This window comes from Myiozetetes cayanensis, unplaced genomic scaffold, assembly GCF_022539395.1.
Source record: "Myiozetetes cayanensis isolate MyiCay16 unplaced genomic scaffold, myiCay2020 scf2-11, whole genome shotgun sequence".
NCBI classification, from domain to species: Eukaryota; Metazoa; Chordata; class Aves; order Passeriformes; family Tyrannidae; genus Myiozetetes; species Myiozetetes cayanensis.
Window position 1 is genome coordinate 57,982,290 of NW_026087411.1, and position 144,179 is coordinate 58,126,468.

At 40.1% G+C, this 144,179-nt stretch overlaps 1 long non-coding RNA gene across 3 annotated transcripts; it reads left to right on the top strand.

Annotated features, from left to right (window-relative positions):
• Positions 1-14,097: 14,097 nt before the first annotated feature.
• On the top strand, positions 14,098-70,111 carry LOC126640738 (uncharacterized). 3 transcript variants are annotated; one of them, XR_007629123.1, is made up of 4 exons: positions 34,228-34,339; positions 65,768-65,848; positions 67,415-67,598; positions 69,416-70,111. It is a non-coding gene; the product is annotated as an uncharacterized LOC126640738 (long non-coding RNA). The 3 variants fall into 3 exon arrangements; XR_007629124.1 differs by lacking the exons at positions 34,228-34,339; positions 65,768-65,848 and adding an exon at positions 14,098-14,166; XR_007629125.1 differs by lacking the exon at positions 65,768-65,848 and having other exon boundaries at positions 34,264-34,339.
• Positions 70,112-144,179: the final 74,068 nt, after the last annotated feature.

Consider the following 144,179-nt stretch of genomic DNA (forward strand, 5'->3'; position numbering starts at 1 on the left):
AATGTCCTTGCTATTACCTGTTTATCATAACTCAGGCTGTATAAGGTTATAAATCGTGCAAATTCCTTAACCACTTCTGCAGACCATTCAAAGGAATGTTTTTATGTCTTTATGTCTTTACACTAAGCTTATATTTGCCAGATACTTTCTGGCAGACAAATGAATCAGATTTCCTAATACAAACTGTACATACAAATTCTAAATAAACATACAGAGTGATACAGGCTGCTGCCTTATGCACTTAAGGTGGAATTAGCTGGAAGTTAGCTGAAAAGATAGCTTAAACAATCCTGCCCTCCACCTCAACCTTGAATTGGATGATCATTTCTCTTTAGAAGAGCATAGCTCCCTCTCTGAGTGAGTCTCTGAGCCCACATATGTGGGGACTAGTGCCCTGATTTGGGAAGGCAAGCATTTTGTGCTTACCTAAATATTGTCATGACTCACACTTGAGGTAAGGAAATGCCAACTCTCCAAAAGGCCCAGCTGAAAAATGAGGCCATAAACAGAGGAGGAAGTTAGAGTATGGCTACCTAAGTTATTCAGAATAACTTAGCTATAAGTGCATGCTGTAAGTGCATGCTGGCCTTGACCACACTGACAGCAGCCCCACTGCTCTCTGTCAGCTCTCGCCCTACCCTGAAACAATCCTACCCTTCCAGTGAAGGGCCTGCCCCATGCCTGATGTTCTGCTCACAGGCATGCAGGGAGTGGGGCTCCGGTTCACATCTCAGGCTGCAAGTGGTGCAAGGTGAAATAGGAGACAATTTCACATCACCCAGAAGCTGAACCACTCTCTAGGTGTGAATGTGAAGCTCTGTGGTGAGAAAGTGAGCAGGTAGCTGAGAGCCAAAGTCAATAGGTTGGACACCATGGGGACACTTGTGTTGTAGTCAGGAACAACCTGAATAATGTGCTGACAGAGGTTAAATTTGATTTCATACTGGTCACTGGGAAAAAGGAAACTGTAGGGTTCAGCAGAGGAAGATGGGATCAATGTTAGTGATGCTATGGCGCAGATTTGAAGAAGAGACCATAAGAAAGAGTAGCAAAACAGCTCAGGAAACTGTGGGCTGTTCAGTTTTGAAAGGTCTCGCCATAACTGGGGCTAGTTGGAAACCTGGTAAAGCAGTTTAACCAAAACACATCTTGTCTCTGAAAGTAAAGTGTGTTGTTTTGAAGGTCCTGGACTCAGCAAACTTCTTCAGGGCAAAACTCTGAGTTTGCTCAGGTCCTCCTGTAGATATGGGAGGGGGAAGGAGCCCTCTTCCTGCTGTGTGTGGTGGGACTTGTTCCAAGGCAAGGAGCTGAGAAAAGATTTCAAGCAGCAGGTATTTTCCCTTCCACATCTCACACCTTTAAATTCCAGTGTCAGAGGTCTGTCTGAACTCACAGTGGGTACCATGGCAGCTTCCAGGATGGCCTGGTGTCAGCTGTAAGTCTGCAGCTCTGAGAGCCAGCACTGGAGGCATCTGCCAGTCCAACTGGCAAGGTTTAGCTATGCTCACACTCCCATGCTCTGTCCTTTGGAAGTTTGCCTCAATGCAGGGACATTGTTTCTTTTGTAGGGGAAGTGAAGAGGTACTTTCATGAAGGATATTGAAACAATGAACATTTTATACATTTACTTGAAGATGTGAGTTTACCTAGATGTTTTCCAATCCCGTTCACAGCACCTCTAATTTGTGCTGGTCACTTCTACTTTTCAGATGGAAAGGTACATGCTTCCTTTTAGATCATGCACATATTTAGCAAGTGTCTAATGGGGCTCAGCCTTCTTTCTTGCTGTGTTGGAAACAATTGTCAACAAGGCTGGTACTTACCCATAGGTAATAAAACACCTTTTTAGAGAATTGTCATGGCCTTAACTGGTAAAGATTTGGCTGACATCAAAACCCTTTGCTGCAGCAGGCCCTCCAGCCCTTGAGTAGTGGGCTGAGGAAACATTGTGTCCAAAGTCAACAGGACCTTTTCCATTGCCCTCTGTGGCCTCTGGAAGTGGCCCAAGGGTGGGTTTGTTTATGTTTCTTCTTGCTCTGAAGCCTCAAGAATATAAAAAACATCTATTGAAGTAAGCATGAGACATCTGTACTCTCCAGAAGCACCCTGAATGTTGTGTGGAAAGGTGAGCTTTATTGGTGTCAGGCTAAAAGTTATAGGAATGTTCACAGGAAAAACATTCCTGAAAGAGCTCTATGCCTGCTGCATCCTTCCTCAGAGTCATTTCTATGATCTGAATATATCCAGCAGTACCAATTAAATGCTTAAAGATTATTAATTAATGAAGCAGCCTGTGAGGATTTATACTGCAAGGCTCTCTCGGCACTAAGATGGCTGTTCTAGACACCCTGGCTCCTCTGAGATTTTCTTTCCAAAAAACCCTTTATCTATGTGCTGACATGGGTTTAGCATTTGTTATGTAGTTCAAAATAGCAGTGATAAATAAATAAAAATATTTTAAGAAGCAGATAATGCAGAATCGACATGTGCCAGAGCAAGGGAAAGCCACGGGGAAATCTGCTGTTGGAAGAGAGCCACTCTCACGTGTCATGGGTAAGCTTTCCACAGGCTGCAGCAAAGTTTTCCTGTCTCACGTGTGTGGCCACAGGAGCAGCCAGCTTCCATGTGACTGAGGAGGAATGGTGAGCACGGCTTCCAGTGTGCCTTAATGCGTGCCTGCAAAGTAAATTTCTATAGCTGCTGTGTAGTCAAGTGGATTTCTTTTGTAAAATGCTTATAATATGTCACTGAACAGCACTGATATTGAAAAACAGCTCATGTTCTTTGTGAAGAGAGAGTTTTGAAGCAGGTAAGTTTTTGCAGGGTGCAGCTTGTGGGTTTTTTAATGACCATTTCCTAACCAGGTCTTGAGTGCCTTTGTCTCTTAAGAGGTCCAGAGTTCTGGAAAGTTCGGGCTGCTTTGGAAGCTTGACATTTCCATATTTTCATCAAAAGAATGTAGGAAAAAAGCTGAAATCCCCCAGACAGAAAGTGTTCTATGTGTACACATTTGTCTGACTGCTCCTTGTCACCAGCTGCCTTTATCTTCAACTGCAGTCCTCTGAGAAATGCTGGAGTTGGCAAGAGGAAGGAGCTGGTTCCTCTGTACAGTCTAGACATGTAAGGGTTTGAATTTCATTTCAAGGTCAAGTCTTCAGAAGCAAATTTTCTAGCAATTTAGTCTTTATTAAAGAAAAAAACCCCACCATGCCAGAAGAAATACCAAAGGGATTTAAAATTGAATTTATAAATACATTTGCAGTCATAATTAGAAGTTTCCTTTATGGCTGTACATAAACATGGGCTTTAATGTCATGTTTGGCAGTGCAAAGCTATTATCCTAGAATAATTACTTTATGAACTCTCAGAGTGAAAACTTTTCAAAGGGACTGACAGAGGACATCCTACAGCCAGATATCAGCTGGTGGTGCCTGACAGCTGATAGGACTTGGGGTAGGTGGAGTGGGGTGACAGGTTCATGACACAGAGTGGGTGAGCGTTCCATTTAACTGGGATAGCAGTAGATCAGGGTTTCTACACCTAACTCAGGGCTTCTCCAAATCAAGGCAAAGGTGTTGTTTCCCCAAAGAGGAAGGGATGGAACTCAGCTGAAGGTGGAGGAGGGGGATTTTAGGCAGGAGATGAGAGAGGACGTGCCTGAAGAACAGGACTTAGCATGTGTTGTTACAGGGCAACGAGATGGGAGAGAGAGAACATAGGTCCTAATCCTCTTTACAGATCAGTAGAAGAAAAGTCTGATTTTTTTTGGCCCCTAGTATAAGGGAACTAGAGTATAATATCTTGCCCTGACATCATAGTGAGTGGGACAAATACTTAGGTCTATGCATAGTCCTGAAACTCACCCATGCTACTATTCTAGCATTTTGCGTGATTAGCAAATGCCACACTTATGTCTGGCAAGGCAGTTTCTTTTTCAAGTCCTTTACATCCTTCTGTCTTTGGAGGCTTTCAGTGCAACAAACAAACAGACAAACAAACACTTCCTGGTGTGTAAGTGCATTCTGTATTGTGGCTGCTGGCTGCTAGAAACAGGGCTGAAACCACTGCCCTGCTATACACATGATACTAAAACACTAGCTAAAAGAGATTAGTCATTATTATCTTGAGGGTGGTGTTTAATTAGCGACCTAGCAGCAAAAGGTTCCTGCCTGATCATTCCTACAGCTCTGAGAGCTCTCCTAGGGACTTATTCAATGCAGGCACACTTCGCTACGTGAGATCCATTGGCATGCAGACAGTGTGCACACCAGCTGGGAAAAATGAAGTGGTGTTAAGAATGCTTTGGCTATATTAACTCTGAGTATGACCTTGTTGCTCTGAGATTTGGGTTTTAAATTCAATATTGTTTGAAAGTGCATTGTAGCTTTCAATATTGTATTCCAGTGAGAGGAAAGGTATAGCATGCTGAAAACCTATGGTTGTGCTTTGAAATAAGATTGTCAAAAATATATTTTGCCTATTCATTTTGAAGACATAATTCAAGGAAATTTGAATTTCATTCTTGAGTCCTGCAGATCATCAGAAAAAGCTTTATATATGCACTCGCTGATTTATTAGCAAATAAAATCAGCATGTTGCCAAATATCAAGATTTTGGTCATGTTCTCATATTGATTAACCTGGTGAAGATCACAGATGCAATGAAGAGCACAGTTGATTCCAGCTGCTGGGTTTATTTAACCTTGACATGGAGTGAATTCTTCACCTCTGTATCTTAAAGAAATGTTCTTTTTCCCTGCTAAAAATTTCCCAGCTAAAATCCTCCTCCTTAATGTCCAGAAGTAGATGATTTGAGAGACTACTATTCAGGATAACAAGCCACTTTGTCTTGTGGTCTTTGTTGTAGGACTGACCCATCATCGCATCAGCAAATTTGGCATGATTTTATTTGACACAGAGATGAAGTCTTCTGAAAAGCGCTCTCCAAGAAGAAATTATTCTTAGATTGAAAATATGGTAATTTATTTTTAGATGAATGTGAAACCTTTGTGCAATAAGAGGAGAAATATTTTTGATTACCTGCTGCTCCTCAGTTGTTTGCATCTATGCATATTCATTTTTGCCACATTCAAATTAAAAAAGAGATTTTGGACAGAAAATTCTTCTTCTTTAGGAAGGTTTTATTTATATTCTTCCAAATGACAAAGCTGTCTTCGATCAATATGGCTTATAGTTATCACTGCATGCTTTGATTCTAAAATCTGGGACATTATTGGTACAATTAAATGCTTACCTTCTGATGACTAAGATAATTATTACAGCTTCCAGTTCCTAAGAAACCTCAAGAGAACTGCTTTTCTTGAGCTCTCAGTTGTGTCTCCATTCCTTCTGAATAAGGAATTGTGTGAATCTGACTGGAAAAGACATTTTCCACTTGTTTTGTCAATTCCATTAGGAGTATTATTCCCCTAGAGGGTATCTTTGCTCAAATTAACCAAAGATTTATGAATCCCCAAAGGGATAATTTAAGACTGTATCCAGTGGATTTTGATTCTGACTGAGAAAATTTGCTCCTCTAAATTTCATACTTCATTTTCTTTTTAACAAAATACAGATGAACCAAATGCTTTGTCATCCTTTTGTAAAAGGGCTGTCCCTGTCCCCTCCTTCGTCAACTTCCTGAGAGAGTGTAATGAAAATTAAAAAAAAAAAATTAAATGGATTTGGATTATTTTCTTTCAAAATCTGGATTAAAAGGGCAAGTGATGTTCTCTAATGTCTAATGCAAAGCCAGGAAACAACCTGCTGATATCAAGCATGAGTCTTTAATGAGTAGATCAGGTTCTCATCTGGTGTAAATCAGGACTACCCTATTGAAGGTGATAAGCTCAGCAGAACTGTATTTTTTTGCAATAAATAATCTATCCTACTTCTTCTTTGTGTATTTAAAGAGGGTTGAGGAGTGATCAAGTAACCTGCAGGCCCAGGAGTCTTTGAATGATTCTACCATCTCCTGTCATCCACGTCCTCTTGTGAGCTGTTTGGTCCTCTCTTATTTTAGTTTCTGTTTCCTTTTAAAAGCACACACACACACACAAAAGCACACTAATCCTGGTGTTATTACTGAATTTCTTCCCTGCTGCTTTTCCATTCTTTGGGGAAGTTCTTGAGGACACAGTACTTTCATTAAGTTTTCTTCATAAAATCAACTCCTGCAGAAGCCTTTGTTTATCAATTATTTGGTATTTATTTACCTAATATAATTTTGATCACAAGGAATTTATTTAGCATTTGATGAGAATTCTACTGCTAATTACTATCACATGTTATAATCCATTCTCAAGTAAATAAGCCTTTCAAATACACCAAGGCAGAAATAACCAATGGGACCCTGCTGCAACTACTCTGTTTGGAAAAGCTGGAATTCAAAGACTTGAAATTCAAAAAATACTTTCCAGACAATTAAAATTATACAAAAGATGTTGACTCTGCTTGCATCGGGCTGTTAGAATGAGATGCTCTGTAGGATGACTATTCCAGAAACAGGAAACAAGGAGTGGTAAAACATTGGGGGTTTTCTGCCCTATACACTGCTGCCAGTTTTCAGTCTGGAAAAACATCCCTGAAAATTTTGAGACTGATATTTGTGATTAACTTGACTGATGACTAAGATTATTATTATTAATAATAATAATAATAGTGAAGTATTTTCAGACAGTTACAAAATTGTTAACTTAGAAACCTGATGGCACACACACTATATTCAAAGAAAGGACAAAATTGAACACTGGTTGCTTCAGCTCATCTCTGTGCTCTGCTGATCCCGGTCTCACCCCCAAGAACATCTGTTCTCTGTAACTGCAGCTTGTTTGATCAGTCAGTTTTCTAGGGGAAGAGTTATGGTTTTTAGACTTCAAGTTCAAGAGTGAATTAAGTGTACTTATCAGGAGGAAAAAATGTTAACAGCAATTATAGAATTAAAAAAAAAAAACAGAACAAAAGTGTTGGGGAAAGCTCAGCAAAGTAGTTTGTTGGGATACATAGTTGGGAAGAAGGGGGTATAACAAAGAAAAGCAGGGGACATGAGGAGGACCGTGAAGATGAGCAGAAAGAAATATGTAATGAAAGAAGCCAGATGAAGAATCTAGAGAGATCAAAGGGAAGAAAATTGTCAAGGACTCCTACATCTATAGCATTTTACTATCAGTATGAGAAACATGTCTGAAGATCCCAGATGAATAGGAGTTGGCAACAGATTGCAGAAGAAATATTCAAAATTTCGATATGTTGCTGCTTATCTTGGGACCACTGTGCAATATCAGTATGTGTTGAGTTGTGTACTCTATTTTTAGAGATTCATGAAAAAAAAAATCAAGTCTGTATTGGCATCTGACAAATTTGGATGTAATTTGTCTTTTGAACTGTTATGACAGTGTTGCTGGAAGCTTTGAGAAATTTTTGGTAATAATGTGGAAATGAGTACACCAAAAATGAACAGGAAATGCGCAACAAGAGAAAAGATTTAAATGTTCTTGTATTTTCCTGTTATGTTGCTGTAGTTATAGCAGCTTGGTTCTTTCAGCTGAAAAGAAGGAAAACAGTGGCAAACTCTCAGTTGCTAGATGTAAGTACAGGGCATATGTTTCCTAAAAAGGCGTACACACTGACCTTGATTCCTCCTAATCATATCTGGACAAATAACCAAATGAATGCCTGCCTTCCTTCTCCTTGCCTTAGCTTTTATACCTGAGCTGACATATGGTATGGAATGCCCTTTGGTCACTTTGAGTCAGCTGGCCTACTTGGGTCTCCTCCCAGGGTCTTCCCCTCGTTTGAGGAAGGAATGTTACAGTGCTGATGCTGTGCTCAGCAGTAGCCAAAACACGAGCGCATTATCAACACCCTTCTGGCTACCAATGCAAAGCACAGCACTGTGAGGGCTGCTATGGGAAAATGAACTCCAACTGAGCCAGACCCCCACTCACTTAGCAGTGAAGGGATATCAATAACTCCAGAGTGTAGATTCAGATCTTACTTCAAGGATAAGCTAGATAAAAGCTATTAGTATTCTTTAATTATAATTCTAGAGAGTAAGTGGAATGGGGATTTGGTAAACTAGTGAATTGTTGGTGTTTATGAGGACATTAATTTCTGTTTTTCCTAAAGAAGTATTTATTAAAGTTTGTAGTGCAGGAAAACTCACTGAAAGTTTAAACTTTCTTAAAAACTGTTCCCATTTACTTCTAATTCTCAGAAATAAACAAGTGAAAAGTGACAGATCTGGGGTGCCTATGCAGTTTCAGGTTTGTAATAACTATGACACTCCACACCTTGAATTTCCTGATGATTGCAATCCTGTTGGCTGCAAGAGCAGAAACAACATCTCTGAACAACTGTTGCACATAGTAGCACATGATATATTGAACTTTGGTTTACTTGCAGACATTATAACTTGATCTCTGATAGCTGTGTAAATAAGTCACATCCCACAGTGGGAGACCACCACACAAGCTACTTCATGGAGCAAATGCGTCTGACAGATGCAGCTTAATGCCAGAGAGGCTGGTGACTCCTCATTCTCGGAGATTTTGAAAGCACAGTTTGCGAAGACCTTGAGTCAACTGACTCCTGGTTTGAACGAGAGATTGGACCAGATGACCTCTAGAGGTTCCCTCCAACCCAAATTTTTCTATGCTTTTAGTAAAAAATTTATATGCTGAATAGTGCCAGTAACTTCCATGCCTATTTCTGATTTTGAAAAAAATCTGCAGGGAAATAACTAAAGCTTTTAATTAAAATTGATTTAATGTTATTTAGTCTAAATTCCCAGGGATAACATTGTACTGATTTAAAAAAAGGAAAAAAAAAAAAAAAAAAAAAGAAGCATCTGTGATTAAACCCAAAGTGAAATGGAAAAAATGAATCAACATTTTGTGGTTTGATGCAACACACTATATTTTGATTTAAAACTAAATGCATTTATTCTTACTTTCATTTGAAGGAAATAGGAATAAATATTGCAGATTGTAACTATTTTGAAAAATTATTCTCAATCAAAAAATATTCTGCTTGTTTTTTGAGCATCAGCCTTGCAGAACATTTCCTCTAAATGCCTCTAGAGAGAAGATCTCATGAACTGGTTCAATTCCCAAAATGAGAAATCTGATGTAGGCTCTGGATAAGGCAGCAGATTGTTGTTAATCATCAGAACTTGTCCCAACAAGATTCTGAACCTCTCAATACCAGTAACAAACAAGTGGTTTCTCTTGGGAAACAAATCATTAGAGTGTTGTGGGTGTTAACAGGCCATGTGGTATACTTTTTATTGGTTGCAGCATCTACCTGAAAAGAGATGCAAGACCCTTCCCCTCTTTACTGTGTATGTCATAAAGCAGAACGCTTCAGCAGCAGCTACTGAAGTGTTCATAGAGCATTACACTGATACACCACCGTGTAATCTGGTAGATGTTATATAAACATAGGTCCTATTTCAAGGAGGATGACACTAGTGTGGTTCTGTTTGCTGCCTTCATGACCTCAACAGTTCAGTCAGCTAGAAAGTCTCAGTGTTCAAGACTGATTCTTTCAGTGCTGCCCCTGCTATATTCTTCCTGCTCACACAGCAGCCAGCAGTCACTAGATGACTTTCTGTGAGCCAGCACATAACCACAGAATGGTTTAGGTTGGAAAAGACCTCTAAGATCATCAAGTCCACCTGTTAACCCAGCACTGCCAAATTCACCTCTAAACCATGCCCAAACACCACATCTGCATGTCTTTTAAATACCTCCAGGGAGGGTGAATCCACCACTTATCAGGGCAGCCTGTTTCAATGCTTGACAGACAACTCTTTGGGTGAATAAATTTTTCCTAATATCCAATCTAAGCCTCCTCTAGAACAATTTGAGGCCATTTAGTCTTATCCTTTCACTTGTTACTTGGGAAAACAGACTGACCCCTACCTTGCTACGACTTCCTTTCAGGTAGTTGTAGAGAATGACAAGGTCTCCCCTGAGCCTCCTTTTCTTCCTTACCTCAGTATGGCTATTTTTCTGTCAATCTTGTGCCATAGAAACTGCTGAGCTAGTCTTATTCATGTAAACCTCAGATGATTCTTCCTTTTTTGGTCTTCTAACCTTCACTGCAAAAGTTTGAATACATAGAAATATTGAATTTATTCATATGTCAATAGGGACTCTGTTGAAGCATATAGATTACATTTCTTAACACTTAACACATATAGTATTTCTGGTAGTTGAGTCATAAGAAGAGACATCTTTTTGCAGTAATATAGTTGATGTTACTAGTCACTGAAGTAGCTGCAGGAAATTAGCTGCTGCCATAGAAACAGATTGCCAAAGCAATTATAAATTTCAGGTTGCAAGTTTTGTATTGAGTCATTTACACTTGATTGTACAAAACTGTCAATCTATTGCCATGGATTCCCATTTCACTGCTCAGCACGGACTGACTCTGACCCACATAAGTCAATCAAATCAAATAGGCTTAGCACACAGCTGGTGCCAAGTAAAGTAGCTGGTGTTCACTATTGGGTATATCCTCTCTCTTGATTTGGGGTTGCTGAGCTTATATCTGTAAACCCCAGTGTGAACTAAAAACCCCAATAATTGGTACTCTCCTTTCTGAATTGCTCCTCTAGCATCTAGGTTCACTGTCAGAGTGTATAATTTTTTTAAAAAAACAAAGCTCTAATGCTAAACCAAAACAGAAGAAATCCCCAGTGCTTTTTGATAGCCAATAGAAAGGTCTCCTCAGCAGCTTTCTTCCACGGGAAGACACACCAAGCTGATCTGTTCTCCAGGGACTGGTACACTTGAACAGGTTGTCAATAACTTTTTTTCTTTCCCCTATAAATAACAGTGTCTGAAAAAAGCAATAAAAATGGTAACTTGAAGAAGATTGGAACAGTAAGATCAGACAGACTTATTGCTTTGAAGCACAATTATATAAATTCTGATCTCACTTAGATAAGTTCTATGGCAGAAAGGTGATTAGACAATTTAGCATTTCCAGCTGTGTGTGTGAAGCTACCAGGAAATAGGTGTAAAATGTTTTCCAAAGATGATCATTGTTTTCCTCCTGCCATTTTCTCAGCTTCTCATGGAGTTGAGTCATTCTTTTCCCTTTCGGAGGAAAAGACTACTGCATGGGATGCTAAGCTAGCTTGCAGTGTTATTAATGTCAGAAATCACAGCGTTTACATGCCTTAATGACAGGCCTCAGTTTATTTTGTTAACATTAAGGCTCATCCCAGTCACATCTGCCTAAAATAAAAATTTCTCAGGAATGCTGCTATGTGCAGCAGCACCTATGAGTGACTGAGACTGAGTGCATGAGAGAGGATTCCCAAATCAGGTCTGCTCAACTTCTTGAGCAGAACTTCTTTTCCAAGTACCTCGGAAAATCTGTCCACATCAACAGCTGCCTTGCATTGCACAGTGATGCTGTTGTGCCCTTCAGGGGGCTGGCATCAAAGGTCTCTCTCCTCATTCTTTATGTCCCATTTTCTTCAGCTGTCTCCCTGTGTTGTTTTGGGCTGGCTGTAGACTGGGAGGATGGAGTTCAGAGCAGGGCAGATGTGAGCTTTGTGTATAAACACCTGGATTTGGAAATTTGCTCCCTTGAAGAGCAAACTAATTGTTCATTGGCCATTGCTTTCCTAGTGACTGATGATTCATTCCAAATGCTAACCCATGACACTGGATTGTTATCACTAGTAAATCTGGACTTGGGTTGAATGGCAGAAAATGATGTCTTGAAAGCCACCATTAGATTGAAGAAGAGCTTAGTCTTTTTTGGAGAGCTTCTCCCAAAGTTGGCCAAGACATATGTGATCAGCATACTGATGGTGAATTTTTCACTTCCTGCATTCTTTCAAAGTTGTGATGCTACCAAACTGCGTGGCATCTTTTACTCATTTTGTACATCAGACATGCACATGACTTCCTGAGGTGTACAAAAATGATTTCCTATTCCTGCAAAATAAGGTCTTCACTTTTTTCGAGATCATCTTCTCCTGACAAGGAACATCTCACAGCCTGGGAAATGGAAATTTCTTGATTCACAGAATAGGCTCTAGGGAAGCAATGGATACATGGCTTCTCCTCCCCATCTTGCCAGTGCTGCTCAGGACAGGGGCTACCTGCAAGGCACTTTGCAGGATGTGTCTGCTCAGGAACGGGGTTCTGTATTCTTTTTTATTCATGTTGCTTTTTAGCAACATGAGTGATTAGCTTTGTGGATTTGACTGCTGAGAATGATGATTTATTTCACATGAATCATTGAACTCTGTTCTTCTGCAAACAACTTTGATTGCTGCTGACCTTAATTTGAGTCAGTGACTGAGAATGAAATGTGCTGGTTCTTCTTCTCACCCCAGGACCTTACATTCCTCTCTTCTTTGTGTAATGTGAAGCTAGGCATAGGAGTAAGTACTTTTACAAATACTAATATTTGCACATCAAATGTCAATGAAAACAGGTCTGCTAAAAGTATGTATTTAATATATGAAGCACATTCGTTAATATATAGTGAAAATGTTATATGAATATTATTTCCATATGAGAGCTCAAGAAATTTTAAATGGTTCTTTTCACTGGAGCTTCTTATATACCCTCTAGACTTTCCAGAAAAGTTTATATTCAGAGGTTTTACAGTATTCGAGGAGGATTGACTTCATCTTGGAAAAATGTATTGGTTTTTATTAGCATCAGAGCAGGGCCCAGTGGCAAATTAACCAGACCTGTGAGTTACTTATCTGTATGGAGGAACACTTTCTGGTTAACTGAGCCTTGAAATCTAATATAGTACATGATGTAGGAACATGGTAAAAAATCCTGGATACAAAGGATAGAAATCTGCGTGAAAAATGGGATGACTGTCTTTCACAAGTCTCTGACTTCCTTGCTTCTATCCACAAACTCATCTCCCTTCTAGAGTACTCTCTCTAAAGATTATCATGTACTTGAAAGAAAAGCAAAGGAAGCTCAGTCTACAGAGAAGCATGACCCTGCTGCCTGCCAGTGTGCCATGCCTCCTTTCTCTGAAGGGCATCAACTCTTGACCTGAGGACAGATGTCGAGCTGTAAGCTAAAAATAATTTGCGTCTGCTGGCTACTCAGCATCTGGCACCAATGAGGGGTAGATGAAATGCTTCTGTTAATATCTCTTCCACATGTTTCCTGAGTATTTTTCCAAAGCAGCTTAGTTGTATGTGATGAGCTTTCATTTCCTAATGCCAGTGACTGAAAGCGTGTACCAGAGGATAATTGCAAAGCCATGTTACTTTGTCCAGTCATATCATCTGTGCCCACTTCCTGTAAATCCTTGAGAATGACGGATGCAAAACGGTCACACAGGAGCATTGCACGATTCATAATGCATGTAACTACAGTATCAGATAGTCAGAAAGCAAAAGGCTTTAGGACTCAGAGATGGAATGAAACAAAAAAGTGATTTATATGTGTGTGTATACATATACACATAAACCTAAAATCTATAGAATTATATAATAATGAAATAAATGACAGGTCATGTAACAGAAGACAATTATTAGGCAAACAATAGAAAAAATAAAAAATCAAGTTCCAGGGAAAAGAAGGATAGAGAGCATAAATAGTCGAGCAATAATGTAAATTTTGGAAATTAGGTGGCACATTACTAGCTGGAGATTTGGAAGATGGGGGAAAAAACATTAAATATAGCTCTGTGTGCCTGTAAAGAAGTAGAAGAAATCATTTCCACCTGATAGAGAATCTTACAGAGCTTTACTATCTGAGTAGGATGATGGCAAGTATCTATGGCAAATCCTTTAAAATCAGTAGGCATAGTTTACTTGTATTAATCTAGCATAGAGAAGTTGGCTGAAGAGATGACTGATGTACATCACTGTGATCAGTGGTTATCAAGATGTTTTGTCAACAATTCTGTGTTCTTATTTATATATTAGTATTGTCTTCTATCAAGGTAAAGTCATAGTTCAGAATCAAGGTAAATGAAAAATCCTACGACTGCTTGCAAATGAGGAACCCTCATAGATCTTATTTTATCTGTTAGCGAGATACTGTCAAGACAGTCACAGGACTGAAACTAGTGCTTATTTTTAGCAGTAGTCTTTGTTACTGAGAAAATGTGGAGATACTACAGTGATCAGCAGACCGTCAAATGGAGGGATCGCGGTATTGTGGTAAGCAAAGCCATTTAGTGATTTTCAAATGATAGTTTATAATCCAGGATCAAAAAAATTTGGGCATGGCTGCAGAACACGGTCTTTGGACATAGAGAGGTGCCTGTGTAGGTATTTCAGCAGCAACCCTCTGCAGAGAGTGGAAACTAAGGCATTGCTGGGGCGTACAAAATAGCAGGACCCTGGCGACAGCATCTCCCTTTGTGACAGTACTACTGAGCTTTGGTAGTGAACCACAGAGGTTGCTTTGAAAAAGAGAGAATGAGAAACTGAAGACAAAAGAATACTTGCATGCAAGTGATTTGAAGGCTGAAGAATATGCTCTGCAGGTGCAAATAGAAGTATCTGGGAGATGGTTTGATTGAAGTTCTGGACTGCATCAGGCAAACCATTGCCAGCCAGTTTAGGAAGGTGGTTATCCTGCTCTACTCTGTGCTGGTGTGGGCCTCACCTTGAATATTGTGTGCAGTTTGGGGCACCACAATGTAGGAAAGATATTCAGCTCTTAGAGGTGTCCAAAGGAGGGCAACAGAGGTGTTGAAAGGCCTTGAGAGGAAGCCATATGAAGAGTGGCTGAGGTCACTTGGTCTGTTCAGCCTGGAGGAGAGGAGACTGAGGGAAGACCTCATCACAGTCTACAACTTCCCTGTGAAAGGAAAAGGAGGGGCAGGCACTGATCTCTTCTCTATGGTGACCAGCGAGAGGACCGAAGGGAACAACCTGAAGTTGTATCAGGGAAGGGTTAGGTTGGATGCTTGAAAAAGGTTCTTCACCCAGAGGGTGGTTGGGCACTGGAACAGGCTCCCTAGGGAAGCAGTCACAGCACAAAACTTGTCAGAGTTCAAAAAGCATTTGAGCAGTGCTCTCAGGCACATGGTGTAACTCTTGGGGATGGTCCTGTGCAGGGCTAAGAGCTGGACTTGATAATCCTTGTGGGTCCCTTCCAACTCAGCATATTCTGTGATTCTGTGCAGTATTTCTCCATAGGAAGCACATGCCAACTATAAAAATGCACAAGGGATGAAAACAGCACAGTGAATGCTAGCAGCTGATCCTGTACAAATTTCAAGGAGGAACAACTCATTAATGAACCTTCAGGACAAGCTAGGAAGTGGACTTGTGCCCTATAAATTCTTCAAATCAAAATCCAGTGTCTTTCTGTTGGCAGGTTCATGAGTTTAGCAGGGGGACAATTGGATGAAATTTATATGTGATGTATTAGAGGGAACAACAAATAACCCAGTGGTCCCCCTAAACTTTGTGAATAGAGTGTGTGGATTTTTCTCACTAGCTAGAAGAAGTGGAAGAGGAATGATCATATCTAATCATGTTTTTTGAGAAGGTTTAACTCATTATATTGTATCACCTGAGATACTAATTTGACCAGTAATGGAAAATGGAGTCCTGGGAATCTATGCTGCTCCTGGTTCCAAGTGTGGGTTTTTTACCATCTTATTTTGCATTGATTACACTAATGGACTGGTACAGCAAGCTCTCCCACTATGTATTTTTTGAAGAGTTCACAATTAGTGAGGAGTTTTCAAGTTTTAGAAAGCTGCTGCTGTTTATTCTATATGTTTGTATTCATTCACAAACCAGCAACCAACTAATACTATATCTTATAATTTGTGGCCTTAACTAGGAAAAAAGAAATCAGCTTTAGCACCAACTCTAAGGCAGACTATGTCAACTGTGACAGAAAAATACTATTGGAGTTTACTATTTGGCAAGTCCCTTTTTATGAATTTGGTGAGCACTGCAATGATTGGTGGAATTGGTGGCAATTAATGATAACACAAGAAGACAGGAAAGAAACTGTCTTATATTTCTGTAGGTAGCTGAACCAAGTGGAGACCGACGTCTATTAAGCAGTGCCTCTACTGGAACACATCTGTCCTGGGACTTGATTCTGGGGTTGTTGCATGGTTAGTGTACCCTGCTGTCTCATGATTGTTTGGAAAACTGCAGCAAAGGGTGCGTGCTTTCAAAGTGTTTCTTGATGCATAGAGTTATATGGACAGCTGAAGAATCAGATTAATGATCTTTAACATGGACCTGAGCCTGAAAACTTCTCTGTCTGCTTCCTTTTAAGCACACTGCCATAACATTTAACCTATGCAAGGCTTGTATGACTTGTTTTTATACATGTCTGTATATATACAGTACATACACACATAGCTGCAAATAAAGATAAGCATACTCCAGCCAAAGAGGAAAACATAATAAGAATCAAGTACCTACCAAACTATACAAAATAAAATTAATTTTCAGCATGGCAGTGTGTTTCTATATAGATCATTTCTACATGTATGTGGAACTTACTTACCTGCAGTGCTGTTGTGGATATACATAAGGCCACTAAGGTGGGGTTTCCCTACATTGTTTGAGGTGTGTCTGTGTAAACAGATATGAAATGGTCACCTGAAAGCTTGAGAGTAGCAGTATAAAAACATGTTTTTCAAAAATGTCTGGAATGTTTTGTGGTCTGATATTCTGGTACATTCCATGCCACTGATTCAAAGAAATGCAAACAAACAAGAACCCCCACCATACAATTACTTACCCAGGTAAAGTTAAAGGCTTCTAAGATGTTTACATGATAAGACCGTGGAATTCATAACGGGATTTTTGAGGATAAATGTCAAAACAGTAAAATAAATGTACATATGTATATCTGTCGTATCTTCTAAAGTGTAGCTGTATGTCTGTTATGTCTTCTAAGGTGTAGCTTTATATACCATATGTGAGTATTTCACTAGGATATCACATGGCAGAACTACAGCTTCCCTGTGAACTTTTCCCTTTTTTTCCATTTGGTTTTCTATATTAGAAATGCCAAGTTCTGGTTTATCTTTATTGTCCTTGGCAGCTTTTGCAGAAAATTTTCCAAATAACATCATTTGTATCCAAAGCTTGTGATGTACTTTTCTTATTATTCTCAGTGACTGACAAAAATGGATGAAGAGTTAGGTTCCTACTCAGTGAAGCCACATGTGTTTCTCATGCACGTAAAATACATTGAAGTCAGGGGCTTAGGTAGGGTAGGAATGCAAGATATATCTGCAAGCACTCCATAGCACACCAGACATGAAGACAGCTTTTGTCTATGTGAATTATTAACACCACTGTGACCATGACAGCACATGCTGCATATATTTGTTGTGGAATACATAGGGTCTGAAGCCGCTTTTGCCATAATTTTGTCAGTGTAATCCGTGTCTGTGATTTTTAATAGGTTTCATGAAAAGTTTCGGTGTTTGGAGCAGTATCATTTTGAGGCTATAAAAAATTCACCCCACAGACCTTCAGAAATCTCTTGGCCTTCCCAAACAGCAAGAGGAAAGCAGAATCCACATCTGCTTTCTGAGACAGTTTACAACTGAACACCCTACAGTCTTTCTGTTGGGTGCTACCCATAGCACTGTGCTGATGGAGTGCTGGTATCTGGAGACCAAAGATCCCCAAAGATGTTAAATACATAACATGCACTGCCTTCTGGTAATTTTGAGTGTATAGGTTTATGTTTAAGGGCATGGTCCGTACACAATAGGCCATTGTTTGCAAAGATACTTTGGCACTGGTCTCCTCAATGTCGTAATGCCCGATTGACTAATTCCTCCACTTCATTTTAAAATTTTACTTACAATTCTGTGGCTGAGACTTCAGAGGAATGGGGCTATTTAAGTCAGTGGGTGGTCAGATTCCTGCTTTTTTATCCCATAAATTACCAATAGAAAATGCAAGAAACTTTCATAGGTGTAAGAACTGAAACCTAAATTCCTTCTTCCCAGATGAGTCTGTGAGAATACCAATTCCAGCTTCTTCCTTTCCTATTTCTGCCTAATGAATCTTGATTTTTTTGTCTCATTGTTTCAGGGTTTCTGTAGAGATTTGGAAAGGTTTTCCTCTGTGTGCCAGCAGATGTGGGTTTGCAATCTGTTATGCACAAAAAAAGGAACTAACCTTTCAAATATGGACCAAATAATGCAGAACTGAGCAGACTCATGTCTCTAGAGGCAACTCTAGATGGTTAGAAATAGATAACTCCATCTCTCAAAACTCCAGGCTTTCTTAATTTACCCTGCATAAATTTTCTCTATAAGTGGGTAAAATGGTACCCAGTGGCAGAATAATGAATTCACTGTGGGTCTCCAAAGTTTCAAGTGAGTGATGTGAAAACTAGACTATTTTCTCTCAATTTGAGACAGGTTTTTAATGTGCTTGGCATCAGTAGAAAGTATTCATGGGCCCAAATAAAGCTCCTCAGTATCTAAAACTTCATTAGTATTTGAAATATTAACCTTGAGCTCTTCTCTTTTTATATAATTTCCTAAGATTTCTTAAACAGTGTTGCAAGCTGAAAAATTTACTTACGCATTCCTGAATACACTAGCTGTGTAATGAGGTAATTGAAACTTCGTAGCACATAGCATTTAATGTAATTCCCTCATCTTATAAGATTAAATATCTAGATCTCTCTGATTGAAGCAATTATTTAAACCATCTACCTTTACGTTTACCTGAAAAAATGTTGAGAAAACATTGTGTTCGGGTTGTTTTGTTGGTTTTTTTGTCATGTGGCAACTTCTCAATTCTACCTCTTTTCCACAAGATGTTTTAAATTTGAATTATTTCTGCTAACATACTCTGAGAACAGAAAAACTCCTCAAGTTGTATAATATAAAAGCTCTGTGAGAGCTAAATGCTGTCTAAATCACTGGTTACCACTTTTGTTTTTCTCAGACCAAACTTCTTCAAACACACTTAATTATTAATATTTTACAGTGATTCAGAGAATTTGCAGGGAAGCCTAGGACATCTTTCAGCTGATTGGACCCGTATGTGAAATGTAGTCAAGACCAGACTACAAAGAACTTTCAGCATCAATCAGTAAGACAGATGAAGAGGAAGAGGAAGAGAGAGGCAGTGTTACTTGCTGATATTTGAAGTCAAGAAGTCCATGACAGAAAAGGGAAAAAAAATTTTTTTTTTTTAATTTTGTGTCAGATTTGTATGCTGATAAATATACTATATTTAAAACCAAACTGGATTGCTTTGTGATGATTAAATAAGTGTTAGAGGTAGGATGTTGACTATTACAAATTTCACATAACAGCCACCTCTCATCATGCTTTTAAAACAAGAACTAATTTGTCTCCAGCACACCCCTGAATGAATAACTTCACTGTTGTGTAAATGGTGGTAAGCTTGAAACATATAAATGAAGGGGGAAAAAAAAAAGTTCAGGATTGCATAGAAACAGTTTCCTGCCTGCTGTTCCATTGTAGTTGAAAACAGATCATATACCATCCCTTGCCTGCAGCCTACCATACAAGTTGGGTTTTTTTTAAGTCTCTTTAATTAATTTTCAAGAAGATGAGAATGTCTACAGGAAAGCCTGTGTCATAGATGAAGACTGGACTGGACAAAATCACATGAAGCATTATATAATTTAGATTTTATGCTGTTCAGCCAGTCATATCTTTCCTGTCCTTTGAGAGAGATCTATTTTGAAAGGGCTATTTTAAGTTCAAAAATCTATGCCTTGCTTTTACTCAGGGTTTTATATCCTGTCCTTCTGTGTGTGTGTGTGTAAGACATTACTTTATTAATTGCAAAGAAAACATCCTTTAGGGATTAGACGAAACCTTTTCTTTTGCAATCAGTGAGAGGACATTTCAGATGACATCCAGTGATATTTATAATATGGCTTTTGCTGGTCTAAGTTCTCATCTATTCTGCTCCCAAGCAAGAATAATATTCTGGCAAAAGTAGACCCTACCTCTGTCACAAGACAGATGATGGAATAAAGGGACTACCTGGCTAAGTCCTGGAACTGTAGGTGATATGGAAAGCTTTGGTTAAGCTCTAGAGAGGGCAAAAGCTTTGGTGGTACATGTCTCATTTCTGCTAAGAGGGTTTTGCAGGATAGTTTAGCAAGTGAATCTACTCAAGGCTAGGCAAGGCCAGTAGCCTGGGCTCTGTACCCTTGTCTTGGCTTGAAGTGTATAGAGAGTAACTAGGATTGTGAAGGGGTATTGCTACATTGGCATGGTACTACCTTCAGCTCAATGAAAGCTTTGTCTCAGAAGAATTTACTAATGGGCAAAGACTGGTCTGATATGCCAATACTGCTTCCAGTTTGTGTGTGTGCTCTGACTCTCTGCAAGATGTTTCACTGCATGGTGGTAAGCTGTGTCTCTGACACGTGGGCAGTTGCCACATCCCTGTCATCCTCTTTTAGTTTTTGTCCCTGTCTTGAGAAATGGAATTTTCAACCAGAAGACAGTATTTTGCTTGAGCTGACTTGCTATTAAAAGCTTTATGGGGTTTTGCAGCAAAAGTTGACTTCATATCCGGATGTAGTGGATGTCCTGGAATGATGGAAAGACAGAGAGGTGAAAAACTAGCTCACTCTGACCATAGTTACTTCTGTTCATATGGAGATTGTGTATGGATTAAGAGGGTCTTTATATCAAAATTAATGTGTACCAAAAGAGTAAAATGAAAGACTATGGGGAATTTGAAATCAAGGCAGAACTGTTGTAGAAATTCAAGACTATTGTGCAGTTGATTTCAGTGGAATTAGCTCTGTACCTTTTGTATATGGGTTACAGTAAGTCCAGCTGCCAAGGCATGCACTTAGCCTTAAGGACATAAGTTGTCCTACTGACATGGCATATTTGTGCAGCTGAAGCTGAACACATTCCCCAGGCTTTGTCAAGACACAACTTTACCAGGCAATCTGTACACCAAGAAAAATATGGTTTCCCAGCATAGGAATTAAACCCTCAACCAGAAAGTGGCTACTGGGGGCCCAAGTTCTGCTTAGTTTTATGAACAGTGGTGTTATATTGGCTTAGGTAGCTCCCGTCCTTCTGTCATTTTGTGGGTTTGGTTTTTGTGTCTTTCCACCACAGTTTGCTACTCTTTTAGTATGTGCAGCTATAACTGCTTGTGGGGCTACCTGGAAAACTGGGTAACTGAAGTGATCCAGGAGAAAAATACTGCTCCAGAGTGAGACCTTCTTCACATCTTTTTTTGATATTTTGCCCTGTAAAGCCACCATATTAATGCCCATATAGCTCCTTAAAAGCCACCATGTAAATTATAATTATTTTAAAAATTTGTTTTAAAATCTAATTGGCAATAGAACTGAGACTCCTCAGAGAAACTACACCTATGCTGCAGTAAGAAGTATCTGTAATCATACTCCAAAGAGGACAGCTGTATCATTCTACCCTGAGGATAAACTTGACCCATTTCCTTTAACAGAGACAAAGCTTTTGTACCCTTATTTATTTGGATTTAGGACTAGAACAACTTGCACCCAAGAGACATGGGCTTTAAGTCTGTAGACTCAAGTTTTCCATGGCTTTTCTGCCTTGCATTTCTTCTGCCTAAGCATAGAAGGCGCTCTTACACTGTCGTCTGCAGCTGGGAAAAGCTGTACGTAGAGCAACATGTTGTCTGAACTGTTGATTTAGACCGAATAAAGCAGCCAATGTCCTACCCCAGGCCATAAAGCAAAGCTGATAACAAATAAGCAAACACATTAATCTGTATTTCTGCAAAGGTAAACACCTTTCTGCAAAGGTAAATAAAGTTATTTGCATTTAGAGAAAGAAAAAGTCCATAGAGACACACCGTGGTAAAAAGCTTGAGAAGCTCTAAACCATGATGTTTTATCCATGTAAGATCTCTTCTCAAGATCCGTCTGATATCTGGAGATTTACACAAGTCTTCCTCAAAGGCAAAACTACCTTTCCTAAGTAGACTTCTTAGGTACAGGTGTTTCAGAATAGCCTTTGTATTGTATGAAATCCTGCCAATCAATTCAAATAGGCTGTGTTTTCAGCTGTCCAAACTGGATCCTTGCACTGGTTTGAATTGTCTATCCTCCCCTCCCCTTCCCTTCCCTTCCCATCGCCCTCATTAATCCCTTATTCCCAGCTCTTCAAAGACAAGGTTTACATTTTGCTTTGTAGGCTTCACCTCTGGTTTCTCTCAGGACTAGATGTGAAGGTAAGATTGTATCTAATATCCCATCCACATGGAGGAAAATCTGAACATCTGTGGGACTTGGCACCAAGAACAGCTATAAACAGAAGAGTCGTTCTGCACACTAGTGAGCTATATCATTGAACACCATCAGAACCTGGCAGAGAAGTAATGGAAAATGAATTAAGTGTAATTCTGCCTTTCCATGGCTTGTCATTATGTTTTTTCATCAGAGAACATTAGGCAAGTTTAGCATATTTTTTACTTTACTCCACAGTTGCTTGATAATAACAGGGGCATGCTCAGGTATACTGTTTTTTTCTGGTTTGCTCTCCTTATTTTTTAGGGAACAAAGAATCTAATGCACAGATGGGCATCTTGGGGCATATCAAGTATATGTTCCTCTTTGGACCATTAAATCTTTGTACATGTATTTGGAACCTTTGAAAAGAAAGTGGTGAATAAGATAATGAGCAGTTGAACAAAATATTCAGAGAGAAGCTGCTTGTGCAATGAATACAGATCTATGTAAATGAGAAGGGGAACAATACAGAAGAACAAAACAAATGAATCTACCACAGAAAGACAGTGTTACGATTATGCTAATGAGAAATATCACAAAGGAATTCCTACGCTATTTTCTGGTAAGATAAGTCAAAATGGACCTCACTCCTTCAGCACTACTGAAGTGAGGCAATTTTCTTGTATGGTTAAATATTTTTATTGTTACCAAGTGAGGAAATGATAACATGGGTATAATCTCTTGCACTCTAACAAAACTATTGGAGTACAATTTAGAAAGAAGTTCTTTACGGAGAGAGTGATCAGGCATTGGAATGGCCTGCCCAGAGAGGTGGTGAATTCACCGTCCCTGGAGGTTTTTAAGATGAGGTTGGATGTGGCACTGGATGTGCTCTAGTAATCACAGTGGGGTTAGATCAAGGGTTGGACTTGATGATCTTGGAGGTCTCTTCCAACCCAGTTAATTCTATGATTCTAACAGAAAGTGCGACCTAAGCATAGCTTGATTTTTTCTAATATTTTCAGATCTTTCAACTTCTTTTCCCAAAATGTGAGATGAAGACATACTTCTTTATAAAGCAAGAAACCCAAACACATTCATATTTGTTCATATGACTCTAAGAGCTGGTGTTATCACAGAAAAAGTACATCATGGGATCCATAACAGCATTTGCAAAGCTTGGTCACACTGGGTCATGTGAAGCTGTGGCTGTTGAGGGTAGAGGAAGCTGCCTGGCTGTCAGTATCGTCAACTTTTTATTACAGTAAAAGGTTTTAGCAAAATACTCTGAATTTATTAATAATTCTCTGCTACTGGAAAAGGTCATCTCTACAAGTGCTACACTCCTATTCCTATGGAATTCATAAAGCAGAAAGCTTTAATGTTCATCAGAGGTCCTGGAATTATTCATCTTCTTCTGACAGGCTTAGAGGGAAAAGACTTCCACTGCTGCGTGATACGGACACATTACTTTCTGGCTCCATTTCAGTAACTGGATCTGTGCTCAGTGGCTGATTTGCCTCTTCATCCAGCGTTGTGTCTTGTGCATGTTCATCACATGATGTTGCTGACTTGTTTTTCATCCTGTCTCCTTGACAAGGAGAGTAAAAACCCATATCCAACAAAGAGATACTATTTTTTTTTCTCCATGTTCAGTGGCTGCAAAGGATGCTGTCCACTGTGAGGCTTCATGTGCTTGGGACTGAAAGAGTAGGAGAATTTTTTCACTCTTCAGCTGTGTGTCTATTTACACTCTTTGCAAGGGATGGGACAATGAACTGGACCCATCTCTATTTCCATGCAAGGAACAGTTGAAGATATTTGGGCCTCCCAGGAAACAAAAGCTGAGTCTGGTGGAGAAAAATGCTGCCTGCAGCACTAGCATGAAGGGTAGACATTTGGCTCCAGACAGGCGGCACAGGTTAATGTGACTAAAACATCCTGAAATGCTATGGGAAATTCTGCTCAGCAGCAGGGAGGCAATGGCAGTCATCTCTGACCTATAAACAGGATGAGGGAGCAGCAGCAGCAAACTGGAGAGACAGTCGCTGGCGCTATGCTGACAGTCAGACACATAAACAAAGTGAGGGAGGAAGCTCTGTTTATATCTGGAAAAGAAACCCCAAACTATAGGATGCAAATGATGGACATACATGGCTATAAATAGCTACAAAAGCATAATGTGACTTAAAAGATCTAGTAGTGTCATGAAGACTCCATGCAAAATGGACTGCATAAACCTACTATTTTTTTTGAAAGTGATGCACTTTTTTTCCCAAGTTTACTACTACCTATTATACTTTAACTGGGCTTTTTAAATAAGGAGGAGAAAATTCACACCAATTAAATAATAACCTTGTGTTCTTTTATAAAAATGAAATGGCTAAAAAAAACGTTAGGAGGCTGACAGACTTTTCAGTCAGTTGTCTAGGAGACCCAGTCACCAGTAGTTTTGTGTTTGGGTATGAAATTGTGTTTTATTAGATTAATAATAATATTTTGGAAGCCAAAGGGTAAGGACAACATAGCAATACTTGGTTGAGCTTTTGACTGTGTTCTCAGGGTTTGGGGATATTAATCAGAAGGCAAGTAAGAGTGTCATTCCCCATGTGTTATTCTGCCAGAGGAAATGTGGATGAGAAAGAACCTGTATGCAACCACTCCAAAGTGCAGATAAATATCTTCTTTCTCCTTACTACACAGTTAGTTAGGAAGCTTCAACTTCAGCTTTTGCTAGACTACCAGACTTAGTTCACTGTGTTTTTGCACCAGCTGTGGTAGTTAAGAAGGTTGTGAGCAATAATAGGTAGAGATGCTTTTTTCTACTGAACTGGAAATGGTGATATAATATTGACAAGGTAAATAAGCATTTGTGGAAGTGGTCATTTGTTTCTTACTGGAATTATTTACCTGCCATAAAAGAATTGTTTTTTAAAAATAATTACTGGGGATAAGATGCCTTCTGACACTTTTTTACCAGAAAACAGTTCTGTGACCTTTGAGGAATTTTGTCCAGTGGTGTTGCTATTGGTTGCTCTGCTTGTAGATTTTAATTTTCCATTTTCATTTGTAATACTCAAGCTGCTTTTACAATGGCCTTTCTGGCTTTTCTGGAAAAAAAAAAAAAAAGAGCATTATTGTTTATACACACAACATACAAACCTGTGTTTAATACTTTCTGGTGTTGTGTGCAGACATGGATACGTAAAGAACAAATGAAATTTGTCTCTAAGCGTCAAGGAGAGGTAAAGCTTTTCATGCCCTCAAGTCACCTGGCCTATTAGATATTGCATAACAGCTTCAGTTTCATTCAGGGTGGCATTGTAATTTCCAGTTTCACTGTCTGCCTCATTTCTTTCACAGCAGGGCATGCTGTGCTTTCTGCATTGTGCAACTTCCACAATCAAGTTTCTTTATTAAGGTTCAGAGAGGAAATGTCAGAACCTTTGAAGCAACGAGCTTCTCCATCCTACAAATGCCCTCAGCCTGTCAATTCTTTCTTTCATGGTTGCTGAATCAGGCTAGGAAGAAGTAAGATTTTCATTGTTAGGTCTCCACAGGAGTTGTTTAAACCCAAAAAATTAATGTTAAGTTAATGTTCTTTTTTTACAACTGTCTTCTATCTAACTGGAGGGGAGTGTTTTGCTCTGTCCCGCTGGCAGTTATGTGCTCTGCAATGCAGTCATTGTTGTGTAAGCCTCCTCCCTTAGCTCAGGAGTGTTTGCGCTCAAGTGCTGTATTCCTTACAACATTCAAGGGACCAAGGCTTAGGCTAGGAAGTGGAAGACCACCACCACAAGCACCATTGTTACTTGACATGTAACTGTTTCAGCTGCAATTTCCAACTCTAACATCCTCTGGAGTTTTCTGCATTTTGCTGAGTATGAAGGTGATAGTTTAGTGGCATTTGTGCTGGAACATGAGTAGCATGTGACAAGTTTAGGGGGAAGTTTATCAAAGACACAGATTGACAGGCATTTCCCTACTGTGAAGTGCTGAACTTTGAGGGTGGTGCACCAAGTCCCTGCTTGTGACTTTTGGGACTGAACTTTTCTGGTCTAATAAATATTCAATTGGTCTATGTAAAGTGCAATTACTTCAGGGAGAGCTGGCCTTTTATGTCTGTTTCGAGCATTCACCAGAGGTATGCAATCTTAGACATATTCAGGCTGAGGAAGACCCTAAGTCTAAGTCCTTCTCAGATTGAGTAGGGGTCCTTGTGGGTTCACTTTGAAAACACTTACATGTTGGGTTTCTGCCCTATTACAACAATTTAGGGAGCTAAAGGGTTCTTTAAACACAGGTAGTTTTGTATCTTGACCTTGCTTTGATTTTTAGATATCTGGAGAATTTGACTGCTAGAGATGTAGGAAGTGGGTGGAAGAAGAGTTGGGGACTTCAAATGCCTCCAAGTCTGAGGCATAAGGCCTTGAGGAGACAAGACAACAGATAGACCCTTTTGTAGTTTCAGTGCAGGGTGAAAAAAAAGTCACGTACTTCATCCCTTCATGATTAACACGGGAAAACTGCCTCGCTAAACTGCACACTCTCCTATAGCTATTTCTGAGGCAAAGCAGACAAACATGAAAGAGCAGAAACAATGGAAACTACAACAACTGAATAAATTTTATTGGGACACAAGACCTGGTTCAGATTTACCCCACCCTTAAATCCCTCAGCTTTCATCCTGATCCTCTTCCGTTTTTTTCACCTAGCAGAGCCCCAGCTGTATGGGGTAAGACAGAGCAGCAAGCTGCACACATGGAAATGCATCAAGTCACACATCAGCTTTTGCTGCAGAATTGCCAAGTAATGTTTAATTGTCAAAAAACTCTTAACTGCAAAGGCATTAGCGTAAGTACAGTTCCTTATTCTGACACTGACACTTGCCTAGGTGTTTAATGATTGTAGGCATAGGAAGGTGTTTCTATGTCACAGGAAGCATTTAAAATCCTGACAAAAATTAAACCAAAGAATGTGACATTAAAAAAAAAAAAAAACAAACCAACCAACCAAACAAAAAAACCCCCATAATTTAGGAACTACCAGCTTGTTCTGTGAGTCTTTGATTCAAGCTTTAGTCTCCAAGTTAACAAAGCCATAGTTCAAAATTTGCTTGCCATTTCTTTCTAAGTGTGAAGTATTCATGACCAAATTGCCTTATATATATTATAAACTTGGCGTATCTCATTTTGTAAGATCAAGCTTCCTCAGAAATCTATTTTCTACTGCTTTCTGTAAATATAATGTTGTTAGCCAGTCTCCTTTGCCACAAAAATCTACTCTTTTAATGCATATTGAAACTATTAGGATAAAATAGGAAACCAGCTGGTTTTTTTCTCAGAGCAGCTGAAGGAGAATTGAGGTGATTATTGTTGATCTTAGTCTCATTTTAATGTAGATTTCACACCTTCTGATTAAAAAAGTATGAAAGGCATCTTAAAAGATCTAGCAGGTGGCACTTTACAGCTTCCAAGTTTCCTGAACTAGGAGATTCTCTGAAGTGACCGAAGTAGTAGAGGGATATCACTGACTGTAGTAAATCTAACTCACAACAATCACTTAATGCAAATTCAGTTACTTTATATAACTGTGCTAAAACAATTCAGAACTGATTAGCTGTAACATTCTTTCTCCTTTGGTCAGCAACGGCATGATTTTTTTTTGTTAAATAGGGAATGCATGTATGTGTATTGCTATGTGACAGCAGAAAATTGCATTCTGTCACTGTGAATATCTGTTGTCTGGCTTTTTTTGCCTCATGTGCAGTAGTTTTTTTCCATAGTCTATTGACTATTTTCAAAAACCAAAGATAAAACCAGAGTGGTTTTGTTAGACACGTCTTGCTGCAAAGAAGGCTAGTGTTATCCTGAGCTGAATTATGAAGAGTGTTGCCAGCGCATCAAGGGATGTGATCCTGGCCCTCTACTCAGCGCTGGTGAGTCCATATCTGGAGCGCTGGGTGCAGTTCTGGGGTCCCTACTGTAGAAGAGACACTGACATGCTGGAGAGAGTCCACTGAAGGGCTGCAAAGTTAATTAAGGAATGAGAGCATTTCTCCTACGATGAAAGGCTGGGAGAGCTGAGGCTGTTCAGACTACAGAGAGCAAGCTCAATGGGACCTTATCAATGTATATTGATACCTGAAGGAGGATGTAAAAGAGGATGGAGCCAGGCTGTATTCAGTGGTGACCAGTGAGAGAACAAGAAGCAATGGGTAGAAACTGAAATACAGGAGGTGTCATCTGAACATCAGGAAACATTTTTCTAGTCTGAAGGTGACTGAGCACTGGCACATATTGGTCAGAGAGATTGTGGAGTCTCCATTGGCAAAGATATTAAAAAACATTTGGACATGGTGTAACTGACCCTGCTTGAGCAGGTGACCTCCTGAGGTCTTTTCCAACCTCAGTCATTCTGTGATTCTGCCTTCAGTAAGGCTAAAGGAACCAGTGAAAGAGCAGAAACTGTATTTTACATCTTCAGTGAGGTAAGCAAGCAGTCATATTGGGTAAAAGTTGAAAGAACTCAGTTTATCATCTGTTTGCATGAATACATGGGCATCAAATTTAAAAAAAAAATTGTCTTTTCTTTCTTTCTTTCTTTCTTTCTTTCTTTCTTTCTTTCTTTCTTTCTTTCTTTCTTTCTTTCTTTCTTTCTTTCTTTCTTTCTTTCTTTCTTTCTTTCTTTCTTTCTTTCTTTCTTTCTTTCTTTTTCTTTCTTTCTTTCTTTCTTTCTTTCTTTCCCTCTTACTTTCTCTTCTGCTTCACTCCCTCTCTGTCTCCCTCTACCTCTATCTTTTTATGTATGTTGAGGAGAAAGTTCAGAAAAGTTTCCTGACACTTCATCAGACAAATCACAGGGAGAATCTACTGGCCTTCTTTTCCCTGTTTCACTGCGACCTGATATTTATCTCCTCTCAGACTCGGTTGTACTGTCCCATGGAGGCCATAGTTAACTTTGGCAGACATTGTATCAGTGACTCAGTCTGCCCTGGCCATAGATCAGACTAGACACAGAAATGTCAGGCCCCCAAATTTGAAATGATAAAATGATGAAAATGGAGAAAGGAAAAGGGTTAAAAATATTTATTCTGAGTAGGAGTCAGAGAAGCCTCTGACCTTGGTCTCTTTGCTTACTGAAGAGGACACTGTCCTCAACTCTATTATAAGATACAGATGAAATGCAATGTAAAAGTGATTCCAAATATCTGTTGCCAGGAAGCAGATGACATACTAAATTGCTCAGTAGATTGAGTGCTTAATTCAGCGATTTCCTGCTGCAGGAGTTGCCAGTATACAGCCATTTTGTCTTTTTTGGCAAGGCGGCTGCTTTTGGACGGCTGTCTCCAGTAGTCTTTCCTATGCTTCCTGTTGTAGGAAGGCCTGTTTCCTGCCACTAGATTCCTGATTAGGTTCTGCACTATTTTAGTCTGCAAAATGCCTGTGTAGAGGGTTGCTTCTCTGCATTTGATACTGATTTGTGGGAAGTGAAGCCAGATCACAGTCTGTCCACAATAGAGCATCCAAATCCTTTGAGAAATCTAAAAAAACAGTGCTGTAGCTAAACTGAAAAGAACTGATGCTTAATGTACTATTCAGAGGTACAATGCAGATCCAGTTATTTATTTTTGTTGTGAAGTTTCACTCTGTTTGTTTCTTTTCATGTTGGAAACCAGGGCCTATCAGCTGCACACTGCCTTTTTTTAAAGTGTCTCTCAAGATTAGTTATCTGCCTAGTTTAGAGGATCTCCTGGTCCAGATTCTTTGTACTTCTGTAGGGATAGAGATGTTTTCTGTCTTCTACTTAGTATATTGTAGACTTAGATTTTTGGCTCTGCTGGTGGTGGGGGTGGGAATACAGTCCTGAAATAACTGGGAAGATTTTGCAGCTATATGATTAACTTCTTTTGACATGGGAGTGAGTGTGTGCTCAAAGTCTGCTACTAAGAAGGAATAAAAGGCCTTTTATTCATCTCCTTAAGCCACAGTACTAAGGTCCTAATCTAGGTCTGAACAAGCTATGAGATATTATTGCTCAAGTCTCCAGGATATTTCTACTACAGAGTTACAAATGCCAAGAAATGAAAGAAAGTTTTGTCCTGACTGCTATTGGTAACATTGACATAGCAGAGGACATGTAAAAACCTAAATAATTTACTTTGAAATATTGTTTCATTCATACATTTTGTTAGTACTCTTTACTTCCCGTGTTGGAAAGTTTCTTACATGCCTGGCCACTGGTTCCCAATTGCTGCATCGTAACTGGTAGGATAAGGGCCCTTGAATTCAAAGGCAGAAAGAAGGTAGTTCAAGAGGTTTTTTGTTTCTCTTATGAGTTGCTCTTCACTCTACATCCTTCTTCTGTATGCCATCATGCAATACCTGTTGTTTGCTCTTGACCTCATGTTTTCCATAGTTAGGTTTGAGGGATGTAGGTGCTGCCTTCAGGACACTGGAGTTCATGTTAACCTAGCTTTACAGTGAGAGAAAGCAGTGTGCTGTTTCCCCTGGGTCGCAGCATAGGGCATTCTTCCTTTAGATCCTTTCTTTCTTCCAACCATTCACCTTTATTTTTTGTTTGTTTTCATAGGATCATAGAATCATTAAGGTTGGAAAAGGACCTCCAAGATCGTTGAGCCCAGCCTTTGACCAAACACCAGTGTGTCAACTAAACCATAGCACTAAGTGCCATGTCCAGTCATTTCTTGAACGCTTTCAGGGATAGTAACTCCACCACCATCCCTGGACAGCCTGTTCCAATGCTTAACCATTCTTTCGGTGAAGAAATTCCTCCTGATGTACAACCTGAGCCTCCCCTGGCATAGCCTGAGGACATTTCCTCTTGTCTTGTCACTAGTTGCCTGGGAGAAGACACTTATCCCCACCTGGCTACAACCTCCTTTCAGGTATTTGTAAAGCCTGATAAGGTCTCTCCTGAGCTTCCTTTTCTCCAGGCTAAACAATTCAAGATCCCTCAGCTGCTCCTCATATGACTTATGCTCTAGACCCTTAACCAACTCAGTTGTCCTTCTCTGGACTTGCTCCAGCAACTCAATGTCTTTCTTATAGTAACGGGCCCAGAACTGAACACAGGATTCCATGTGTGGCATCACCAGTGCTGAGTACAGGGGAACAATCACTGCCTTGGTCCTGTTGGCCACACTATTCCTGATACAGGCCAGGATACCATTGGCCTTCTTGGCCACCTGGGCATACTGCTGGCTCACGTTCTTCTGGCTGTCAACCAGCACATCCAGGTCCTTTTTCAACAGGGGCCACTTTTCAACTGCTCTATCCCCAGCCTGTAGAGCTGCATGGGGTTGCTGTGACTTAAAGGCAGGACCCAGTACTTGGCCTTGGCCCATTGATCCAACCTGTCCAGATCCTTCTGCAGAGCCCTCCTGTCCTCCAGTAGATCAACACTCCCAGCAAGCTTAGTGTTAACTGCAAAATCACTAAGGATGTACTCAATCCCCTTGTTCAAATAATTAAACAGGGTTAGCCCCAATACTGTTTTCTCTTTAATATTTTTCTTTATCCTCCTACTGAGAATCCCAACCTCCTTTTCCTTTGCCATTCTTCATCTTTCTTCACTTTCTAGGTCAGATAATGAAAGAATATAATTCTTTCTTGGTGCAAGTTTACATGAAACATTTTTTAATTTTCTTCAGAAAAATATGAGGAAGTTAACCCCAGCAGTCCTTATCTGGTATTTTAATAAATGAGAAACTTAAGCAGAGGCCAGGAAATTTAAAGTTAATTTAACACTGATCCAGACTGTGGCGTCTGTGTGAAAGTGGTGCTGTTCTGTGGCCCTGTGGTGGAGTCCTGCCTTCATTTTAGCTCTCCTGAACCCTTAATTTGTCTTCTGTAGCATTGCTGTGACTTAGGGATTTTTTTGTTGTTATTGTTTAAATATATGTGTTGGCTCTTGCATGCCTTTGTTATTCCACCTCACTTTTGTTAGGAAACAATTAGATTGTATTTCATCAGGGTCTACTGTAGTCACAGTCTGAGAAACCCTGAGGTTGTGTCATGAGCACACAGACATACACACACACAACACACACACTCAGAAATTTGTACTAGCTGGCAGGCTGCAGCCTTGTGGTTTTTCTCCACAAATCCAAGCCTGTTTCTGCTGTTGCATTTGCAGCTGTCTGGGGGCAACATGACCTGGACAGCCAATAGCAGGTGTTCTCAGCTAGTCTGTGATGGTCTTTTAGTGAAAAATATTGTTTAAGTAATGTAAATGAAATATTCATACATTAGAGGATCTGAGTGTATATTCTTCTAGGATAAGATTCCTTGCAGAAAGAGCTTAATGTTTTATGCAGTAAATTACTCCAGGAACAAGGTAAACAACAACTCCCTTTGCCATATATTATAGCCTAGACCCTAATACACTGTATATGAAGAATACATTAGAACTTCTGCATTAATTTTGGTATTTGGAAGAGCAGATCCAAAAAAGGGGTTTTGGCTGTAAAGTCTCAGGTCAGCTGCAGAAGATAGGGCATACACTTTTTTGAGTTACCAATGTGCTGTTACCATACACGCATCAGGGTAAGTGTCATGCCAGCAGAGCCTCCTGTTGTCTAGTTGGTCTGCCCTATACTGTCTGAAGAAGGTCTGGATGAGATTAGTGGCATTAAGACATTTCTCTTTCAAACTGTACAAGTGTCAGGGAGGTCAGAGGACTTCAAATTCACTGATAAATAAAACCAACAGAAGGAGCCAAAACTAAAAGAAGCAAAGAGTGAAGGGCCAAAACTACTTATCTGGCTTGGGAAAAGGGTATTGTGAAGAAGGTAATTATTCTTACTTGCCAGATAGGAAGGAGGCAGCAGGGTAAAATTGCTGAAATGGCTTAGTCAAACTGTGAGAGGAAAAATACAGGCTCTTGAGTCAGCTGAGTGCTCTTGCTTGGGAGTACAGTCCTATGCTAAGCGCCAATCAATATTTTCTGTTTGCTACCTTTGTATGCCTGTCTAATCTCTGCTGGTATCTGAAGTTTGGCTTCCATCTCCCCTCCCATCCGTCTCTATTAACGTCACCAGCATCCACCTGCAGCTATGTAAATGTTAGTTCTAGCAGCAGTGCACTCTTTACAGTAAACAGCAAACTACCTGGCTGTCTCTGCAGAAAATGTTAATCAGAAATGCTTTAGGAATTATGGATTGGATCCTCTGGTGCAGGAAAATGGATTAGTGGCTGCCTCCTAGGTGACCCATGACAATACAGTCTGATAAGAGTTATCTCTTCATCTAACTTTTGACTTTTCATCTGAGGATACAGTTATGTGGTTAAGTAAGATGAGGTCAGTGTGAGCAAAGACACTTTTTACTAAAGGCAGGGTTCAAAGTTTGTGCCTCTTTCTCTGCACATCTTTCAGGGCCACCAGCCTTGGAATCTCCTGCAGGTCTTTGTCTTCCTCTCGTTGCATCTCTGGCACTACCTTCCTCCTTCTGTACCCACACTGCCTGACACCCCAGAGCTATTCTGTCCCTTGAACTTACAATTTTGCCACAGCCCAGTCCTGTACTCTCCAAGAACAGAACATGACGTGTGTGCTTTATTTTTGAGGTTGGCCAGCATCACAGCCAAAAAATATCTCTGTTTGGGTATGGGCTTATAGCACTGTGGCTACTGTGCACTATTTGTCCTGGTAGCAACATGTGCCGTAGATCGCTTATCAATGCTTTTAAAGAATACATGCAAACCTAGACAGAATTGAATTGCCAAACAGTGTCGTTTGATGAAAGTGCAAACTGTGTTGTGTTAATCAGTATTTTCTGCTTGCTGCCTGTGCAGGCTTGGTCCCTGCCAATATCTCAAGCTTTGCTTACATGCACACTCTTATTCTTCCTCATTAACGTCACTAATCTCTACTTGAACTCCTTGCAACAGAAATACAAAGTGTCAGTGTGCACTAAGTGCAAAGAATGCTTGTCACCATGGCTAAGTGTTAACGTAAATCGTCAGAGTTAATATATAATCTTATCAGATGGCTTCAAAGGTGAATGAAACCCTAGTTCGTAATACCACTGCAGAACAGTTTTTCCAGTTCTTGCACACTGCCAAAACACAGAGGGAGCAAAGAATTTTCCCACTTGATGCTGTTTGATTTTTTTCAATGAAAAGTCAGGTATGACCCACATTCCCTCTCTCTCCCTGCAGAGCTTGAGGAGCTCTGGCACTCACAGCAGAACAGGCATTTCTTTAGGGAGAATAAAGAGGAATCATTTCCTGGGATTTCATGGGCTGTCAAAAGACAGCAGAGCAACCTGGGCTGTATGCATGTATGCTGGTAGATGGTATAAGAGGGTGTATTTTTCTGCATAGACCACAGGGCTGTGAGAGTGGGAACACACAAGTTGTGGGAACTGACTTAATGGGAATTGTATCACTCCTGATCCCACTGAGATGTGTTTCCTACTGACCTCAACGTACACCTTTGGAGACCTGAAAGTAAATATTTTTATTTATTTATATATATTTTATATAATTATTTTATTTTATATAATTATAAAGGTGTCAGGACCTCAGTTTCACTTTTTACTCAAGAAACAGCATTTGTTACAGCAGAAATCACAAGTCCTTTAAGTGCAGGTTTCTGTTAGTGTTGACATGATTTGTAGGAAGTAACCCCCATCATTAACCAGCCTGGTCAAGCATCCAGTGCTTTAAGGCAGGAAGGTAGGGGAGAGAAGAACCTATGCTGACTACAGGTAGCACAGACTTAGGGCAGTGATGCTGGAGGGGCAGCTGCAGTGCCTAAAGAGCACTTGAGTATAAATACGGGCCACCTGCCTTGGTGCCCCAGGCAGGTTAGGTGCTTAGTGACACTCTTCACCTCTCACTTGAACAGAGGGGAAATGGTTTTGGGAAAGTTCATCTTCAGGTGGGTGAAGACACTTGGCAGGTCCAGGGTTGCTGATATCAAGCTGTCTGCCAGGGATGATGGTCAGCAGGGAGCTGGTAGAGGAGACTGCCACACTGGACGCTGCTCTAATAGCACTGGAGAGGATACACTGACTTCTGGGGCTGCCTGTTGCTGAGGGTGCTGAATGTGAACAAAGCCTCAATGCCTTAGATGTCTTAGACTGTGATGTGGGAAAGCTCCAGCAGGACAGGAGCAGGCCTAGGAAATGCAAGATCTTGCTGTCCAGTTCACTAGTTGGACATAAATAGTAGTCTGTGCAGGCATGATTAAAAAGCAGCATTTAAAAAAACCATCCTGACGTATAAACCAGAAAATGAGATTCAAGTTGGTTTGTGTTTTTGTTCGGGTTTTTTTGGGTTTTTGTTTGTTTGGTTTTTAAAAATATATATACTTTTTCTTCCATGGTGCTTGTTTATTACTGCTAGGTAGCTTATTATCTCAGGGTTGCTGATTGACACTGATATGTGTTTAATCAGGGTAAAGAATAATTTTGATACATTTTAAACATCTTCTTTTTCTCTTTCCTCTAGTCCCTGTAAAAAGTTACACAAAGTTTAGAGATCAACATAATGAAAAGTGTGGGAAGAAGTTGGGTCTGTTGTGAGCTAATATTGAATGGTAGCTGAGTTTTTTAGAAATCAGGGGAGATTGTTATCCATGACAGTGATAATGTCTGGCTTTCCCTAGGCCTGTGAAAAAAAGAGAGGTGTCAATCATAACTTTTCTCCTGATAAGGTGTAAATAAAGATAATGGTTCTAGTGATGAAGGAAAGTAAGTCTCCAGTATCTAAGTATCAACAGCAATGTATTTCAGTTTGTAACATTAACATTTGTCTTTCAGAGTTGTGCAACTAGTGCTGGGATGTTGGCATTGCAATCTTGTATTAAAGAACCCACTGTCTTTTGCAACACTTAATAACTCACATTTAAAAGTGAATTTATTTTGCTCTAGCACTGCAATAAGTTATCCTCCCCCACACATCAGCAAACCAATGTTATTTAAAGAGTTAAAAGAAATATTTATGAGACATTAAACAAAGAAAATACTTTGAGAACAGAAAGTGAAACCGGATAATTTAAGAATTTATAGTAGCATATTTTTTGTATTTTTCTTGTTGTATCATGAATAATTGCTTATCCCCAACATGTGTGTGTTAGAAGGCTGTACGTTTATTTGGGGGTTTAGAGAAAAAAAGCAAATAATTCAAAGGTCCCTTGGGACCTCTTCCAGGCCAGATTTGAGAGGTGTGTTCCCAATACCTTTAGACAGAGGGTGAAATCAAGTATTCTGAACTATGGCTAAATCAAACACAGACTTTAAATGCTGTATAGAAGTAACCTGTGATTTGGGACCACTGGCTAGACGACACTCTGGAAGAGAGTAGAAGAGGAGTGTGACACAGTCATCTCTCAGTCTCATCTCAGCGATGACCTAGCTAATTCCTCAAAAGCAAGACTGGTGCTACTGGTTCCCAGCTGAAATGTCAGGTACCAGTTTACCAGGATGCTGAACCAGTAGAGTCAAAGGCTTACTGAGACAAAATCTGGGCCATTCATGAAATGCAGATAAACCAGTGCCACATGATTTTGTTTCTTAGAGGAAGGTACTGCCACAAACCATGTTCAAGTGAGCTTCTTAGTGCCTGTAACTCTCTTTTGAGTTATGTCACCCAAGGTGACAGGAAGCTTGATCTGTTTTATTTTTCAAACTCTATCTTTGCATACAAAATTTATTACATATTTCACAAACTAGAGATTATATTTCAAAATCAAATGACTTACGCTCTGTATGTAAGTCTCAGAACTTACTCTTCCTATGCCAGAGCTTCTCCTACCTTGATCTAGTTGAGTTGTGACTCTCTGCTTTCAAAGAAAATTGGGTTGAAAGGAGGACATGAGCATTTCTATCTTTGGATCAAGGAGGTGTGTCAGAGGAATATGGGTGCAATGCAATAAGAAAGTGATTTCTTTGACTTTTCTTTGTGTCCATGCAGCAGACTTGAGTCAAAGTAGTGTTCATTGTGTAGCGCAGTGTTTCACAATGTAGCGTATGGGTATGGAACACTGAAAAGAGACAAATGTAGGCAGGAGGTTAATCCTGGTGACATATGGATCAGATTTTCTTACATACAGTGAATTTTATACGACAGTATAAATATATATGTGTATTTATATTCAATCAGATCCTATGAAACATAGCAAAACCTCATAGTGCATGACACCATAGGTCTCGTGTCGCTCCGATACCAAGCCAAAAGCAAACGCAATCTTCTGCACTCCTGCTCATCACCTGAAATCCTAAGGAAACATTTTATTGCTATGATACAGCTAGTAGTTTCATACTTTAAAAGCTGGTACAGTATTGTTTTTATCATTATGACAAAGAGATAAGTGTTTTCTGGCTGTTCCAGCTGCTACCTTGTTTCAGTGGAAATCAGTTTGAGAGAAGTACAAACATTGCTGAGTTTGAAGCCTCAGGACTGAGTTGACCACTCTCATCACAAAGGTCAGTCTGAATTTCTTCTACTGCATCTAGTACACTTTTTGCTGTTTATATAGGTATCAAAAATGAAAGAAGAGGGGCCAAGTATTAATTGCTTTCTGCACAGTTGGTAAGGAAGTACAAACAGCAAAAAGATCTTTCCCAGACATCCTGCTAGATAATTGGCCACCCACAACTGCAGTCCTGTTTAAGGTCTTCCCTCCTACCCTGGTTGAATCAAAGAAACAGGACAGCAGGACGTATATCCATAGTTTCATTCAACACAGCATCATTTCTGCTGCCAGTGAGAGCTAGAAACATGTGGGAAAGCAATTTCTACTCAGGCAGTAGTCTCACACTGCTGTACATAGGGTAAGTTGGAGGAAATGTATCTGTTTAGGACTTAGTACCACTCCACTCCTTTATGGGAACAGCTTCAGAATTTATCTGTAATGAGACTACCTGTCTAATTGCACTCAGCACGTTACCACTAAAGAAGGGGAGAAGCAGACCTATTCATACGGGAGGCGAGTGAGGCAAAACCTACCTGTGTATTAATGACCATGCAAGTGGCTGACTGAATGACTTGTTTGAAAAATAGAGGTTTCTCTTTGTAGCTCCTTAGTCCACAGCAAATAATGTCTGAGGCACCTTTGTCGCTTAATTTGTTACAGTTAGTCACCATAGTAACCAATAAAGTTCAGACTAAATTCCATGAAACTGGTAAAACTTATATGTATAATATAGCAAACAAAGAAATACCTTAGATACCAGGTGCTTTTGCAGTTTCTCTGCATTTGTGAAAGCAGAACAATTCCTTAACCCTGAAAGTAGTTAAGGCTTTTATTTTAATTTTGACCCAATCTGGAACATACTGTGATTATTTTGGGGCTACGCATTTATTTTGCTTTTTATTGACTGTCTAACAGCCCTCCTTATGTACACTAAACAATGGTTGTAGGTGCAGTACAAAACCCAAACATAATTTATGTCGCAGGCCTTTTTCAGCCTGAATTATTAAGGGAGGAACAAGCATGGACTTACAGTCAGAGAAACAAGTAGACACAGCAACTATCTAAATCTTGACAAATTACTTTTATAGGCTTTGTAAATTACAGTAAAGAGTTTTCAGGAGGGTTCTGAGTAGGAAAGCTTTACTGAAGTTTGTGGAGAGATTTCCAAGGCATGGGAACAGGTCTGGATATATAACTCTTAGGTGGCATGAGTGGCTACAATATTTTTGAAAGGAAGAATCAACAAGTCAGCAATGAATGAAAGATAGTCCATGAGATCATTATACCACAGAATCACTGAGGTAGGAAATGTCCTGTTGAGGTCATCTAGTCTAACATCCCGGTTCAAGCTGGGTCAGTGAGAGTAGTTTGTTCAGGACAGTGTCCAAGTGGGTTTTGAATATCTCCAGGAATGCAGGCTCTACAATCTTTCTAGCCAAGCTGTTCCAGAATCAGAATAAGAAAGTATTTTCCAAAGTTTAAATGGATTTTCTTGTATTTCAGTGTGTTTACATTGCCTCTTTTCATATCACTTGATATTGCTGAGAAGAGTCTGAGAAAGGGCACGATGGTATGTAAAGTGCTACAAAGCTAAAAGAACCTGTCTCTATTTCACATTAGAGAAAAAGAAGAAATGTGAAACATATCTCAGATGAACACAAGCCATAGGAAAGCAAGGTGTATGAATAGAAATGACTGGAACAAGACATACCTGTCCATGACAGAACTAAGGATGCTAATGTGGGATGTGAGAACTACTGAGATCTGAGAACTTAGAGAAAGATGTTAGCTATGTGAATGGACTAAAAGATTATCCCTTAGAAAGCAGTTTGGACCATATGGCAGAAGTGAATATTAGCTTTTGATCCATCTGATATAAATTAAGTTGTGAATGAAGTTGCCTTTTCTTCTACTATGAAATACACTCTATATGTAGAATACAGATGTTTGGATCCAGCTGCATCATCTCATATGGTACAGCTGCAGGATCTTTGACATGCAGCATTGTCTTCTATTCACTGACTACTGCTGCCCAATGTCCAAGTCACCTTGGCTTGCTACTTTCAGCTTGCCAGTGAATTGTTGCACTGCCTCATACAGCAAACACAGCCTGTGAGCATGTTATAGGAATACAGGTGCATTTAGGTTACTTCCTTCCTATTCTGGGATATGTGTCAGCTGCATGCAGTATACTGATTAACCATCTTGAACACCTGAGAGTATTAAAATCTGCGATTAATTTAAGATTAAAATAGCATCAAGACCATTCATATATATGTATATGTATGTGCATGTCTGTGTGTTTGCATATATATTGGTACATGTTGATGACTGTAACAATCTATTCCATATTAAAATAGGTTCTACAGATATTCTTATCTTTGCATTCCTTAAATTCATTAGGCTCTTTTAACATAATTTCTTTATTATCCTCACTCCCAAGTTACTTTTAAATGCAACCTGTTTTCTGTTATCCTATACTATTATCCACCTGATTTATAATAACTTATCTTGTTTTCCTTGGAAGTTGCTGATCAACAGCTAAAACACTAAAAGAAGTGAAGGTATATAGGATCTCATTCATTTGGTATAAGCAATTTTTTCATTTAGGCAGATCTCCATGTCTGGATTAGCTCTGTTATGCAGAAGGGAAGGGAAGGCTGTACTAATAGGGCCCCTGAATTAGACCATGTATGTACCATCAGACAGGTGTTTTCCTAGTTTCCATAAGCAGTATCACTCTTACATTTCCAAACTCCTTGTTAGTTGCTGATCAGTTTGTCTGCTGACTCAGGTGAAATGGCACAGCCCTGTCTGATGAGCTGCTCTATTCAGTCTACTCTGCTGAATGTCTACATGACCTCTGGCAAGTTATCAAGGTGGTCTTCAGGGGACCAGAATTTGAAGATAAATGTATCCAGGGCTGTAGTTCTTCATAAGCCTCCAGCATTAATTTAAATATCATTAGACAAACTGGGAAAAGAAAAAAAGAAAACCAGAAAAAAAAGTTGGACCCAAAAATCCCAAGAATAATTTTAGGAATGTAAAATGAGTTACACCTTCTTGAATGAGATTTTTTCCTGTTGTCATTTCATAGAACTCTGTTTCAACTATTGTGAAAAGTACTTTATTTGCAGTAGATCCTCTTTTTTTTTCCCCAATAAAAATATGACTGTTTACTTTTTCCCTTTACCTATAGAAAATCCTAGCCCAAGTAGTTGATATGAAAACCTCTGTATTCAATTTAAAATAAGGAAGATTTGTTTTTCTCTCATGGTCCTCTTCATGTCTTCCCCCAAAATGATGGAATTTCATATATGCATGGAGGCCAAGAATAATGACTACTTGTTATAGAAAGAAAAGTGAGGGATTTTTTCTACTAAGAAAAAGAATACTAATCTATTTTTGTTTTTATTCTTCAGTCTCTAAAGAAAAAAAAATAGCTAAGCTGATTTAAATTAAATTTTACAAAGCATATGCTCCTGGGCAGAAATCTTATAAATCCACTTTCAGCCCAAAGCACATTTTTATGGTTGAGTTATAATAAACCACACAGAACAGGGATTCCACTGGAATTGCTTACAGAATACAGTAGCATGAAAGGTATTATTGTTATAAAGCTTCACAGTAATGTTTGAATTTAGTTGACAGAACCACCAGGGACATTTTTATTTAGTTTGACCTCTCATCACAAGAACCTACTAGAATCTCATGCCACAGAGAATAAAACAGAGCCAAAAATTCAAAGAAGAATAAAGATTAAAGTAGTGAAGTTGAGTCTAGGTTGTCCCAATGCTATAATACATTTGATGTATGAAATCTGCTGTTCTGAGTGTTTTGGTACAGGAAAATTATGAAAAAGTCAAAGCATTTGTGAAGTAAGTTTCCATTCATCAACAGTTAAAAGCCAAGGTGATCTGCAATGGATGTAGCTTTATTATAAACTTAATTTATCAGATACAGTAAAGCTCAGTTTGCGAAATAGGGTAATCTGTCTGGTGGTAACACAACATAATGTTGCATGGCAATGCAGACATATACCAAGAGGATACAGGTGACAAGGAGAGTTTAAAAAAAAAAAGAAGAGAGAAGGTTGAGTATTATCTGATGATTATACAAAGTGCATATTAGAGGACTAGTGATAGCTGTTCACTATTGGAATGAAACCTTTACATAAAAATTTCCCCATTCAGATACCTCTGTATCCTTTGGGTATGTTGCCAGGTTGTTTAACAACCTAATTGCTCCTGTGTCAAGTTCAAGGTATAGTCTTTATTTCATATAAGAGAAATATGCAGGCTACTAAAATGTGAAGATTTTTTCTGTCTTACCTAATTGAAGCATCTTAGTCTGGCTTTTGGGAGGAAGCTAGTGTCACACAGGAAAAGGTGTCAGGAAAATGCAGACTGTATAGCTGCATCCAATAATCCCCTACGCTTGCTGTTCTCCAAATTAGAAACAATGCAACTGGTACAGCTCCAAGTATCAACAGCAGAAGTTTTTGGACATAAAAGGCCTGTCTTGCATCTCAAATATAACAAGTCTCTGCTTAGGTCTCAGCACACCACCATAGTAAAGATAAGCCAGTACTTATTTTTCTTTTGTAATCCTTACTACATGCAAAGCAAAGTGTTGAAGTTGGGTGAAATTCACCCTGAGCGATATCTCATGCATGCTGCAGGATAAGGGCATTGTGATTGCAATTAATTTTAGTTAAGGAAATATGTTTGGGGTGGCTCATGTATATGGTTGGAAATAAAAGACAAGAAAAAAGGAGATAATAGGGGATCTTATAGGGGATGTTGAGGTGCATAGAGTATGTTTTTGTGGACACAATAGCAGCTTTTAGTAGAAAGCCAGATTCTGACTCACTCGTGATATGAAGCAGGAAAGAGACAGGAGGTTTGAAGCTGAAACAGGGATGATAATTTGATTGCAAGGAAAGGAAGCGGCATTTCCTTGTTTCATGCTTGAAGAACATTTCAGACTGCCAAGAAAATGAAGAAGGCATAAGACATGGACAAATAAGTCTCAAAAGAGATGTACCAATGTCCTTAACTGAGAGCCAATAGGGATCATGGGATCAAAGTGTTCTCATACAAAAAATGCATGAAATGAGATGGGAAAGGGCTGTCAGTCATGTATGCCTCTGTGATAAACTGTTTGAACAGCTGCTCTCCTTTTTGTTCTTTGAAATAATTCTGAAGTATAATGCTGTAGTAAGGTAATGCAGGAGGGATGCTTTACTGTATCTCTTCTGCTAATAAGTCCATGAACCTATGAAATGAATGATAGTGAGAGGATGGTTGGTACCTGCAGGATGAAATCCTTATCCTTCATTAGGGGAAGAGCTAGCCAGTTCTCTTTCCCTGATGAGTGAGCCAGAGAAAACTGCTGGTGTGGTGGGAACTTAACATGGATGTAAGCTGTCAGGTGAAAAGCACTGTTGCACTCACTCCTGCTCTTTGCTGGCCTCTGCATGGTCAGAACTGGTTTAGAGGGTATTGCAGGCTGGTAAAAATGCACCAGCTTAATTCAGGGAGCCTCTGCAAAACCCTATGAGTGGGTTTGCCAGATTTCTTGGTACAGCAGCTTTTTTATGTGCTTTACAAAGCTAAAGTGCAAAACCCTCAAGTCCTTTGTTCTTCTGAATGTTCCTAGGGTTCATTCTCTGACTCTAGGGGAACCCTCTGTGATGAAGCTGTACATTCATAAAGTTTTTTGTGATGCTTTCAGGAAGTACTGAGATCGTCTGCTGTACTTAAAGGTAGAGATGAGTGAATGTGCATCTGAAAAGCAAGCATTTAGAATCCCTGAACTACCACTGTGGATAACTAAAACAAGTTTACAAACATTTTTCCTCATCATAAGAATATTTGAATGCTTTGCAGAAGGATATTGTTGAAAACATGCCATAATCTGAATACATGTTAAAGTAAGGACAAACTTTAAAGAACCTGTAGACTACTCCTGAGTTTTAGTGAAGTAAAGAACATTTCAGTCTCAGGGAGGCAAAAAGATACACCTGCTTGCTTAATTGGGGGGTAGTTGGGGTTTTTTCCTTTTTTTTTTTTTTTTTGATTCATTAATTAGAATGAGAGAAACTTCTACTGTCTTTTCCAATGTTTCCCATGTTTTAAACTGTGTGCACTTAGAAATGGGAACTCCTTGTGCCCACTAACCAACAGGCTGGCTGAGAGTATGTATTCAAAGCAGAACCCTCAAAAAACATGAGCAGATCCATATCCAATCCTCTCTGAGTGATTTTGTGGAGTGAGGAGTGTGATTGCAAATATTTGCACCATTCCCAGTACAAGGGATTAAGCAACACGAAGAAACACTCATGGAAACCGATCTTTGCTATCTCTCAGTTTCTTCTCTATGTACACCTCTTCTTGTCTCAAGTAAACATGTTCTTTGATATAGGGTTTAGTGGGCATGATGGCATTTGGTTGAAGGTTAGACATTATGATCTTAGAGGGCTTTTCCAATCTTACTGATTCTATGATTCTGTGAAATAGGGACAGCCCCTCCTTAACAGTTATTTAATTCCAGTCCACTTCTACCAGCAAAGCACTGACACATTATAGCAAATTATAATCTAGGCTTTTTCTCACAATTGACAAGCATTAGTTGAATTGTGAGAGCAAGGCAATGTTATACCTTGTGGAGTTGCTGGTGGTGTAATGTGTAGAACCAATATCGGCCCCAGAAAAAAACAACTGAGTTTAACTTTTCAGCTTTAAATTCTGATGCATAATGAGTCTTTTCATTGGCACTTGCAGGCTCAGGGGCCTCTGCAGCTCACATTATTGCCTTCCTCCTCCCTGTCGCTGCCTGGCTACAGCCTGGGGAGAATTAGTAACACTAATCTTTGAATCTCTGTTAATTAATAACTAGTTTCATGTCACAGGAAACAAATATCTTTAAGAAACTCTCAAGAGAAAGGAATATGACCCCTGCGTACTTGGAGACCTGTTTTGTACATGCAAGGCTCCCCTCTGGCACTGCCAGGCATGGCTGCCAGCAGCCAAGGGTCACGTTGCACCACTGTGAAAAGAAGGAAGGAGACGGAGAAAAAAAAGGCATATTGCAAATAGACTGATAGACTGTCACAAAAATATTGTTTCCCTGTCTGTAAAAACTGATTGTGGAATGAACTGGTTTAGAAGGAAGGCCTGGAGGCTTATTCATTAGGCAGATTTTGGCACAAAAATCCTGGCCCAAGTACAAGAATACCCAAATCCTTCTGTGAAAGAAGCGTCAGCCGGGCGCAGGCGTTGCCTCTGCATAACCACTTGTCAGCAACTCCATCATGCCTCCCCGGGCACATGGTCTCCCCCTGACCCTGAGGACAGGGCCTTTTCCTTTTCTCTGGACCAACAGAAATGTAGATACATAAAGTCAGCTTTCCCCTTGACTGGAGCTGAGTACAGGACAGCATGGATAGGTCTCCTCACCAAACCTTGCACAGCAGCAGGTGGGGGACGATGAACTTAAGCTGCCAATGCACAGCAGAAACCTGTCGTCTGTCCCAATAACCCTCCTAGAAACTCGAGTACTAGAGTGCACTTGTTGAAGGCAGCACATCTTCCTTGCAGTGATGGTCTGCAGAGATCATCCAAAGTAGTCTTTTCTGAGGATAAGGCTAAGAGATTTTCTTGGCCCTTCTTAGGCTTTCCTGACACACATAGGATGTCAGGAAGGGCAGACAGTAGCATTTCGGCAGAAATGAGCTGGCCGGGGAAGCCAAATAAGTGGCTCGCTTGGGAGCTAGAGATGTGTCTGCTGACGATCTGGGCTGGCTGGGGTACCTGAGGGCCTTGGAGGGAGAAGCCAGGAGGGCTGGCCCCTGCAGGGAGTAGCTATGGCCAAGAGGCTGCACAGTCTTGAAAGGCTTCCTTCCTGCAGGGAGGCTGCAGACATCTTCCCAGTGCTGGTATGCAAGAAGCCACCAGATTATCTGGTAGGAGTCTGTCACTTTAGAAAACTGAAACTTGCAAACTCTGAATGTGTTTCTGAAACAAATTACCTATTTGGTTTTTTTTTTATTTTTATGGAGCAAAACCTCATCATAATTTCTGTCTTGCAGGAAATGTGCTTATTCTTTTTAGTTGTAACTTGAAGCATCTAAATGAGAACATTGAAACTCTCTAGGAGACAGACATTTTGCACTTAGTCAGCTTTGCCCTTCATGCTCCAACTTCTGCAGCAACTGAGGCAAAGAACCTGCAGAGGATAACCTTTGTCATTGCACATTTCATTCATACCAGAAGAAATTTGTTTTGTACACTTACTGAAAGAAGACTGTAAGTAAAGAGCAAGTTACCAAGCAGCTAATGACATTACCATGATGCATATGAGTGATGGATTTATACTGAATTTACCATGTTGTCCTTACTTCTGGCATTGCTTCATGCGCTTCTGATTACTGGTCTTTGCAACCTTAATGTTTTAATTCAGGTGTACTTTTTACTTTTTGAACAGTGCCTTGAAAGCATAATATTTTTTTCTAGTAAAGTATAACCTACAGGGACTTTGAGCCATCCCATTAAGATAAATGAGAGACAAAAGTAGGAACATAACAATGCATGCCTCTAAATTAAGGCCTGCGTTTGTGGTAAGTGTTACTCAACAGTTTGTATTCAGAACTCATGGTTATGACTATTACGGTGAAAAAACGTCTGGAAAAACCCCCCCGTGGTACCTAACACAGTAGCACCTAAAATCGGAAATAGGAAAAAAATTCTCATATCATGAAATTTCCATATGGCAACAAAATTACTGGTATCAGAATAAGAGAAGTGGTGCAGTCTCCAGTACTTGAAGAGCTCAGCACATAACTTTGAGGCTAAACAAAAAACAGAGTGGTTTTATAAAGGAATTCTGAAATAGAGGACATCTTCATACTTTTACAAGATGAAGTAAAGATGCAATATATCACTTTATATCCAATATATCCTGACCTAAGAACAAATATTCTTTTGAGGGAGGATGTAATACTTCTGAGATGTATCATAGATAAATTGGTTTCAACTGCCTAGTTTGAGCTTACTGCTGGTTTTGTATTCATCTAAGCATGACTTTTGTCTTCAGTTGAAAGGGGGAGTGTTAATTATTTACGCTACTATAAATCTTTAATTGCTGTGGTGTCTGTAGTCCCTTTATCATTCAGAGCAGTGTAATGGCTCTTGCTGTGGTAGACAAAAAATGGGATGTGACTGAAATGAAAACTGTTCGTCACTGGTTTGTACGGGAGACAGTGTTACATCTTGGTTTAACAGGCCTCTGATATCTTCAGTGATAGAATTCACTTTGTAAGCGATCACAGTGTACAGTTGGACTATTTCCAGTACACTAAAATAATACGTCCTGCATATGGATAGCATTGGGTAGGATTTACTGTTTGTCCCCTAGTCCCCAAAGACACATCTCACATCCCATGCAGACCCTAGCACTAGGTAGTAACATCATTCAAACAGTCTGTCCAGGTTCAGTGAGACTAACTGTGCACTTACAGTCAGACCCAGAAATAACAGCCTTGTTGCATTGGCACATGTCTTGATATTTGGGGAGATTTCAGCCTTACTTGTATAGGATTCAGATATCACCACAATTACTGCATTAAATGGAGAGCGAGATGAAAATAACAAGTGAGAAAGGATAGCAAGATTTTTTGACTTGGTTTTTATCTTTTATAATTGCACAGCCTAGCTGGGGGACTACATAATTCATACAGCCTGTAGCTAATCAGGAAAGCAAAGAGGGAACATAGTATATTCAGAGTCTCATTTATATGATATTGCTGGCCCTGTTAGTGTGAAATTGGATCTGCTCTATCCCAGGCAGTTTTCTCCTGTTTCGTGTTAACCTTTTTCTCACCACTTCACAGTAATTCTTCTGCCTTTTTCTTCTAGTATTGTGCTATTTATTAAGGATAACTTCTCTTTCTTCAGAGTAGGGTCTCTGCTCAGACCAGCCTTAGCTTCTTTCATCTTCTTCTGAATGGAAAGACTGGGAAGAGCTTGCTTCTTGGGCATAAGCGTTGCTCTGACTCAGAATCACTTTAATATGACCTTTGGCTCTGGACAGAGAACCATGACTGTTACAGAAATCGCTTTTCTCTTTTATATGACAGACTGTTGGTGATCCATGGGACAACTTTTGCCTATATGCTAGGAGCATCTCTGGATCTAGCATTTTTCTTGTCTTTGACGAGAAAAAGAATATGTTTTCTAGCTTAGATTGTGATACCATGACAGACCATGTAAGTGTGATTTATCCTCAGACACTGAGAATATATGTAGCTGTATAAAACTAAAAACTGCTCTCTATAGGGACTCAGACATTCCTTTCTTTTTTTTCCCTTCAAAATGATAGCACAATGCTGGAACAGATTGACTAGGGAATGTCTAGAAGTGCCAAGAGGTCCCTAAGAACCCCCTGGAGAAAGGCCCTGGGGAAGGAGCTCGTGTATCAGATGCCTACCCTGCCCTATGAAGCAGAAACAACCAGTGCTGTCTTCAACTTCCTTCTAACCTTTTTTTCTGTTAGTTGAGCTTATATATCACCTTTCTCTTCTCTATTCCTGGACTTAAAGTCCAAGATGAATTCCCAGACTGGGATGTGAAAGAGACAGCTGTCATTTATCAGCAGTTGAACTTGGAAGTTGTACCTTACATGCAAGATGTGATGACTTTGAGGCATCCATCAAACTGAGTCCATCACTCTCAGGTATACTTCGTTGTGGCATTGCTGGTTTGTCTGAGTTTAAATATAAAAGAGTGTAAAAGCAGATTTTTAATGGTCCATAAGTTAAACTGTTAACTGAGCTAAAATTTGTGGCAGACACTGGACACCGTCATCTGACTTCGCTGAAGTGCATGAACTCTGATAAACTTGAACTGAGTTTTTATTTAACTACTGTCCTGGTTGTGGCCAGGACAGGGTTAATTTTTTCAGTAATTGGAGGGGTCATGGCTAGGACCTGGATATTATTCTATATCACCTCATATAATTTCTGGGGCTTAGAGGAAGGGAGTCTCTTCCAGGGAGAAGGAGTTCTGGTCTAGTGGAGTAAACAGGGCAGAGGAAGCTATCCAGTATTGTCTGTTGTTGGGGTTTTCTGTGAGAATTGTTTCTTTCTGTACCCTCTGTCATTAATATTATTGATGCTACTGTTTATTTTCTTGTCTCATTGCTATTTCCAGTAAATTGTTCTTTTCTCAACCCATGATCTCAACCCTTCTGTGCCTCAAATTCTCCTCTCCATCCCACCACTTGTGGATAGAGGGAGGGCAAAGCTGGAGAGGGAGAGAGTGGCACACGACTTGGAGAATCTCAGTGGCAGCACTGAACTGGGGACTACCATTCCTAAATCATGACAACCACCTATTTGTAATGTACTTAATTATAACGTCCCTTAGCACTGAACTTTGTTGTCATATCACTTTCAGAAGGTCTTTCAGCTGTCATCATCAGAACATCTTTATTTATGGTTAGGGAAAGATCTTTTAAATCCTGCATTGCACAAATAAGAGTTTCTTTCACAACGAGTAAGAGCTGTATCTCTATGGAAGCTCTCGTAACTTCTTTCATGGTTTCTCTACATTAACCTGCCTTTTGCTGTTGTTCTTCAGTGATCCTTCATGATTCAATATTTCAGGAGAATGGTTCCTCATTATTACTGTAAATATCACACTTGAAGTTATAATGGGAAAAGCTTCTTCAAGACTTTGTGAAAGAAACCTGAACATGTTAACTTAGAGAACAGATACACAAATTATAATGTTTAATTTGATGAATATTCATATGTTTTCTTCAGATTTGCTCATAAATATGTAATGCTCTGTTTGCTAAAGATATAATGCATTTGTTTCCTCTGTTTGCTACATTATATCTTTCAACAGTGTATGAAGTCTGATTATTCAAAACCATCTTTGAAGTCATACTGTTATTACTCAAACATAGATCTTTATTAAAAACTGTGTTCTCAGTTCAGGGCTCATATCTGGCTCCCCAGTATAGTATCAGTACGTTCCTTGAGCAGACACTACCTTAGTGACTGGAGTAACAGAGGTAGCATACTGAATGTGTGCAAAAGAGTAAGAAATAAGGTCAAATTTGGTTACATATTGTTAAACCATTCTCTGAAGCTTCACAGAATTGTAGAACAATAGAATACCCTGAGTTGGAAGGGAATCACAAGGTTCATTGAGTCTCGGCTCCTGACCCTGCACAGGACAACTCCAAAAATCACATATGTACAGGGAACAGTGTGCAGATCCTTGGTAATGATCCAGTATTGACCCTTTTTTTCTTATAGATTATGGCTCACTTCTTTAACATCCCTTAGGTTTCCACAGGAATGTAGACGAACATTAAATTTCAATTTTGACCTTGGTTTTGTGACTGAAATAGAAATAAGACACATAAATAATCATCAAACTTAATAACATTGTAAATTTTGATTGAAAAAGGGAACATTGTTTTACAGTTACTTTTGCTGAGAGATTTAACAGAACATTTCCTGATTTGTTCTTGGGCAAAATGAGCACAGTGGGAGCACAGGTCTTACATGCCTATCTGAATGAGTTCGGCTGAAAGCCAGATTTGTTCCTCACAGTGTCTGTATTGATGTGCTCATTCACAGCACTGAAAGGACTCCCACCTTCAGGGCTTTTTGTGGGTATGCTGTTTTTCTTTATACAGTGGGTATACTGTATTTCTTTCAGTACCTAGCCAATGTTATGTAATATCACATCAGCCTATGCAACGTGGGCAACGTTGTGTAAGGCTATTGCATTTGCCCCTTGGCAGGACAGAAAATAAAAACGGGATTTAAATTGTTCCCTTCATACTTGAAATATCCCAAGGTGCTTTTTGAAATAAAATTCTAAATTATATGAAGGGAAGATGAGTGAGTATTAGATAACTAGCAACATCCTGGACACGGTAGCAGAGAGAAAGGCTTCTGCTTTCTTTCCAGAAAGAGAATTTGTGGGCCAAGACAGAGTATGTTGAGTTTGAAAACTCTTCATGGACCTGACAACAAGAATTATTTGAAGTTCATCATGCCATTTTGCACTATTACAATAGGAAAGGATTTTGTGTTCAAATCTGTGTATTTTTAGATATATTTTTAAAAAAGTAATGGTTTAGATTCTGCAAAAATATTAATGTATTGTGTATGTTTTACTTTTATAATTTGATGTTATATATTTGAGAGTTATGAGTCATTTTTAGATGAAGTACATCTTAGTCATAGGGCATAGTGCAATTATGCCAAGGAAGCAAGATAAATCAGAATATTAAGTACTAACCATCTTGATAAAGTAAAATTCAGGCTTTGAAAGTACAATTCCCATCACCTATGTCCCCCAAAATATTCAGAGTAAAATTTCTGCAGTAAGAACTGAAATCCATGAGCAATAAAATTTATCAAATCTTTCTTCCTGTGTTTCTTCTGTACTGTTTCTCTGGTGTTTCATGGATGAATGCATAAGTCTTTTCATAGAGTCTGGGCAACTGGCTGCAAGTGGCCCTGTCTGAGTGATGGTTGCACAAGAGTTCTCTTCCAATGTGGCCATTCTGTGATTCCATGAATAATCTGGATGTGTTTATTCTCCTGCCATTGATTTTCAAAAATCTTCTACCCATTACTATTACAGAAATGTTGCTGCAGCTGTCAGCCTTGGCTAAAGCTGGTGAACAACTTCCAAAATATTTGTAAGGATTCTGAGTTGAATGACACCAGAGAATTGTCTCAATTCCTATGAAGTCCAGTCCCAAGAATTTATAAAATAAAAACATTAAGACTATTACAAAGGGATCAGGCAAAAGATCCATCTAGCTTTTTATCTTTTCTGCAACACTGGACATAAGTAGGTACTTCAGGAACAGCAATAACAAGATAAACTTGTTTCATATATTCATTCAGAATAACAGGTTTCTTTTCTATGTACTTGTCCTTCCTGGAAAACTCAGCTAAACTGTAGGTTGGCTTCTTTGGTCAGAGAATTTCATAGTTCTAGCACCTCCTGCACAAAGCACCGCCTTTCATTGCTAAGTACCTTGCTTCTACCATCTTCATTTGATGGGCCCTAGGTTTTTTATTGAGAGGGAGTGAAAACCTGATACCTCTTCACTCTCTTCAAGGCACTTGTAATACTGTCACTCTGTAATTGTCATTTGTCATGAGTTGTTTCTTTGACAAACTGAAGAGTCCCAACCTACTCAGACATCCTTCTGCCAAATCAATTGCCTATTTTAGAAAATACTTGCTGTCCCACTTTAATCTTCCTGATTATTAAGAGAAAAAAAAAAGGTGGCACAAAGATTGAGAGAGAAAAAAAGATAAGCAATAAGTAAACTCAGCCTCACATGGGCCTTGGCATGTGTTTGTCAATGACAATGAGGATTGCAAACTCTACTGCTACAAACTTCTAAGAGCAAACTGAATTACATGTCTCAGTGCAAGTATGTGTGTCTTTCAGACATTCCCTGCACTATTTGAAAACATATCTGTAAATGTTTTCTGTGGCACTGAAACCATTTAAAGCATAGCTTTTAAATAAATGAGCCCCTGAGTTTGTAAATGCCTTCCAAAGGGTCTGAGGCACGTCAATGTCTGTGATACTGCGCTGAAAATCAAACTGTTTAATTTCAAAAATTAAAACATTGGCTGTGCTATATGTACACAGTTAGGAGGAATAAAAATGTAATTCTGTCCAAAGCCAACACATTACTATCTCAATGTACATAAACTCAAAGGGGGAACAGATTATTTCTTCCCTTAACTCATTGGATTAAATACACTGGATTAAATAAAACCTATGCAATCAAGAATAACTTTAATTTTTGGTTTCAATGTATCCTGAAGTACTACAACAAGCAGTTCAAAGGCTATACTCTTCCATAAACTGCATTTGTAGTGATTTGATCAAGATCTAGCCTTGAGTGTTCTTTTGCTGCTGGAAGCAAAAAGCTTTGTCTTGGAAGATGGCATATGGAGATTGACCAACATGCCCTGATATTCAGTGTAGCACTATTTAACAAGAAGAATGGTACCAAATGCAGTCATAAGATGCAATTCAGACAGCTGAATGCCCAGATTTGTTCAACAAAAGCAATGTACTGATAAAAGTAAATTACTTTTTGCATATGTCTATCCTAACTAATTTTGTACCTATGCTAGTTTGCTTCCAAGTCTTCTGGATAAGCATTATACCAGCAGTGCCATCCCTTAGTGCCATAGGTATCACAGGGATGTGGTCTCTAACTTTAGGAGTTTATACTGAGATGAATCAGAAACTTAAATAGGAGGAGTGTGACAGGCAGGATAACGGTTATAATGAAAAATCTCATACAGTTCTTTAGTGCACAGGTATACATAATTCACATACACTTATTCTTGGTCCTGTAAAAATGACTTTGGTGGTTCTCTTTTCATATTAATGAAATTCCACCGGACACATAAGACAGACACAAATAAGAGGAGAGATATTTCAAGAAGGCAAAGAATTTGGAATTTAAACTATTTCTTTTAGAAATATAGAACACAGTTCAAAGGTTTCCTGCTTATGAGGTAACTGATGTTCCTCAGTGGGGATTTATTTTTTTTATTTATTTAGAAGTCATTTAAGTGAAAAATACTGTGGGGTTTTTTTTTGTGTGTGTGTGTGGTTTTTTGTTTGTTTGTTTGTTTGTTTTTCCAGAGTGTATGCCTGCAAAAACGGGGACAGAACAGATAACATTTTAGTGAGCTTCTGTCTGGTTATGCTCTTCAAAGATTTCTGAGGTACAAAGAGAGGGACTAATTTAATGTGAAGGAAACATTGGATAGAGTTGCCAGAATGATGATTAATATAATTACAATTGACACAACATGCCAACTAAGGATTTTAGTGTGATCTTCTGTGTTTCTGTGCCACAAAATTAGCACCTCTCTGCCTAAACAGTCCACAGGATTTATTCACTGGGGCTGATTATTTGTGGTGTTGATTTTTGGAATGCTGTTGTACGTCCACGACTTACTACTTTGAAATGAAAATCTCATTTTATACAGGAGAGCCACTGCTCAAAGTGATCTGGCAGAAAGATAATGTGATGTTTCTGTTTAATATATGGGTGTAACACCTAATGAATGGGGTGAGCTTATGGCTTCTGTCACGTGAAGTCCTGAATCATAAGAGTCAGAAAGTGTACAGATGAGTCATGAAGAACAGAGAGATTGAATACGACCTATGAAAGACCTTCCAGTTCTTCCTACCTGAACTGAAAGTTCTGACACGTCAAGGTGTAGAAGTTTAAGAGTGAGTGAATATTATTGTGGTGCCTTGACCTTACCTGGATGCCAGGCACCTCTGCCCTCCCAATTCATTCTCTCACTCCCTCTTCATAGATCAGGGAGAGAAAGTATGATGGGAAAGGTCATGGGTCAAGATAAATGCAATTTAATGAGGAAAGCAAAGGCTGCATCCAGAAGCAAAGCAAAATGAGATGTATTCTCCTCTTCCCTTCTTCAGGCAATGTCCAGCACTTCCTGCAAAACAGGACCTCACTATATATAGTAGTTGTTTTGGAAGATAAATGCCTTAACTCTCCACTCCCCCAACTCAATACCCTTTCTCTCAACTTTTATTGTTGAGCATGACATCATATGGCATGGAATATCCTTTTGGTCAGTTGGGGTCAGCTGTCCTGCCTGTTTCCTCTCTAACTTTTTGCTCATCTCCAGCCTATTGGCCTTTGGTGGGGAAGGTTAGAGTGACCACCCTGATGCTCTGCAAGTAATGCTGGGCAATAGCCAAAACACTGTGGTGTTATCAACACCACTCAAGTTAAAAATGCAAGGCACAGCTCTATACGAGGAAAGCTAACTCCATTTCAGCCAGATCCTGTACAATTACAAAAATGCTAATGTATACCTTTTTTTACACAAGTGGGGCTTATACCCATGGTTATTTACAAGCTTGGGTACAAACTGAAAGCACATTGTTTTTATCAGTTATAATCTCTGTTCCCAACAACAACAAAAAAAATTGGCAGTTAAACTGCTTTAAAAAACAGTTTGCTAAATGAATTCCACCCTGCCTTTTAGTCCCTGGGGCCAATGTACATTATCATGTTTTACACTCAAATGGAGTTTATCGAGATGGTACAGTACTGTCCCCCTCAGTACAGAAAAACTGATGAAGCAACCGCTTAATACTTGGAATGTGTTTGTGATGTCTGAAAGAGAAGGTAGGTATTTAAAGCACTGTTTACTGTTAACCTGACTTGGACATCACGAACTCCACCTCCTTCAGTATAGCTTACAGCTTTCTTAACAAATTCTTTGTGCTTAGGCTCATAAAACAGTTTAAACTCTGCACAATATTTTTCAAGCTTTAGCAGGGATGGTAAGCTTTAAGGAAAATAAGCCAGTTAATTAATATTGAACTGTCACAGATTACTACAATTATGATCTGTGTTATTGCAAGGGGTTTTGTAATGAGAAAGCATTCTTTATCATGCAATTGGGTTAATCATATATTCCCAAGAATACATTTCCCAGCACTGGTAGATTTTAGATTTATTTATTGATTTAATTTATATATTTGAAAGTATAGTCTTTTCCCTTAGGAAATTCTCATCATTTGGACAGCAATCTGCTAATACAAAATACTGTTAAGAATATCAATGAGAAATGTATTTGATGTTTGACTATTCCCATATCAAAAGAGCTGAAAAACTCATGAAAAGGATATACTTAGAAAAAATAAAGTGCATTTAACAAAGCAAAGAATACTAGAAAACAGAGAGCACCAACTGTAGAGCATGGAAAACCATGACAGAGATAAACAAGGAGCTACTTACAAGCTGTTGTCAGTGCTGGAGTGTGGGAGAGCAGTGCAGCTAAATTCTCATGGTTTTTTGTACTGGCTTTTATTCGGTAGCTTTATATTTTGGTGACCACGTTCCCAAGCTGTATTAATTATTCTGACCTGACTTGGCTAAGACATGTATTTTTTTAAAACATTTGATAATATAAACTCTTGCCAGCTATTGTGCAGATATACATGGGTGCAGAGGCTGACATCACTTGCCTTGCTGTAAATCCTCCCATAGCTGATAATCTCAGCTGCAACTTGACTTCTGTCATGAAACGATCCGTACTAAGTATGGCAATTTACTGTTAGTAGCCTTTGATTAGATAATTGCCATATTGTTATACATAGACAACACCATTTTTTTTAAATCCTACAGGAATTATTTAGGGAAATGGTATTTGTGTATATCCCACTTATGTTTAGTCCCCTTATTTTTCCTTACAGTCCTAGTAAGACAGTTAATATGCAGTTGATTTAATTTCTTGGATAGGGAAAAAATCCAAACCTGGTGGCTAAATGGACTAAAGTGAAGAGCAAACTGAGCCTACTCACTACTTTAATAAACTGCAATTGTTTTTTTGGTGGGACCAGAGAAGCTTCTCTGACTTCACTGCACTCCACTATAGGCAGCAGCCTATGAGTCATTGCCTTGAAGAAATAGTGACTTACTTTAATTACTCTCAATGAATCCTGCATTTGCAGGAATGAGTCATAGCCTAATGCAATTTCATAATAATTATATAAGAAGTATTTTAAAGTGATGCCTTGCAGCTTTGCCTATTTTATTCATTCTCCGGGGTGACTGGAGAACATGATTCATTTGAAATGAGCTAGTATATATTATTTACTAGTAATAATTACTTCTGTTATTTATAGACAGAGACTGCACATGGTTCTATACAGATTGACAAAATGATAAGCTTCATGAGCCCAGGGGTATGCAGCACACAGATGCAGACATGAGAGTGATTCAAAATATGGTGGGTGAGCTTGGCACTATGAAAAGCAGACAGAGCAACTCCCTGAAGAGTGTTTTTCTTACCCCATAATGAATAATGTGGGGTCAGGTTAAGTGCTCCCAATCATGTACAGGGGTGCTAATGGCCAAGAGAGTGCATGGAGCAGAAAGGCAGGCAGTGCAGTTTGAAAGAAGGTGTGTAAGAACTGGGTATAAAGACCTCAAAGTTCCTTTCCTTCTCTTTTACCACTGACAAACACCATTTTGTCACAGTTGCATCACTTTGCGGAGCATTATCAGGTCAGACAAAGCACATTTGCTGGAAAGAATTCCAAGAACTTGCTCATTGGAGAGGATGTATGTTTTCCACTTGGTACTGGAAGGATATTTTTTATTAAGTAATCGATTAGTCAGCTCTCTAGTAATAATGTGCTGTTAGAAGGACGTGTAACAATGTACAAGGTTTACCCTTTAATATACTCAGTATGGATTTTTACCTTACTCTTTTGAAGGAAAGTGAGGGAATGATCACACAGCACAGTAGCATATATGCTTGTATTAGAGCATGCAATTCCTGTAAGGCAGCCTGTTGCCAGGTAGAAAAGATAGAAGGTTGGAGTGAGTTTTTTTGAACTGCAGAGAGCTAGTTTAGGTGTGTTTGTGTGTGGCTAGGGAGGAGCTCATTTATGAAAAAGGAATTTGCTTTGTTTTCTATCCAGCTTCCCATGGCCTTGGGCTACCTTCCTTGGGTGGTGCCTATCTACTCACCTTAACAAGGCTTGGTTGTCTTGCTCAGCTGGTGTTTGCTTGCCCAACAACCCTAGCATAGATAGAGATTTTAGGGAAAGTTTGGTTATGAAAGTTGGTTAGATGGATAATTACAATATAACACTCTTTACAGTAACCCAGTTATTCATATACGCAACTAAATTTAATGAATGCCAAAATGAAGCAAATGCTGACATTGTCCCCAGGTGGTTTGAAATCCACTGATATCATAATGGTCTCTTTAGGCAAAGTAGAATCAATGCAAGAGGTAAGGTAAATAGCACAAATGCACGCAGAACTCATGGCTCTTCATAAAGATAGGAACCTGTATGTTATCAGTTACAGGCAAAGTATTGTAGGCACAAGACCATTCTTGCTCCTGTACAAAGAAGCAACTTTGTTTTGTTTCTTTCTTGTCAGTAGTTATGATAGAAAGCTCAGGCAATAATGTTAGTAGAAGTGAATTTGCTGTAAGAAATGTGTTTGGAGTGGATACTTGAAAGATGAATGAGTCATTGGATTCATGGAAAAGAAAAGCTTTTCCATTTATATGAAGTCTATTGTTGCCTGGTATGTCAATTTTATTTCTGAAAGGACTAGTTGGAGACAGGAGGTTTAAGCTGGGAATCAAAATGCATACAGGTATTGTGAGAAATGGGAATGAACAGACTACTTTTAAAAATCATTCTGTCCATCTGTCTGTAACTATTATGAAGTATGTCATCTTTCTTGGATTTAATCAGGAATATTTCTGAATCCCTTCTTACCATGGTACCTGTGCAACAGGCACAGCAGAAGATGACACTGACAAGTTTCTAGAAGGGTTTGATCTAACTTTTAGCAACTGGTTATGGTTGGGGTTCCAGATTTTTTCTTTTTTTTTTTGTGAACCCTGGAAGAATATGTGGATGAACACTCTCTCTTCCTGTGCTGAGATCACTGAGATCTCTGGCAGAGGGATTTCTTCTGAGCATTTATGGAGTGAAGCGGTGTGTCATATTGTTCCCAAAAGTCTGAGTGGGAGTTAAACAGTCACTTGAAGAGAGAATTATATGCCTGTCAAAATTACTGTAAGTTTAACTCATATCTGACCCGATTAATTTGGCCACAAATTGCTTATCTGCAACCAAATTTTTTTCTCTCCTTGGAAGTGACTGTTAAGGATATTGAGAAGTGGCAAAAACTGGATGGTCAGTGGCAAACACTATTGGTTTTAATCCCATCTGATGTTCAGAAAAGATCAACATTATAGCATGCTAAATTATTTTCTTGCCAGTTCGCATGCTGGCCCTGAAAACTTCAGTTTCTGTCCTGAGAGCATATGAAAGTTGCTGCCAGAGTTGTCCTCTGTCCCTCCCCATGTCTTGGCTAAATTGGACACATGTCCTTTTCTGAGTGTTAACAGTAAACATTGCAGGAATGCTTGTAATAAAGACGCTTGACACATCAAATTAAACTGCATAAACCCAGCCCTGCTTTTGAACTGTTTGCTTCTGTAAGGGGGGCTGTGGCCACCGGCGCCTGTGGCCGGATGACAGCTCGGTTATACAAAAGCAGAACAACAAAGTTGAATCCTGAGGAGCCTAGTGCTTTGTTCTACAAAGACTGGGGGGAAAGAAGCGGCTGCTCTGCTGCTTCCGTGCAATAGCTTCATTGTTAAGTAGACAATACTTCGACACAAAGCACACATAACTTTTGAAGCCTAAGGGTCCATTTCTTACTTTCACTGTAGGAAGCATGTGACATACTTGTAAAAAGAGGCACACATGACTGGCAAAAGCTAATAGTGTAGAAAAGTTGGGCTGATGCGTAAATAACATCTTTGGCAATGTTTTTGGCTCTGTTTTTAGAACTTTCTACAGACCCTGAGTATGAAATCTATGCAAGCGATAGTGGCCAACCCACAATGCTAAGACTAGATGCAAAGGTTTCTAAAAGAGGTACCTTTTCTTTATTCCTTACTCTACAAAAGAAGAGGTCATGGAGTGAAGAAATGTCATTGAGTTTTCTGAGGATATTCTTGAATTATTTCTAATACTCTCCTGCAGTGATCCAAAAGTGAAGCACCTGCCAGAAACAGAGGGTATGAATGTTTTCAGGAAAGTGAAGCACAGCTAATTTTAAGTGCAGTGAATTAAAGTGCTTGAAAACTGAAGCCTGAATATGTTTGTCCATTTCCTTGCCTTGGCTGAAAACAGAAGATTGCTTAGAATACTTACGAAAAAATTATGAATGAATATATGCCATTTCACCACTGCCAAAGGAGTGTTGCTAAGCAATATTGGCACTGATAAAATTAGACACAGAGAGGTGAAAAGAGTAAGAGATATAAATATTAGAAAGCAACTTTGTTGTTCCTAATCTAAAGAGACCCGAAAGGAAAGCTTTGCTTTTAATCAGAGATGGGGTTTGTAACAAGCTTACCCGCATGTTTCAAATTTCAAACTGAAAATAGGCTTTTTGAAGCAAATGTGATTTGTGAAAATGGATGAAGAGGATTGCTTTCAATCCGTGCTTGCACGGAATTGGTGGATTGTTCTGGATTAACAGGTTGTTTCAATAGTATGAATATTTGAACTGGACCAGTCCTCTAAAAAGTTGAAGTTCTGATATCATATGAGGATCAAACATGCTGGTGACACAAACGGATAAGGTGTCAAGGTGGGGAGAAGATGTGACAGCAGGGAATATCCTTTGGGGTGATCTGCTCCCCTTATTTCTTTGCAGTTTGCACTGTGGCTTCTCCTATGCACTTGGACTTCTCTGTCACAGTCCCGGATCACAATTCTCCCAAAGATCTGAGCCTGACACCACAGGTCCTATTGCAGGAGAGAGACAGTGGTGCTTTGTGGCAAATACCAGCAATGTAAAGCTGGAGCATGAAGGTGGTATATAAAGAAGCAGATTTTGTGTTCAGTCAGTGAGATCTGACTGGCTTGAATTTAGGGTGTTTTCCTAAATGCTTAGTTTTATAAATCTTTGGATTCTGATACACCTTTCTCTTCAGCTTTCTGCTCAGATGTCACTTGTTCAAGGTTCATAACAGTCTGTCCTCCCCTGTTGTTTGCCCAGGTGGAACATTTACATTGACCTTGTGCAAGTTACAGAGTGACTTAAAGACTTCCAGTTTTTCTAGTAAACTATTTCTGGCGCAGAGGTTGCTCCTGAGGTTATTATAAACAGGGTTGGGCTGTGTAAGTACTTGGACAACTAGAGTATCTTTTTATGAGAACTCAGAGTACTCTTTTAGGAGGATTTGTCTTGTCTGATGACTAAAGATAGGTAGAAGGAAAAACAAAAGACATAACAACTCAAAACATGAAAATTACATCACCATGAATATCAAACATCCAAAGAGAACATAGCACTGTAATGTCATGAATCATTTGAATAAAATCAAAACCTCTCCCTGAACCCATGGGGTGACTCCTCAACATTGCTTTCTTTGCAAATAGTTACAGCAGGAAACCCTTTTGGTCAAGTTTGTCAGTCTAATGAGAGGTTCTGTGTCTTAATAGTGGGAACTAAATCTTTCTAGACATTTTCAGTGCCTGTCATTTAAAAACCTACCTATTCATTAAAAAAAAATGCAAATGCATTAGTTTTGAGTAACTTTTTGAGGGTTTTAAATTCTTTCCCTGTTTTCTTCTTTTCCCTATCCCCTTTAACTTTGCTTAGGAGGTGAACTGTGTATTATATTTGCATCATATCCAAGAGTGAAGACAATTAGACTGTTTTGTTGTAAGATCTGCTAAGGTGAGAATTAAGGTGCTGGATTTCTTGTTTGACTGAAATGCTTAACTAGAAGGCTGTGGGCAACTTCAGTCAAATTTTTATGTGGATTGCTTGGTTTGGTTACTGCCTGCTATTTTAAAACAATGATGATGTCTGAGGCTCAGTCATTATGGTGGGTTTTGTTCACTGATTTGATACAAGGAACATGTATGTCAATAGAAAATCACTCAGGCCTTATGTCACTTCAGACAATACCCAGGATGTGAACACAGAGTTCTTGGAGGTGAAAGGAAAATGCTTTATCCTGCCTCTTCAGCCATCCTTCCATGGGCTGACAGGAAACCAAAGTACACAACACCCTCCTACAAAGGGGCCCTTCTGTTTGGAAGGGACAAAGAAGTAGAAAACATTATCCAGGACATACACTATTGCTTAAGCAAGCACTAAATGGATGGTTCCATATGGATGGTCAGTAAGAACTTAAAATGCGTTGCAAAATTCAAGGTTGATTTGCCCCATGTCAGCAATTTTCTAATGATACTTCCCAAAAGAGAGGCCATTCAGTAGCTTTTTGTTGTGCAAAAGCATGGGAAAGTATTGACTGAGTTACAATCTTTCAGAACCAACCTCACAAGTGGTTAATTTTGAAAGCTCTCCCTCCTGACATTTCAAAACAGCTAAAAAAAATTGTACCTCAGATATGACTAATCCTGAAATCCATGGAATGATTGGAATATTCCATCACAGGAGTAAATCTCGGGAGATTATCTCCTTCATGTGAGAGGCAAGTCCTAACAGCTACAAAATAAATCTCTCCTGTTTCCTGGGTTGCAGTGTTAATTTGTGTGTCAAAGGAAAGGATACACAGTCCAGTTATTGTAGGACAATTTGGTATAGTTATCAGAGAAGTATTAGCTATGGTGTTTCTTCTGGATAAAGAGACCAATCTGAGTTGTAGCTACAGTATCCCTGCTAGAAAACAACCTAGAAGAGACATTACAAGTTTTAAAGTCTAAGTTTTCATGAAAAGTGTGAAGTAAATGTCTTGTAAGAAGATATTTTCTTTGTCAAAACTTTTGCAGGAGTTTTTACATCTTTTTGCGTGGTCTTGCCAGACACCAGCTGTGCTTGTCCTGGGGCTGCATGTCACCCTGTATGTAAACAGTATATAGAGTGCAGCACTGAACCTCTGGTTCAAGTGCCAGGTTTGCTGTACACCATAAAGTTTGAATGGTGTTGTGTGTGCAGAACCTGACATAAACATTTAACATATTCTCACAACCTAAATTCACTGCTCCCTTGGTCAGTCTTCTCTGCAGCCCCTGGTGGGTCTGCCAAGAGCACAGATGAAACCTTTGAATTTTTCTCTCACCTTATTACCTTTCTGGATGGAAACTGAAAATAGTTTTATCACTACCAGCTTTACACACAGGGTTTGTTTGGAAGTGCCTGGAACATATCCAACTTTTGTCTTACTGGATGTTCACCAGATAACCACCTCTCCGTGGCTGTGTCTGGACTATTTTTGTCTCAGAGGCCTGGAGATGAATGGCTCTGTGTGTTATTACAGGTTTACTAGGCCATTAAGCATTGCTCCCAGTAAAAATATCAAAATTCTGCATTGCAGCCCTCGCCCTCATAATTACATTTGCATTTCATTTAGCCCAAAGAGAATAGGGATTACTTCCTGTAGTGCTGTGGGGTTCTTTTCTTGAGAAAACTTTAGGGAAACCTCTCGCATGTGCATGTTTGGTTTTACCAGGGTCTATTTGTCTATATTTTCTTTTTAACTGATATTGAGACTAATAGAATTTCGTAAATATTCTCACAGTGTCATCAAATTAATGCCTCCTGTCAGATGATAAATTGCACCTTTTATTGAACATACTGCTAATAAGCAACAGGTCAAAGCAGGTCTGACATCACAGATCCATGAATCAGGGTGAGGCTCTCAACCTGCAAAATAGTTTACAAGATGAAGGGTTTAATTTCCATACTATTTATATTTGTGTTGAACAGAGTCATTCTCCCAGGGTCCTCTGAGCTAAGGATAGACAAGACATATCAAGAACCACTTCCATGAGAAGAATTTGGACCAGATATACACTTCATCAAAACTCCTTCATTAGTGCCAACATGCTGCATTAAATGACATAAATGCATGGAAAACATATGTCTGGCTTACAAAATCTGTCTCAGGGAGAAGACACTGTTTTGGTTTTATATAAGCAGCTGTTTCCACTGGATTAATTCTTTGCTTAATGGGTTCCAAATAGAAGCAAGGGGCTTGATTCCAGAGTCTTTGTCTGAAGAACACTTGCTTACCATGGATGTTACTGAATTTTATTAATAGTAAATTATCTTTTTGCAGATTGCCCTTAGGTGTCCTGCTTGCATTGCCAGCTGCTTGTGGAGGGGTGGCTGATTAGTGAAGAACAACAACTATTTATTCCCTCATCCTTGTGGTAGGCCAGGATACTGAACTGCTGCTCTCGATCAGTTTGTTCTGACAGTGCATGGAAATTACAGCACAGCCTTTTCTAGGGCATTGTCCAGTTTCAAAAAATGCATTTTAGTAGCTTGATTGGTCTCCATGAATGTGGATGTGTGCTGGTAATTGGTTACCATGCCCCCAAAATTGCATTCTAATGTTCCACTGTATGCGATTGACTGAGAAGTACTGTATAAATTGGAAGGATCATTGGATTAACCGCAAGATGACAGTGATTAAGATCCTAGACTGGGTTCTGGACCCTCTCTTTTAGCAACAACTTCCTCTGTGATTTAAAGGAAATCAATAAAGGTTAGGTGTCTCCATATCGTGGAAGACTTGGCCTTCAATTTCTCAGTGCACTCTGCAAAGCAGTAACCGCAGCATGCTTCCATTGCACCAGCCCTATAAGGGTACACATTGAAAGAGACTGCACTCAGATATTGAAGTTACAAATGAGTGCCTGCTCCATCAATAAATCAGAGAAACTGGGCTAAACTGAACCCCAAATCCTGACTTCTCTGGACTGTTTCATACGGTTTGAGAGAAGCAGGGAGGAAAAAGGGAGGCTGAACAGGAAAAGTTCTTGCCGGTGTTGAGAAGATTTGGCAGATTTGGTTATACAAGGGCAAGGGCAGGGGATAGCAGTTTTGGTGCAATCTATACCAAAGACAGCTATAGAACAGTCTCTGCCCATGAGCACCACTGTGTGTAAAAGTCCTTGCTCAGGAGCTACAGCTCTCTGTGCACCTGCTTGGAGTGATTACTAGCTGCTTTGCAGACAGAAAAGACCCAAAGCTGTCAAAAAAATAGCCAAACACACAAACTCTGAACAAATGCTAAGGCAATAAATTTCTAATCTACCTTTTACACAAGATGCATTTATTTGGTTTCATCTGGTGTGTTAAAAAAAATTACACCAGCTACCATTCACCAGAAGCCTGTTATCCTGGAACTGGCTACTGCTTACAGCACAGCAGCCAGCCATGGCCAAAAAGTGATGAACAATTTGTTTATCTCCTCTCTGAGATATTTAAGACCCAATGCATTTTCTTTTGTGCTGCTGTGTGTCTGCACTGTGTCAAGTGACTGGACAGGAAAGCGCTTACATATGGGGATTGGGTAACACTAAGCCACAATTTCTCTTAGGAAGATCCAGCAAGGTCCAGCCTAAGGGATACACAGACAAAGTGTGTATGGGGTTTTTTTTTGTTTTGTTTTGGTTTTGGTGGTGGTGGTGGTTGTTGTTGTTTTGTGTGTCTGTGTTTGGTATTTTTGTTGCTCTGTTTGTTTGGGTTTTTCTGAACTGGAGAGGGAGGGAATATCATCATAATTGCATGAGGAAATATAATGATGAGAACCTAGCATTCAGTGTGTGAAATTTGCCTGGTCTGACAATGTTTCTGTGAAATAACACCTGTGCTTACAGTAATATTGCCCATGTTGTGTTTTGGTTTTTGGTGTTGTTCTGCAATCCATCCAGAAAAAACTGCCAATCACATGATATGGTTTTGTGCTTTACAATGTACTGCATAGGTTATTTTTTTCAAAGAATCAACAGTAATTAGCTTGATTTTTCTAAATCAATTATTATTTTACCATATCCAGATAATTTATACTATGTACGGATAAGCATGTGCAAATTCAAGACATTTAATAGCTGATCAGCCTTTCAGACTCATGTCAACTGATTTATGAGTTAACAGTCAGTGATAGCTGAGTGCTGCCTTCTTCCCTAGTCAGGGAGGTTATGCTTGGTAGGCATCATTGTTCTGTTATGTTCAACCAATGAATCCTTTTGAAAAAACCAGTACAAAATAGCATAGAATATGGAAATAATATTTTGAAGTAGAAGGTTCTGCTTAGAACTGTCTGACATATGAGGGAAGGTGAAAAAATTCATTGAATTACGTTTGCTGTCACAGGCTTCGAGGTACCTCAGTTTAATACAGTAGCAGTTAATGATTAACATAAAGAACAAATAACTTTCCTCAATTCATTCACCCTCCTTGGATTTCTAAACATCTGTGGAAATGACCACACACACACATGGGTTCCTGTAACAACAAGCTTTGAGGTTTATTTAAAAAACCAGAATTCCTCAGTCCTGTGCCAAACCTCTAGTAAGGACCATAAAAAGGATTTTTAGACACTTCAGTCACTTTCCAGTGATGTACATCTGGGCAAACCTTTGCTCTGTCTTGCTTTTTTTCAGCTACCATTCTTTAACTAACCTTCACTTAACCTCAGAAGGTTGATTTTCAGAAGGTGTATTTGAATATATGCTTCCACTGGTTTTTATCCCTTAGGGATGACACAGATTGGATGTTCTGGGATATCAACAGAGAATTTTCAATATCAGGCTTTTGGAAACCATGTGATCAACCGAGGTATTTCAATGAACTAATCTCACTAGTTAGATGTAGCAAGTGCAACCATGTACATGAGGGTACCAGAGGGCATGTATTTCTACCTTGGGTCTCAGTCATTTGAGCTTTACAATCTCTTTGTTTTCACAAGCTGAGTTTTTTTTTTTTTTAAGGGGAAGGATTCTGTATCAAATTAAAACCTGAAACAACTAATTTCTGTTCCCTGTTGGTTTTTTTGCACCTATTGGCATCATTCAGCCACTCTGAATCACAATTTCTCCATTTCTAAAATAAGATAAAGCTAAAAGAGTGGCAGTGTAATTGTTATTGTTGCTGTTGTGTTGGTTAGATCTGAGGATTTCTTTCTACTGATATGAATAATCATAAGTGTCTAGTTTCAAACATACTCCAGAATGCCTTGAAAGTTCCAGATCCACAATTTCCTTCATGCCAACAAAAAACCTACAACTAAAACTTAAATCAGATTTTAAAAAGTAAGTTGAGATAAGCTTTTTGGCTTGCCACTAGGGAAAAGCCCTGAATAAACCTGCTCTGGCTTTCACAACACACCTGAGAATGAGTCACTACGTTTTGGTAATCTTGTATTACCAAGATATTTTCTTTTCAATTGCAACAACAGCTAAATATATTTAAAAGAAAGCTGCATCTGTTAGGGCTTTTCCTTGGCAGAGTTTAGTAACAAGTATTATACATAGCTGGCTAGCAGAAAGACTAGCTGATGCCTGGGTGCTTGATTCATGTCACTCCAAAGCCAATAGGGCCCCAGGGTAGGACAAATCCCGTGGAAGCAGGACCAGGACTGGTCTGGCTTCTTCTTTTCTTGCTGCAGACCCTCACCCAGTGCTTCTTTCTCACCTAATTTGCCTCACATGCAGCTTTGAGGGGATTCCCAAGAAAGGCCACCAACTGAACCTCTGCTCTTTTCATAGGCTTGCTGTAGTCTTAACAAAGTATGCCTAAAAATAGTAAAAATAACAATAACAGTAATATTTTGTGTATGTGCCATCAACCCTAAGGACATGAAAGTCCAGCATCTATTATGCTGACTTAATGACTGTTACAATGATTGGCATGAGAAAGGAACATCACAGTTCCTTTGATACTTCAGGGAACAAAGGCGCACTTTTCATCCCCGAGTTTACTTAAACACTAAAGGATGAGACTGAACAGTGCATAGACTTGGCAGTGTCAGTGTGGGGGTAGGGGATGAAGGGAAAGGAGAAAACCACAGCTTTTATTTCCACACATAAATAATGCTTGTTTTTATTAATTCTCCTCTATGAGTTGAACCGTGTGCTGTAGCACTGTATCACTTCAGAGTATGTTCTTTCACTGGAAAAAAATATTTTCCAGCTCTAATCCACTCACAAAAATATTGCCACAAAAGCTCCTTCTAATATGCGTGCCTCAGGAAACAAACATTTATGATCCCTGATGGTAGAAAGATGCCTACCACTACTGGCATGTTCTGCTTTCCCTGTCTTTGCTTCAATAATTTCCATTATTTTGTTTGTCTGTGGTTGCTGGTGCAATCTTATTTTTATCTGCTTTATCATACCCTTTCAGATGAACTTACAAGAGAGCTTCAAGTCTCAGCATGCATCAGCTCTTGGACTACACCAGCATCCATTCGAATTGAGAGTATGCAAGTCAGACAAGCACGGCCCTGGGGCTTTGGACACAGTCTAGACCTGAGGTGCAGTGATGAAGTAGGGCGGAGAGGATGTCAGAGGCTATGAAACTCCAAAATGTAAGTGGATGTAAGTGGAAATACATGAGGAACAGGCTGCAGGTCAGATGTTGCAAAGAATGTAACCAGACTGATTGATCCGCTTGTTCCAAAAGCTTGTTCCAAAACACTGGGTTCCCCTTTTAGAGTTAAAACATATTTAAGCACAGAAATTGATTCTGTTTTCTAGCAATGGAATGGAACTGGACTATCAGCAAGTTTATTATCCTTAATAAAAGCAGAATGGCCTTTATTTTGAGTGGGAAGATATTAGTGATTATATTTGACTTGTTTTACAAAAGACTAAGAAAAAAATACCTTTTAATTGCTATGGTTATTTCCATATTTTACTGCATTTTCTTTTTCAATTGCCTCGAGGCTGTATTATTTACCAATGGCAACTGGTAGTTAGTTAGCAGGTTACAGATCTATTGCTGATTTAGCATCTCAGAAAAAAATATTATGATGTATGAAGTGAAGGTTAAGATGAAGTATGTTGTTTAATTACAACAGCATTGAATTGCTCCAGCTAATCACTGAGTGAATGTACTCTAGAGCTTTTAAATCAAATCTATATGGTCATTTTCAATAACCTCATAATGGAAAAAACTTCTAAATCACCACTTCCTAAGAGCATATAGCCTGACTACCACTGACTTGAATCACCTGCATGTTGTGTTTACCCTTATTCAGCTGCTTATTTTGAGTCCCAGTGTATCTCACCAATATTTAGCCACTAGGCCATGAAGGCAACAGTTCTTCAATTCATGTATCCTGAGCAAGTGAAAAGACTAAGTTGCTTTAGCATATTAACTTGATAAATGAGTAGCACTAACCAGTCTTCCCAACACCACACAGGGTTAGCACAGTGGGACAGAGATATCCCACACTAGACAGATATCCTATCTACTCCTGCAAGCAACAGTAGTAAGTATACCAACATTTAGCTATGTTTGTTTGTGAATTTATTTCCAAATTAACTCACATAACTTGCATACTAACTTTCCAATTGCTTAGGTTAAAGCTTCCAAAAAGGCCCTCACGTAGATATTATTTATTCTTAATATTTTAATAGAGAGTTTTAACAAAGGGAGATTCAGATATGACCTGTGGTACTTATTGCCTTTCATCGTGACTTTTAGGAGAGATCTATCTTTTGGACAGAAAACAACGTGAAAGAATGATGTAGCAAGACTTTTTTCCACCTTATCTCTCTTTATAAAATTCCATTTGACCATTTGCTATAACAATCCAAATGTGTTTATTGTTGCTTAAAATAATTAATATTTAACATTTAATGTGAACACTTAAACCATATTCCCTTTAAGTTCCTCAAAACAGAGGAATGTAGAATCACAACAGTCTGCTATAATCACTCTCTTCCCATCCAGTGTTTGCATTTCAATATCTCAGGAGGAGAACACTGGAAAATAACATTATGGAATACCCTCCCTGGAGACTGAATTTCTTGGTAGTGTTGGTTTGGGGCATTTGGAAAAAGAATACAATGTCATACCGTGCCAGAGAGCTTCCTGATCCTGACCACTGAGAATTGCTGATATCATTGTGTTACTGGAATATGAATTGTAGCAAAAGGCATTGAGGAACCTCTCTGGTACCAGCTGCTTTTCTGCAGCAATTCTGTATGTTGATTCTTCTGGCTTCACATCTTGTATCTACCTGACCTCAAGTTTCCCTTCTTTAGGGCCTACACAAGGCAAATTGCCCCCTCTTTTTACTGAACTGTATTTTTAACTTCACAGGTAGTCTTCCATTTCCCTTCCAGATGTGTCAAATCATTTCTACCTTCTTCTTTCCTTCTTGTTATGTTGATGCAGCATAGGAAAGAGTACTGCATCCATCTCTGCTGTCTTCAACACAGGAAGGACATCAACTTGTTGGAGCAAGTCTAGAGGAGGACCACCAAGTGGATTAGAGGAATGGAGCACTTCTGTTATGAGGAAAGGCTAAGAGAACTGGCTTTCTTCAGCCTGGAAAAGAGAAGGCTTCGGGGTGACCTAATGGTAGCCTTCCAGTATCTAAAGGGAGCCTACAAGAAAGATGCAGAGGGGCTTTTTAGAGAGACATGTAGTGATAGAACAAGGGTAAGTGGTTTCAAACTGAAAGAGAGTAGGTTTAGATTAGATATTGGGACAAAATTCTTTACTGTGAGGGGGTGTGTGCGAAGCACTGGAATAGGCTGTCAAGAGAACTTGTGGACGCCCCACCCTGGAAGTGTTTAAGGGCAACCTGGTCTAGTGAAAAGTGTCACTGCCAACAGCAGAGGGTTTGGAACTAGGTGATCTTTAAGGTCCCTTCTAACCCAGGCCATTCTATGATTCTATGATTCTATGATTCTATGATTCTATGATATCCGGAAAAAATAATCATAACACCAGAATGCTTGAACTGCATCCTTGAAAAATCGTGCCTACGGGCAGCAGCTGGAGGAGGAGGAGGGATGTTCGGGGGATGGAAGCCCTTCCTGATGACCACCACGTCCCTGTGATCCCCCAGACCGGGCGCGGGGGTCCCGGGGGGCGCCGGAGCTTGGGGGGTCGGGTGCAGTGCCGGGAGCCACCGGCAGGGGGCAGGAGGGCATCGCCCACAGCCCCGCGGGACGCTGCGCCGGCTGCCCTGGGTCCCGCCGCATCCTGCGGGATCCCAGCCTCCAAACCCAGGCCCGAGCAAGATGTCCCGGGACGATTCGGTGCTGCAGAGCGGCCTGACGGAGCATTAGGATGTGTTATAGCTAAAAGGTCTCCCTGTTCTCGCTAAACGGCCTCATTTCTGTGACCTTCAGGAAAGCGTATCATCAGAACGAAACGAGAAAACGACGATTTTTTCAATCTTCCTTGCAGAAACGAGGGTCTCCTTTTCAGTTCCCAACTTCACCTTCTGCTTGTCATTTCCTTTGTGCAAAGATTGATCACGATGTCATGACATGATGCTAAACGGGGAATAAATGGAGTCTCTTCAAATGAGGTTTGGTTCTGTTTTCCGAGTGTGTCATCATGTGCCCACTTCCTAAAAAGCAGCCCACAGCAGTGATGTGGATTGCTGTCACTGTGATGAGTAAGACCAGGAGAGAAAGCACAAGGCTGAAAATTATTTGTAGAACTGTAAAAATTCGTGCTCATAATCCTCACTAAGCCAAGCTTCTGAAGGGTAATAAAAGACTTACCAGATGCTGTAAACAGAATCCCTTTTAACATGTACAATGAATAATATTTTTTTTAAAAATCAGCCTATATTGATCAAATGCTACTAACTGTTTGCAGTGCTGTGGAGCAGAAACCTTGCTCTGAGTGACCTTTTCTGCTTTGAAGTTTGGGAGTTTGCCTTGTGCCAACACCCGGAGCAGCCAGGATCAACTGTGTGCAGGGCATGGTGCCAGGCTCATGAAGATGCCCCCGAGAGCAGCCAGGACAGAGGCAAACTGCCCACTTGTGTGTTGCACTGCCAGCAATGCCTCCAGGGTCAGCCAGGACAGTCGCTGCACAGCTTGGCACCAGAGCAGTGCTGTCCCAGCGGATAACCCAGGGTCACTGGCTCTGGCTGTGTAGGGCCTGGGTGACCTCCTAAGCCCATAGTGGCCAGGGAGTTGAAGGGCTGGGGTTTTTGCAAAGTCGTGTTTGCAGTACCATGGTAGCCTACCCAAGATTTAACCAGTAAGGCAGTATGTGTGGCAGGAACACCCAGAGCAGGTCGTTATACTTGTAATTTGCCAGGCTCTCAATTTAGCTTTTGTTGCGGAAAATAAAAAAAAAAAAGAGCTGCTGCCTCGAGTACTACTGAGCAAGACAAAAACAAGTGGCTGGCTAGAGATCACCCATGAGCTTGATTTTTAAGAGGGTTAGCAACACTGTGATATTGTTCCTATGTTGTGTTAATATTTATTCCTGTCTGATACTAGAGGTGTCAATGTCAGCAGCTGGGGGTGGTGTAGCCTGACCCTCTCTATTTATGCCCCTCCACTTTCCTTGCAGAGGACTTTGCTTTGCCTTTCCTCAATGCCACATCTCTGTCCTCTTGAAATGCCTCTTCTCACCTCTTTATTGAGATTGGAAATGCTGTCCTTACTGCTTTATGTACTGAAATACAACTCCTTATTCTCTGCCTGATCTTTTTCATCACCCTTTCTCTTCACCAAATAGAGGTGAGAGGTATCAACCTGTTTATAGCTATTCACTTCTCAGATTCCTGTATTTCCTGTTTATTTATATAAAAAAGTCTGTGTATACACGTGCAGAAAATGCTGACAAACAGAATGGCAAGTGGCAAGAGCCATAGCTTGGAGTGGCATTATTTGGACCTGCACCTGTTTATTTAATCTCACCTGGCAGGTGAGATTTAAAAACATCTTTAATTTGGAGCCTGCCAGGGGGCCTGTGGTGTACCCACGCTGCCATCAGATCTCTCCAGAAGAAATAAAACCACAGATCAGATCCTCCCCACCCTGCGGCGTACTAGAGGATATACCATCCTCTCCGAAAAATGCCCTGAAAAAAAGAAGGTCACATAAGCCAGGACTGAAGATTTTCCTGCTACTTGTACTCAGAGTCATAGCGAGAAGTTTGGCTGTAGCTTTTGCAGTAGAGACCTGAGTAGAGGAGCCTTACGAAAAGGGAACAGTCTAGTAGCACAATAATTGTCTTTGGCACATCTCTCTGTAGACTACCCCCATGCTTTTGGTGCTGCTGAGAAGAAACCGGAGATGCATACCTGCTCTCTGTGACTCAGAGCAGCTGGTAGGCACAGTGGAAGGAAGCAGTGTCAGGGTTGGTGGTTGGTGGTTGCTGGAGCGTGTTTGTGCTGGGGCCAGTGGTGCTGCACAGCTCTGCCTGTAAGCTGCAAAAACAACCAACCGGCCTATTATTGCTGTTATTATTAGAAAGGTTATGAAAATGGGATTCATCCATTTCGGCACTTAAAAGCATTCACAAACTCCATAATTCACCTCACTGTTCTTGCTGACGTGATTAACTTTCAAAGGATTCTGTAGGACTGCCAGATTCTGGAAATGTCAGAAATTATTTCCCAGAAACCTTTTTTACAAGTTGGTAGGTTAAAGGTGGCATAAATTCCACTCTTGTTGCTTTAATAAACAGGCTATTAACAGATATTGTGACAGCACATTAGTACTTTATGCAGAGATTAAATTTATGATTATGCCATACTGCTTTCTAATGACCTGAAATTTTATATTGAACAGGAACATGCATTGTCTTAACTCCCTTGATGATACAAAAGCTCTACAAAACTTGCTGCAGGTTCATCAGTTCAGATGCAGGTATAACTCCTACTGGGCACATGAAAATTATTTAGGAATATAATGTCAACATTGATAACAATCATTGTTTGTATGCTCTCGAAACACAATAAAAAGAGCATGTATTTCCTAAGGTTGCCAATACTGGGGAATTCCACTTTTCCCAAGTGGATAGAGCAGTTTTCCACAGTTTCCCTATGCATCTGCTCAGCTCAGCACCTGGAAGCCTACCTCTGCAGGTGACAGCTCAGCTGCCAAACCTATTGGCTGTCATTGCACAGTCTTCCTTGCCTGCCTATACAGGGTTGTGGTATAGGTAGTATAATATGGTATAGTAAATAATGTGGTATAGTAAATCCTGGGATAGTGCAGCTAAGTTAGCTAATAACAAAGAATGACTCTTGAATCTCCACCTCTGGAGGCTCTATGAACAGCTGGGACACCTCAGGAATGCTGTAGGTTGGTCTTTGGATAGAAGTGACTTTCTGGAGTCCGGCCTCTCTTTATATTCTGTGATATTATAATAGTTTTGACTATATTTGAACACCTGTTTCACCAGTAGACAGGGCCTGTCAAGATTCTTACTCTGGAATACAGCTTTTTGTCTTTAGTATGAACCTGGTTTAATTAGAAACTAACTGTAATATTCTCTTCATTTGCACCCTTGGTTTCTCTCATCTGAAGCTGTGCCTGTGGGGAGCTTTCCGAGGCCATACCTGCAGACAGTGTTTTTTGCAGTCATCCTTTTACTCTGTTGTAAAATCTTTACATGCAGAGGCTGTATGCAAACACAGAGTACTGACTGTAATGTAGTTACAGTGCTGGATACAAATAAATCAGTTTCAGCTATATTGCACTGTAGCCAAGAACTTCCAAAGAGTATCTGGAATACAAGAAAAATATAAAATTTCAATAGAATTCAATGAGGTTATAACTCAAGAGACAGGTAGTGGGAATAACTGCAATCCAAGAGCAAGGCTTTAGTTTCCTGAATCCTAAAAAGATTTGTGGCTTTAATGGATGTTCTTCTGAATAAATGTCAAATAAAAGGCATGCTTGTTTTTACTTTTTTTTTCTGCTGCACTTCTCATATAATTTTCTCGTCCTCATCTGTGCTTTGGCTTTTGCCCTTCATTTATGAGTTCTTCTCATGGTCCCATATTATATGGGTTCACAAAAATTCACTCATAAAAACTTTAGTATTTATTTACCTTGTTCTACTTTCTTATTATAGTATCTCTGAATGTACTGTACGTTGCTAATTACAGAGTATTACATGGTGCTCATAACACCAGAATGACAAAGTCCATGCATGTACCTGTAATTGCATGCACATGCACAGCATTTTATAGGATTTTTTTTGACCTATACACCAACTACTGAAGTGGTTCAGCTTTTTCCTCCGGTTTGTCATAATTCTTTTAAATCTAAATTAATGCAATTTTGAATAATGCTGCATTGCTTCTTGTGTTCATTAGAATAAAGAGTCCTAGTGAAATCCTACCTGACATTATTACGTTTGGTCATTTAATGAATCCCCTGAAGTTTTATTTCGTGATCCTCACCCCAATCTACAGCTCTATCTTTTACCTTTTGTTGCTTTCTGTAGGCAGCAGGGTGTCTGGGCCACAGGCCAGAGGTCTGCATTGAAACGGGCATAAATCATATGCACCTTTAGATACAGATATACAAATGTATAATTTTTTTAATGTTAAATTCTTTAGTTTTCGTTTTTCATCTACTATTCACTTTTTGTATTTAGTTAAATCCACTCTTACTGTTCCCTTAAAATTCAAGTGGTTTGAAGAGATCTTTGATTCACCGTGGCACCCCTTCAGTATAATGCCAGGGTCATTTAACTCGTACATGAATAGTCACAACTTTCATGGGCAAAATGAGTGCAAGAGCCAGGAGAACAATGAACTGCCATCTCTCCCAGGCCACCTGCCTGCACTGGAGGAGGTAAGGAATTCCAGGACAAGCTATTTTTTAAACCTAGCATGGCAAATACATCCAGAAGACAATACTTCATAAGTCATTACAAATGTTGGATCAGTTTGTCCTCTTAAGTAATAAATATGATGTGGACACTTTAGAAATCCATCTGCCATTAACACTGAGTAATTAAACTCCTCTATCCTACTACCTCATGTAGCCTCCCTGAAATGCCCAGAGGTCTGTCCCTCCTTCCCTTCTGCTGTGAGGCAGCAAGAGCTCGCCTGGCGCTGGGGCAGGTGGCTGCAGGTAGCCCTGCAGACAAAGACCAAAGGGTCTGACTGGACCAGGCTTCTGGACTAAAAGAAACTCATGGGATGCAGAAGGTGCATCTCCTGACAGCTGCCTTCATCCCTATGCACCAGCACTCGTGCTGTGGTAGCCAGTTATTTGCAGCTAACACAGTTAATTCATTGCCAGCCTCCTGAACCCTGTCTCTTCCATATATCTTGGTGAGCTGATGGGGATTTAAAGGATATTTGACTTGGAGGTACTACAAGGTAAACACACAAATCATCAAAGGCAGGTTTTATAATCATGGCTTAACATAATTATTTTCTTTCATTTCACGTAAAAAAAAATAAAAGAGAAAGATAAAAAATAATTTTAAAAGCCTTATGATTTTAAGCTGCAGAATGTCCCAGCCTCCTATCACTGTGAATCTATTTTCCCGTGTTGAAGGGGGAAAGTTTACTCTGGAGTAATAAACAGGTCCTGTGGGACTGCAGTGTGCTACTGCAGTCATGCACAAAGTGAGTTGACCAGAAAAGGGATGTCAGCCAAGAGGCTTCAGTCCCACACTTCAAAGAACAACACTCATGGGCAACAGCTTTGTTTTCCTTTTGAAAATGATCTGATGAGCAGTTTTGTGCATTGCTAGTGGTGATACTGGGAAAGAATATCCTAAGCAATGGAAATCTATAAGAATGATTCTTGTCTTATCTACATGTGCTGTGGTGTCCCAAAAAGGTGGACTACATCACATAACAAATTTAATATAACTGTACACTGAACCTCAGTGTCAGGCCTAATAGGTAGTCAGATGAGAATCAAGTTAGTGGGATACTATTTCCTAAGAAGAAGTCATTGCTTCTCTATGTCTCATTGATTTGACCTATTTATAGACTCTTAAACACTCAAGTACTTAGGGCAAAGCTTTCTTGGAGAAATCTCTTTGGAGTGGGTTACCTCCCCATGAGGTAGGTCTCATTTAGCTTGGCAAACATCAAGAGTAACACTGGACATTATTGGTGGATAGGAGGGACACCTGTGGGGATGACATAACAAATATTCCAGGCCAGCCCTGTTGCTGTTCCCAAACCAGGGTAACGGTGCATACAGGGAACTGTTTCTGAGCTGTTTCAGAGCACTGTCTTTGCCTGAATAACCCCTCTGAGGTGCTGCTCTGCCTCATGAGACTTTTGCTAATCACCATCTCAAGACCATATATGAAAGAATATTTTCTCACTGTATGTGTAGCAGGATGCAAGTAGATTCAAGAGCCTGAGCAACAAAGCTTGTTCTCATTGAGGTTGGGAGGTAGAATAGAATTTAATAGCTAATGCAAGTTGACAGGCTTCAGAATGCAATTTCCTTCACTGGGTAGGGTTCCTAGCTTCCTATTATTATTGGGTTTTAAAGTTTGCAGCTGCAGTAAGTCCAGCACTGGTATAAATTCAGCTACTACTTTCATGGCAATACCATGACCTGGTGATAGTTCTCTTTTCCAGTCTGAAGCACGGAAGCCAGTGTGGGATGATCAGCTAACATATTCATCACTGTCTCAGAGCCAGGGGAATGCAAGAAGTGGGGATTTTGAAATCCAGAGGTTGCTACTTCATGACATTTCAAAAAAGCACAAGTGAGGCAACAGTGGAGTTGCCTAAAACTACATTACTTAAATTATTAGCAAAGGTGAAATCTTTACATTAGATTTTGCGTCTTTACATTCTGTGTTAAAGGGGTCCTGACCTCTGCTGTCCTCCCAAAGTAGAGGGATGCCCAGCTCACGGGACAGGGCTCTGAGGTAAAATCACTGCTTAGCCCATGTAATGTTCAGCTCCTTCACCACCTGAATGGCAGCTAAAAACTGGGCCTGGCCTTCTCTTCATGCCAGCAATTCAGATATAAATCCCTCAACATCTGGTCTTGGGTACTACTTTAAGGTATCTCTTTGTGGCTGGGAACAGAAGCTACAAGGACAATTTTTCCTGTTTGAGAGTTGATCTTACCATACCCACAATCTTCATTGATCTACTAGAAGTGTTTCCATATTTTGATGAACCAGAATGAGGAGGCACTAAAACACTTCTGTCTTTCAATTTGGTAAAATGATTTGTTGCTAAATATTAATCATGTACTATAAGATAGCCCTTGATTGATTCTTTCATCTCTGAAAAGTCTGAAAGACCAAAAGTCCCTTGTATTTAGGGAACAGATATTTTCTTTTCTCAACAGAATATATGTTAGATTTGCAGAGCTAGCTGGAGAAGAGAGCAGACTTCCTGAATTTTATAGGAGTGTTCTAACCATTTTTGAGCTTTATTGCAGGTCCTCTGGAATACTGAAACACAAGAGAGGACATTAGTTCCTGAAGGAGTCTAGGGAACTTTTCCCCAGGGAAAAACTGAATAAACCTCACCAAAGGCTCACTTTTAACATTTTCATCAAGCTGAGTATGATTCACCATGTTTATGTCTCCACTTGAATGGGTGTGGGGTAAATGCTTACTAACCAGGCAGAGGAAGCATCCAGCACACTGTCTGTCTTTTCATCTTCCTTTATCAGAAGCCAGTTCAAAACAAAAATTTAACTTATATCCTTATTTAAAAAAAAAAAAAAAAGAAGAAAAAAGAAAAAAACATGATACCACAATAGTAGGTTTAAAGCATGGTCACATGTTTTGCCAGTTTGTTTACCAAATGATTGAAAATGAATACAAGCCAAGTTAAGGCTGAATGTCATGGCCTGAGCAACAACTTTGCTGAATGATCATGTGACATAAGATATTGGAGAGCTTAAATAAAATCAAATGTGCTGTATTTATAGCCTGATTAGTAAATGCAGGGCTGAGCATTAATCAGAGCAGCATATTGTGAAATTCACTATTGTTACACCAAAAGATTGCAAGCTGACTTTTCTAGTAAGTTTCATTTATTCCCTTGAGAGTGATAAAGGTGGGTGAAAGACAAATTGAAAATGGTTTTTAGCTTCATTCAGAACACAAAATAAGTAGTATTTTTTTCCTCTGCTTTGCAGAAAAAAATCACACATCTTTGTACAGAAGATGTGATTGCTTCACAGAGAAAGCATTCTTGCTGCATGTGTTAAAGTAGGTTGATTTTCAGAGTCATTGTAGGGGCACATGGAACAATATATTATAAACTGAAGTATGATCTACTAACTAAAGCAGAGAACTAGAATCTCAGCTCTGGAGCGACATTCTTGCCTGTGCTCCCATCACCATATGCAGAAGGTTAAATGAGCTCCTGCTGTCCTTTCTTCACACCCTCAAAATCAAATTTATAATCTTCCTTACTTCCATATGATAAATTAATTTTGGTAACACATTCTAGTACCTGAAAGTGAGGCAACAACCTCTGAAGGGAAACCTAAGGTTACTCAGTTTTGCTGAGATGCAACACAGAGCTACAGGTGAGGTAGCCCTTTGAGTAGATGAGGATGTGCAAAAGGGTATCTTGCCCATCCTGTTCTGCATCAAGGTAGTGATTACTGTATATTGCCAAAGCATGAGAACATTTGTCTTAACATTTTTTTGTCTCTTAAGGGTTACTGATTGCTGAGGGTGATTTGGAACGTTTTCTGAATGTGCTGGCAATTGAAAGTTCAAGGGGAGGAGTTCAAGAGTCTTTTTTTGCAGAGGCGAGGGGGATCATACTTCCGGGCAACTGAGGACCACTGGCCTGGTGAGGATTCTACACAGGCTTGTTGACTTCATCATAGTCTTAAATGTTTTCTCTGCACATTAGTGGGGTTCTACTTCTTGTGTCACTTGTTTTTTGTGGTGTTTTTATTTTTTTTTTCTTTCATATGCTTGGATCATTGGGCTTTATATCATCTTTGCTTGCATAAGGACAGCCTCTTTTCAGCTCCTCTGAAGCAATTGCCAGATTTTACGTTCTTTGGCATTATCTTCTGTTTTGATCATCAAGTAGAGGGGAAACCAGGATGCACTCCTTGCATGTATTTCCTCTTGAAAGAAAGATACTTGGCATTTGCAATCAAAGCAGGCCTACTGAAGGGTGATTGAGAGCACATTTTAAATGTCTCTGTCAAAAGGAGCCAACACAAAGAGAAAACAGGTATATTCTGAAGATTTCACCATTATTCCTTAAATAAAGGTGGAATAAATGTTCCTAAATGTACCCATCTGACATCCGTCTGCAGTCAGTTTAGAGTAGGTTCATCTTTAAAAGGGTAATTTTTGAAGGTTTTAATGAAAGTAAAACATGAAGCTTCACATTTTCAACTGGACTAGTCCCCTCAAGCAGTGCTTTCCTGGCCCAGTCACTTCAGAATTGATAAGGAGTTCCTTCAAGCATAAAGAGGGAGACTTTTGGCCTATCCTGGAAAATTTATCATCAAACAGAGGAAGAGGAAATGTTTTATTTTGTAAAGTCAGTAGCCTGTGCAAATGTGAATTTCAGCAGGAAAGTTCACAGACAACTTTCTGAGGTTCCACAAATCCAGTTGAAGGAGACCAGCAAAAAAGCTTTGGCTAAACTGTTTGTTATTCAGGAGATTGGTGTTCCCCTGAGACTTCCTAGACGACATTATTAATGTTGCATAGCATGAACACTTTGATCTGGCAGCAGAAGTTCTCAAAGCTGCCTCTCATCTTCCTCCAGCACTTCTTTTCACTTTGACCATGGAGAACTTCCTTCTCAGAGACCAAAAAGGAAAATAAAATCAACAGGAGAGGGATGAGCAACTAATTTAAGCCTGTCTCCAAACTGTTCCTACGTGCTAATAGTTTAATACCTGTTAAACCTTGCTGGGAACAAATGCACACTGATGTCTCACCCGTCCTTTTCAGTTAGTCTCTTTGTATCTGCCATGAAGGTTGCTGTATTCTCTGGGAGAAGACTGGCTGTTCCTGGCAAGAGGACAAGTGACTCAGGAATGACTCACTGTTGCAGGAGAAGCTGCTGGCAGCCAGACACTGTCCTTGGTAGTGGCAAAAGTCCTCTCTGATGCTCAGGCATGGAGAACTGCGGCAAGCCAGCCTGTACCCGAGTGCTGCAGTGTGACTCTGATGGCACAGACCTCGTAAAGCAAAAGAAGCCACAAGGGCACGCAGTATGGCAACAAGTCCTTGCACAGCTGACCACACAAGGTAGCTTTCCTGGTCTTGTTTTTGCTCAGAAGGGCCAACACTTTTGCAGGTTGACTGACTTTATCCTTGAGATAATTTTTCTTATTCTGTTTTGTTTGCCACAACAGACAGTGCCACAGCCCTCACATCCATCACAGCTATCAGGAGACAGCTCCCGTCCAGCTTCACTGTGCAGCCCCATGGCTGGACCGTGGAGATGAGGAATGATGTTCCCCCAGACATAATCACAGCAGTCAGGGTGGCCATTCATCACTGTTGCCTCTGCTGCAATAACCACCCAGTACAGTCACTTCACAAAGTGGATCAAATAATCCTGGGCTTGTTTTCCTAGGACCCAGATCAATATATTTAGAACAACTGGCATTTAATTCAACAAGTAATCCCAACAGCTACTATAGACAGTTTAAAGAGCAAAACATTATTCCTCAAAAGACTTTCAGGCTTTGTTTGTTCCCAGCATGGGCTGTTCCTGGTAGATCTTTTTCCTCTGAGGTCAAAGTCTTGTCTTCCATCTTAACATTCTTCATTGGTTGGATACTTCTCTGTTCTCTTTTCTGCTGTCTGTAAAATATCCAGTGACAATGATTAGAAACTGACAATAATTTGAGAAGAGTTGAAGGTAAATACTGCATACAGATGTGAGATCAAGGATTATGAATATTCTTGCTGCAGATGAGATAACAGTAGGAGAAATAAAATTATTATCCTGAAGTCATCTGAGGAATCCCTGAGAAACTGAGAAAGAAGAAGTAGTTAGGCAAGTGACAACTGCAGATGTGTTTTTCTGCTTGGGATGCTGAAGGTCACAGTCACATGGTTAATATGTGATCCCAAAGGAGGAAAGATTAAAGATAGCCACTCTGTTTGTCAGAGATGCCATCAGCTGATCCGAGGCTATGGTAGTTCATGTGAGATCCTGGGTGCTGCAAGTTGTCCCTCCAGCCTGTCACATGTCTCCGTGTTGCCTGCTCCCCAGGGCTGGTGTGACACATGTGCCGTTCTCTAGCACTGCCTGGGGCCAGGCAGGGAGACATTGCTGGTGTTGCTGTGGTGTGGCAGAGTGACTCTTCACAGAAACCTCCTTGTTTTGCCTCTTAGCACTCTAAATACTCTGTTTTCTGCATATGTTGAATGTGAAGAAAAAAATGTTCACTCCTGCGTGTGAAAAAATAAAATTCGTGTGCCAAGTTTCTCCTCAGAAGGACATCACTAGTCTCAGTGATATTTCATAGGGGCCGAACGTGGCCTGCTGACCTTAGAAATCAGAGGAGGAACTAAGCACTTACACTTCCCATCTCCAATACCACTTGTTTCTCCAAGCTTCCTCTAAAAGCAACACTATGATGGGTAAAATATCTCAAATGGTTTTGCACATGTAATTGTCACACTGCAGTGCTGTGTAGAAATACCTGCCCAGGAACCTGTAACTGTGAAGGCTTGCTGGGCTGATGCTGCCAGATAGCAAAATAGTTAGGGCAAATGGCTGCACCACAATGGCTCCCAGAGTCAAGCTCGCTTTGCAGCACTCTGCTCCAAGAACAGTGAAGGCAGGAGAGGTGTCTGCTGTGGGGCTGAACAGAGCTGATGATGGTCTGGTTTTTGCAGTGCTGTGCAGCTGGGTGCCCATCTCAGGCCCTGCTGAAAGGCTGTCACAAGCAAGATAAATCTTTCCTGCCCCTTCTTGCCCATGAGATCTGAGCTGATAAGAATTTTCTGAAAATCACTGTCAGATTAGGCTGCAGCCTAAACAGGGAAAATAGTGACTAATTTCACCTGTTGATAAATTGCTTAATTCTGAAAGCATTCACTCATTGGGGTGAGCAATGTTTGAGTCCTGACTTATTGAAAAGGATCCTGGACTTTATCCAGCCTCTAGACGGTTGCTCCAAGCACCAAGTGATCATGTGTTCTGTGGTGAGTCTTACAGGGTCTCCTGTGCAAAGCAGCATAGCCTCCCTGGTGTAATTATAGCCTCCCTGGTGTAATTATACATGTATCAGCCCAGAGATAGAAGTAAAAAGATTCAGTTTTTAACTTAAACCTAGAAAAGTTTTAGGTCTGTTCCAGCAAGTCTTTCTAAGTTTTGATACTGGATGTGCCTAAAAAAAGACTCCCAGTTTGATGTTTAAGTTTCCTAACTCATCTGCAGACCTTGTATACATAGAAAGTAGAGAAAACCTCCTTTAGCTACATCTGTTCTCATGTAGTTCTGAATACTCTGGGTTGGGAGATGGCATGAATGTTATTCTCAATCCATGATTACGGATTTGCCTAACTTAATTCTTTTAGAAATTATCAAATGAAGGAAAGGAAAAATGATCTTGTGACTGAAACAGAGGGCTGGCATTCATGACCTTGGGGCTTTTTTTCATCTGTTCCCTGGGTTTCCTTCTTGGCACTAGGCAAATCGCAATCTGTCCATGCCAAAGTTTCCTCCTCTGTAATGTGCAGATAAGGGTGCCTAATTCACAGGGTTTGTGTTAAGCTAAATTTGTTATAATATTCTTATGTTTTCAGGATTTTTTTTCCCTGAGATTTGCACTAATATTGGAAGTACAAAGAATTATTTTAATCCTTGTTGCTAACAATAATGATGAATGCACTTTGGTATGGAATGCGCTTGTCTCACATGTTTGTTTATAACTTCAGAGTATAATAAATAATTCTGTAGATACAATCTCTTCGTCTTGTTCCCCAGCTCTCTGCTCACGCTGCATGAACTTGCAGTTACACTGGTAGTCCTAGACCAGAGCTTCAGGGTTAGCTTGGCCTGCCACATTCCCTCTTGGAGTTTATAATCAGTAGGATCATCTCTAAGCTTAGCCTCCCTCAGCACAGTATTACCCTGCCATGGTTCCCAGGCAACAGCATTTGAGGGGAAAGACAGGAGCATATCTCTCCTACAGGTCAGCAGTGCTCTACATAGCTCCATAGGCAACGTCTTTGCTCCAGGGGTTATGAAGATTCTACATGAATTGTGGTAATTATCATTTCATGCTCCTGAGAGTGTGAATAGTATTGGCCTCATCACATTCTTGTAGCTGCAAGTACTGATGGTCCCTTCTTCTCCCATAATATCACTCCCACAATTTTATGTTTCCTACTTTTCTCTGTTTTTTTCCTGTCACACTCCTGAAAAATCTCAAATTGCTTAATTCTTTTTCTTTCCTCTGGTGTATTCCCCATACTTTTTCTCAGTTCTCAGCCACTGACACGTGTGCCCCGTATTGTTTTTTCTTTGTGAGTGTGGTGCATGGAAAAGAGAAGTCTTGATGAAGTAGGTTTTTTTTTTCATGCTTTTGTATTCCTGTTCTTTTTCTAAATTATGTATCACATTTTCTACTATCAACTTTCTTGGTGCTGAACAAGACACCCTATTAAAATCTCTTTGAATTGGAGGGAAATTAATCTCCTCATTTAATTAATCATTCTTCTGTTTGAGCTGGTTACCCAAGTCCCTTGGTTGTCTTTTATTTTCATAATTCTGTTAGTATGTCAGATGCTTTTTTATCTCACCTTGTCCTTGCAGACCAAGTCTTGGTGACTGGCCATGACCGTGATCCATTGCCTTGGTCTATCCCTCAGCATGTCCAGACTGCATCCTGACTTGTCTATTTGGGAAATTCTAGTTCTCAGCTGTTACTCTGTGTCCCAATTTAAGCAGTGAAGTCACCCACACTTGTTTGTGCCCTCAGTAAGACGGCTGTGAATCTGACGATAGTTGTTGCAATACTGACATCGAGATCATAAGACAGAGAGTGTTTTGACGTCATCCCAGAGCATGATGTCCACGAATAAGATCAGCATGTTCTGGCCACCTCAATGCACCAGCTCCCCTTTCCAGTTGCATCATAGAGGAATCAAGTTTTTTCTTCTGCTAAGTAGAAGTAAGGGAGGAAAGAAGACTCTCTTTTAAAGACTTGTTTGAGAAGATATGTCCTGCATCAAAACACCTGAGTTATCCTAATGGATTGGCCCAGAGTAATGATTTGAGGTGACTAAGTTTCTTGGAGGAGAAGCACCATGTATTTTCTGTCCTTCAGTTCCTTGTATATAACATTTTCTGCTGAGGAAAAACACCTTCCCAGCAGGGATTCATGAGGCTCCTCTATAGTCCTGTGAATATTTAGCAGCTCTATTTTGATTTTCTTTTAATGGTTGTCTGCCTGAGGACGCTTAGAAGTGGAATATTCTAAATTATTGTAAATTCAAGGAAACTAACTCCGTCTCAAAAAATCTTTCAGGGGTAAAAATAACTACATAAGTAAAAAAGTGAGGAAAAATGAAATAGCTGGTCAAAGAAATTAAAATTTATTTATTTATTTATTTGGCATCAAGAAATGTCTTACCTGTAATTCTGTTAACAATGGGAAATGGCATACTGCCTATGCCATAGGTATATGCATAAATGTGTTTAAAGTTTTTTCCACTGCATAAGGACAAATACATGCATTAGTAGAGATGTAATGCAATATAAGGTACTTACAGGTAAATTTGCTTGATGGCATATCTCTGAAAAAAATTTAAATTCTGCACAAAGAAGGCATCAGTGTCTTAATTTTTAACATTATGAGAAAGTTCACAGCCTGACAGAACTGTTAGGATTCAAAAGGACCTCTGGAGAACATTAAGTCCAATCCACCCACCACTGTAGGGTCACCTAGAGCAGGTTACACAGGAATGCATCCAGGTGGGTTTGAATGTCTCCGGAGAGGGAGAGTTCAACACCTCCCTGGGCAGCCTGTTCCAGTGCTCTGACACCCTTAAAACTTAAAGAAGTTCTTCCTCATGTTGAGGTGAAACTTCTTGTGTTTTAGTTTATGGCCATTGCTCCTTGCCCTGTCACTGAACACCACTGAAAAGAGTCTGGCATCATCTTCTCAGCACCTGCCTTTGAGATATTTATATACCTTGATGAAATCCCCTCTCAGCCTAAACGGACCCAGGTCCCGCAGTTTATCCTCATAACAGAGATGCTTCAGACCCCTAATCATCTTTGTGGCCCTCCTCTGAACCCTCTCCAGTAGTTCCTTGTCTTGTATTAAGGATCCCAGAACTGGACAAACTAATCCAGACGTGGCCCCACTGGGGTTCAGTAGACAGGGAGGATCACTGTCCTCGACCTGCTGGCTACACTCTTCCTGCTGCACCCCAGGATACCATTGGTCCTCCTGGCCACAAGGGCACACTGCGGGCTCATGGTCAACTTGTAATCCACCGATACTCCCAGGTCCTTCTCTGCAGAGTTGTTCTCTAGTGGGTCAGCCCCCAGCCTGTACTGGTACTTAATCCTCCCCTGGTGCAGTTCCCTACACTTGCTGTTGTTGAACCTCATTAGGTTTCTCTCCATCTAATTGTCCATCCAATCAAGGTCCCACTGAATGGCAACACAGTCTCACAGTCTTCAGGTGTATCATCCACTGCCCCCAGCTTGGTGTCATCTGCAAACTTGCTGAGGGTACATTCTATCCCTTCATCATTTATAAACAAGTTGAATAAGATCCAGTACTGATATCTGGGGAACACCACTGATTACAGGCCTCCAATTGGATTCTACCCTGCTGATCAAGACCTACTGAGCTCTGCCATTTAGCCACTTCTTGTTATAACCACAGTGCTCATAAATAGGCAATGCTGTGATGAATACAGAGAAGAAATTACTTGTCTAGAAAAAGTTCTCTCTACATACTTACTTTAGTGTAGTTAGCTAAGTCTTAAGGGCTGAGAGTAATACTAGTACAATGCCAGATTTTCTAATAATCTTGTGTACTTACACAGTACTTTATCATCATAGGTAAAATGCTGTGGCTGGAGACAAAAATAGAATAGGTTTTGTGTATACAAATACAATAAAACTCAGCATTTTATGCAATAAGATAATATTTTCAGTGCCTGCATAATACAAGATTTTCTTTGTAACTTCTCTAACCAGAATTGGATCTGAATATTCTGATCTTAATTTTTGCTCTGATCTTTATATACTTTATCTGCAGCAGTGAAGATTTGAAACATTTCCCACTCTTTCCCCTGTCCCACTGAAAGGGAAAAGAAAAATTGCAACAACATTTTATTTTACTTTTTCTCCATATTTCTCATTTTTTTCATGTCAGACCTTCAGAAGAAAAATCCCTCAAAACAACAAGTGGTCTAATCTGGTTTTCTGTCTAATCTCAGCTGGTAATTAATGGCCAGTCTTCGCGAGCGAAGATCCGGGGAAGGTCTTTACACCTTCCAGCCTGCGCATTGGATTTTTTAGGTGAGACACAGTGTGCGCGGAACTGAGCCCACCCTTTAATCCTAAGGTTCATCTGCCGGGGCCAAGCGAGCTTGGACGGTGGCAGCGAGGTCCTCAGGATGTAGGTGGGTTGCCTTTAAGGGCTAACGAGCCCCACCTGCCCGGGAGTGGCCCGGGTCTCCGCGGTAACAGCGCAGCGCCTTTACCACTAGATCACCAGGGGCTGCCTAATCTCAGCTGGTATTACTGTATAAATGATTTTGTTTAGGGACAGCTTGGTGGCATGTGACACTCCATCATCCAAACCCAGCAAGCCTTGGCCATGTGTTTAGTACCATCCTAGCATCTTTGTCTACAGCAATTTGTCACGTCCTTCAAAAAAATGGAAGTTAGATTTTGAGAACTTACACTTATTAAATTGTGGTGCTCCACACAGCATGAGTTTTGGAGATTTTTGCCTAAAAAATCACGTAGAAAAAAGCTATATGAGGAAAGCTGACAACAGATATCAATGTTATGAATTTGGTAACAGGAGCAATAAAAATGCAATGAACTTTTATTAGTATTTACATAAATTAACTTCATAATTTAATTGTGCTATTATGGCCATGAATTTGTGTCAGATCCAAGAACATAACACCAAACTCAATTTAATAAAGACATAATAACACAGCAAGATCCCATTGTATAATTACACTAAGGTCTTGATGAATAGCCAAATGAAGTTGCTGTCCTTTCCCTTGTTCTTTGGTAACAGTAGTTTGTTTTGCAGCTCAAACTGAAGAAATTTTTTTTCCTGATTGTGAATGCTCATACTGATTATTCATGGTGTCTGCCTTGTAGCATGCACAGGTTTTATCTAAAATGGAGCAGAGTGTTTGACTCAAGCACTAGAAAAACGAGGCCTGAACTCAGCAGAAACTTGATGCATGGCCAAGAGACAGTTTCCTCTGCTACCATGATGGCAAGTTTAGGGACAGGCAAGATCTAAGGTGGCACTTTGATGTGCTGTGTTTGGAACATGTGTTCAATCATCAGTTGATTTTAAAAAATATACTAAGTTCAAGAGGACTGTGAGCTCATGGTAAGCAGAAGGTTGTTGACCTATTCTTTAATGGATACAGTTACTGGGGGTTTTTTTTGCATGTTTAACACATCAGGGGGTTAAGAGAACAATATCCTTCTAAAGAAGAACAGCATAGTTTATCCACCATGAAGATAATACTGTCTGTGGTGGGGTGCTGTGGCGTATCAGGAGCAGAGCTCTCTGCAGCTTTACATTTAGGTCTGGGGCTCTTGGAGAAAGCCCAGCACTTACAACACTTCCTCACTCACGTATGCAGTCACTAGGAGTGAAATATAACTAGACTTGCACTTATATTGTGTTTTCATAGAATCGTAGGATAGTTTGAGTTGGAAGGGACCTTTAGAACCGTATAGTACAATCCCCCTATTTTGTGTGTAGCCTTCGATCTTGGTTTGTTACTCTTGCCTCATTAGGCTGTTAGCTCTTGCAGGTAGAAGGTGCCTTTTGCTCGGTGTTTGTTCAGCAGATCAGGTCCCAGTCCCAACTAATGCCTCCAGGTGCTGCTAAAATAGTAATGAATAGATTCATTGCACATCCTTTGTGTGTGAGCCATGTTCTTTAGTCCTGCTTGGCTAGGTAAGGCATGGTGCTTTTCCTGCTTCCTCACCAGATAAACATGCTCAGCTGGCCAGAGTAAATTAATTTCAGATGCGAGTAGTATTCAAGTGTCTCTATTGGCCTGTTTGTCCTTTTTGTTTTATTCAGCAGTTCTCTTCAATAGCCAATTTGGCTAATTAGAGATAATGTAGCAAGAAGAGTGAAAAGGTGTAGTTGAGCTGGTAAAGCAGGCTTTCCTACAGAAAATGGGCTCTTTTTATCTAGTAAACAGGATTGAAGAGCTTGATTCTCTGATATCCTGTAGCTTGTGACACTGGTAAGAATAAAACAAATACCTTTCTCTAAGTTGGTAATTTTTTTTATCCACTTTGCATTCAGGCAAATACTGATTCTAAAACCAAGTAAAAATCATCATATATGAGTATTTAGAAGAGAAAATAATGAGTGAAATTACAAGACAAAGGTGCAAAATATATTCACCTACATAGCTCTTTCCTATCCTAGTTGAAAGATTAGCTTTCATAATCATCTCATGATCCCAGTCAATGTCAAGGGTTTCTAATCCATGTTTAAGTAGCTGTTGCCAGTCTCCAAATATTTTTAACCCTTGATGTAATAGCACTGTCTGAAATGACCACTGTGTGTAGCATAAGTGCACTCCTCAATTAAAATCATGTAATCAGAAGCATTATTTTAACAGAATGAAATAATCATTTACATTGGAAAAGATCTGTCAGATAGTCAAGTCCAAATGTAATTTTGCCAGTAACTAATACAATTACTTAACCTTCTTAAAGCCTCTGGACTGATGCCTTCAAAAAGCCTGAAAATTAGAAAGTTGTGGTAGAAGGGCAGCCACAATTTCATAATTTGTCTTGTTTTTGTGTTCAGGCAACAGAAAGGGCCTGGGAAAACTCTCCTGAGCTGAAATTACAGCTGTGTCACAGAAATGACACGAGCATAGGAAATAGTTCCCTTATAACTGCACGTTGGGGTTCCAGATGACTTCAGTGACATTTCCTGCAGCTTATGTATGTGCATCAGGGGTAGCAGAGTAATGTTTGCAAAGCCAGTGCTCCGTGGGCCAGCAACGGGTTTCTCTGCCCCATTCAGGTTTTCTGTGATGAGGATGCTTGGAGAAATGTATGATTTTACAGGGGCTCCTTTACTACTGCCTTATTCACTCAACAGAAAAGTATCTAACTATTGAGGGACACTTCTGGCATTTTTTACAAAGAGAAATATGAGATACTTACACCTTTTTCCAGTTAATTAGATAATTGTGTAATTTTGTATCAAAAGAGCTTCAAGTGATTAAACTGTTGAAAGTGGTAACTTCAATTATATGAAGCCTCCAGGGGCCATATTGTAGCCGCAATACTAATAAATAATAATAGTCAGTATAATAATAGAAAACACAGAGGCATGCTACTTCTCAGTTGTCCCAATAGCTGCATAACTTGATAAAAATACCACTGCTGATAGATAAGAAACACTTGATATTTTACTGGATCAAATTTAAATTACTCTTTTAAAAATGGCTTTGTAAACAAAGACATTCTGTTCTCAGGTATGATAAGTTTGCATGCTTCCCGCTAGGAAAATAAATTACTTGTGAAGTAAGATGTAAGAAGTCACACAAAACAACAGAGAAACAACATTTTAAATAAAAAATCATAAGCAATACATGTGCTGAAAACTCCCATCAGAGCTGATAGTAGCAAACAAATCAGTGATGTGCAGTTTTCAGAACTTTGTAGTTCATTGTTAAGACTAAAAGGAAAGTAAGTGAAAGACTGTAAAAAAATAGGACTGATATCTGTAAAAATCAGAAGATATGCATATCTTTGTCTATTTTGTTTTTCTTTGTAATTATGATTATCTAAAATCAAATGTTGGGGTTTTTTTACTGTTATCCCTTCTATTTTTGTATTTTACTACTGTTAGAGTTAGATCCAAATGTCTCGATTTAAACGTTTTGCAAATATGTGGGATAAAATAATCCAGGAATCTTAATGGACAGCTTTATGGAACACACTGGATAAATGTAAACCAATCATCACTAGTATCTATTTTGCAAAACACTTGGGCAAAATTTTCATTAAAGGATTATGTAAGTACCAAGCTAACTATTGACAGTAATGTATTATAGTCTTATAATTTCTAAATTTTGTAGGGTTTTGGTGGGTTTTTTTCACAGCTTCAGTTTCTGTTTGGTAGTATGAACTCATTCTCCTGCCCACATCATATGGTGAAGAAGGAATTGACTGAACAGTGGAGACACTGGAGGATTTTCCTATTGCTCTGAAATTCAGTTACTCCAGACTCTGTCTATAATGATATATCAGAATTCTAATTAACAGTTCTGTGACTGTTGGACAGCAAAATAGTAAACATTTGTAAAGTTCTTTTCTGCCTCTAAACTCTGTTTCACATCATTATTTTTTATTTCGAAGTATCCCAGACCTATGGTTAAGAAGGATGACAGATCAAAAATGGTATCTTGACAGATACCTCATTTGGTGTCTGTGAGGGTGCTTCACAAACAGCTTCATCTTTGCTTTTTTTATCTCAATGGAGTTGGTTGTATAGTAGAAGGCAGGAGGCTAATGGTGTGTGGACAGAAAGCAAAAAAGTAGGTGATAAAATAGGAAATGGAGAAAATGGCAGATCCCTTGTTTCTGCAAACATACACGCAGAAATGCTGCACTTCACAAACATTCCATAATGATGGAGAGATAGTGGAACACAAAAATAAACCCTTCAATTATATATGTGCCAGCTGCAGTAAATGATGGGTGTTTGGTTGGGAATGGATTAAAGAGATGTAAACATATTTTTTTATTCAGGCACTGGTGTTTTTTCCTTGCCAACCCATTAGGACAAAGTAGGAGGCACATACAGAATGAGGGTACTCTTAATATTCATCCTCAGAGTTGGGCAGAGATGGATCTGTGTTGCCCTCCTTCCCTCCCCTCCAGTTGTTCTCCACACACGACTTCTGTGGAGTGTGACTATAACCTGCTTTATAGCTCCTTAAGAAAAGCCTTGTCCATGCATGCTCAGAGCATGTGTCCAGTCCAGTGTCTCTGCTGCATGTAGATGTGAAGAGAAAAAAACCCCAAAAGCTTGTGCTGGTAGGAGCAAGAAAAACTGCTGCTGGCAGCCCATAAATGCAGTGGGTAAATGGTTCTGCTGAGCTTGCAGGACAACTCGTACAGCAGAGAATGCCCTAAATAGATTTTTCAGGACCCAGCTCAGGTTGGGACTGATTCTCCCGCTTCTATATTTAGATTAGAATGACATCGTTGATTTCAATGTGCAAGCACAGGCTTATTGTGGAGTTGAGTAACTCAGTTCATTCGGATATTCCCTTCACCTGGAGATTTGCTTGCAACTGTGGAGAGGGAAGGAGAACAGCCTTTTCCCACCAAGTATGATGCCACAGGCAGACTGCACATTGGACAGTACAATTCAGATCCCCCACACAAATTACTGTGAGTTGGGCTCAGCCCAGATCCATAGCCCACACATAGTGGCTTATAAAATAACAAACCTGAAGAGATCCCCCAATACCCACTCCCATTGCACCGCAAGTATGATCATACTCTTTCTTGCTCCAAGCAGGTGGAAGTGCAGTAGGGCCTTGGTCCCTTTGCTCTAGAGTAGCCTCCTTCTCAAGTTCCAACCTCCTTTCATATCTTCCCAGGACTTGCTCTACACACATTGCCTAAAAGGGGCTACAAGAAAGCTGAAGAGGGACTTTTACAAGGACATGTAGTGATAGGACAAGGGAAAATGGCTTCAATCTCAAAAATAGGGTAGGTTTGTATTAGATGTTAGGAAAAAATTCTTTACTATGAGGGTAGCAAGGCACTGGAACAGGTTGTGCCGAGAAGTTCTGGATGCCCCATTCCTGAAAGCATTCAAGGCCAGGTTGGATGGAGCTTTAGGTAACCTGGTCTAGTGGAAGGTGTCACTGTCCACAGCAAGGCAGTTGGAACGAGGTGATCTTTGAGGTCCCTTACAACTTAAACCTTTATGGAGGATCCTATGATTCAGGTGGCCAGCAGCCACCAGAGCTGCTCCTCAGCTGGGAAGAACATGGAGTCAGCAAATGGCCCTACCCTTGTAGCAAAGAACACCTAGAAAGTAAAGCTGATGGTGTTTTGGATCTGTGGTTACGTTTTGGGGAATGAGGGAAAGGAATCTCTGAAGGGCCAGGACCATCTGGAGGAGTGACCACCACTGCCTTGCATGTCAGCACTAGCACCAGCATCACCACTGGGACCAGCAGCAGCAAATCTCACTGCCCCTCTCCTTCCCTTCCAGAGGCAGGAACTTCACAGAATGAGCCTCTGCCTTCCAGCTGCCAACATCTTCCTCCTGCCACAAAGATCCTTTGAGCAGGTCATGCCCAGGTCTGACATGCTTCCCCTGCAGTGGGGTTGTCTGGCCAGGTAAGCCCCCATCCAAAGCATGTCTGCAAGGTTCCTGCAATATGTGTGCAGTGCTCAACAGGTTTTACAAAGGTCCATTTTGAGATAGCAGCCACGACATTAATAATGACTGGTTAACCTTTATTAACTGATGATGAAACTTAGTTAAATTCACTGCAACTTGTACCATTAGTTTTGACTTTTTTTGCCAAAGGAATAACCTAGAAACAGTCCACAGTCACCAGAGGGAAAGGACAGTCAAATGAAATGTTCAGGTTGTAATCAACTTAACAGACAAAGTTAAGCTGGCTTTGGGCATTGATCGAAGATTATGGTCAGACACAGTTTATACCCTCAGCTACTCTATGGAAGTAGAGTAGGTTTTAATGAAGGTGAAACAGCCATTTCCATCCAGGTATAGTGATAAGTCCAGAAAATCTAACTGTTGCCTGGTTAACTTAAAATAATACAACAGTCTCTTCATTTGCATGGGTTAGAAATACAATATTATTTTACATTCCTTTGCCTAATTCCAAATGGAAATTGAAAGGAACGGTGAATGACCATTAATATGGCCATATTTATATGCCTGTACAGTGGTCTCCACCTGAGGGATTTTAGTGCCATGGTAATTCAAGTTAAAAAGAAATCATATCTTTAATCTAAATAGTCAGAGCAGTAAAATATTTGAAGCACAAAGCAGGCCTGAGTGGGTGTGCCGGTCCCTGTAGTCAATGCCAGTAAGATAGGAAGGGTCGGTGCTATTTTAAACACAACCATTAGTTACTTTTCCTGCAACACCCCTGCTTGTACATCTAGCACGGTGTGCACTTAGCTCCAAAATGGGTGGTTAGGAAGCTGACAGATTTTGGGTGTGTTTGAACTTTCATAACCCCCTCATCTGATGTGCTGCAACCTCTGCAGCAGTGAAAGACTTCTTTCTTCCTATGCTCTGAAGAAATAAGTTCTCATTGATTTTTCTAGAATAAGAATGAGAAAGCACTTTTCAACTTTACTTTTCACTTTTTTCTGGCTGACTCTTGCAGACACCTGTAACACTAGGCCAATTATAATCCATTTTTAATTCTTGCTCAGTATTTTTCCTTAGTTCTCTCACACTGTCTTTTGGTCCTTATCTTCACCCAGATTTTTCAGCCTTCCATTTCAGAGCCTGGTCTTGTTTCATATCGTCTTTTAGTCTTCGAGTCTTTTCAGACGTCCCCATTCCTGGGGACCAGGATGGAGACTTAGCCTTTTGACTCCTACCTGTCCCTTATGCTGAGGAAGAGATGTGACAGCACACAGGAGTCATATGATTTTTGAATGTTTTCACTCTCTGCGATTGCTTAATCTGTTTTTCCCTCCCAGAACCCACTTTTCCCTTCTTTACACTGTTCTTGTGAAGTGATTCTGACTGCTGCAGCAGGAGGAAAAGCCAGGCTAGCAGTTGTTCTCCTGACACCCCTCTGGGAAGCCAGGCATATGCAAATCTTGCCTGACCCAAGTGCCACCTGACTTCAGCCTATACTTCTTGACAAGAGCAATAAGTTGTTAGTTATCCTTTCCATCCAAGTATCTCTATCTGCTATCCATACACAAATGAAGTTTTAAGGCACTTCTCTGTCATGTTAGTATATGAAGTGCCCAAGACCATGCAGCAAATAACTAGGAAGGAAAGATGATAAATTTATGCCACTTGTTAGACCTTTGTTTCCTTTTCTGGACTACTCCCTGTGTGACCATGTACAAGTCACAATTTTTCTGTGACATAGTTTCCACTTTAACAATAAAGTAATAATCCCTGCTTTCTAGGAATAATATAATAATAATGGCCAGTCTTCGCGAGCGAAGATCCGGGGAAGGTCTTTCCACCTTCCAGCCTGCGCATTGGATTTTTTAGGTGAGACACAGTGTGCGCGGAACTGAGCCCAACCTTTAATCCTAAGGTTCATCTGCTGGGGCCAAGCAAGCTTTGGACGGTGGCAGCGAGGTCCTTAGGACGTAGATGGGTTGCCTTTTAAAGGCTAACGAGTTCCACCTGCCCGGGAATGGCCCTGACCGGGAATCGAACAGCGCCACGCCCTTACCACTAGACCACCAGGGGCTCCTATTTTCTAGGAATACTGTGGGGCTAATTCTTCAACCATTGTGTGGCTAATTCTTCAACCATTGTGCAGTGCTTTGGGATCATCACTCAATAAAGTCACAACTGACAGCAAGAGTCCAGGCCTCAGTCCTTCACTGTTTTAGTTCACAGCATGAAGAACCTGCTGCAGAGGTTCAGTAGCCTCAGCTCTGGTGCCATACCTGTACTACCCTCATCTAATAGGGAAGAAGGCAGAAAAAACTGTTTTCTGCGTGTTTATACAAGGCTTGTATGTTCTAACACCTTCCATGCACAATATGTGTTGTGCCATTACTAAAAGACAAAAACTTGAAGAAACACAAGAGAAGAGCTTAAGAAGTGGCTACCTGACAGTAAAACTGGAATTCCTCACTCTGCATTTGTGCAGGGAAACAAGTGTCCTGCTACAGAAAAATGGTTGAGTTCTAATTTGTGGTAGTAATTTTATTTGAATGAGGATTTGATATGTGACTTATATATCGGAGTTGTGAGGAATTGCTATTATGCCTTGTCCTGGGGTGGCTAATGAGCCTTTTCTCCACTGGTGGGTGTATGTAGCTTTTGTCAGTAAGAACTTAGTAATATTTTGGCACCAACAGGGAAATAACTCTTAGTGCTTAGCAGTATTTCTGAAGCTAAATGAAAAGGAGAAAGCTGTTCTATTTTATTTCTCTTCTCCTTTTGGGAGGGAACTCACAGAAGCTCACTGTGGCTTAGTCAGTAAATCCCCAGCTGGGATTTGAAACTCATGACATCAGAGAACAAAGCATCTTTGCTGTGCTAATGTAGGCAGCAGTGATGTGTCATCGGCTACCACGCACATGTTGGTGTGTCATGAGGATTCAGTACTGTTTTATTGACAAGGAGCAACCTTATACTTTGTTACTATGTAAACACTATGTCTATTCACAGTCCCTCTCCTTGTGTAATGGTTCTCACATACAAAGTAGCAACATGCAAAAATCATTCTGCTGATTAATGAATCACTTTGATCAGAGCATTTTGTTAGTGTTCTTTCTTTTTAGGTAGTGGTAAAAGAAGCTTCTTTTGTATGAGAGTCACAGGCCAAGGAAGAAAAACATGGTTTGTATAAAATGTCAACAGGAACTCATCCATGCAGTGGGGTTCCTGGAAAGCAGAGGGTAAGGAGTAGCACCCAGAATGCTCCTTTATGCTACAGCTATTTTTCGAGTGTCAGACAAATAGAACAGGAGCATAGAAATTGCTGCCAAAGCTCATGTCACCAGTAAGCTTAGCTCTATTTTCCTTTCTTAAAGAGTAGCCAGCTGCCACAAATTGAGAAAAAAAAAAAGGCCTTTAGTGAACTGTATCAAGAATCCAACTATTGCTCAGGACCTCCACATCCTAAGTGCTAAAACATGTATAAAGCTTTTATAGATGATTACCTGGTTCTAGCTGCTCCATGGGAACTGTGTGTTTGCACAGACTTGTCCTGTGCAGCTTCCTGCTCCAAGGTGAGGTCTCATCCTCTCTTGCAATGGGGGGAAACATCTGTGTTCATCAGCTCCCATGTGGTGGCAGATGCTGCATGGGAAGGTCCCAGTCCACCAAGGAGTGCCTGCATTCATCAGAGCGGCTGAGTACCACACGTGAAAAACATAGCATACTGTGCTGTGCTTTCACCTAGGTACGGGTAACCTGCCTAGAGGTTACCTGCCAGGCACTCCTGGTACTGTCACCCTCAGTCACCTGTGACCAGTTTCCACCTTACCCCATCAGCGTGGGGGTAGTGCCATGTCTTGGGCTCAGTCGTGTAGGAGAGAAAGGCACATGTGCTGGGCCCCAAGTGACCAGCTGCTGCTTACAGGTATTTCTGCTCTCCATGGAAATGTGTTTACAAGTTTTTTGAAGGTGAACATGTTGGTGTATTTTCATAGTCTAGCTTACATATGGTTTATATTTCCTGTGCTATTGCTTCACATGGGTTATCTCATTTCTGCTCCCCTTCTCCCTTTCTCTATTGCCTTTGATAATTCAAAGCAGACTGTAGTTAAAAAGAGATTTATGCCCTTATAAAAATCTTCTTACATTTTTATTACAACTCAGAGTATTCTTGTTATTACTTCAGCTCTTCAGTAATATAATTAACTACTTTAGAACAATGACTATGACAAAACAAATGTTTTGTCGTAGTCATTATTCTAAAGGGCTTCACCTCTGCAACAGCAATTTTGAGCATAAGGATGTAAGTAACTGTCAAGATTTTAATAAATTAGGTATTTTTATTATTTAATAAATGAGGTATTGGATCATGGCAGGAAGGACTCATCTTCTTCAAAGGTATAAATGAGACCTAGGAAGAGAAGATAAACACACAAAAAATATTAGAATATTACCTATTAACCCATTTGGAAAACAGCAGCACATGTACTGCCTCCTCACAGGAAAGGTAAGTCAATCTTTCCAGAAATAATATATATGGCATATAATATATGGCATATATTCATAATATGTGGATATGAATATGAATATGAATATGAATATGAATATGAATATGAATGTGAATATGAATATGAATATGAATATGAATATGGATATGAATGTGAAGGCAAGCCTCACCTTTACATAAAATAAAACAAAATTCCAAGTTCATCTTCTACACATCCCAAATTATTGTCATTTCACCCTCCTTCTTTGAGGATCTTATACAATCACTAAAATTTCTCATTTTCTTTCATAATTCTAAAACATTATTTGTCAATGCTTTTACACTGAAGTATTTAAATATGTGCTTCAGTGTTTTCATTAGAAATTAATGTCAGATGTAAAGCTGTGACATTGGTTTGAAACCCTAGGACCATGTTAAGAACTGTAGTTCTCTGAGCCATTACTGCAGAGGCTGTGGAGAAATCTGTATTAAGCCTCATTGTGGGCAACTGAGGACTCAAGAGTTTCTGGAAAACAAGAATAAGTAAACTTCATGAGTGCAGACACTCTGTAGTGACAAAGAATACCATACTTAGTAGAAAGGGCTTGGGTATCATGCTATGGCAATAAATACTACACATGAAAAATCATCCTTGGAATAGAAGGGCTTTTTCTTGCTGAATTTTTGCAAAAACACTGAAAAAGAGCCTTTAATTAAAAGCTGTATGTAGCAGAAGTATAATCCTATTGACACTTAATATCATAGTGACAGTCATCAAAGAAAGGGTAAAAGGGCAGTGTACAGATGCCACGTGTAAGTCTCTGCTGACTTTTGTGCTTAAGTTTCTACCTGTCACTTTGAAACTCTGTTAATATGACAAAGCAATGGTTTAAAACTAAAATATATTTTTTAAAACAACTCAAATAGTAGAAAAATCTATTCTCAGAAGCTAAAACTCTATCACTTACTTTGTATCCTATGTGTAATACACAAGCTTCACATTTAATAGTAACTTGCTCAGGATTTTCAAAATGACACAATCATCAGAGAGGGGTTTTGTGGTGTCTTGCCTAATGACAGAATGATAATCTATTCAACAGCTAGAAATGGCCCCAAAGAAACTATTACAGGGCAATACAATAATATACTGGAGAAGACATAGTCAGAGCCCATACAACTGTGAAGAAGCCTTCAAACAAAAGTGTTTTTAAAGCAATTGTTCCCAGTAGAACTATGAGGCCTGTCTGGCTACGCTCTACTGAAGAGGAGTCTGAGAGGCACAAATATTCATGAACTTGGCTGGCAGCTGAGCAGCAGATTTCTGTGCCCCTGAGGGAACTTAAGCAGCACGAACTGCAAAAAATCACCCAGAGAGAAATTAAAGGGTGAGTTACAAGCACTGATAGTTTACAAGATGAAAGAAGTCTGTATATCCAAGCAAGTGCTCTCACCCCCAAGTCCAGACACAGTAAGGTGCATTGCTGTGGCTCAGACTTGCTTGCTTCAATGGCAGTAGGGACAATCAATACATGTTCATTTGGTGGAAAAAGAGAAAAAGGAAAAGGAGAAGGAAAAGGAAAAGGAAAAGGAAAAGGAAAAGGAAAAGAAAGGAAAAGAAAGGAAAAGAAAGGAAAAGAAAGGAAAAGAAAGGAAAAGAAAGGAAAAGAAAGAACATTTTTCATAACTAAATACAGTTTTCGTCTGACTTGGCCTCCTTCAATTTTTGCATGTTAAAGCATTGAGTTGTCCCAAATTTTGTGTGAGGGGAGACTGAGGAGCACAATTGTTTCATCAGCAGTAAGTGACATCAGAAATGACGCTGTGAGACCACAATCACCACTGAACATCCTGAGAAGCCAATATCTCATTCAAAGATCCTACTGCAGGTATGGTAATAGACTGCTTCCATTTGGTATTACTGCAAACATAGAGTGTGAGCAAATAGACCTTTCCTGAAATCCACAATTTTTTTCCAGTTCTGCTTAGTAAACTACATCCGCCCAGAAAAATTCACAGTGAATTAGTCAAAGCTTCTGGAAGCTTTAGACTTAACTATGGGTGGTATCGAACCTTCAAAGAGCGAAATCTTCTTTGTCCAACTGATACCAGCAGCAACACGTAACTAGCAGTAGTTTTTAAGAGGTTGCTTAGTGTTACACAGGATCAGCTCTAGCCCACTGAAGGGGATTCAGAAGAATTAAGAGAAATCCAAGAAGCTGCTCAAAAGGAATATTTTTCTGCAAGACTTCTGAATTCTGAAAGGTTTGTAATTTTGTTCTGCAGGTCTCAAAAATGAATGGATGATGGCTCGATGGCTTCTAAGGATGAAATACTTCCTTTCGCAGAGTTTCCACTAGATAGATGTGAAAGAGTAAGCAGTTTATGTGTGTAAGGAAATAAATATTTTATAAAGGAACAATATCTAGGAACTTCCATGGCCTCATTTCTCACTGTCTCAGAGGGTGATTACACACAGGAATTCCTAGAAAAGCAAGTTGGAAAAAATATGTCAGATTTGAATGGGACTTACATCCTCCACATAACACAGGGCAGATAAGTATTCTGCTTAAGAACCTTAAAGATTTGTTGAGATAAGAGGCATATCAGGCACCGTCAATTCAGAGCCAATGAAAAGCCCTGAAAAACCAAGTTCAGGTCAGTGTTAAGTGCCAAATCCCTCCACAACCACGAGAGGCAGGAGTGAGTTTTCCAAGTTAAAAAAAAACCAACCAAACAACACTACCACCCCCCACGCCACCCCCCCTCCCTTCACCTCCCCAGACAAATACGCTTATATACATAAAAGAGCACAGGAATTTTCCATGGGGGTGGGGAGCAACAATAGAGAAGTGATGACCTTGGGATGGCGCCTGGAGCCTGAACAGCTTGGCTATTGTATGGAAACAGCTGACTTCTGCACAGGAAGCAATCACTGCTGATTAGGGACTCCAAACCCCTGCCTCTATTTTTTTCTGTCCGTTTTTTTTTTTTGTACGTAAGGCGAAGCTCCCGAGGGCTCCTCAGACCAATCCACTCCCTGGCCTGCTGCTCCCGGGTCCGTGCGTCACGGGCGGCTGGGAGGCAGCAGGCAGGGACCCCGAGGGGCCGTGCTGTTCCTGCGCCCTGGCTGCCAGGGGACACGGGATTCAAGGGCACAGGGCCAGCCTAGAAGGCACTTTTGGGGACAGAGTTACTGCTATTTCGGCAGTGAACCTGCGATGTGGCCTTCTGTTTCTCGTTGATTCTGTAGGCTTGTTCCCAGGTGTCCCAGATTAAGGAGGAATTTTTATTTTTAGTGCTATTAATGTAGATTCCCCCTCCAGCCTTTTTTTTTTTTTTGTAACAGGTTTTATCGATGAGTTAGATGTTAAATTAATGCTAGATGGAACGTTTTCAATTTGAAGATGAGCTCCTTAACAAAAGCATACTGTGTTGAAAAGCTTCAGCCTTTACTGACTCAGGAGTAGGGATGCAGGGAACATAACGAAGCACAAAAACAGCCTCCTGGAGAGTAAGAAAAGCTGTAGGCTTAATTGCACACCATTAGTTTTGTTAAACTGATGTACACTGAATGCACGGAGGAAAAAGACAACCAAAAACATTGCAGCCAGCTTGGGTTGGGAGGAGGTCACTTGGGAGATGTTTGCAATTCTTTTTGATTCAGCTAGGAAGGCCAACTCTTTCCAAAGATATGGGGAGCTCTTAGCAGGATTGAATCCGGAAGAACAGAAGGGGAGAGGACACTGAAAAGCTGATTAAAATTCCCTTCCTCATCTTCTTCCAATGCAGCAACCAGGGAGGAAAAGACACTGGGGACAGCAAAGCAGCAGAGATGAGCTAACTGGCTTGAAAACTGCAGAAGAAAGCAAGCCTTGCTCTGTAAGCTGCCTCAGTCTCTTCCTCTTCCCAGGAGCTCAGCCGGTGCCACAGTGCTACTCAACACCACCCAGGTGTTTTGGCTTATGCCCCATGAGGAACGCAAGTATCATAAAGAATTTAAGCAACTCCAGACTTAATCAACAGCAGAGCTAAGGTTTTTCAGATTTTAATGTTGGATTTGTGTGTCTGTGGAGGCAGTTAGGGACTTAAGCTGCTTTAGGATTATAATATTTAAACTGTACTTATGTTGACGCACTTTATCTAGTGACACATTTGGTATTATGCTGCTTGTTCACTGCCTGCCCAATCCAAGGCAACTGAGAGATGCTGTGACTAGTCTGTCCCACCACAGTGCTTTACAGATCTCCTGCTACATGATAGTCTCAGATAATATGGCAAATTACTAAAGATGCAGCACTGTGACATAGAAATTGAGATCCATGTTGATGAAATGTGTTACTTAATCAATGAGTTTTACATGGAGTGATTCAGACAGCTATCACCTAAAAGCAAAGGAGAGGCCAAGGGATGATAGTCCCTCCTTTTAAATCATTGCCAGGAAATCTCACCTTACTCTGCTTCAGGTGCACTCCCAAGTGCCAGTGCAAACCTTTTAGGCACTCACTCTTAGAAGAATGGATTTGGGATTAAGGCAGATGAGAATATTTAAAAATACAGCAAGTCTTTGTACAGAGTCAGGAATCAAAAGAATTATTACATTAAGTATCTCTGAGACTTTCAGCCTTCCAAAAAAAAATACTTTCTTTTAACACAGAGTATCCTAAAAGCCCCAGAAAAGGGTTAGGCACGTTTGGAAGTGACATGGCTGCTTTTCTAATCAGTGCCAATCTTAAAGATATGTTTTACTTTGAAAAGACAGTCATACTAAAACACTCTCTACCATATGGTATTCTTTACCAGTCCACTCCTTGATTTCTGCAGTGTGGGAACAATGTATTTCAGCAGCATCTAACTTCTAAAATAATGTCTTAATATCATAAGGCAAATTACAGGTTTGTTTTCTATTATATACTATTCAAAACACTAATACCATTTCTAGTATGAATGCCTTTCAGGTGAAAGATTCAAGGCTGGAACTTCTTTCACCTAAGTTTAACTGTCCATAATTACGAGAATAGCCTCAGTCTAAACCAGAATCCCTCTTAGTCCACTCAGATCAAGAGGAAAATTCATCCTGTCCCAGTTCAGGTCTATCAGTGCACCCTGAACTTCCCTGCGTGAGGCATTACAGTTTGTGATGGTACCCAAATGTCAGCCATGGAAAAAAAGGATTGTATAGATGTTGCAATACAGATAACCATATATATATATGTCTGGCTGGCTATCATGCCTGTTTGTTCATTAGACACACAGCTATTTAGGACAACTGTTGAGCTGAAGCTTTAAAGCTGCTCTTAGGATAGTTTTTTATATAGTGTTCTTGAATGGGCAGTATATGTTTATATAGCCTTACCCACAGCAAAGGCCTAACCTGATGAAGTCTTTGGACATCTATGCAATCCTCAGCAATATTATCAAAATTCTTACTGGCCATATTTTTTGCTAGCATTTGAGCAAAAATTTCCTTTGGTCACTGAGCTAAATTTCTTTCCCATTACTACAATAAATTATTATTATTTCAGTAAGATAACAGTCTTCTGATTTCTCTAGTGTGTAGCATTAGAGAAAATCTTTGTTTAACATACCCTAATCTGTCTTGGCAAAAAGATTACAGATTTTTATAAAACATTTAATTCCCCCCTTTTCTCACTTTTTTTTGGTTATATTCTTTAGTGTGATTTCCCTTTCACTCTACCTTTGGCCTAAGTTCTGATTCCAGTGGCTCTTCTCCAGCAGTGTCATGGGACAGGCAGACTGCCCTCCTGCCTACCTGCCCTGCCTGCTGTGTCCCTGCCCCACCTCAACCTCATCCCAATGCTCTGAGCCCACCCAGGAAGCCTCATGATGTCTAGATCTGGACAGATCTAGACCAGTGATCGAGAGTAAAAAGAGACATTCTTCTCCCTTTCAGACTGGATGGCATGTAGAGTACCTGAATAATCAGCACAGAGGCGATCTGCCAGTAGTAAATATTTCTAGGTATGAAAGTTTAAAAATGGATTTTGTTACCAAAGTGGACTGTAAGGGGACAATGCTATTTTTTTGGTAATAATTTCCACACAATACACTATCCCCACATACACTTAATGAATTTTTGGCCTGATATTGTCCTCCCTCTATAAGCCTTTCAAGGTGACTAAGTAGTGAAGCTATCCCCAGCTACCAAAACCTGCTGCCTGTGATCTGTACACTGGGCTCAGGGCAAGGCTCAGTAATTGATTTGTGAAAGAGAAATTACTTCCAGTTCCTCCACACCAATCTCATCTCACTGCAGTTTGAGACTTTCTGAAATACTTCTGTTAGGAAGATGCCAATCAAGTAGAGCATATGTGCCTTTCCATTGGACCCTATAGCAGAAAAGGGGATTTATTCATTTGATGATTATCTCATCAAAGGATTTGATGAGAACATTTATGCTTCCAAAATGGCTACATTTTATCCTTATGCCCCCTTATTTAATTACACACTTGTCCACATGGCAGACTTGTAGGGTACCCATTCACACTTGCAGCCAGCCTAGGCTTAATTACAAGACTCCATGAACAACCAGAAATCCTGCAAAGTCACAGCCTGAAAAATGGTCTGTGGCCATATGACAAGAAAAGTACTGTCAGGCTGAGTTGCTTTCACAACAATTTTAGTTGATGGATGAAGTGATATGGCTCTCCAGATCTTAAACTCTTTAGCATCCTAAGTGTATGTGGCCTTTCCTTTCCAAGAGAAACTCTGAAAAACAGAGCACATCGCATCACCACAGCTAGATGCAAAATGCTTTTAAGCCCTTCTATAATGAGAGTGCTATTCTTATGGAGAGGGAAGGAGAAAGAGGAGGTAATTCGACATGTCATCCACTTCCACCAGAGGTTTCATGAGGATACTGTTATTACTAATGTCTACAGTTTTCCGCAGCCCAGAATAATGCCTACCGCCCAGTACAATTTGTGCCTGCTTTAAGGTGCTGCCATCCATCCCTCTGGAACAAACAGAGGAAATGCATCAGGAGGCCTCGTCTGCAGATGGAAAGCACATCACGGAGCGGCACTTACGCTGCAAGATCCCCCAGATGAAAGTCTATTTCAATGAGCATTGTGTTTCAAGGTCTACTTCCTCTGACTCTGGAAAGCTTAAGAAGGAACATCCCACTTGTGTCTGCCGACACAAAGGGCTGCTGTGGCTCAGGAGATGTTATCGGCTTTCCCGTGCCACGGCAGCAGCCTACCAGTGGCGTCTCCCAAGAATTGCTCATTGTTCCCGGGGAGGCTTGACTTCTCTGGGTGGGATCTCATGGCATTCAGTTCAGATGGAAGTAGGTGTTGCTGGGAGGCCAGCCAGACTCATGACAAAGATCTCTGGCTATGGAGGAGTTACACTGGGGGACCAAGCTAACAAAGTCCATGGAGATCACAGATGTGAATATTGATTCATAAAATGCATCCCTTTTTGTTGGTTGTAGTTAGTAAGTATCATTTGGAGTATCCATACCACTGAATGTGAGTCTCGTCTGCTAGACTGAGCCTCAGAAACTGAGATGTCCTTGTCCTTTTTTTTTTTTCATGCTCACAGACGCTATTAATTTCTAGAAACTCTGTTCCAGAGTTGTTAACTTGGAGCTCAGTTATGTCACAGCCACTTTAAATGGGGTAATAAAGAGTCATCCTTTTAAAGGAGTCATGCTTTTAAAGATCATCACTTGAAATCCAGAACTTTTGGGAGACACACGTGACCCTTAAAAGGCTCTAGGCAGGTTCGGTTTCCAGAAGCCTCTTGTAAAGTGGATGAATATTCACATTATCCAAACGTCTGGTCTTTAAAAATAAGAGTGGAGGTATAAAAAGTGGCTTCCCTGGGAGACTTCCTAGAACTGGTGTTTCTGGTGCCAACTGAAGATACTGGGAACAACCACTTTCCTCACAATGATTTGGCACCATGTCTTCCAGACTGCACCTCAAAGCACAAAAGAGGAAAAGGAAAAATGACCCAAACATTTCTGAATTTAATAAATCTTTTATTTTTAGTCTGGTAGACTTACATTTGAAATCAGGAATTTATTTATTCTTTTTATTTCCTCCTCTCTCTTCTATCATACCAGTGAATATATCTCTGGCTTCCCTTCCTTGATATGTATTTTATTTTTTTATAAGGTTAGTCAGAGAAAAAATGCAAAGGAAAAATTACTGTCAGAAGTGATTTCTTACATATAAATGAAAAAGATTGAAAACATGTGTTTTGGAGAGGTATGGGAGAAAGGCAGCAGAGAGATAGAACTTTTCCAAAAAGAAAACAGTTAGTCTGCCTTGCAAGCAATGGAAATTCCAATTTTAGAAGTTGTGCTACAGGCTCATAACATACAACATTGTTGGCTATGGCACATGGAAACAAAGGGAAAAAAAAGCTTTTGTAATTTTGTCTCTCTCGCCAGTGAAATGACATAAAGCCAATCAAGCACATCAGAGGTAAATGTTAATTTTCCACAGATACAACCTAAGAACATTCAGCTAATATTGGTCATGCATAACTATGTCTTATACCTGTGCCATAGAGGTGCATCATGAAGTTTGGTAAAATGTGAACTTTTGGGTTTTCCATCAATGGCAAACCTGTAAGCTCCAGTGAGTTAGCATCCCAGCAATCAGCATGAAGGGAGCCTGGTGGACTTAGCACAGAAGTTCACTGCATAGTTTTCCTAAAATAACATGGTTATTTTGTGTAGCATATGCTACAACTCCATGGCAACCCAGACAGGGAAGATGGTGACTAAATGGTGACAATGATGTTGAGTTATCTCCTGATAACCTCACTCACCCCATTTCTGGACCAAGTGTCATGCTAGTCAGCTGCTGATGGCATGTTGCCACCAGTTTCTTCCAGACTGAAGCAGAGAGAGATTTTGAAAGAACAGCTGACAAATAAGGCCAAATGCATGTCTGGGCTAACTTTACAGTTTAATGGTTACCACAGGACTGAATTTGGCCTACGGCTATGTTTAAACCACTTTCTCAAGGCTGCTGTGCTGTTTCTGTGGAGGCAGGAGAGAGAGCTCCTAACACATGAGCACAGTAATCAGTGCAGATATAACCTCTGTGGCTCCTGAAGTATGCCATATGGCTCATGGAAAGAGAATAATACTATTAATAGCTGACGTGATGGCAGTAGAGTGTCCTGGATGAACGAAAAGAAATAATTGCAAATGCATGGAACTGAGAAATTCAAGATATCCCTGCATGAAATTCTCAGTTCACTTACAGCCTGAGCTGCAAATATTTAGCACAGGTTGACAAAAGAGAAAAGAATAAATCCGTAACTGTTTTCCTGTGTTATGGACCAATTTGTGGTGGGTAATTCCTAATGCATGTCAGAGCAGCCTAAAGTTGTCAGTGAGCAGTGTTTCCTTTGGCCACGGTGGGTCATTTCTGTAGTTGGAGATTTTACAGGGTTTGAGGCAGCTCTGTGTGTATTCACGAGTATTTGGATACACCTTGGGATAGCCGTAAAAGTCCAAAAACATATGAGAGTGAAAACTCCCACGGCTGGAAGAACTGTCCTTCCTCAGAGTAGTTAAGGCGTATCATAACTGCTAATCACATATGTTATGTTGCTCTGAAGTTATTCTATAATCCACTGCAAAGCTGTAGCTGAAAACAGGATTTTCATCTAAGTGAAAATTTACAAATTTAAAAAAATTAGGTCTTTCACTTGCAACCAGGGACAGACTTTTAGATGTATTTCGGTGCCTTTGGAAAGAAAGCAGTACTTGTGTGGATTGGGAAAAAATGGCAAGCAACAACAACTCTGAAAAGCTTTAAAGGCCACTAAACTTATCATGGTGGCTGCTAATTTACCGTGGTCTGGGCATAAGACATCCCTGGACTGAGATGTGTGAAAAATAAGGGAAGGGAACCTGAAAGACCAAATTGCTTCACTACTCATCTGTGTAACTACAGAGCTGTTCCTGAGCATCTGCAAAGATGGAGACTCCCTTTTTACAAGGAGTCATACAGAAGAGACAAGGGGTATTGGGTACAAGTTACTTCTGGGAAGATTCCAGTTGGACATAAGAGGAAAAATTTTCACAATGAGAACAATCAACCATTAGAATAATCTCCCTAGGGAAGTTGCGGATTCCCCAGCACGGGACTTTTTAAGATTTTGTTGGACCAGATGATCCTTGAGATCCCTTCCTACCTAGTATTTTATGATTCCATGATTCTGTGATTCTATGATGCCTCTCAGTGCCAGGAGAACTGCTGCTCACTCCACTACAGGTGGCAGCAGGCTGGAGCCCCAGAGGCTTACAGGATTTATTTAAGTGCCCCAAAACAGAGGTTAGATAGAAGTTAAATATCTAAACTTTGCACACCTGACAGTGCCTAACTCCCAGTAATTCGTGAGCTGCAGAGTGATGCACTTTGGAGACTCCCAATCAGTGCCTATCTAGGCATTGACACTTTTAGCTGGCAATGATCAGCTTTAACCCTGGTGCCAAAGATGAGACTAAAGTAAACGGAAGGTAAAAATAAAACCAAAATGTTTGGAAGGAGTGTCAGAAAGGAGTCGCCCCTGTTAAACACAATGGTAAGCCCTTCATCTTCTGGAAAAACATGATTACGACTGTGTAGCATCCAGGCCTCCTGGAATCACTGCCAGGAGATATTAGCTGCTCATTTTGGAGTTACTGATATTGAGGGAGTGACAGCTCTGTTGCACAAAAGCAACGAGCTCCTTTGGAAGCAGTACAGCTTCAGTGAGATGGTGATAAATATGGATAGCTTCTGGACTAGGCTAGAGGGCTGCCAGGGAACGTGACTTGCTGAGAAAATGTATGTACTTTTGTCACTTTCCTAATCTGCAAGTTGAAAGTGACTTCAAGGCAGTTCCAAACTGTGCAGCTCTGACAATAGAAACAAACATGGCAAAAGTCATTAGCAGAGTTGGAAAACAAATACTAAAAACCAGTGAGCACGATAGATACCATTTTCTTGGTTGTGTACTCCTTTTCTTCCTCACCCAGAGCCATACTGATGGCATGAATATTTCTTAAGCTGTCCTCATTCAGTATTTCTGGTGCTAAACTGAAAAACAAAAAGAAAAAGTGGGGAATTGTTTTGTCTGACTATTTACCTCTTTCTTGGATGTTCTTTTTTTTTTTTTTTATTTTTGAGATATATATTTAGAAAAACACTGTAATGCTGCATGCATTGTCCTTGCCTAGATACCACTTGAGAATGTGACCAGTTGGTATTTACAGGTGAGGTTGTCTATACTGCCTGAGTATCAAAAACATTTACAATCTTAAAGAGATTCATTGGGTCCAAGGATTGGTGTTCCCTTAGGACAAACACAGGTTCAGGAGTGCATGACCCTGGCTCTTCTGCTCTGATAGAAACCTATTAGCACAAGAAAGAAAAGGCAACTGCTGGCTACTCTTTGCTGCTTAGTAGATGATATGCCTCAGTTAGCTCTGATCCATCACCCTGGGCAGTGACTCTCTTGATCGTACACAATGGAGATGTCAGAATCTGTCAGTGCAGAGGAATAGGAGGTCTGGAAAACACTCATCTCCTCTGATCAACAGATCTCTCACCAGCTCTGTTTGTTCTGCTTTGCTCCCAGATGACTTGTGCAATCATGACACCATAAGGTGCCTGAAAGCAAACTTTACACCTTGTCCGAAGAGTCTGAGTGTCTGTTGTTTTCCACATGGACGGTCAAGGCTTTCTGTGGTATTTTTAGAACACTGTGGTGTTGGAAAGTCCAGTAGTTTCAACCCTCGCAATCAGCCTAAGGTTAATGTGTAAAAAAAACTCCTTGTAATGCCAGATTTTACAACAGCAAAGCAATATACATAGCTTTGCAGGAGATAAGAATAATTCAGCCTGATCCTTGAAGGCACAAAGTCATCAGCAGTGAGAGCTGAAAAGAAATGCTTCATTCCATGTGTAGCAATGCCTGATTGGGTAAGGACAGCACGGTTTGTCTGTTATTCCATTTGAGCATCACATGCTACTTGTTACTATCCAGGCTGAATACCAGACAGGATTGACTAATAAATTCCCCCAGTGGGACAAATCTGTGTTCTGACATGATGGTTATTTTTAGAAATGCAAATCAGCACAGTGACTTACTGAGTCAAATTTAGGCTTTCTACCTCAGAAAACCTTCTCATTTTTTTCATTTCTACAATAGATTTAACTCCTTTTCCTTCTTCTGTCTTCTTCTCCTATCTTCTTCTTTGATTAGTATCAAAACTTTGGACCTCATCATCTCTTTTTATTTGCAAACACAAATTTGCTCTTTCTAGCACAATCTAAGGTCAGAACTCCCTCTTTGAGCAGATCATTCCTTTTCTCTGTCAATCCCTCTTCTAAAGGCTGTATGTTCATTCAGGGTCCTAGGCAAAATAAGAGAGCAACTAGCTGAGCATTAAGTACAAAAGTCCTGAGCTGTGTTCTCAGTAAGATCATCACATCATTTCTGCCTCATTCATATAATTTGTAAATGAAACTGGCAACAGTTCTTGGACTTAGTAATGATAAGAGAATAGTAAGAACCACATACTACAGCATGATGTCAAGGCTGGGTTCTATGTGGCTGTGAGTGGCTTGCAAACTGAACAAAGTTGTTCCTAGACAAAAAGGTAGCAGAATGTCCTCCACCCACACAGCTCCATTCCAGTGTCTCTAGAACTGATTAGCTACATACATATGTTGTAGAAGTTGGCTCTGAGTTTCTTTAGATCTCACGGGTTATGTCTCAGGCTTTAAGACATATTGATTATCTTTTTTGAGGGTTAATTTTTTTCAGTTCAAAGTGGTTGAAATAATGACAGAGTTGTTTTGCAGCCTGCCCAGCTAGTGTTTTTGTACCTTGACACTGAGGACATGCACACTATTGCTTGAGGCTAGAGGCCACGAACCATTGCAGAGGACAAAGTCTATTGCAGAACTATGTAAGGCAGGGGAGGCAACTCGAGAGCATCCATTAAAACTTTTGAGACAGGCCTGTTGAGTGAGCTCTCACTCAAACTGTGCTGAGAAGTCTAGTTGTAGTGATCCAAAGTGGACTGAGGTAACACTTGAGCAGTGTAGACACTTGTATGTGTAGTGTTCAGCTGGTCTTCTTATATATAGCATAGATCTCTCACAGACACCAGTGTGCCAGGGATCTAAAGCTGAAGCAAAGGCTTACAGCAGGAAGCTTGTAGTCATAGTGAATTTGCCAAAAACTCCCCTCTAAAACCCACTCACCTTTGAGGTATACCTCTGTGTAAGCATGAAAAGATAGACTTTCTCAGAAAGGCTGTCTGGAGGAGACAGTGGCACGTCTCCTTCCCCATTTCTCTTGATATCTGCCTTGCACTGGAGAAGGGAAATCCAGAAGCCAAACACTTGCCTGTGATACAAATCCAGCATTGAGGTGTTTGACCAGAGTGGTATTCTGCTGAGTTCCATACCACCTGGCATCAAGCTGCTCCTACAACAGCACGACCTACTTGAGAGTAGTGCTCACTACTTCTGCAGTTGCCTTCCCCTTCTCCCTCCTCTTTTACCTTGCCTTTACCAGCTCTGAAGCTCAGGTAGATAAATATAAACAAGTCCTTGCAGCCTGCCTATAATCCCTCTTGTTTGCAGAAAGGTATGTCTTTCTCTCCTTGGCATTTGCTATTACTTATGCCAAGGGTCTTTGGATACAAATCTGAGGACCAGACAAATAAAAGATAGGAGCAGAGGGTCACAAATTGAGGATCCTCTGCCTTGATCCTGTCTCAGACACCCAACAGAGTGATACAGTGGTTCTGATTTATGTGTATATCAATGGCAAATATTCACACTACCCCCTTGGGCCTCCTCCACTTCCCCAGTCTTCTTGCAGAGACTTTGGATGTATTAATTCCAGCTGGGCATACGAGTTCAGAGAGTCCCTGTGGAAGCAAAGTGGTGAGACAAAAGGAAGAGAGAGACACTTCCAGTGCTGTTTTGTTTTGCTGCAGGAAGCTCAGAGACAGCCATTCAGGCAGTAGAAACCACAGGTTGCAGAGTGGGTGCTTCATATATCACAACTCGTTTTGCTTCAAGTGATACCATCAGTTGCACTATAGTGATTAAAACTGTCAATACACAGACAGTAATAAATACAAGTAATACTCAGAAATCTCAATTTCATTTTCTACATCACAATTATTATGCTGTCTTGAGCTCAGGGACCAGGTGTGACACTGTGTTTCTAATTTAGGGTTTTGAATGATCTCCCCAAGACAAAGTGTACCAGTATTTCAAATAACTAAAAGTGTGAAGCTAAAGCATGCAAATTAATACACAAAGAAACCAAACTATGGGAAGACCCCAGCCTTCCTCGTCTTTCTGAAGAAAAGCAGCAAGTGTGGTGATATAATGAAAAGGGAAAGGTGAATGATCTCTGAAAGCCTCTAGGTTTTCAAATTGTTCAAAAAGTTCTGTTGCTGCCCAGCAGGTAAGAAGTCTGCTTTGATCTTGTGGTTTGTGCTGGAAGTGTATAACTGTCAGTAAGAAGAAATGTGACCTAGTGAAGTGCTGAGATACTTGCACACCAGTAAGAACCAGCTACAAATTAAACGTGCATGATTTCCAGGGCTATGGGAAAAAGATGAAGACAGCATGGATAGTTATGTAGGGCAACTACTGGAAATTTGTTAATTACAGGAGTCATGGAAGGTGATTTTATATGAGGACCCATGTATACATTTACCTACTGAACTATATGTTTCTGAATGGATGAACACTTACAGAAAACCCTCTCATCTTTATTTCAGTTAAGCTGGAGTGACTGCACAGCTCGTGTTATTTTTCATTTGAGTTCATCCACTTTTTTGTGAGCGCTAGGGGTTACTTCATTACACAGTAAAAGAACATAAAGATTGTTCAGAACAGCAACCTGTATTTGTTTCAAGTTTGAGGAAGTTCACTTAAAAAATTAAAAAAAATTTCAAAAACGTTTCAGAAAAAAAAAAAACTTTTAAGAATTGCTTAGAAAAGCTTCCTGCTAAAAAGATTACATCTTTTAAGTTGCTAAGAGATTTCAAATTGTGGAAGTTTCAAGTAATTTCTGAATTATCAGAATTTTTCGAGAGCTGTTTTACTTAAAAAAAACCCAAACAAACAAAAAGCCACCAAAACTACATCATTAATTTTTTGTATTTGGAAAGGACTACAAAAGGACATAACACTGATTTCATCTTGTCCATGACCACTCTGTTTCCATATTGGTTTTGCCTTTTATAGAACTGCAAAGGAGCTGGGGAAATCAGTGTGAATTATTTCACCTACAGAGCAGGAAATACACTGGAAAAATTCCTGTGACATACACAAGCTGTTGTCCACTGTTCAGTCTCTTGTTCTCACTGCTGCACAGAGCAATGGAGTCACCTCCAGAAAAGCTTTAGAGGTCATGACCCTACATTAAAACAACTGTGCTCTGTAGATCACACTGCCTTGCCCATTCCCCTTTGTAACCATTAATACCTGGGCCAAGTACATTTCAAGTGGTCACTTGAATTCTTAGCTGGTTTGTACTGCCAGACTGTCACAGAGAAGCAGCAGTAGACGGATCAATTTGATTCCAGTCAGTTGCACTCAAAGGAGAGTTGGACAGAGTCCATCCACATGATGCTTGCATTATAAGCGGGATATCTGCTTCAATAAACAATGTTCTGTGTTTGCTAAATAGGCTGGATTTCAGTTCAGGTGAGCTGATTGAAGTGGGGTTTGAATTCAGCCCCACCTTGTGTGGGAGGGCTACAGCACACAGACTGGCTTTTGGGTTGAATAGGTGGTTTCTGCATGAGATGAGAACTCTGCACTTCACAGAAACAGTGGTCTGATCCAAAGGTCATTGAGGCTGATGGGAAAGCTCCAGGTGAATTTAATAGCACTGGAACAGGCTGTAACTTCTACTTTGCTATTCTTTTTTTTTTCTTTTGTAAAATTTTTAGATATCCACTTTTCTGTATATAGCCACACCTCTCCTATTTCTTATTTCTTGTTTGCATTTGCATATTTAAGAGCCCTTCACAGACTGGGCAAGGGTGAGACATGTGACCAGAGTTATTAGTCAGCCTGTGGATACTTCTCATGTTCTAGAATGAAAAAAAATTCCAAATTGTATTTGTTGTTCCATACTTCTAATCTATCATCATCCAGCTGAAATATGTGCCTTATATTGCTAAATAGAAAGATATTTAGAAAGCTTAGCAATTTATTAGTCAGTGTTTCATGAACTATCTAAACATGAGAACAGCTAGTTTGGATTTGTTTGTATTAAAAATGCAGATCTTTTTCTTCTAAATGATTTTTTGTTGGTTAAATGGATATTTCTGTGTTTATTTCAAATCATTCTACTGGTTTCTTCATTTTGTAGACTGTGTCTCCTTGGACAAAACCAGACATTTTCCACAGCCTTTTAATCTGCAAAAGTACTGTTTCTAGGTCTGAGAACTGCTGCCCTTGTTCATAAAATTAACCAAAGAAAATACAAAGAGCATTTGCCTTTTTTACCAAAACATGATGAAGAACAGATAAAATAGTATATTATTGAAAGATTGATAATAACCAACCAATTGCAGTACAAATTTATGACATATTAAATGAAATGTCAAAACCAAAGATTCAGAGAAAGTACACACACATGAAACTCAGAAGAGCTGTCTCATTGTGAAAGTCAGTTATTTCCTGCAGCTGAAGGAAGTGGATGTCCAGAAATCAGCTTTTTACTTTGCTGTCTTAGCTCTCTGTGAACGAACACATTGGCAATGTCTTACCATGGTGTCAGTGAATCCATTTAGTGTTATCCAAAGATAAAGGAAGGTGTCATATGATGAAACGGGCAAATGTAAAATACAATAGCCTGGTATATCCTTTTTCTTAGTCAGTATAAGGTGCTGTGTTACTACTTGGCTGTATAGCAAGTCCTTACTTACCAAGGTCCACATGCAGGTCCACCCTGCTGGCTTTGTTTCAGGGTTTGTTTTGTTCCAGTGGAGGCTTTGACTTGCTCTGCCCATATTTGAATGCTGTACTCCTGTGATGCACCATTCTGCATATGGTTTTATGTGGAGGACTGAGAGTGGAGTACCGTGCTCAGACTTTGAAGGACATGGGAATTTTACAATGATAACAATAACAATAACAATAATAATAATAATTCTTGATGCTTTGCCAGGACGTCATTTTGCTGCTTTCAGTTCCTCAGTTTTGGGGGATTATGGATTATGTTTTCCTGAGCAAGTGAAGAACCAGGGTTGTGATGCTGAAAGCATGGGCAGAGAGTCTGTCTTCATCCCTTCTCAGTGGAGAAGGTGGTGGCTGTAAGGCACAGCAGAGCTATGGGTAGAATATTGTATGGTGTGAGATAAACAGGAATGAAAGGCTTCAAGATTCAGATGTTCATAATTGTCCTGCTAGCAATTCCTGGTTCCAACTAAACAGTGTGACTCAGCTTAGGTAAAATGGACTGTGCTCTTAGTTATATTGACCTCTCCTATCTCCTGAGGTCTTATCTGACCTTGAGACGAGGAGAAAAAGAGCCTGCTGTTATCAGGAAGAGTTACCCCCATTAATGATGAAGAAAAGAAAATAGAATTTGACAAAATAAGGTTTTTCACTGCAGTTCCTGAAACAATTCTTTCTTTGTGTTGGTTGAAGATAAGTGTTGCCAAGAAATTGTTTTTCTTTATATATATAAGAAATCTTTCAGACACTAGGTAATCTAATAGATTACAAAAAGGCAGATTTGACTTCCATTAAAGCAGACTTTCCCCCAACACATTTGAAACTAAAGAAAAATTACCACTATTTGCAAAACTCTTTCAATTTCTGAAGGAAATCAGAGTGTTTTCCTAACACAGGGAACTGATTTTATGGCAAAAGAGCAATCCTTACAAAGAGATTTTCCTTTTAAACTGATTTCTTCAAACAGGTGTAAAAGACCTTAGCATTGTGACTGCCTATTGTCCTTATCTTCTAACACATATGTACTATTGAATTAGTTTGAAAAAAAGACAGTTGCAAAGGGAAGCAATGTCTAATTATATTTAACATTTGTGACAGTTTAATGGACAGTGCATTCTCTTATAACACTCTTGTTCAAGTACCACTAAGTGAATACACACGTGTACTCCTTTCATTGGCAGAATTGCAGTCATCCATCAACAGTTGTACAATGAGGAGGGAAGAAATCTTTTTTTGAGTGTAGCTATTTCATTTTTAAACTTTTTCTTCCCAGTTAAATGAAAACATTTTGAAATCTATGTCTGTTTTCTTGTTATTCCCACTGGTAGGCTTAGCATTGAATAATTTAGCAGACTGAGTAGCCTATGCCAAGTGTAACCTCAACTCCTCAGACTTACTAAACTCAATTTCAAGTTTCTCACTTCAAGCAATGCATTTAATAAATTATGTATTTTCTCTTCTCATATGCATTTTCCAATGGATTGCAAGTAGCCAAGACACCATCCCCTGCTACTATTCATTTTCATATTAAAGGCAAAAAAAAAAAGCTGAATGCGGTGTAAATATTCCCCTAACCAAAGCCTTACTGTTGGTTTTGTTGTTTTCCTTTGTTTTGTTTTTTTTTCCACTGAATGTAACCCTGGGAAAATTATTCTGAGTTCCTGTAATCTGCACTAGATACTATTGCATGAAGAAAACGAGAGGTAAACATCTAATTACGTGTATAATCATCTCCTTGTGTAATTAGCCAAAGATATAATTTATTCTAAATTTACTGAGAAAAGTACAGAAGAAGGAATAATCAACACAGCCTGGTAATTAGGTATGTGTCCTCTGGCACATGGCCTGTCGTATTTTAGACCAAAAGTGGATTTGAGCTGCACATTTTTGATGCAAATCTTGACTGATTATGATCTCTCCACAACTCAGAGTGTTTGGCTTAGGGTGTTGGCAGAACACAGTGGAAAGGGTACAGATGTGCCCTGCATCCCAATCAGATTCCTACATCTGTCGACACTCATGGGATTTCAGATTGAATTTTAGCCTTATCATGCTCTCACTGATACATACTACAGAAAGCAATTAAGATGTTGGGAAATCTAAGTGACTGTGAAGCTTCAGGGCTTGTTAAAACTGCTTGTTAATCCTCTTCAGGAGAAGGAAACATGAGGAAAAATAAAATCATAAAGAACTATTATGACATCTCCTGACCTCTCATCTTTCACTTCTGAAAGAGAAGAGTGTAGAAATATAGAAGTGCCTGTGTTAGTAATGGGCAGATGTCCTTGTAGGTGGATCAATTCATTCCCATTAGTGTCATAAGTGGAAGTAGAGCAGTGATCTAATCTGCAGAGGCTTTTATCAAAAACTTGCCTTAGTCTCCTTCACTGAGCTTTGTTCTTTAGTCTCTTGCCAAATTAACCTTAAAGGTATAACATGACTTGCTAGACCCTACCCAGTGTCTGTAAAGGACTTGTTCTTCATTTTGAAATGCTGTAGCAGTGGGAGTCAAGGCCAACAACATTCTGACATCATTAAGCAAATAACACATTATTTTTCCTTAGAATAATCTTCAGATAAACAAGGACCTGATCATTATGCTCAGTGCTTGGTAGTCACGATAGAAATGATTACATCTGGTTTGATGTTCCTGTAGTCAACCTACAAGACTACAAGTCAGTCTACATTCTCTCACTTATTCTGAGAGCTGCTTACCTGTATGGCACAGCAGGATTACTGACAAGGCAAGATACTACACTGCATCTACTCTTAATCTTTGTGATGAGAAATGACCCCCAGCAACATTGCTTGGACCAGTTGTACATAAGACACCTTTTGAAGGGACAAGGGAGAGAAGAGGTTTTGGAATCTGTATCTTGAGGGAATGTGATTGGAAAGGTGCCTTTGGCAGAGGGGATAAAAGAAATCTAGAAACAGTAGAAACAAGAGAAACAGTCAGAAGGTCTTTAATGGGGGAAACATTCCATAGAAACACAAGGCCAAAGCTGCATTATGTTAGGTATTTGGCAGTTTGGCTGGATGTGGCATCTGGAAAATACTGTAGGCATTTGCACAAATGCTATAATTTTCTTTGAAAGCCATTTTTATTTTAGACTCTCGGTTTGTTTAACAGCACTAGCAATTGCAACATTGTCCCATCTGAAGAAAACAAAAAGAAAACTCTTCATTGTACTTTGTCTTTATTTATAACTTTCAGGTACTTTTGAGAAATATTTTATGTGGTAATAGAAAATAAGTGGTTACTTATCTTTTCTGAGAAGAGCCACTTGAGGTGACTCAGCTGATTCAGTCCTGTGGTGTTTAATGAAATATAAAAGAAATTTTTCAGTCTAGTATCATAGAATCATAGAATCATAGAATAGATTGGGTTGGAAAAGACCTCCAAGATCATCAAGTCCAACCCCTGATCCAACTCTAATTACTATATCATGGCACTAAGGGCCATGTCCAATCTCTTTTTAAAAACTTCCAGGGATGGTGAATCCACCACCTCTCTGGGCAGGCCGTTCCAATGCCTGATCACCCTCTCTGTAAAGAATTTCTTCCTAACATCTAACCTAAACTTCCCCTGGCAGAGCTTGAGCCCATGTCCCCTTGTCCTGTTGTTGGTTGCCTGGGAGAAGAGACCAACCCCCACCTGGCTATAACTTCCCTTCAGGTAGTTGAAGAGAGTGATGAGGTCACCTCTAAGCCTTCTCTTCTCTAGACTAAACAATCCCAGCTCCCTCAGCCTCTCCTCATAGGACTTGTGCTCAAGTCCCTTCACCAGCCTGGTTGCTCTTCTCTGACCCGCTCCAGCACCTCAATATCCTTCCTGAACTGAGGGGCCCAGAGCTGAACACAATACTCAAGGTGTGGCCTCACCAACGCAGAGTACAGGGGAAGGATCACTTCCCTGCTCCTGCTGGCCACACTGTTCTTGATGCAGGCCAGGATGCCATTGGCCTTCTTGGCCACCTGGGCACACTGCTGGCTCATGTTCAGCTTCCTGTCAATCAGCACCCCCAGGTCCCTTTCCACCTGGCTGCTCTCCAACCACTCTGTCCCCAGCCTGTAGCGCTGCAGGGGTTGTTGTGGCCAAAGTGCAGGACCCGGCACTTGGCCTTGTTGAACTTCATCCCATTGGAGTCAGCCCATCTCTCCAGTCTATCCAGGTCCCTCTGCAGAGCCCTCCTGCCTTCTGGTAGGTTGACACTCCTCCCAACTTGGTGTCATCAGCAAATTTGCTGATGATGGACTCAATCCCCTCATCTAGGTCATCGATAAAGATGTTAAACAGGACTGGGCCCAGCACTGATCCCTGGGGACACCACTGGTGACCGGCCGCCAGCTGGATGCAGCCCCGCTCACCAGCACTCTCTGGGCCCGGCCCTCCAGCCAGTTCCTAACCCAGCACAGAGTGCCCCTGTCCAAGCCATGGGCTGCCAGCTTTTCCAGGAGTATATTATGGGAGACAGTGTCAAAGGCTTTGCTGAAGTCCAGATAGACCACATCCACAGCCTTCCCTCGTCCACCAGGTGAGTCACCTGATCGTAAAAGGAGATCAGGTTGGTCAAGCAGGATCTGCCTCTCCTAAACCCGTGCTGGCTGGGTCTGATCCCTTGTCCATCTTGTAGGTGCTGTGTGATTGCACACAGGATGATCTGTTCCATAACTCTGCCAGGCACCGAGGTCAGGCTGACAGGCCTGTAGTTACCAGGGTCAGCCTTGCAGCCTTTTTTATGGATTGGGGTGATATTTGCCAACTTCCAATCATGTGAGACCTCCCCAGTGAGCCAGGACTGTTGGAAGATAATGGAGAGCGGCTTGGCAAGCTCTTCTGCCAGCTCCCTCATTACCCTAGGATGGATCCCATCTGGTCCCATAGACTTGTGAGGATCCAGGTGGCTCAGTAAGTCACTAACTATTTCCTCCTGGAATACAGGGGGCTATTTGGTTTCCTCTCTGTCTACCAGCTCCAGAGGCCAGTTGCCTTGAGGGCCACCTGTCTTACTGGTAAAAACTGAGGCAAAGTAGGTGTTAAGTACCTCAGCCTTCTCCTCATCTCTATTAACTATGTTTCCCTCCGAGTCCATCAAAGAATGGAGGTTTTCTTTGCCCCTCCTTTTGTTATTAATGTATTTATAGAAGGACTTTTTGTTATCCCTAACAGAAGTGGCCAATTTAACTTCAAATTGCGCTTTTGTATCCCTGATTTTCTTTCTGCATGATCTAGCTGTCTTCCTGAATTCTTCGTAAGTAGCCAGCCCTCTCTTCCATAGTCGATAAACTCTCTTTTTATCCCTGATTTCCTTCAGAATCTCCCTGTTTAACCAGGCTGGTTGTCTTCCCCGCCGGCTTGCCTTTCGGCACACCGGTATGGCCTGTTCCTGTGCACTCAAAACTTCCTGTTTGAAGCACATCCATCCCTCCTGGACCCCCTTGTTTTCAAGGGTTGTTTCCCAGGGTATGCTCTGGACTAGACTTCTGAATAGGTCAAAATCTGCCCTCCGAAAGTCCAGCGTAGAGGTTTTATTGTTGTTTCTCCTTGAATCTCTGAGTATTGAAAATTCTATTATTTCATGGTCACTATTTCCTAGGCGGCCTTCAACCACTATATCTCCCACCAGCTCCTCTCTGTTTGTAAACAGCAGGTCTAGCGGGGCCTTACCCCTGGTAGGTTCATTTACCAGTTGATGAAGGAAATTGTCCTCTATACACTCCAGGAAATTCCTAGACTGCCTCTTCTCTGCAGTATTGAGCTCCCAGCAGATATCTGGCAGGTTAAAGTCACCTACAAGGACAAGGGCTGACAATTTTGAGACATCCGCCAGCTGCTTGTAGAATAATTCATCCCCTTCATCATCCTGGTAGGGTGGTCTGTAACAGACACCCATGATGATGTCAGTCTTGTTGGTCTTCCCCCTGATTTTGATCCACAGGCACTCAACCTTATTGTTGCTGACCTCAAGTTCAACAGGGTCCAGAGAGTCTCTAACATATAAAGCCACCCCTCCACCTCTCCTCCCCTACCTGTTCTTCCTGAAGAGCTTATAGCCTTCCATAGCAGCACTCCAGACATGCGAGTCATCCCACCATGTTTCTGTGATGGCGACTACATCATAGCCTTCCTGCTGCACAATTGCCTCCAGCTCCTCTTGTTTGTTGCCCATACTGCGTGCATTAGTGTACATGCACTTCAGGTGGGCTGTTGATTTAATTCTTAACTCAGGCTTTCCATCCTTAGGCTGATAGTACAAGCATTATAGTTTGCTACTTGTTTAGAAATAGCTACTATCTTTCTTAAGCTGGCTTTGTAGTATCATAAGACCTTCTCTACTCTCTTGATAAATATGTTTTTAAGATCACATAAACTGAAAAACAAAAGACTGTATGAACCCCATTTTGGAGAAGGAAACACTGTGTCTGGAATAACAAATATTTTCATGACCTCAAGGCAGGCAATATTCAGAAGTGGGCAATAGAATAAGAGGAAAAAAAGGGATCAGAAACCACTGAGGTTTTTAGCGCCTACATATAGTGACATGGATCTCCATTTCACAAGTCTACCTCTCTCCTTTTTTTACCTTCTCTTGGATATTAAAGCTCAAATCTAAGTCCCTGCCTCCTTCCAGAAGTGGCTGGTCCACAGCTATGTGTAGAAGCTGCTCTGAATGGTTCCTTCTCTCATGGGCCCCTGATGCAGGTTACTACCTGCACAGGGCAGAGTGTCTGTGAGGCCTCTGAAAGCTCTAGAAATTTGCTCCTCCTCCTTCTTATCAACATGTGATTTTTCTTGCTTTCAGAACTAGCTATCAGATAAAAGAAAACACAATTCTTCTCCAGGGTGCTCCACTGTTCAGATAGGCTATTAAATACACCAGATGCACTGAAAAAGATATGAAAGGTGAAGTTGTATTAGAGTATAAATAAAACCACATACACCCTCATCTCTGAAGAGATTTTTAGTGCATTGCTGTGGCTGGGCCTTGAGATTAAATAGAGTTCTTTCAATTAAGCCAAAAAACTGCAGCTAAAGAATCCACTGCAACTAAGTCAACTCTAATTACTTAATCATAAAATGTATAAAAGGAAACTGGCAAGGTGAAAAGGGGAAGAAAGATAAAGAACATGCTAATCTGCTGCATTTCTTTTTTGCATACCTTCAGAGTTATACAAAACCCTGCAGGATAGTGTTGGCATTTGGAGCAGGAGCCTCTGGTGTTATACATCCAACCACTTACTTGAAAGGTTGTCTTTTAAATTCAGAGAGCAGCCTAGCTAATGAACGGAGATAACAATATACAATTAGCTCTCAGGACTTGGACATGTTGCTATGAAGTCTGAATGTGTAGGTACATGTGAACTACACTCACATTTCGATTTCCCCAGGGAGAGGATTTGGTGTGATCTTTAAAACCATTACCATTATCTCTATAACAACTCAGATGAGCACTGGGACCCAACTTGCATCTGCCACCCCCACACCCCTGGGCAACACTGTACCTTCTTTCCAGCTTCTTCAGAATCACTGGGAAATTGCAGCAATAGGGAAAGCATCTGTCTACCCCTGACCCCGGATGTGAGCCAGGATGCACTCCCTGATGTAGAGGGTCTGGCATAGAGGCATCATCTCACTGGGAAGAGGCAGTTCCCTCCTCTTTCTCCTTTATGAGAGATCTGCTTGTTGTTGGAGCTGCCTGAGCCTCATAGCAATCATACCGGGAAACTGGCACTGTGAGAGGGCTGCAAGTGTCACAGTGGGCAAGTGAGAGTGAGCAAGTGAAAGTGGGCTGGGCACTGCAGGCCTTCCCCAAGGCAATAAAAACACACAGCGTACATCAGCACAAGCATACATCACCAGCCCCTGTCTACCACAGCTCACAAAGACTGGAAACCTGGGGATGTGGAGGAAGCTAGAGAGTGTAAAACAACCTAATAAAAGTCATCGTTGAGCCTTAGTTAATATATGAATACATAAATTATTGGTGCAAGAACGGTGTGCAAATAGTTTAAATACAATTGAAAGAAAAAGAGTAAGAATTATAATTTGACCCTCTTAGCTCCACAGCTTGAGAGGAAGAGGGAAAGATGGGGGAGGGGGAGGATTGTGGCAGAAGGGGATGGAGAGGCCTTAACCTACAGAAATACCGTGTAGTGTGAAAACTAACATAGAAGACACAGGATCTTCTGGCAGAAATAATCAAGTTTTGGTTTTAACTGACAAAAAAGATCTTGAAAGAAGTAACTATAAAGGTAGAGAGGGGTAGAAGAAAAGAAAAGGTCCATCAGGAAAATTTCAGAAGTCAAGCAAAGGGACATGTCCCCCAGCCATGAGAGAAGAAGCAGTGTGCCCAGCACATGTGGAAAGCGGCACATGCATGGGGGACAGATAATGCAAAGGGGAAAACTACTCTCCAGGCCAGCTGTTGGAGATGTGAGCAGTTCTGTTGACAGGCAATTGAAGAGCAGCCAGAGCTTATCTTCCCCGCTAAGACTATTGCAACGTCATCTGTCACACTTTGACTTCCTTTTGGAAAGTTTGCATCTGTTTGTTTTCTCCTCCTGTATGCCAAGTGTATAGTGACATTTTACACAACACTCTTCTTCACTGGAAAAATGCCTGAGAAAAGTCTCACGCAGAGCCCAGGCTCAGTCCTGACATGTCCATAGGGGTTGACCCTGGAGTCATGCCAAGCCTATGACTCTTTCAGCCCAAGACAGTCACTTTTCTCTGTGAAAGCATAGTAATGTCAGGTTTCACAGTGCTATGGGATTAGTAACCCAGATGTTTCAGGAGCTGCTTGAAACTTTTAGGCATTTCATAAAACAACTGGATAAAAACCAAGCTAGAAGACTAGTCAGTTCACCAAAAGTCTGTTACTTTTACTCATTATGCTAACTGGATGACTGAAAAATGACTGCAAAATTAATGAAAATTGTAGTAATTTTTCAAAATTACTCATTTTGCTTGCAACTCATTCAGACGTGCTGAGAATAGAAAATTTCATGGGGATCATTTCTGCAACGGTGAACTGTATGAAACATAACTTATTGGCAGAGTCTCTCCCCTTACACAGTGAATTAAACTGAAATAATAGTTGAAAAAAACCAAAAAGCAGACAGAACATCAGTGCTCTGTTTCTCAGCTTGGACTAGCACTTCATTTGACTTCATACTTTGAAGAAATTATTTTCCTACTCTAGATCTGTTCTGACCCAGTAATCTGTGGTAGCAGTGTCCTGAAACTCCCCCTGAACTCTCAGGTCAAATCTCAGAAGGTTGGGAACAGACAAAAACTAGGAAAGGGAAGAAATGGGGGAAAAGAATGTTTCTAATGTTCAGCATCCTGCTTCAGCAGATGTAAAAGTAGAAGATAATAAATTATTCTTTACTCTGTAGCTTGTTAGGAAGAAGAAAAGCCCACTCTCAGCTGGCTTTCTTTTCACTGAAGGAGCACAAGAGAAGGGGTTTGTGTGTCCCCTGCAATTTCTTCAGCTATTTTCCCACCTGCACTCCACCAGCCTTCTGGCTCCATCCCTCCTGGCTCAGCAGCTGAGTGAGATAAAAGGTTTACCTTGCAATACACAGAAACTTGTCTGCCATTCCACAGTGAGCCAGGCTTTGTGTCATGAACTTGCATGTTGCTGCAATGGGTAAAATAAAAGCCAAGAAATTTTGTGAATATTATTGAAGAAGAAACTTATGTAGTATTCAAGTACATATTATTAAAGGAAGTACTTAGATAAATATTTACGTAAAGCTCAGAACTCCTGCTCACCTCCTGTCAAATCCTGAAAGTCCCTAAGCTCCCTGACAGGCTTGGTAGTCTGGTTTTCTAAGGAAAAATGTTCATGAGATTGAACTTGCTCTCTGTCACTTCATTATAACTTTTGAACCCTTGGGAGGATTCACATCATACTTGCAAGATGACTTGAGCCTCAAAGACAGATATGTTTTTATGGATTTGGGGAAAAGTTGAAGACAATGTAACTCTTAATCCTAATAGAAAGCCGGATGAAACAGGCTTAGATGTCCAAAATGTCTGCAGTGATTTGATAGTTATCACCAGTTTATGTGGGAATCCTAACTCTACATTTCTCAGCTAAATCCTATCCTGTATATTCTTCCACCACATCCAGCTTGGTGGTGGTGATGATCCAGCTTGCCAAATATCTTGAGAGGATACCTTGCATGTCAACAGATTAATGAACACCTTCCTAGGACAGTTGTGATGTTCATCGAATAGTATGGCCAAATGAGGACCAGTGCCATAGCCCACTTTTAAGCACATTAACTTAATATCGCTACCTTTGCCCAGCGAGTGATGGACAAGCAGAGATGCATTTTAGGAAGTGGTTTTGTTTCCAGGCTTTCCTATTAGTTGGTTCTAAGGACCAGTTAATTGAGCAAATGTCAATGAAACTAAGAAACTCCTAGGAGACTCTAGGAAACTCCTGTGCTAGCCTTGAATGCCATTTTGAAGCAGCCATTTGCTGCTCCTGTACTGTTCAGAGTCTAGGACTCTGTGCTGCAAGAAACAAGAACTTGTTACTGCAGCACCTAAAAGACATGTCAATATGTCACTGTCCTGCACAGATGTAACCTGGTAACTCTATTATTGGAGGCAGTCCTCAATTGTCATCGTTGCCACTAATATTTTATCTTTGAAGGCTTTTCCAGCAATGACAGAGACCAAGAGTGATACCTAAGACAGACAGCTAGGTCAAGTAACATAAAGCTGGAGTAACTAGGAGACAGTCAGAAAGCAGCTGGTGAACATAGCCCCACTGGTTCTATGGCTTAATGTCAGCTGAAAAGAGTGTCCCATTTCTTGGTGATGTAGAAGTGGTCAATCCCCATTTGTCTTCATATCTTTGGTAGAAAGGTCAAGCAGAGCTCTTGAAACCAGGCTTTAAAATTTTTATAGTGGTGTTCTGGAAAGCAATAATGCCATTATTAACCAGTGCTTTTTTATTAGTTGTTGTGTTATTACACATGTACACAATATACATTATACCTTTGTACACATATTTAGCATACAAAGAGGCAGCTTTAAACATAAACTTTTCTGTATTTTTTTTTTTTTTAATAAATGAAGACTTTAATTACATACCTCCAGACTCTGAGTTTGGCTCTGACATTAGGGTCACAGACAGCTTCGAAAACGTGCAAAGTACATTAAGAATTTTCCCAGACAGATTAGGTATATGCTTAAGTTTTATAAACCTAGTCTTAACCCTCTTTTTCAAATCTTCTTTTCCAGGAACTCAATTACAGCATAAACAATAGTTTGATTATAACTGCTGTAACACAAAGAGCTGTGTTACATCCTGGTGTTGTGCCGTTGCTTTCAGCAAGCTCTAGATTGGAGAATAACTTGATTCAATACCTTAGGGCTAAATTCTGTCAGGTGGCTAGAAAGATGCCTCTAAATGTACTAACTCTCTTGCCACAGAACTGTTTGTATAGCATGATTTTTTTAAAAAATACATATCCCTATTTCTGACAGGACATGTGGTCTGGCTGAGAAATGAATGTACCTGCAAAGTAGAAAAGCAGGAGAGTGTCTACATTTAGGTTTGTCACTGGCAAGACTGACTTTTCTGTATTATCTCCTTCATAGCAAAAGCCCTGACAAACTAAATTTCTGAGGCCCTCTGGAAAGGAAAGTGTGGTTTCGCTGACATTCTGGCTTGGAGTAGAAGTGTTCTTCTGCACAAATATCCTGGTTATTCCCAGAGTGTGCTTTTGTTGGGTTTGCGTTGTGGTACACCAGGAAAAAAAGAGGAAGCTTTAATTCACTGGTTCCCTCAAGCTAATGCAGACACAACCTGTAGCACCCTAGAAAGGCCCTTCTGCACATGCTGGTGTTACCTGTGTAAGTACATGCTCACCTCAGATACACTGGGAAAGGATTAAGTATTGCTTAAAACAAAGAGCTTATTTGCAAAGGGTGTGAGTAATTGGGATAAATAGTTTCAACAGAACTACAACCTGTCAAGCATGACTTTAAGTTAGCATTTTTTCATGCTGTTTTGCTATAGCTGTACTTCTGAATTCCCTCTGACATGGTAAACTATTCCGATACTGCTGGAGAGAGAAACATAGCAAGGCTACAGATGCATAGCTAGGTAGGAGCCTGGGACCCTGCTCAACCAGCTTGTCTGAACTCTGGGTTACCATGACTGCTTTTCACTTGATTTGTAGGTTAAAGTACTCCAGTGTGAAGCTATTTCCAAAATCTTTTGATTGTGTCACTATGTCTTCTGTCAGCACAACCCCATGTATAGTCCAGATTTTGCTTCTCAATGGAGTAGAACTGATCCTCTGAGGCTATGGCAAAGAGATAAAGGCAGATATGATGTCACAGCAATACATGAAGATTGCATTATATGTGTGCAATTAAATGGTAGAAAACTTTTCATGGGGGAAAAAAAAATTTAAAAGTTACATTTCTATGCTTGCTGCATGTCCTATACTAGATATCTGAATTTTGCATGCAGTTTCCCAAGAGACTTTCATGCATCAGTGAGGAATAGCTCTCCACACCTTCAATTTAAAATTTCTTTTCTATATATACTACACAGAAATTTGGACACAACTGTATCATTGTCATTTGATTTAGCTATTCTTAAGCCTTAGAACAGTACAAGCTAAGGAAGACATGTAAAATTGGTGGTAGTCTCAGCACATGCTAATTTCAGTAACTTTACTTAATTGTTATGCAGAACTAGTAACAATATTATATGGATTACTTACAGATTATCTGACTGCATAGTAATCTCTCCATTTGTCCTGGTTAATGCTGAGAATGCCTTTCCATCTCTGAGAACAATTTTCCAGAGTCTCTAATGAGTATTTGGGGTGGCAGGGACTGCTAACAAACCCATACATCTATCTATTGTGCCCATTCTGTGAAAAATATGAACATAATAAATTTTACTTTTTAGCCCCAGCTGGGCAAAATATGATCCACAGAAAGTGTCTTTCAAAATCACTATGTCAGAATGTTTAATTTTGACTCCTTGTTTATACACAAGTCCATCACATGCTTCATATGTATGTTTATGAAATCTTAAAGAAAGGGTCCAGCAGTTATTTATATTCCTGTAAAATGTTTTGGTTTTGTTAAATCATTACTTCCTAACAGAGTAGTTTTCTAACAGAAAATTTTCAGCAACTTTTACTCTTGGTTCCCAAACATTCTTTATCAGTGTTGAACTTTTTTCTCCTATACTTTGGAAATCCCATTGTTTTTCTTAGTCTAGTGCTAGATTATGATTTAGGATGTTTTTCTAGTTGATGTGGCTTATCAAATCAAATACTGTGAAAAAAAAGTTCTTCAAACTAGTCTGTACCTCAGGATTTCTAATCCTCTTAGTTAATGAGTGCACTGCACTTTCTTTCTCTAAACCTCTCTCACCCTTTGTTTGGAAGCAAGGCAATAGTGCTTTTTTTTTTTTTTAGAAGGATTAGAAATTCATCTCATAAGTGCATATACTTGTTGTCAGTTAATTACCTGTTGATGCCAACAAGAGCCAATTCTAGTAATATTTTGTCAGAAAGTTGCATATTACAGTGAACAGGGCAAAGGATACTCCTGCTGTTCTGTGGTCTTTGATTTGTCCAACCTTTGCTTTCAAAAGGTTGTATTTTCCAAAAACAAGTCATGGTTGTTATGTAAAGACCAGACTTGGCTCCTTGTTAAATAGTTCGGGGCTTGTTTTTTCATTTTCTGGTTCTGCACTGTAATTTATAATTGAATTGAAGGAAGGTTTGCCAAACAACAGTCACATGGAGAAGATTTGAATGTTTCAGCTGATTTTTGGGTCTAGGAGGTTCTCAGAGATGTTGTTGAACTGTCTGTGCAAGCATGACTAAGAGAGCTAAAACTTGCAGTGCTGTAATTCCTCCCCCAAAAGATGGACATACAGTATGACTGTTGCATACCCTGTGAGGAATTCTCTCTTCACAAGTTCCCAAGTTGCAGCCCCTGGTGCAACACCACATACTGGGACAACACAGCATATGCTGGGAAATAGAAGGCAGGTGTAGAGGGGAGCAGGATCACCTCCCCCAGCACATTCCCAGCGCTTGCATTCCCTGTAGCCTGCTGCACTGACTGCATGGGACAGTGGAGAAGCTGCTGATGCTCTGATGGTAATACCAAGCTTCCTTAACTGCAGCAGGAGACTAGCAGACAGATGTTGAAGTCTCTACAGTTGCTGTCAGAAATTAAATATATAGGAATTTCTCAATGCCAGATTTTTCTGGACAGAATACCACTGTGGCGAAAGCAGAGAGGAAAGGCCTGTCTCAGATCTCAAATAAATCATTCCTTGTCCCACTCATGAGGGCATATAAGAATCATCCTTCCTGAGTTTTCCAACATGAATGAATTTAAAATAAAACTATATCAAGATTCCTTACTTCCTCCACAACTTTATTCCTTCTTTGTGTGTAGCTACCATTTATGCTATATCCTCACATACTTTGTTTTTGAGAGTGAAAATGTCGGAAAGATGGGAGCCAACAGAGCTGCAAGGATTTGCTTTCCAGAAAGTGCACTCAGGGAGAATGGAAACTATTTGTGAAGTTGGATCTAAATCAGTAAATGGTTTCAAGCAAACAAGCAGTTTGCATTTGAATCAATCAGCTGAAGTCAAAGAGTTGTGTTACACACAAAAAAAATTGAAACATGTTCAAGGAGACATTTTCCAAGAATTTCAGCTTCTGGTTTTGAAGCAGATCTGATTTTACTGGATAAAATATCTCCCAAAAGAAAAAAAAATTATTTCTTTTCAAATGATCAGTGTTTTACCATAGCAGAAAATGAGGTTAGGCAGTTATGTCATTAAAAAAAAAAAAAAAAAAAAGAAAAGAAAAGAAAAGAGAGACGGAGAGAAAAAATCCATTTTGAGCAGCCTGGACCACTTGGGATTTTTCAGTCTTAGTTTGGCTTCTTGAAGAAATACAGTATTACTGAGTGCTCTGTGTAATTGTGTGCCCCTTGACTAATCACCATCAACATTTTTTGTGACCACTGTCTTATTTGAAGCTGTCTTGTCTGGGCTGCAGATATGCTGCAAAGATATTTAACTGCCTGCACATTTCATAAATAATGGGAGATGAGAAAGAGACTGAAGCTCATTACAACAGAAGATAGGTCAAAAAGAACCTTAGGGCAGCAGCATATTTAGTAAAGCAATGATGATGAGACCTGTAAGACCATCCACCCATCATGAGCTGCCATGGCTCCTGCTGCAGTATGGTGTCCCATACATTAATACTAGCCACACCCTTCACACACTCCTCACCTGCCTTTGGTACAAGATACCAAATAATGTGCTTTTCTTCCTTCAGCACAACATGAGAGTATAGCTCCATGGAGTATTGTGATTTATAGATGATGGAAAGCATGCCAGTAAGAAAAGGAACTGAGATGGGTCCTTGATTCCCCTGCACTGACACTCCCAAACCCATTTACTGTGCTACCTTGGCCAGACTTGATTAATTCAAAGCAATCTGGTTCAGCTACTAAGATGAAAGGATGATTTGCTTGTATGAGTTGGTGAGAAGACAGAAATGAGTAGGATTCTATTAAAATGTCAGTCATCTTCAAAGGCAAAATCCAGAGGAAAACAGACAGCTTCTGATGACTCTCACAAAACCCCAGTCTTCAAACAGCTCTTGCGTCCACATCATACATAAAATCATGGCAAGCAAGAGTTGAAGGTACTGTTTTGCCTGCATAAAAAGTAAAAGGAAAAGTAAGCAGATGACATTCCATACCTGCATGGAAGTGTGGCCATATATTTGCTTTCGTGGTGGAAAACCACTTTCCTAATCAGCACAACCATTTCCATCATGGAACAATTGTGCTGTTTTCCATTCAAAGGAATCAAGTCACACTGACTGTTTTCTAACAGCTTAAAGATCAGCAGAAACAATGAAGAAAATTGACCTTATGTAATCCTAAACTGATGCCTGGGATTGAACTCTTGCCCAGTGCTCCCATGCCAACTTCAGCAAAACAAACTCTTTCCAGAAGGCTATATTTCTGTAGTTTTTCCAGATATAGCTTTGGGGCAGGTGAAAGTGACTCAAGAAAGGGGATGAGGAGGAGCACTAGAATTTTAGTGAATATGCCTTTTGCATGTCTTGGGTTACGTACAATTTTATTATTATTCTATCTTTATGGAAATATGTTCACAAATAAACTGTGCTTTTTACTTTTGGGCTGTTACCAAATTTCAAATTGTTTCCTAGCATGGATTAACCAATAGAACTACATCTGTAAGCTCTTCTCTGCCCTAGTGTTATGTAGATTTAGCTTTGTCAATACAAAGGAATCTTTGCTAAAGCTTTGCAAATCACCTGTGTTTGCTAAAAATTTCTCTTATGTCCATATTCCTAAACTGGTATTGAGCATTCTGTGAAAGAGCTGGTTTTGGACTGAGTTAAATACCAGTGGACTTCTATATTGTGCAGATGGAGATATCCCCATCACATTCATTCACCAAAAAACAGTGAACTGTGACCATGTGCAGTTTGACTACCACTGCAGCAGTTGTTTTTTGTGGATAGAGCTGGATGGCTTGTGGAAAAACATTCTCAACATGTTCTATTACAATTGAATTATTTCTCAGTTTAGTGTAAGCCATCACTTTTTTTCCCCTACCATTAACACAACTGTTGCACATCTAAACTTTTATTTGGATGGAATTACCATTAGTTAGGTTGCATTTATTGTATCTACTTCACATTTACAGGTGTGGATGTTCGCTGTGTTTGCTGCCGTACCCGCAGAATAGAAAGACAATGTATTTACAACCTGTGTACAAAGAAAGGTAGAGGAGAAGAGGCCTGATGACTTGAGCTTCCTGTCGATGCCACTGCCAGTGACTGACCTAAGATGATCAGTGGCAGCTACTGGGCCAGGATGACCCTGTTGCATCTAGAGTACTGTACCCCTCTAGGGGAGGTACCCCTATAGGTAATTACTACAGATGCAGTAGGTGGCTACTGCCCAGCCCTACAAAAGCCTCCATGAACTGTAGCAGAAGCCAGCCTGGCTCTCTGGCAAAGGCAACAGAGGAAATAAAATCATGGTCATTTTGTTGCCTGTAGTAGAAGACTGAAACTCCTCAGCACACTGGGAGATTCTTGAAGCCTTCAGTAAAACCTCATATTTCATCAAACGTGGTGAAATAAAGCAAGTGTCAACTTGCTTAATTTTAAAGAGAGAAACTATTTTTTGCCACGAGCTTTAGAATTTCTTTGTTAAATAACAAGAACAGAAGGTATGGCATGCAAGTCACTTTAGTGTGTAGGTCCCAATTACTAATTTAGTATTTTAGGGATTACAATGTGAGTACATTTCCACTGACTCTTGATGATTCATAAAGGACACCTACAATTGTAAACAATTGTTTTCCTTTGGGGAACCTGGTACATAATAAAGACTTCAAAGAAATTGAGTTTAACAATTAGATCATCAATTTACCATTGTGCCAGGTTGTTATAATGTGTGTTAATGTGATTCAGATGAAGTCCTACTACTGAAGCCCTACCTTCCGTAGTCCCTTAAACACTCTTTCAAATCCATTAATTTCCAAGATAACCCCAGAAATCTGCAAGCTCTTTCTTCTTCTTATTTATGAGTGTTTGGATTTAAAATAAGTATGGACAATATTTTGGAAAGCAAGAAATAACTACACGAATAAAGGAATTTACACATATGCTTTTTCACAACTTAGTGAACTTTGATAATTTCGCTTCATTGTCCATATGCTTCTATCCCAAGTGAGAAAAATGGGTGCGTTCACCTCATCTTTCTTACTGGTTTTCATCAGGTTTTGCAGCTTTCCTGCTTTACATTAACCACTGTGAACTTTTAAATACGAGGCACAGCAAAAGACAATTGAGACATTCTACTGTGTGCTTCATAACTACTCTGGTAGGCAATGTGGCAGGCAGGAAAAGAGACTGGGTATTATTGCAGTGCTCAGATGGTCTGAAGGAGGCAAAACCTGGCTCAGCAAGGAATTCCTGCAAGATCAGCTGGACCCTGCAGAACAGGCACGGAGAAGTGGCCCTTGCTCCATGCCAGCTCTCTGTCCTATTCCCTGGTGCAAACTGTACATTTGCACCTGAAGCATTTGGAGGGCAGTAGCTCACAACTACTGTACTCTACAGAGAGGCTATCTTTGTCATAGACATGGTGTGTGCAATATGAACCCCTCCTCAGTTCTGTCCCTTGCACAAGACAAATGGGCTGCTGGTGTGTCCTCCAAGGTGTCAGCAGCCATCAGCATCCTAAGGATCCCCCTCTGCCTGATGGAGGCTGTCAGCAGAAGAGAATCTGGTTATGTGTTCTTTTCTCTAAGAATTAGCACTTTTCCCTAATTTTCAGAGCAAAGAGACTATTATAATGGTGACACCTGACTTTCTAGATAACAGGGGCTTAAGAAGGGACCAGGGGAAATATTAACTGACCTAATGGTTAGCTTCATTACATGGTAAAGCAAAGGCATAGATATCAAGAAAAGAAAGATTTACTATTTTGTTTTCACATAGAAAACAATGGAAAATAATCTACTTAAACTTGCCATATGGTTTTTTTTGAAGGCATTCTGTGCTTATACATGTGTCTATATGTGTATACATGAATAATATCAAATTCTGACCTGCTTCATAAAATAAGGATATCTGAAAATATGTCTGCCACTGATTAATTGTCCTTTTCCTTAAGTATCTAAAAACTTAAGGCTGGCCTGTTCTGACTATTCAGAAATTTCAACTTCAATATTAACAATAGTAGGTTAAAAGATCCAAAATGTTCTAAATTGTCTAGCTTGCTTTTCACTTCATAGTACCACTATGCATAGGCTCAAGGATAACCTATCTAACCCAGATAGATGGCTGCTTGTCGTGCTATAATTTTCCACTTTGGTGAGTACTAATTTTAGGTCCTTCTGAAAGAATGTAATTTTTGTATTAGAATATTTATTTCAATTTAGGTTTACTGTGATTTATGCCCATTATCACTTTTTCTCTAGGGGAAGCAACCCTTGCTCTGGTAATAGGCATAAAGCCAATGGAAAATGTGAGTAAAGTGTAATAATATGAGAATCTTAAAAAAGCTGCCATTTACAAACTGAATTGAAAAAAAAAAGCAGTTATTTCTACTGTGAAATCTGTAAGAAGAGATCATACATCCTTTCTTATAGATTGATAGTATCTGGAATTTTTTACATTTTTGTGGTGATTTTGATTGATATTGACAGTCTCTGCTGTCAATATCTCCATGCCTCTGATGACCAAGCAAAACAACACAGCCGATAAAATAACATAAAATGAGCTACCTGAAATGAATAATTGGGATCGGAATGAATCTACTTCCATTTAGTTTAGTAAATGTCAGCATAACTCAAAGCACAGTCCATGTAACATGTGGCAGAGGGTAAAATATTAATATATTTGCAAGATGTTGGGAAGTACTGCAGCTGTCATGAATAGTGGTTGTAAAAAATGTCCTCTTCATTCTGTCTGTGCTTGAAATTTCTTACATTTGAAACAAGGAACTCTGTCATCTCCCCAAAGCTGCTTCGCTCAGCCCTGCAGTGGAACATTTGCTAATACATTTGATACTGTCATGATGAAACTCAGACTGTAATCTGCCAAGAACAGAGACTGCCAGGTCAATCTTCTGATAAGTGTGGCTGATTTGCCTCAATACAGCAATGGAAAATATGCAAATTTACAGGGTGACTAATTACCCCTTGGGAAAACTTAAGCAACTGGTCTGAACTCTCCTGTAATTAAAACCATCCAGATAATGTAAACAATTGTCTTGTAAACATTTCGCACTGGAAACTTCCTGCAACTACTTATTCTGTGCTCTGGCTTTGTATTTGCCAAACTCTTCAATGCATTTTAAGCTCATTAAGGTTTAGCTCCTGCCAAGGACTTTCTGTCCCAAGTCACCCAGTGCTCACAGGTGGCAGTCCTAGTTGGAGGTTGGAACTCTAACACTGTTGACTATTCACAGCTGAGGGGGCAGCACATCTCACATGTCTGTGCTCCCCAGCATCAGCAAAACTGGCAGTGAGAGTGAGGCAGCTGTACTGTTCAGAAGCACCTGAAATGCCAGCTGGAGCTGCTGAGAGCTGGAGAAGTATTACTGGGGGGAAATCAGATGTAGTGAAGGCTTGGAATGCATACACGTGAAAAGCAAGGGTATCAGGTTTAATTAAAGTGAGCTGCTTGATACTTTGTTTTGTAGAAGCCCCTGCTTTGTGTTCTTGCCCCATTTTTATCTGAAAGTGTCCTTTCAAAAATGTTAGTGAAATGATTAATCAAAAGATTCTTAACCCCAGTTAGATTTCTAAAGAGTAAAAACTCTCTTATTAGAGGAAACTAAACAAGTACTTTTATCACATGGAATAACAGGTTTTTTTTTGGCCAAGTGGTCTCAGGGATACTGGGAAAATTGCTTTTTCTACAAATTGTCATTGGTCACAATATTTCCCTGTGGGACATATTTTGAATACATGTTCTAGACATCTCCTACTGGGCACTGAAACATGAAAGTTCAGGTTCTTTCCTTCCAGATTCTCCAGCTCTTCCTCTCCCTGTAGAAGAACAAATTACACTGCTAACTGTAGAGACTCTCAGATCTCCTAGTGACAACTTGCAGAGCTCATTTATTAGATCATGAGATAATGAATAATATTGCCCTTGGAAGGGGATTTGGCTTGTGTGGAATGAGAACTACTATATGAGGAGGAAAAAATGTAACATTTGAGCATCACATATTTCAAGCAGTGAGTGAGGCAAGGGTCAGCGTAATCTGTAGTTATAGTCAAAAAATCTGATGAATAAGGCATGAATCCAGAACAGATGAAATAAGAAAGGAGAGAAAACTGATATTCTAGAATTTTCTGGTTTCTTTTAATGCATGAGTTTGCAGCACAGTGCCTGTATGCACATATGCATGTATGCATGTGTGTTCTGTACCAGAGACTGGTCACAAGAAAATGGTGAATTGAAATTTCAATTGCATGGCAGTTCAGCCAGGTCAATATTCAATAATGAATTTGAAGCTTTATAACAGGCAAACAGTTGGACTGAAAGATACTGTGTTGTGTGCTGCCTGCAATCAGTCCTGAATCTGAATGAAGCTGAGCTGTGGAACTTGAATTTGCCTGATAGATGAAGTAAGTGCAGTTTCCAGAAGTCATTGGTTGGTGATCCAGAAGATTAGTCCTTTGTTTACTCACAGAAAAGTTACAAGAGAGACCAAAATATGGATTTACTAGTGTATTATACTGAGGCATTCGCTTCTCCTAAACTCCTAGTTGACTTGGAGTAGACATCTCCCAGAAAAACAATCAAAAAAAAAGGCTGGGGAAGATCAGAATCTACAATTTCCCTTAGTTCATATCCTTCTTGAACAAGACCTTTAGGAGAACTTTTCAGAAAATTTGAAATGCTGTTGGCTGAGAGATGCTCTTTTGCTGAGGTTCAGATGTCAAAATTAATTGCTAATTATTAGTATCCTCCTCCATCAATGTCTTGAAAACATTGATGGAGCTTACTGCAACTGCAAATGGGCCAGAGGAGCACCACAGGGACAATTTCTGTTCTAACAGTTCACATTGCTATTTCTTCAGACTCAGTGTTAGGACTAGTCTACAGTGTATAGGCACAGAAAAGAAAGTAAAGTCTTACCACAATCCAAGAGTGGACAAAGATCCTTTTATCATGTTCTGTAAGTGGAAGCATCACTCAGCAGAACCACGTCACTGCTTGACCAGGGACCCTAGGCCAGCTGCCAATTTTTTTGATGGGATAACATTACAGCAAAGTAATCCAATCCCATCTGTAAAATGTTTATTTCTACAGACTTTCTGCAGAGGATTTCAATAGCACTATCGCGTCACTCTGGTGAACCCTAACTGAGCAAAAGCCCTCCAAGAAGATTGTTCTGGGTCAGTCTCAGTAAGCTTAGGTTGATCTAGCACCACTGATATAAGCATAGTGTTAGAAGTAGAGCTTCAAAGTCCAGCTTCACTTCTTTTGAATTCTTAAGTTTTTATGGAGTGATACCAGCCCTGAAAAGAAGGGCTTGAGGGTGTGTTGATGGATGAGAAGCTGGACATGAGCTGGCAACATGTGCTTGCAGTCCAGAAAGCCAATCATATATCCTGAGCTGCATCAAAAACAGCGTGGTCAGCAGGTAGACCAAGGTGATTCTGCCTCTCTACTCTACTCTTACGATATCCAACCTTGAGTATTGTGTCCAACCCTGTTGCTCCCAACATAAGAAGGAGGTGAACTTGTTGGAACGAGTTGGAGGGCCATGAAGATGATCAGAGGGCTGGAACACCTCTCTTCTGAAGACATGAGAGAGTTGGGGCTGTTCAGCATGGAGAATAGAAGGGCTCCAGGTAGATCTTACAACAGCCTTCCAGTACCTTACTGGGGCATGGGGGAGGTGCTACAAGAGTGCTAGAGAAGGACTTTTTACAAGGATGTGTAGTGACAGAACACGAGGAATGGCTTCAAACTAAACAAGAGTATATTTAGGTTTGATATTGGGAAGAAATTCTTTACTTAGAACGTAGTAAACAAGTAGAACAGGTTGCCTGGAGAAATTGTGGATGGTCCATCCCTGAAAATGTTCAGTGCCAGGTTAGATGGGGCTTTGAGCAACCTGGTCTAGAGGAATGTGCTTCTACCCAGAGCAGAAGGGTTAGAAGTGGATGATCTTTAAGGTCCCTTACAACCCAAACCATTTTATGCTTCTGTGATATGTGCTGGATCTTGATCTTACTGCATTGCACTTCTCAGGAATTTTCATTTATAAATTCATTTTAAACTTGGTAAAAGCTAACTTTTTGCAAAGTTTGTGAAAAAGAGGTAGAACCAACTCCAAGGCAAACAACAGTGCACAAATAGACCACCTTACCCTGTCAGATCATGAAGAATTTAATATCCCTTGCCTCTCTTAAAACAGGTGAGGGACACCGAAATCCTTTCAGTTCCACTCCTAGATCTGTGCTTAGTTAAAAACAGAAAAAGTAAAACTAAATCAAGGGAAATTGTGGCAGTTTAGGCTACCAGAAGTAAGTATGAAGGGTGTTTGTTAACATTAGGTACTTTTTGAGCCCAGAGCACAGAGGAAAAATTTAAATGTCTCAAAAGCAATGAAGTTTCTGTCTCTCTGTGTCTCCTGCTGGTCACCAAATGTTATAGAAGTCTGCCTGAGGTGCAGTAACACTAGAACCATTATCTATCTAAATCTGGGGCAACTGAAGTTGCGTTCATATGTTCATTAGAGCTACTCTGGCAATAGAAAATGGAAGATTCTGAGGTTATATTACATCAGAGAAGAGTACTTCTTCATTCTCACAATGCTACTGAGGTTGTATCAACATGGCAGGTTGCCCATCTCATGCTAAATTAACCAAAAAACTGCTGCATACTATGACAATTAAATACCTCCCAGTACCCCAACTCTTTCACTTCAAACCATCTGGGTAATCTGCTCTGCACTCTCTGCCTGTAGAAGATCTTAGGGTGGAGAAAGAACAGGCTCTGCCTGTGCTGTTGGAGTTCTACTGGATTATTGGCTACCACCTAGAGAGTTGAACAAAGGACCTGTTAAAATTCACCTCAGTACTGGTTTTGGGGGGAGGTCCCACAACTACAGCAGAAACAGTTAAACTGCTGTTAAGTTGCCAAAACATAATTCGGTGTCATCCCTCCAAAGTGATTTTTCATGTATCCAGAAAACTGTACATTCTTCTTCTCAGATATATTTTCTCATATTGAAAGGAACCATTTATTGAATATTTGCAATGTAATGTTTGTTTAGTTCTTTTCTGTTTTCATTTTCGTTTTCTTTATTTGCCACGTCTTGCTATTGTGTTTTGGAATTATATTCTTTATCATTTTCATTGCTGTGAAACTTGAAAACCCAAGAAAAAGATCAAGTCTCAGTGTCGGCCAATATAGTAACAGAGCGTGAAAAAAGTGTGTGTGGGAGGTTTACAAAGAACTGTAAAGTAACTGAAAATTGAGAGGCAAAAAATGGATGCGTCCAGAATAGTAGGTCCAGTAGCACAGCACTGGCCGACATGGTTTGGACAATTGTCTCCACACGTGAGCAGCTTAGCCTCTGCCAACTTTTTGGAAAAAAAATAATTGTACATTGGAATCTGAAGAACTGTTTCTTGTGATTGTTTATAGAGAACTTCTTAGTGCTACATACCTAATTCAAAGGGTAGTGTGAAATAAACAATAAAAATTCTCATTTCCACACAGGTGTAAACCACAGAAGAAGGACCTGAGTAGTGAGTAATGACAGAAATGTTGAGAAGTGACGTTAAGGAGTCAGATAGGAGGGAGAGTGGGGAAAACCGGAGAGAAAAGAAATGAGAGAGGGGAATCTGATTATTACAGCCTGGAGAGCATGAGAGAGGAAACAAGCAGCAGAAAGACTATCAGGTAGGTCTGATGAGTAGCACAGCCATCAGCTGAAGGCAGCAGATTGTGTTGAGTTCAACACTGCCAGATTACGGTAGAACAGAAGCTGGTTCTCAAGAAACAGTACAAGAGAGCAATAGGCATGAGATGATGAAGGTGTTAAGGGGATCAGACACATGACATGAAGAGTGTAAGGCTGGAGAGAAGCCAGGGCTGGTGGCAAGGTGAAGAGAGGCCAGGCAAAAAGCTGGATATCAGGAATATAAAATTTGCATTTAGCTTGATGGGAGAGAGGGAGAGATTGAATTTGAAACACTAAAACACAATCAGAGCCATGGAAGCATGATCCGAAAAGGGGAAAGGAAAAGGGCAGAGAAAGGGGAGAAATGAGAGAAGAAGGGATTGCTGAGAACTGTAGTGTGTAATGAGAGTGGTAAATTACAGGCAAGGAATTACATGCTGAAAATCTTTCACTGAACAGATCTGAGAAAGCTGATAGAACATTCTGCAATAGCAGCAATTTCCTATGTTTTCTTATTTATAGGAATGACCCAGATAAAATTGCAGTGTTCCCCATCTTACTTTTCTAGTCAAATATTGACATTTTGTGTGTGTGTGTGAAGAGGATGTGCATGACTAAGAAAAAAATATTTCAAACAAGGAAATGGCATTAGTTTTATCCAGTCCTTGCTACTTCTCTAGAAACCATTTCAGAGGCTGTGTCTATAGAAAGAAATAGCCTTTTTTTTTTTGGTGCAGGGGTGTCATATTGAATGGTGCATGGAGAATATCTTCCCTCCTAAATACAGCAGGAACTTTCACAAATAAGTAACACTTGCGTATAAACTAAACCTCTGTGCCTGATTCATCACTATACTGCTTCAGTTTTCCACTACATGAAATCCAGTGGCACAAGTAGACTTATGCTACATAACATTCAGTAATGCAGGAAAGATTCCACCTCCTAATTGCATTAGTGGGGCATTTCCTATTGAATGATGTGCCATTCGGAGTTTTAAAGGGATTTCTAGGAACAGTAATATATGGCTTTCTCTTTTTAAAACAAGCCAACAAACAAACAAACACTTCTCCAGGCATTAAAACCAAGCTAGAGAGGAGCAAAAAGCTGAATGTGCAGATTGGTTTCATGTAGCCACTAAAGCAGAATGCAAATGAACATGACTAATATACAGATCCACCCTTGTTCAAAAAAGGACACTGTAAAGAAGAAAACAAAAATCCTAGGTACATCTCTCAAGCCACTGTGCACTCATGTCTTTCAGACAGAGAATTTACTCATCAAGGGACGTGTTGGCTGGATCATGCTCAAAACTGCTGCTCTATTGGAACCCAGAAGAAGTGTGAAATCATGGCAAGATCTCACTACAGCTGTGAATCGGTATATCACAAACTTCACCACAGAGGAACCCTTTGAAGATTAGCAGACAACTGAATCTTTTGCTGCTGTTATTTAGTCTGGCATCTCCTGTTCGAGACAGAGAAAGGAGATGGCAGTTTTTCTGACAGAAACCCTGACCTGAGGCCACCCATTCATTCAACTGTTTTGGGAAACCATCTGTTGCAAGTCTATGCTGTACATACATGGAGCTTGCCTTTCATCTTCTCACTCCTTCAAAGGTCATTTTATAAGTTTCTTCTTAGTGCTATCAGTCTTTTGGGGATGTTGGAACAGAGGAACACCATTTAGGAGAGAGACCGCTATCCTGTGGTTGTAAATTCTGCCATGACTCTTGTGGCTTTTTAAAACATCTGAATACATGCTTAATGCTAGACAAAGAAGAATGCAGACTCCATCAGTGCCAAATCAAGAACTGAAACCACACCACCAACATGCACTAAGTTATGTGATTTAAAAACATAAAGAGTAGCCATGATGAGGTTTTCTCTTTTTTTCCTTTTTTTCTTTCCTCTTCTTTTCCTTTTTTTTTTTTTTTTTAAATTAATTGAGGGGGTTTATGTTTTGGACTTTACTGTGTCTAAAATCTCTTGGCTTTGACTTAAATGAAAGGTGAAATTCCTCAGTACTCATTGAACTTCTAAGGAAGGGTTTAGGAATAATGAATTGTAAGGCTGACTCTGAATTCAGCAGAACTAGTTACAACACATGAATGCCCCAGAGATACAGTCTAAATTGGAGCAAAGTTCTGCTTCAAGCTGTGATGATATGAGTGTGGAGTAGCAGACATACAGATTTACTCCACAAAAAATGAAAACATATATATACTGAAATAAGAAGATCCAGATGTGTTTGTATGGGTTTTTCTGTATTGCTAATTTAAAAATAACCTAGAGAAACTGGAATAAATTTTGCAAAAATACAAACTATTTTCCAGTTAAAAGTGGATTGAGAAATTAACCAATGATGTTGTCTATATGAACATTATAATCTTGAATGCAGCCTTGAACCAATAGTCGTTATAGCAGTCTACTCAGTGTGTGTGCATCTCAGGAAATTTATTGTATTGAAGAGACCCAAGCCAGTAAGCTCCACACACTATGCAGCCCAGGATTCGTTAGTTGGAGGATGCTTTGTGCCAGCACTTGGCTCATATGGCTTTTAAGCTTGTTTTCTGCATAGTAAATGACCTGGCATTTCTGATTCTTGACTTGGCAGAGGGGATATGAACTGGGATGTTTCTGTATCTCTTGTACCATAAACATCTAGTTCACAACTTGGACATCCAAACCAAATTCAATTAATAGTTTCTGCTTCCTATCCTTCACTTATGGTGACTGGGTCAGCAGTAGCTGTAGGCCATGGGTCCATATTCCTCTTTAACCCCTTTAGGAAAATCAGCAACCTTTACAATATTTGTGAGTAAATAGTATGGATAGCTTCTTTGCAAATGATGCAGTAAACAAACAGAACATTGGTGCCTCTTATTCTTCCTTATGTAATCCTAGCTTTATGTTTAATGCAAAGTGTGCTCAATACATAGATTGTCTTTTGATTTTATTGCTGTCAAAGGCTTTACAATTGGATATAACTAAGTAATGTGAGGAATATGCTGTCTCTTTCTACATGAAAATCTTCATTGCCCACCATAATATTATACAAAATAATATAATGTAATAACATAAAATGTAATACTGACTCACAGCTGTTGCTTGTTAACTGAAAAACCTCTCCAGAACAAGTCAGATAGAGCAGGAGAAAAAGCAGTGAAATGTAGCTGTGGGTGAGTAACAGAAGTGATGCCAAGGCATGGAAGATGAAGAGTCATTAGAGAGTAAGTGGAGCTATAAGTGGTATTTAGAAACTCCAAGGATTTCTGGCTGCCATTTGTCAGTGCTGAAAACATGTATTGAACAGGACATGCAGTGTCAGCTAATACCTGTGCCAGTGCTCCGGGAACAAGGAACCTGAGCTCCGTTAGGTATGCAGCTGAAGAGCTGATGAAGTCCATTTGGCTTCTGCTGGCTGATTCACGGTTCACTGATATTTTACCTCTGTCTGGTAATAACTTAATCTTTCTCTGCTTCCTTTTCACACTATCCTGTATTTATGTACCTCTAAAACCAGGATGGTTATAGCATCCAAAGTGGAATATCTGGCCCTTGGTTCCTCTCTGCAGTGTTGCCGTTCTATGGTGAAGAGGGGGTTGGGTCCTAATCACTTGCAGAGGGGCTGCAAGAGACTCTTTCCCAGGTCTTCAAATACATACTTCAGTCAACCTGCATAAATCAGACCCCTCCAGGCCTACTGTCCAACCTGCAGCTGAACTTATTTTTCCACTTTTGTTTACTGAAAACTGAAATTTAGCCAGCCAAAAGGATGAAGTTTTTACCTCATTCCTGCATATTTTTTTTTATTTTCTGAGGCATAATCAGGTTTTTCTAACTTTGTCAGGGAACATGAATTACAGAGAGAATTCCTTTTATCCCTTCCTTCTTCTCCTTTCCTGGCCCCCAAAATTACAAACAAAATGATTTCTATTAAGGTAACAACAGATAAACCAGATCAAATTGCTTTATTTCACTGGTTCAGTGTATACTGCTCTGCAAAGACATTGCCTGGTTTAAAGTCCTTACACTGAGGGAAATCTTCAGAATATGGTCTTGCAAAAACATAGATTTCTATGGCAGAGCTAAACTGTAAGCTGCCTTCTAAATGTCATACGCAAATGAATTCTGTGACAGTTCATATTACAGTTATAAATATAAAAGGATGGAAAAGGCCTGACCTGAACCCTGAGTGGTTTTTCCAAGTGTTACTTTGCATTCCTACAAGTCAAGTGAAAATTCCCAAACACCGGCTGGCGTCCAGTGATAATTCCCTGTGCCCTGGCTCACCACCTTGGCAGCGTTTGAAGTGCAACACTGCATTGTAATTGGTGGTTTTTCTGAGCTCATCCAGACAGCAAGTGTAGTCAGGGAGCATAACTGCGGATGGCAACGACTTAGAGTCTTGCTCCAAGGCTCTTGGCAACATAGCATACATGTGCCCTCAGCACCCTGTGCCTGTACCAAAGCCAACCAGACATGCACCAGGCTAACTGAATGATGAAGATATGGTGTCACTCAAGCCACTGTCATCTCATTTGGGTGGCAAAGTCCTTGGATTAGGGATAAGAGCATTCTGGAAGAGTTTCACTTCTTGTTTCAATGTGACCTTCTGGCCCTACTTCAGGGTAGTCTGCAGCACATCATCAGGTGTTTTTTCATCTGAAAATCAGAATTTAAATAGTGTACAGAGAAATGAGTTAGACTATGGGACTGAGTGGGAGGAAACCTTACACAATGGTGAAAGCATATGGGATGGAGTTCAGACCGCCTCTTGCAGTGGCACATATGTGATGTTACTGACGCTTCTGTGTCTCTTTGTTCCTCCCAGATATTTTGCCATATACCTGTAGGGACATATTCATCCTTTGGCTTCTTTGAAAAGCTCACTGGGGAGCAACTCAGCAAGGCTGCCCTTGAGAGTACCACCCTACTGTGGCAACTCTAAGAGCAACACAGGCCAACAGTAAGGTGCTGGGCCACTACTGCAACTCAGAAGAAAAAAGGCCACAGACCACCATCTGAAACACTTCTTTTGTGACTTCTCATCCCCCTTCTCCTGCTGGAGCTTTCTGTTTATTCAAGATGTAAAAGAATCCCAGATGGCTGCAGCCTTGTCCACTTCTCATGAGCCCTGGGGACACAGTGTTTTTTTGGTTTTTTTCCTGTAATTCTGGTTCCCAAATACAAAGAAGGATGATGTTTGCTTGTTTGTTTGTTTGTTTTATGTGGATTTTGTAGTTTTTGTGGGGGGTTTTGTGTGTTGGTTTGTTGTTGTTGTTGTTGTTGTTTTGTTTGTTTGTTTTGTTGGGGGGCTTTTTTGGGTGGGGTTTTTTTTTGTGATATTATTTACTAATTGTAAGATCCCCATTCCACACCACACACAGAAGATGAGAAATGCTGTAAATGTGAGATTGGAAAGGATTCTTCCCTCGGATATATATTGTGGAATGAAAAAAGTCTCTTTGGTGACCCAAGAGTGGCTTTATTGACCAGAGGAGAACACAACTGTTTGGGCTTTCCTAAGAAACTTTTGCTACCACAGCAGCCAGGACTTCTTGACAAAGAGATTGTTTCTGTGTCACAGGAAGAAAGGTTCCTGCAATTTGTCATAAGGTCAGGACAATAATCCATGCCAGCAGTTC